The 128282-nt window shown below is 35.9% G+C and overlaps 2 protein-coding genes across 2 annotated transcripts; one reads left to right on the top strand and one right to left on the bottom strand.

Annotated features, from left to right (window-relative positions):
* Window positions 1-7074: 7074 nt before the first annotated feature.
* LOC129276543 (F-box only protein 6-like) lies at window positions 7075-30555 on the top strand. Its single transcript, XM_064109323.1, has 5 exons — window positions 7075-7221; window positions 21018-21399; window positions 22909-23161; window positions 25140-25296; window positions 28521-30555. Exons 1-5 carry the CDS (start codon window positions 7177-7179, stop codon window positions 28707-28709), a joined length of 1026 nt encoding a protein of 341 aa, XP_063965393.1. The 5' UTR covers window positions 7075-7176; the 3' UTR covers window positions 28710-30555.
* Window positions 30556-38301: 7746 nt separating this feature from the next.
* Window positions 38302-125750, bottom strand: LOC129275768 (uncharacterized). Its single transcript, XM_064109102.1, has 23 exons — window positions 125375-125750; window positions 119965-120207; window positions 114856-115125; window positions 112269-112520; window positions 106421-106669; window positions 102801-103049; window positions 99297-99545; window positions 95793-96041; window positions 92344-92592; window positions 88723-88971; window positions 85104-85352; window positions 81477-81725; window positions 77857-78105; window positions 74236-74484; window positions 70611-70859; window positions 66990-67238; window positions 63535-63783; window positions 60081-60329; window positions 54455-54709; window positions 51010-51291; window positions 48807-49073; window positions 42825-43043; window positions 38302-41138 (listed from the first exon to the last, which is right to left on the bottom strand). Exons 2-23 carry the CDS (start codon window positions 120161-120163, stop codon window positions 40678-40680), a joined length of 5691 nt encoding a protein of 1896 aa, XP_063965172.1. The 5' UTR covers window positions 120164-120207; window positions 125375-125750; the 3' UTR covers window positions 38302-40677.
* Window positions 125751-128282: the final 2532 nt, after the last annotated feature.

Genomic DNA, 128282 nt, shown 5'->3' with positions numbered 1-128282 from the left:
ATACCAAAATATGGTTTTATTCCGACAAATTTCGAGCAGGATCTAGTGCGTGTAATTGTCCATAGACATCGGTTAAGTCAGTGAAGGGTCTGTGAGTCTAGACTAGTCGAACTATCGGCTGATAGTTGTTAAAATACCCCTTCCGGTATCAGCGCTTCTCGCTAGCATAGCGGGAAGAGGTCTTGACTGTAGATAAAACGAGGTGAGTTCGAGTCCCAACTAAGGTAAGCAACATTTAAAAAATGATAGAAAAATCTGAACTGAAGTGAGCAAACCGGAAGTCTCAACAATCTTTTGTTATTTTTGGTGGGGGGTGCATATGGAACTCTTTCCAATTCTTGTTTAAAAATGAAATCAATATCATAGAAATGTCGGAAATTAAGTTGTAATTAACTTGTATTCCATATTCCCATTTACATGATTTAGCAGTAGAGGCGCACGGCCAACATGGGAGACTCTCTCCATTATGAGCTCCAGACAATCTCCCATATTGGAGACTTGCTTTGCAAAAGAATAAAAGAAACAACACCAACAGAAGCGTAATTTTTTCCACCCAAAATTTTGTCTCACTGACATCAGAAGCCCATTTGTTTTGTATGTAGATGACAATAAAAAATCCTTATCAAAACAAAAGTAGACGGTGAATTTTTAAAGTAGATGGTGAAAAGGGGTAATTTTTCATCTGCTTATCACATTTTTATTTGCCGCCAAGGTAATCCTTTTGCAGCAAATGTAAACAGAGGAAATTGGTCTCCCAAACTGGAGACTGTCTCTGAAATTGGATACCCAAATTCTTTACAAAAGTCTCTGATATTGGAGATAATCTCCCACATGGGAGACAGTCTCCAATATGTTAAGGGCTAGATCTAGGTTTAGAAGTAGAAATCTTGGGGGCGAAAGTTTCAGTGTTTTTCGCGGTACACGCACATGAATGGGACGCAATCCCTGGCTCCATGGAGAGTAAGCATACGTTAGTAAATAATTTTTACACTCTAGGAACCTCCTGGCTAGGAGTGGCTAAAAGTTAGAACCTGGCTGAGTGGCCAGGGGCCCGTTTCTCAACACTGTCATCAGTCTAACTTCTTGACTAAATCGGATATAGTGAGCTACTTGTCCGCTAACCGTTTCACAAAGCCCTCTTTGCCAAAATCGGGGACAACAACCTGACTAAATATTTATGACACCTCCAAACCTGTCATAACTTCTTTCTTAATGACGTAGTGGCATCATGTGTGTAAACTATGACATGCAAAAGGCCTTGAAATTTGAAAATTATAATCCTATGTAATCAGTCATAGAAGTTGAAATTACATTGCAAAACAGGTGTGATAGATTCAATAATAATTTTAATACACAGAAACTATAAAAAATGTTGGTAAAACACAACAAAACCATTCATTTTGAAATAGTAAAATAATTGAATCAATAAAGATTCAACCACATCATGTCATCCATAACTGGACTCGTATTCATTTTTTTCAGACCCTTATCAACGATCAACATTTTGATAAATTCTATCTCTAATCCATGCAAAGAATATGTCAAATCGTGTTTCAGTATCTACAGATTTTAAAGTGTTTTGTTAAACGATACTTTGATGATGTTTGGAACCATAAATAAACGTATAATTATCATTATTTTACAAAGAAAACCATTGTGGTTTACTTCCGTTAACTATTAAAATTTATTATCCCGGAGGCACTCATTCTATGAACAAGGTTATGATATAACCTTGTTCTCTGTTACTCCTCCCTGTGTGGTGAAATAAGGTTGGCAATGTTTGGCTTATTTTCTCTTTTTCTTTGGGACAAATGCTTGATTTTTTTACACTGTCAGGTTCCATTACAGCTATTCATCATATAACTTGGCTCTTAAGTAAATTTGATTCTTTAAATTAATTTTTCTTAATTAAAAATAGAGATTGAAAAACTACAATTGTCTTGCCATATTACTTTCCACCAATAGAGGGCGTACACAAAAATATGCCCGAAATTCAAGTTTTCGAGCGCTCTGGTGAATACAAAAATTACCCCAAGTTACTAATGAAAAATAAATTGCAACTGTACAATTATTAGTATTCTTGGTCACAAAAGTGATATTTTAGTGATTTTTTAAATTGTGTGCTGTGTACAGCATTGGCATACCATAGTCCTACCTGTAGATTCCCCACAGGCAGGATGGTAATGAACCCTTGAGTGATCCCGGGGGTACCCATTTTAACGTCCACATGTGATTTTTTAGTCATGAAATGAATTATTCATAATTTCATTTTCTCAGCAATTGAATGCTCCAGTCTTCATAGTTTAAGTATGCATGGTATGGTTGGAACTACCCCTTATCGACCACCTAATTTTCTAAGCATCATATCTGCGAAAATATTTACAAATAATCAGTTTTACCTAATTTTCGTCGTCTCATTTTGTGCAAAAAATTGAGCAGATCAGATTCCCATGTTTCGATCGGCGACTGCGATTCAATTCGCATATATATCGGCGAACAACGAATACGACGATTTTAGATTTGCTCATTTGCACCCTTCTTTTAAACCGACCACCCACGATACACTAAGTTTACAGCTGATTCTTGTCGCGGTGGCAAAATATTTTGAGTCTCTCAAATCAGTTCTATGATGTCAACATGCTAAATGATTGTCTCACTACTTCCACTGCGAGCTCCGGCACATGATTCGACGATAGACGAAGGATATTTGTTCTAAAGCCGTTTCCTATCAGATTTCTTGGTATGAACTGTTTTTTGGTGGGGTTTGGGTCTAGTAAAAACAATTTTGATAAATTCTACTAAATTTTTACCTTTTTCCCCTTCTTTTTCTCTCGTAAAATCGATTCTTACGTTCCTATGAACACTCCGCCTACTCTCAAGCTCTCCAGCGCATATCGTTCAATACGCAATAATTTTAATGCGCGCAAGGTGGTCGGTTTCCAAAGAGGTGGTCGATATGTGCATGTGGTGGTCTCACTATACATATTTTGCCTCTGCCATTATTTTGATTAGATCTAGAAGTATTTCCAAATTCATCACAATAATTGCAGTTTTAACTTTTATATTTTGGTTTTAAAAAAATGCTGTTTTGTGACAGACTATCAAGTCTAAGACTAAGGCTACGTCTCGTCTGCTCTTTCTACTGATAGAATCGATATCAAGGGATTCTAGTTAGGAAGTATTTCGTGAAACGGGTTTAGTAAGATTGGAACCACTCACACGTATTGTGAGGTTAATATATGGCAAGTCCCCCTTGTCTGCGCACACGCGTATCTGCGCAATTCTAATAAAAGAAGATACGCAACGAGCACGAACTTTAAACATGCAATACATAGACAGGTATTCGTTAAAAAATCAGACTCAAGATGGTGGAAAAATAATGAATTTAGAGCATTTCATGTGACGGCCTCAAAATGCAGCCTTTCTCATCAAAATCCCCGAATTGTGTGCAAAGTGAATGCGTGTACAGACATGGGGTATCATTTTTTTTTCAATCTGAAAATGACTGCCCAAGGTTTTTTCAAGAAAACCCGATATTTTCTTTCATTTTTTAATGAAAAATTTGGTACACTTACAATATTAATTGAAAGATTTTGTGAAATAAGAAGAAATTCATGTTAAATCTTAACCCAAATTGTTAGGTGCGCCGACTTGGGGCCCACCATCATACTATGATAATACTAACCTCGCACCTAGACCCAAAAGCTTCAGTCTCTGTATTTTGCCTTTTTGGTTGTTCCGCTGAACTGCGTTGGCTCACTGACCAATAAATAGTATTAGTAAAATGTCAGAAAGTGTTAAATAAATCCCCAGAAACGACGGTTATTCCTGTCTACCTCGCACCATGAACCGTGTTTGGCAGTGGATTTCTAACTAATATTAATAAATAATAGGGTCGCGCGTGCTGGGATCCACTCATTCAATGAACAAACAAGGACAGGTTATCCCACTCTTAGCACCAAGGCTATTAATTCCTGTGTTAAAAAAGTGAGTGCACGCGAATTAAATGTTGGACTTAAATTACTTGATCTTACCATGGAGCTCCATGACGAAATATGTTCTTAAATTAGACTCTAGATATTACTAAATTGAAAAAATGTATAAATAGTACTCGCCTGGTCTTTTCTTGGGGTATTGAAGCCTTTTTGTCCAGAACTTGCTCAACTTTTGCGGCAAATTTTGTCGCCATAGGGTTGTGCACATTCTCGTTTAATACTGGTTGTCACGTGACACGGCAATGTCGTTAGGCTGTTTGGCCTGTATTCAAGGCGTTCTATCCGTTATGATTTTATATTGAATGAAGCTAATTCCATCAGGTATAACCCCTATCAAGTCAAAATCGATACAGGGGGGGGGGGGGGTGGAGCCAAAAATTTCCCAGTCACATGGTATGAAAATGATATTTTTTATGATTGTCCACGATCATTAGGGCAAACCCGTGTGTGGCAGTACGGTAGCGTGATGAGTAAAAAAAAAATAAAATAAAAGAAAGAAAGAGGGCCAATGTAGGCATACATGGCGCGTGGGAATAAAGTTGCTTTATATGTTCCAAGCGAGTGAAGCAAGCGAGAAAAAAACTTTTCGTGCAAATCTAAATTTGAGATAGATATCTTAACTTACACTTTTCCTTTTCTTTTCATTAATTCCCTTCATTTCTTTTTTATCTTGGTTGTAGAACTTTCGGGGGCCCCTAGGCCTAACCCTTCCATCGTGTACCCCCAGTGCAATATCAGCAGGTGGGTCTCGATAACTCTGGATATTTAGCAATTAGACCTATTTATAGAAAAACATAACGTTAATGTTTTGACCCCTTCCCCCCCAAAAAAGGAAAAACAATTATAAACTAAGTTATATACATCCCCCTTTTCTCATTTCGCTTTTTATTTTCTCTATTCCCTCCTTATTTTTTTTTGGGGGGAGGGACCTTTTCGGGGGGCACCGCCCCTAGCTACGCGCCTACCAGATGAAGAGGCGAGCGAGCAAAACCTTTGTCACTTTTATTACAAATATCAATTTTGCAATAGATTTTGACATAACATTCGGAATTATTCTCGCATGCATTTTTCTTTCCTTTTGCTTTTTTATGGCCTTTTATTTCTCTTCCCTTTCTCTTTCTGTCTTTCTTTCTTTCTTTCTTTCTTTCTTTCTTTCTTTTCCTTCCTTCATTCCTTTTCTCTTATCCCGTTTTTTTTTTGGTGAAATCCACTGGACCGGGGATCAAGGGCCAGCCTGCATGCCCCCGGCGGTTTACGCCTCTGCCGTGGATGTAAGCTATATATACGCATGATCTTAATCTTCATTATGATTCAAACTATATAGAGGCGCATCCAAGATTTTCCAAATTAAGTAGGGGGGGGGGGCGGGGTGAATTTTCTCAAGTAAAATTGGACAACTCCCAAAAAAGGTTCTTACTAAAAAAAAAAACCGGTCATTATATTGTCTCGCGTAAAGTTTGACAAGTTAAAAAAAAAATGGTCACTCAAAATGAAAGTCATTTTGTCCGCGTAATATTCGGCAAGCCCCCCCCCCCCCACAAAAATAAGAAAAGGGAAAGACATATTGTCCACGTGATATTTGGCAACCCCCCCCCCAAAAAAAAAAAAAAAAAAAAAAAAAAGGTTTTAACTAGGCCTATAGCAATGATCGAAGGTCATTTTGTCTCGCGTAAAATTTGACAATTTTTTTATAAAGTTGTCACTAAAAAAGAAGGTCACTTTTTCCACCGTTATATTTGGCAAGCCCCCACCCCCATAAAAAGTTTGTCCCTAAAAGTGATGTATAGAAAGTCATATTGTTAATTTGTTCCCAGTAAAATTTGACAAGCAAAAAAAAGGCAAAAAAGAGAAAAGAATATGAACGAAATATCCCCATTACAAATAATGCTGTGATTCTCATAAGGGAGGGGGGGGGGGGCACATAACTAGTATTAACAAAATATTTAATTCCAAAATGTTTACTATAAATCTCAAAAGGGGGAACGGGCAGAAATGCTCACACCACCCCCCCCCCCCCCCCCGCCACTGATTCCAATCAATAATGACTTTTCTCTGCAATACTGATGCTTTGAAATCAAGATACTGAAGATTGATACGCTTAACATAAATTATGAACGTCTGACAAAAAGATAACCAACCGATCACCTGACCGATCAGCTGACCAGTACGCGTATCACTTCGGAGTTGATCACTCGTCGCAGCTGTGTGGAATGCTCACCGAAAATCAACAAAAAGGGCCTGAAATGTAAGTTTAACAATAATCGATTTTAATTTCAACTATTTTTACAACTAAATAAAGGTTTGCCGTCCGAATGAAAGGTATATCGGATAACTCTAACTTGTATTAAGGTGTACATTTACCAAAGTCTTGGGTTGGAAATCAGAACAGCATTGTCCAACCCATAATTTGGGTAATGTCGCCTATGAGGTCCATACATGTTAATGTTTGGACCTCATTGGTACTAGGAGTGGGTTATCCCACTTTTCTGGTTTCCACAATTAACACACGACTTCTATGGCTTGATTTTTCTGTGCGCAGTGGCATGTAATGAACCCTTGGGTGGATTGGAACTAACTCCGTGGTTGGTGGATAAAGATACGAACTTGTCCAGGTGTTGAGAAACGGGCCCCAGAACTTAGAGACTGTCTACACTAAAGACAGACAGTCAAACACTAAAGTCTACATGTGGGACCACGACTGGATAGGGGTATAAAATTTTATTGGGCATATGAATCATGTTTTGGTCAAATGTGAAGGGAATCATGCAGAGCCAATTGCCACACTGAATAAATAATTCAGAATAATACCTTACGTGGGTCTATTCAGTCACTGCTAAATCCTAAGTTCACTAGATCAAGTCAAGATCATTCAAACAGAGAAGAGAACATTTTCGTAAAACCCGCTCCAGCTAGCTCGATCGCATCTCTCGTTGCATTACATACCCGGTACCACGCAGCGCAGCTACGCCTACGGTACCGGTATGGTACGGTACACGCGGTACGTACCGTACATACCATGTACCACCGTACCGTATGCATGCGCCAAGCCCGCCGCCCAAGGCCCATGGTCCATCCGGCCGCAGTCTAGTCGAGTCTAACAATAACATTACGCCTTTTTTACGGTACCGGTATATATTTTCAAAATTGGATCGATGAACTGAACTGAACTGGAATAGACTGAATGGGGAAAAGCAACTCCACTCTTAGACTAAAAAGATCATCAAAAGTGAGTACCGGTACGGTACCAGTTGTTAAGATGAAATCAAGTCAAGTGTTGTCATTCGTTGTCATCCGTGATGATAAATATCTGTCATTCTGTGGCTAGAGCCTAGAACTAGAAGTTAGTAGAACCTAACCCAGGGGCAGGTAACCCAGGGAGCTCCGGCCCCGGCCCGCTGCGCGGGCCGGAGCTCCCTGGGTTAAGGGGCAGGGAGTTTTTTTAAACATTTTAAATTTCTACTCGAACACAGACGGTTCGCTATTGTGCAGCCACCATTAGCGGCAGGGGGTTAACAAAATTAGGTCTGGGAATAAACATCGATTGATCGAATGGCTTGCCACCGATCGCTAATGATCGATTATTAGCAAGATTTACACTAATCGAATGTTCGGCAGACCCCGATTGTAACAAAATGACAAGATAAGAATGACAACAATTGCTTTTAACAACTTGATACCCAAGGGGGGTCACTCTCCACATGACTAGACCAAAAGCTTCGGTCTCTGTTATGTTGGTTGTTCAGCTGAACTCCGTTGGCTTCACTCACCAAATACAGAGACCGAAGTTCTAGCGCGATCTGTACAGGGGACTCAATGGCAATATGTTTATGTACTTAAGATCGGATAAAACGGGGAAGTGAATTTGTGCGACAGCCGAGGTAAGTCACTGTTTTTGTTCCTTTTAACTTGATTTTTCTCCGTTTTTTGGCAATTAATGCCAAGACTAGAGGAAATATTAATTTGCATTTTGGTCGCGTTAATTTTCAAAATTTTTATCCATTAAAGACAAAAATTGAATAGCCCCGACGGGGGGATTTTGCATTGCAAGTCCCCTAATGGTGGCTGCACGCTAGCGAGCCGTCTGTGTATGAGGAGAAATTTAAAAAACAAAAAAATGTTAAAAAACTCCTCGAAACAGACGGCTGCCAGCTGTCTACCACATGACCTGCTACGCACCGCGTCCAGAAAAGCGTCGAAAAGGGTCCCGTTTCAGGCACTCAGGCGGCGTCGACGTCTTTGGCAAAAAGGGTTGCATTTCATTTTCAGGACCATTCGCTGGTAAATCGCCGTTTAGGGCACTCTAGGCGACACCCCAATACTTACCCGTGTTAATAAACTGGGACTCCACTCACGCACATTTGGGCCGCCCTAGCTTGGAACTAAGCATCAATATCAATTTAAAATATATATCTACAAGTTATGTATAACCTATTTACTACTTTGATAATGTTTAATCGGTACTCACCAGTTCTTTTGATGTATTTTCTCAAGAATTCCCACGGATTTGTCCCAAATCTTGCGACAAACCACGTCGCGGTAGACAGCTGTACATTCTTTTTTATTTATAAATAGAGCGCCCCTTACGATAGTTGTTAAGAACGCGGCCAAATTGTTAGGTTTTTTGCACTGTGTCCAAGGCGTTTTTATTTTGTTTGATTTTTTATTTTTTAATAAATATTTTGTTAAATAGCGATTTTTACGTCAAATATTAAATTTATATCATAAAATATTTTTAATTGTAGAAATATATATAATATCATGCAATTATTTATTCTATATATATTTTATAATAAAGTTTATAATTGTTGCGGTCGTTAAAAAAGGATAGTCAAACGATCAGGTGATGACTACTCGTATCACGTGATCTGAAAATCAGCTTCGTACCGCTTTGATCGCACTCGACGGGACCGGACTGACTGCCAAGAAAAGATCGAAAAAGGACTCAAATGTAAGTTTCCCTTGATTTTATAACATTTAAAGTATGAGTAGGATTATAGTTAATGGGCAATTTTTTAATAAATGCTAAACAAATGAGGACAAAGCTTGCATTTTTCGAGTAATAATCACTAATATCATAAAAATACTTGGGTGCAGGACTTCTAACCTGTTTTTAACGCATTGTCGCCTATGAGGTCCATACATGTTAATGTTTGGACCTCATTGGTACTAGGAGTGGTTTAGGGTAGCCTTTTCTCTCTCTATTCACGCCATTTAAGGTTGCTAATTTGGTTATGAAGATTACGCCATTGAGCGTTCCAAATGAATAGATCTACGCCATTTCCCGCCATTTAGGGTTGCAAATTTGAGAAGATTCGGGAGCAGACCTAAGCCATAAACACCATGAAGGGCATGATAATAATACTCGCACACACCGGCCAGCGCATCACTTATGAATATGAGAGTATACCCCCGTACAGTATAGTCTATAGTCTTACAGTTACACCCGGCTCTATACTAGGCAGCACGCCTAGGGTTTAGGCCTATATTCTACCATTTTGTTTGATTCATACTGGGGATACCTACCGGTATATTGATTTGTTTTTATTATCAATCAAAAAAAAGAAGAAGATACAAGAAGATTTAATTATTGTAAGTATTTCATAACACATTAACTGGTATGGATTCCATTTTTTCAAGTTTTGATGAAATTGCTAAAATGAATGGTACGTGATGCATCAGTCAGTCAAGGCAAGCAACATCTTTCACTTGCATTCATTAATTTAGGCTAAAAGATGGCCATTCAAAGTGGCTAAGAGAGGTGTCATTGAGAGCAAATTATGCTGGTCTTTCCTGCAATAACTTTAAAATAATGCTGGGAATTTATACCTTTACCTTTACCTTTACCCGAGATTCTGGAAGAGTGCTGTGGATCCCAGCAGTCAGGCTTCCAGTTCTGTGCCATTTTCATCCGTCTCAATGATTGGTGTGGTGTCTGCTCAGTGTCGTTTTGGCTCAGATCTCTACCTTTTATAAGATGTTTGCTACTCATATGGTGAGCAGAACCGCTGGTCTGCCCACACTTTGTCCAGTCTGATCTTAAAGCTATTCACAGTCTGAGCTGTAACTACTTCTTCAGGGAGTGAGTTCCAGTCATTTATAACCCGCTGGCTGAATGAATCTTGCCTCAGTTTGGTCAAGCATCTGGGTTTAGAAAGCTTCAGACTGTGACCTCTTGTGTTGCCTGCTGAAAGTTCTGTTGTATGTAACATCAATCTAACATCAGTAATCAGTATAGTATTAAATTAATCGATTTCGGATTTTGTCATGATGTTTAAAACAAATATCGGGAAATAATAAGATGGCATATATAGCGATCTTCAACGCTTATATATAAGCGTCGAAATTTGTAGCCATCTCTTTGTATTAGTCTATATTATACGACGTGTCAAACTGTAGCGAACTAGTTTGCAATTTTTCGGATCTCGTCTATACGAAGAGGCATTGTAGCGAACTAGTTCGCTATTTTTCGGATCTCCTCTATATGTATACGAGGGGGCATTGTAGCGAACTAGTTCGCAATTTTTCGGATCTCTATATATATATACGACGGGAAATTGTAGCGAACTAGTTCGCTATTTTCCAGATCTCTATATATATATATACGACAGGAAATTATAGCGAACTAGTTCGCTATTTTCCGGATCTCTATATATATATGACGGGAAATTGTGGCGAACTAGTCGCTATTTTTCGGATCTCCTCTATATATACACGAGGGGAAATTGTTAAGCCTGAGTCGAATCGATTTTAAAATCGGTGTTCGATCGATGTCATTGAGCGCCGGTGCAGATTTTGCAAAATCGGTGCATCGAAGAAAAAAAAAGAAAAGAAAAAAAAAAAAACGTCAGCCGGCCGATTCGTTTGGTTCACACAATCATTAAAATAAACAGTAATGTCCAACTTGACTACTACTTGATTTTTATTCCCCCAAAATGAAACTGATTGTGCAATTATGATGCCTATTCACCATTAATTTGAAGTTTATTTCGATCATAGTTCGAGTCTTACTTGTCTGCTCGTGCCGAGATAATTTATGCACGATGAATTCATGAATGGAAGTCATCGCCATCGATCGTGCATGCGCAGTACTGTGCTTTAATCAAACCAGAAAATTGCCGAGATCAACATAAAATATACCTTGCATTCATGAACAATATTAATATCATGACCATGCGCATTTTTCTCGGAGACGTCTAGATGGAATAAAATAAAAATAATGCCAATATTAATACTTCCATATGAGGCTTAGAAATTGTAGCGAACTATTTCGCTATTTTCCAGATCTCCTCTATATATATATATATATGGGTGTTTCCACGAGGTTGGGATCAATCCACATAAATGGGTCTTTTTTAGTATCATCATCAATTGTTGACAAAGTAATATGATATTGGATATTTAAAGTTTGTATATTTTATGAGATATATATGAGGATACAAATAAATAATACAATAACAGCTTGGTTGTCATGTGTTTTTATTTTTAAGAGTGAAAGTGTGGATGTCTTACTGAAAATGTGAGTAAAATTTGTGACAAGAAAATATAAAAAAATCAGAATGCTCTCATTTTCATACAAAGCATCATAGATAAGTAAGATCAGTACAAAATATGACCCACACCAAACCTTCATCATGCCCCAAATGACAGTCTTTGCATGACATAAATTCATTATAAAATCCCGTTTCAAAAAGTCGGGACACGACGTTACATAAAAAGTCCGCCGTGAATTTTTTGTAACGTTGTTATTGCATATCCGTGAACAAAATTGTGAAGCATTTTTCTCACAAATTTCATCTGAATATGATATTCAAACATCACTAAATACATACCAAAAAATAAAGTGTCAAAATTTTGCTAAAAATATATTTAATAGGCCAAAGATTCCTTCAAAATGCGAAAAAAGTCTGCGTGAATTTGTAGCGTCGTGAAGGAAAATCGCGGCTATCATATTGTACCAGCGACTAGCTTCATTCGTGTGTGCTGAAGATATCAGCTATTACAAGTATCATTAACAGGAAACCATCACCTGTCGATCTCTACATCGTTTGGCCAGTTGGGAGCTGCGAAATTGCCGCAGTCCTATGTAACGTCGTGTGAGGTTTTTTCTGAAATCTCCGATCTAACGCATGGAATGGTAATTTTTTTCGTTCCTTATTATGTTTTTCTGAAAGAAACATTCGTTCTCGTGTTAGTACTTACAATTTATGCATGAATTTTCTGATTTTGTCAGCATAAATCGTCCTAAAATATGGAAAATATCAGAGTACAGTCCCACCTATTGCATTTTTTGCTGGATAAAACGTTTCGTTTAAAAAATGTAGATTTCTCGCTTCCAAACGTAGCTTTCAATATCTGAACTCAACATTTAATGAGCTGAATAGCTAGGTGGGGATTCTGTTGATAAAACAATACATCGCTATGAGGTTTTAACCATACTTTTGATAAATTATAAGGGGAGTTTATCAGTGAAGGTGTGATGTCAATAGTGGGCCTAACAAATTTTCTCAACTGATATTTCTGAATTGTTTGTGATCGTATCTGGTAATAATTATCCTCATAAACTTGAGATACATCCCCCTTTAATTCAGTGGTGGGAGAACTTAGGACTATAGCGCAAGATGAAGTTAGGATTATATTGCTGGCCCCCTTTTCATTAATAAAATGACACCCAACTAGTACCGGTAAACTAACAGGAGTGGATTAATGTCCCGATTTAAAAATAGGAATAATAATAGCTGCCCCACCCAATCCAATATAATCTCTCTTTACTAAATTACTAGCTTATAATAAATAGCAACATCAAATATGTGGCTTTATTGATATATTCCAGAGATGCCAACCAGCACGTTTTTAGCGTATTTAGTACGTTTTTGCAACCAAAATACGCCTGTAGATTCTACGTTTTTTCTTTTAAAAATATGATTTATTTATTTATTATTATTTTTTTTTTAGATAATCGTATTTTATTGAGAAAAATCATCTCTATATGTCTCTATTTCATAAAACTTACACAAACTTTCATCTGCCAGAGCAATGCGCATTTTATCAGAGAACAGGCTGGTGATTATTTCGTTGCTCAGACAAATTTTGAATAATACTCTGTTTTGTAAAAAAAAAAAACTTTTTTGTAGAAGGTTGGCATGTCTGATATTCTATTCCATTTCCTATTTTAGTAATTCATATGAGACAAAATGAAAAGTGAAAACGATCATGAATTTATTGAATTGAATTTATTAGAACCTCATTGGCATATGCCAATATTCTGTAAAAAAAAAATCATTTTTTACAATACAGAACATACAAAACATAAACATAATCAAAATGAATCATCAAAATAATATATATCCTTTCCCCAAGCAGTAGCCATATACAATAAGAGCAAGAAGCAGTAAAAGAGGTTTTGTTGTACAAATAATGTTGTCCTCAAAAGTGAACCTTGGTTTTTCTTTTTTTTTTCATTTCCTTTCTATTATGTAGGTAATAACAGTTCAAGGCAGAAATGTGCACTTGCAGTACATGAAGCAACAGGGCTCATTGTACACTTGGCCATCAGGAGAGCCACAATATTTTCTCCATCCTGTCAGCGATGTTGTCTCAGTACTGCCATCTCCAGAACCAGTATTGGTGGGGTCAAGGGTCTTCTTCAAATTTCCCTAGTACAGAAAAAAGAACTTTGTGAAACAAAGAATACAAAGAAAAATGATCAATATAAATGCTCAATTATTTGTACTGAAACATCTTTCAGTACAGATTATCTTTGCCAAATTTCAAAACTATTACAATTCAGTATGTGAAAATTACTATGCAACTCAGTGTGTGAAAAGGACTATTCAACTTTTTATTACTTGACATATATTTGTAAAGCTGAAACTTGTTTTAGTGTGCTACATTTTTATCTTGGTGCCAAAGAAAAATATATTTAACACCAATTATTGAAGACAAATTATTTATTTTATACTTACCCTCAAAATTTTACAAACGCTCAAAGTTTACTTCATAGATATGTTTTGGTACCATCTATATTTAAACTTGGAGGAAAAATAAGTTTAGAAAGTTCATTGTTTTCTGCTCCATATAAATGTTGCCACATCTACATATTACAAACAGTACATGTTTCAGATATTAAACCCTTTTTTCTGTTTTGTTTTAGTAACATGGACAAAAAGTCCATGTAACATAGTTACAAATATTATTCCACATCATAGAAGAAAGTACATGAGAATTATAAGTTTGTCCATCCTGTCTCTGTATTTGACATGTTTCAAGGTTTATATAAACCTAATATGGGTCAGTTATCTGTCAAAAAAAAATTATCACAGAAAAGATAAGCAATTAAAAATTCAAAAAATAACTGAGAAACTACTTGATGTTTGTGTAGTTACTATAATCATTGTTATGCTGTCAAATGCATTTGAGAAGTTTTGTCATTGAATGTTACTATCATTACCAAAGTTTCCATCAAAAAAAAAAATGTTATAATAACCTTTTGTGTTACTGTAGAGTATAATATAAGCAAGTCGTTTACATTGCACCTACGTTACATGGACAAGAAGTCCATGTAACGTAGTTACAAATATTATTCCACATCATAGAAGAAAGTACATGAGGATTATAAGTTTTTCCATCCTGTCTCTGTATTTGACATGTTTCAAGGTTTATATAAACCTGTTATTGGTCAGTTATCTGTCCAAAAAAAAATGATCACAGAAAAGATAAGATATGAAAAATTCAAAATGTAAGTGAGAAACTACTTGATGTTTGTGTAGTTACTATAAACATTGTTATAATGTTGTAAAATGCATTTGAGAAGTATTGTCCGCATGACGAATTAAAATCTAGTGTATTTTATTATAGGAAATATGAAATATTCTAATTTTCTCCTCATTGTCAAGTGAAACAATTAATTCCTCCCTGAACATGTGGAAATAGCATTGTTTAATACTATGGTTCAGTCAAGTTGGTCCTTATTGTCAAATCTGTAAAAAGTGAAATATTGTATAATTCAAACAATAAAAAACAAAAGAAAAATGAGTGATGGAGATCATTGACTCACATCACAGTTTTGTGAAAAATAAGCGAAACTTTAAAATGTCATAACTTTCTTATTTTACATCCAATTTTGATGAAATTTTCAGCACTATGCTAGTTTTGATTTTTCTCTTTTTATTCAAGTCAGCATTTTCCTAGGGTGGACTTGACCTTTAACATAAATATGCATAATTTACATGAACGCTTTCATTTTCAGCATTGCAATTTTGTCAGCACGTTAGTATTGACTAACTCCAAGTACGTACACAATTTCAGAGTTTTTGGTCGACCCATGGCCGAAATCCCCCCCCCCCCCCCCCCCCGACCCGGCTGTGATGTGAGTCAAAAGGTCTGGCCTGTTTAGTGTCAATTTGTTAAACTATAGTTTTAAATTTAATTGCTTAAAAATAAAATATAATTCACCTTTCACGTACTTGGAGCAATGTTTAGTTGATTTATCAAACAAGCTTAAAGGTAATATTGCTCAAGGGCCTGCTTGTAGTAATAATATTATGGGGAAAACTTAGGAGTCCTCTTCCTTCTTTCCCCTCCTCTTCCCCTCTTTCTTCTTTTACGTTTTTCCCCGTCCTCCCCCTTCATTTCCTCCACGATCCCCTCCCCTCTTTCCTCTCTTTTTCTTTCTTTTCCTCTTTCCCCGGGTCTTTCCCCCTCCTAACCCTACTTTACCTCTTTCACCTCCCTTCCTCTTCTTTTCCTCTTCCTTCTTCCCTCTCTCTTCTTTTCCTCTTTCTCCTCCCCCGTCCTCTTTTCCTCTTCCCCTCTCCTCCTCTTTCCCCTTTCCTCCTCTTCTTCCCTAGTACTCTCTTCTTTTTCCTTTCCTCTTTCCCCTCCTCTCCCTTCTTTTTCTCTTTCCCCTCCCCTCCGTAAATAGCAAACTAGTTGGCAACAATTCCCCCTCGTATACATGTATGTAGAGGAGATCAAAAAAATTGCGAACTAGTTATTTGCAACAATTCCCCCCTCGTTTATATGTAGAGGAGATCACAAAAATTGCGAACTAGTTCGCTACAGTTTGACACGCTCTATAATATATAGAGAGGAGATGAGAAATTGCGAACTAGTTTGCAACAATTTCCCGTCATGTATATGTAGAGGAGATCCGAAAAATTGCGAACTAGTTCGCTACAATTCCCCTTCGTGTATATTATATAGAGGAGATCCGAAAAATAGCGAACTAGTTTGCTACAATTCCCCCTTGTATATATATATGGGAGATCCAAAAAATAGCGAACTAGTTCACTACAATGCCCCCTCGTATATACATGTATATAGAGATCCGAAAAATTGCGAACTAGTTCGCTACAGTTTGACACGTCGTATAATATAGACTAATACAAGGAGATGGCTACAAATTTCGACGCTTATATATAAGCGTTGAAGATCGCTATATTTGCCATCTATAAAATACCCACAAATATATCAAAATCAGTTCCAAAAATTTGATTTATCTATTTAAAAGGCTATTTTTGGCTCGGTCGCTTCCCTTGCTCACAGCATTTTGAAATTAATTTAGCCCTTTATGTCATGTCTTGCCCCAAAAACTTAAGACTCATTACGCCACTGACCTCCGCCCAGACTACAAAAATAATAAAATAAAAGCTTTTTTTTTTTTTTTTTTAAATAAAAAAGAGATCCCTCACAAGAGAACAAAACAGCCCCCAACCATGAATACAGATCGACACCAATAGCTTGCCAGTATATATGCTAGAACGGTGGTTTACTTTGAATTCTATCAAGATAATTATGAAATATGGCGATTTAAACATTTTGTTGACGGAGATGACGCTCTTTGATATTGATGAACGAAAAGCAAATCAGATATCAGAGAGCCGACGGCAATTTTGACGTTTGCTGTGCGATTGTCCAAAAACAGAATCACGGAGCGGAAAGCATGTTCTGATTTTGTTTTTGATATATAAAACACAAATCTAGTATGGGAAATCAGAAAAAGCCCAAGAGTATTTTTTATTTCAATTTTCTGTTTTTGATCTACAAAAACGAAATCACAACACGTTTTTCTTGTTTTGATTTCGTTTTTGTGTTTTCAAGAACCAAACCACGAGGCTGATTTCCGTTTTCGCTTCTTCATAATCGGAACGGAAAAAAAAATTGTGTGCGTGTGTGTGAGAGAGAGAGAAAGATAGCAGTGGGTGCAAGAATTCTTTTCATGTTTCAAAACAATGCAATATCTTTTTAGCCCCTCCTCCACTCACACAATCAAAACAACATTCCAACACGTGCCATCACCTAACTATAGATGTCTCCCAAAATAGACCCAGTTATAGGTTCGAATGATAAAAAATTGTGATTTTGAGAGCCACTTCAAATGAAAAATATTTTCAAAATATTTTTGAAAAATATTTTGCAAAATATTTTTATCATTGTGGGCAGTGCTACAGGTGGGGGTTCGGGCATGGTGTGGGCAATGGATGAAAATTTTCAATAAGTAAAAGGTACCACATGCGTGTCTGTCTCAAAGAATACTTCATGAATGAGTTGTTTACAGAGACATAAATTGGACCTAAGACTGTAGGCTGATTCATTCATATGCAGGGGTGTTGCACTTGGAGGGATGCATAATACAAGCATTGATTTAGGAAAGATTTTCATTGGAATAAAGTGAGTTTTAATATCATTTCATATAGTTTCTTCTGATCAAGCTTTTTTATGACACTTTTTCAGCCGAGCGTGCTCATGTTGATCGCCATGGAATTTTTGAGATCGCAATAATGGCGAAACCCTTGACCGACTTTATAATTCCGTCAAGCGAATTATTTTGTGTGAATCGCAGAAATTTTTTATTGAAAATCAACCCCATGATAATTTTTGAAATTTGCGCAAATTATGGTCACCCCATCAATATTATTTCATTTTTAAACAAATACAAAAAATGAGAAAAATAATATGAGAAGACGGGAAAAAACTAGCCGATGTTTATGATGTGGCCATCTTGTTCTCTATGTTAGTAGCTTAGCTACGAGACGCATAAAGAGCTAGAGGGCAGCAGATGTCAATTTTGACCGTGGTATACACACATGATAGGGGCACAATCCCTAGCTCCGTGGAGAGTAAGCACACGTTTATAGTGATTTTTCTCTCTAAGAGCCCCCTAGCAAGTTTCACAGTGATTGTAAGCCAATATTACAACTAGTCTAGTCTCCAAGAGGAGGGTTTAATCTATAGGAAATTTATTTTTCTGACTAAATAAACCGATGTCATTGGGAATGGCACACACTCGATTTGATGGAATAAAGCCATATTTTGGTATGTATCCAACTTTTCCTTCCTAAATCTCTTAGATATCATGTTAGATATGACTTGATAAACCTCCATATTTTTTTTTTATAATTTAACTGGAGGGGTCGAGTCGACATATGGAAGTTTTGCCCAGTTTTCAACCAAATCTCATGAAATTTTGCTCACACATTGGTTTTGAGGTTAAGTTGCATGAGACACATTTTTTGTGTATGTGTGTCAGAAATCATGTTGCCTTGGTAACAAAAGATTATATGGAGAAAATTAGGTTAAAATCTTATGAACTACTTAATGGTTGAAATGAGGTTTCTTTACATTTGGGCATTTTCACCACAGATGGACACAGAGGCAAAAAAATCAAGTTGATATTCATGTCAAATGCTTTATGTTTTTTAATGAAACAAGACCTGAAGTTTCTGAGACAAATTTTTTTCCGACTCTGGCAGCCATTTTTTATTTCAAAATGGCTGCCAAAGTATGGATACAAATTAAGTGTTGAAAATAGTATATTGATACATATTTTGTTTTGACAGATTTTTAAAGAACAGGTTTGATCATGATGTTCTCGCCTGTGATTTAGCTTGCTATTATAACACTTTTTAAAATCCCATAGAAAGAAACTCCAGTAATTCATTCATCTGATAAAAAAACATTGATGAAGTATGTGATATGGTATGTAATGTCAGTTACCGAAAACATGAACTTTTTTTTCTCATTTCCTGGAAAAGAGGATATATTACATGAAACTTGGTAGATTTCCTCTCTAGGTAACACCCCTCCCCTCTACACCAAAATTAAAGATTACCAATTAACAATGAAGCCATAGGGTACCATTCAATATATGTAATGTCAGTTACCAAGTGGAAAATGCAATGTCAGTTACCGAGATGTAATGTCAGTTACCATGATAAAACGTTGGTTACCAATATTCAAATGCAAATATGTGGTCAATTTTATGGTGAAGAAATATTGTTTACTTGTTATTTAAGTCTTTCACTTTAAAAGTCACACCAGAAGGAGCTTGCTATTCACTTTTAAAAGGTACGTGTATAGTTCACAAGGAATACTATATGAAATTATGAAGAAAGTTGCATTCCCATCGTGCAAAAAAATTACTATGAAATTGTTTTGTACATGCACTTTACCAAGTACCTAATTGTTTGTATCAGACAATTTTTTTTTTTTTTTTTTTTTGGGGGGGGGGGGGTAGGGGGTACTTTTCCCAACCTATTGCCTAAAACTGCAACATTTTTTAAGCTTAACATTGTGATGAAGGGGATTTCCAGGGTCCCTTTTTTAGTTTCTAGGATTCTTTTGAGCATTGCCTCGCTAAAAGAAAATTCCTGGTTTTTATACCTGTTAGTAGTGTGGATGTGTGATACAATTTTGTTTTTGGTTTACAAGTTTAGAGGAAAAGGGTAATTTGACAGTTCTGATCAATATTGCATGCATCTACTAAAATTTTTTTTTTTTTCTAATTTACAAATAGTTCAGTTTCAGTTTAGAAGCTGGAGTTTATTTTTTGTTGACAGCTTAAAAAAGAAATTAGCATAGAAAATGATTAAACAAATTATGAAGAGAATTGAAATCTGACAGATATGAACAAACATTGCTTGCACTGACCAGAATAGAAATCAATAAAACTACATGGCTGCATGAGATTGGGGGAGGGGTACGTGTAGCCTAGGGGAGGAGACCCTTATTCATTTTTGCCTTTTTTGAGGGGAGGGGGAGGTTGGAGAAGGAAAAGGTTTAAAAAGTCAATATAAAACTGATGAATATATTATGGGTGTATAGTCAGAAAAATCCATGTGTACAGTCAATGCAATATTAAATTACTATAGGAAAACATGTAGCTGCTATGACCCCCCCCCCCCCCCCGAGTAAGTAAAACATACATTTCTTATCTTTTGATAATTAAAAATGTGAAGTATTATGAAACTTTTATGATTTTAAAAAGCCTTACATATAAGTACCAAGAAAATTATGCCTTTGGAAATCATAAAGCACTGGTAAATGTTAATGTGTATAATTGTCAGTTACCGACAAGTAATGATAAAAATGTTCAAATCAAAGAAAGGAATTAAGAGAAAGAAAAAGTTTTTTCATTGAAATGTTCCTAGAAACTCGGGTATACTTCCACATTAAGCTCACTTTCATGTGAAGCCCTGCACAGAAGATACAATGCAATGATTCCACACATTTGACTTCCATGTGTTATCTCTATGGCAAATTAAGTGTAATGTCAGTTACCGTAATGTCAGTTACCAGCATGGTTGTGGAAAAATTATCATAGCCCCCAAAAGACAAAAACGTATTGTTTAATATTTTGACACATCTTAACCTAGTAACGGAGGTATATTAACATATTCAAATTATTACTCTATCTACTGAGGGACATGAGATATTTCAATTTTAATGAACACCCTGAAATTGCATGTCCTTTTGCGTAATGTCAGTTACCGACACATTTTTGCTTGCTGATGCGTAAAAAAATGTGGTTACATAGGAAAACTTAGTATCAGAGTACATAGCAAGGTTCACTTTATTAACTCTATCAAAAGCAATCTCCTATCATTTGTTGTTTTAGAGATACGCACAATGAAAGGTGTGAAAACATTGTGCCGTGTAATGTCAGTTACCGTGAAAATGCCCATTTGTAGAAAATACAAATGAGATTCTGTTGATTTTCTTGTTTTTTTTTTCATCTTGTTGTAGAGAATGGAGCCCAAAGCGGATGAGCAGGAAATCGAATGCAGCCAAAAGAGGGGAGGTGAATTTGCAGAGCCCGCTGTGGATACTCAGAACATCAATCTTCATATTGAAAGACGATCAGTTGACTGTTCATTTGAAGACCTCCCGTATGAGCTGATCCAACGGATCTTGGTTGTCGTCCCTGATTGCGATCTGCCAGAATGCAGCTGTGTGTGTAAGACGTGGCAAGCGGCGATTGCGGAACAGTCCTTTTGGAGACAGAAATGCGAGAGGGGAGGCCAGTTTGTTGAAAAGTACATGGCGCCGTACTTCCCCCCAGACTGGAGAGAATTCTACTTCAAGTCTCCATTTGCCAGGAATCTTATCAAGAACTGCAGTGGACAAGGTATATTAAAAAAAGCGATCACGCTAGAATGTTTCATTCGCAGCATTTCTCTTTGTGTATCTTTCGATCTGTTTGAATTTTCTATGTCCTTTCTCTTCATTCATTTCCTCATCGATTTATCTTCATTTGGATATTATATTGTATTATACGTTAATTTCATGTGTAATTTTGTTTCAATTAACAGGATTGGTGTTAATCTGTATGAGGGGGGGGGGGGGAATGATAGCAATATATTGCGCTGAAGATTCAACATTTTGCGGCTACCTCCAAATCAAGGGCTATGTGTACAAAAAGCATGTACACAATGACTACCATCTATCACTTTTTAGGGTGACAGGCCTATCACATTTTTTATGGCTGTTTTAATGATTGTAATTATCAAGTAAGGAAAAAGAAGTGGTTTTGGGATTATTTGAAGAAGGAACTGGACAGCAACTGAGAATAAAAGATAACAGCGTGAATAGCAGACACTGCATAACAATTGAGGACTCTCTTGGACAAGATCCTGGTGGAACAATTCATGACTAGTCTGCTGTGCAAGCCCTTCACTCGAGTTAAGGGTCTGAATTGCAGCCTACTCATGCTTTGTGTACTGAAGGCCCTCTCTTTGCTAGTCTTTGCGTGGAGACACGCTTGTTGATCAAAGTTTCAATCAGGGTCTGTGCCTGCAGACTAATTAATGACAGGGATGTTGCTATCATGTTTGAAGAAAATCCACTGCTCAATCAAAACCAAACACCACCAATCCACAATATGTTATCCATTCTCCAACTTATACACTGCCATTTCTACACATAAAGGATGGCGAGATTACAACAAAAGCATGGAAGGATTATTTGATATCAAAACCTCTACTTTTTCCATTCTATACCACACAATGCCCATGGATTTTTTTTTTTTAAGGATGACAGAGTATATTTGGTGGTGAAATGATATTGTCAATTGACAAAGCAGATGAACTAGAAATTAGATTAAATGAGAATTTCACTAAGTTGGTATTAGACATTGGAGACCAATCAACAATGAGACCGAATTGATAGTACAGTACACTGGCGTAAATCCAAATTGTGAACCTGTTGTTCAAAGGGGGATGAACTTTTGTTTCATCCCCCCCCCCCTCTCCCACCAGTTGAATAGTATGACGGGGAACAGTTCCTTTTGCAACAGCCACCCAAAATTGAAAATAAAACATGGAGAAGGTTCAAAATAATATATTTAGTCCTAATATAGAAGATATACAGTATGATGGGAGAGTGGAAATACATACCAAAATAAGAAACACTAAAACAAAACGATAGAGCAACAGGAAGTGAATGAACGGGATGTCTCGACAATCTTTTGTTACTTTGGGTGGCTGTCACAAGAGGAACTTTTTCTGTATGATGTCATGGAGGTATAAGGTAGATCATTTGGGTTTTTTTAGCTCATGTGGCATTGGACTATCTGAGAAGTGGACCAATCGCTTTCTCGACCGAGTGAATATAGATCATTCCTAACTACCCCCTGCAGATAGCCCTGGAGAGCACGATCTGAAACATTGGACCATCCTGAGCAACGGAGGAGAGCGATGGAAAATAGAGACAGGTTGCCATGGCTCAGACCGCTTGCCCGACGAAGTCCTGCGGCTGAACGGTGGCAAGGACAAGAGCTTTGCCACTTCGTATGGGTGGTGTGAAAGAGAACAGGTCATTGACCTCGTAAAGGAAGGTTTCAGCGAAGAAATGCTGGACCGTATGAAGCCCACGATCTTCGTGTCAGAGTGGTAAGTAACTAACTATGGGTGTGTTTAATGTTGGTTTTCAAATTTAAACAGCAACGTGAATCGTGATTCAAAACGCAATTACGCCACACAAAACACAAACACGATCAGCGGTCCACCGTTGAGGATGGAGAAATTTATTGCTGATTAGATGTTGAGAGTCTTTCATCAGCGCAGCTTACCGCACTTATTGACCTATCGCAAGGAAGGTCAACTCTGTCCCCTGATTTTCAAAGTAGTGTGTACGCTTGCATTGCGAGAGTAATGTAGATGGCTTGTTATTTTCACTTTTGAGTCCTTGGTTTTAGAAATGTTATGAAATCAGAGTCTTCTGCAACTATTTTCATTTATCTTTAAGCAATATATTATGAGGCAATGAATTATAACTTTGAAAATGAATACAATACAGTATCTACCAAAGGTTCTGGTTGGGCTAGTTTCTCTACTACCATTGATTATTGGTAGACGATCATTAAGTGTTGTAACATCTGATGAAGTGTGACCCTCGCTCGTATCATTTCTCCAAAGTCTTGGCTGAAAAAAGAAATTAAAGGGAAACAAACCCAGCACTAAGAAAATATGGAAAAACTATTTAAAAAAATGTGTGGGCAATCAAAAAATGTTTGTTTCTGCATTGGAAGAAATTGTCACTTAGCCTAATACAACACAGCTCATTTACTTAGGTCTGTTTGCTGTGTGAGTGAACCAGGGTAGGAAATAATTTTATGTTTTATAGGGGCTCTCTTTTTCTCCACATAGGGGTGATTGCAGAATTTTTTGGGTTATTTCTTTAATTTTAAAGGGATGGTCCAGGCTGGAGATATTTATATCTCAATAAATAGAGTAAAATTCACAAAGCAAAATGCTGAAAATTTGATCAAAATTGGATAACAAATAACGAAGTTATTGAATTTTAAAGATTTGCATTATTCCATTGAAACAGTTCTAGGCATGTCTTTATGAATATTCATTTAATAGATGGGCTGATGATGTCACATCCCCACTTGTTCTTTTGTATTTTATTATGAAATTAGGTTTATTAGAAAAATTTTCTACCAAGAACTAAAACGATTAGATTGACAACTGATTACATGCATTAGTTATTTATTGCCGCAATTTATTTCATCATAATGGAGACACATCACTTATACATGTATGAAAAAATGTAACATTTATGATTTCATGTATTAACATAGGAAAAAGGAAAGTGGGGATGTGACATCATCAGCCCACCTAATGAATATTTATGATGATGTGCATATTACTGTTTTCACAAAATATTGATAAACTTTAAAATTCAATAACTTCGTTATTTGTTATCCAATTTTGATGAAATTTTCAGCATTTTGCTCTGTGAATTTTACTTTAATTATTTAGATAAAAATATTTTCAGCCCGGACCATCCCTTTAAGGGCTACTATTCACGGATAACAAGCAATTATACAGTAAAAGAAAATGTCTTTTTTCTGACATGTAGATAAAATGTTGATTTTTTAAATAATCCTTAATCATTGTTAGTGACAGATCTTGGGGCAACTCTAGAAAGAATGGTCGCCCCAAAGCATGTATTTTGGTGGAATTTTAGGGGCAATTTGGGCTGTCATGTGGGAGAAATCGCCCATCGCCCTCATTTATGCACAAGTATTTACATTGAGTAAATACTTCTCTTTCATATTGTGCGGGCGTTGTGGTCTGTTGGTTTTAACTCTCGTCTGTGTCAATCTGAGGGACGTGGGTTCGATTCCCAGCCATGGCATGTTTTCCTTCAGCAAGATATTTACCCACATTGTGCTGCACTCAACGCAGGTGAGGTGAATGGGTGCCCGGTAGGAATAATTCCTTGAATACTTTAGCACCTACATGGCAGCACAGCCAAAGCCGGGGTAATAATAGCAGCGCTTTATATCCTGAGGCAAAAAGCGCTTAATAAATCCAGCTATTATTATTGTTTTTATTATCATTATCCATGCCACCTGTGTAGGTATGCCGCCCGGTTCGATTGTGGGAACACCTATGAATTTGGCATGCAGCTCCTCAAGGGTAGACCTACCTCAGAGGACACAAAGGATGTTATCGTCGACAGCTTCTCGTTCGGACCCATTATCACCCCAGAGTGGCCTGAACGCAGTTGGAAACAGGTAGGACGTGTTTTACGTGGTTAAAGATAAATGGCAGTAATGGCAATGATTCTAAAACAAGTGCCTTCAGAATCAAATAGAATGACTACACATTTTAAAAAAATTATTTTACTTTTCTCCAGTTAGGGAAAAATCAGGGATTTGGATAAAAAATACCTCAAATCAGGGGGGAAAATGCCTCAAATGAGGGAAAAATCAGGGAATTTTGATCGGCTCAAGAGTCGAAAGCATGGTAGTCAGTCAGACTCTGTTATATTTTGTTGCATATCAAAACAACATCCATTAAATGACTGGTTTTGGTGGCACTAATTAGTTTTCCATTATTGATTTTATACTTGTAGGTTAATTCACTGCAACAACTCAGAAAACATGCAAAACTGGGAATGGGTTTAAATAATTATCAGGGAATTTTTAAACTTCATCAGGGGGAAAATCAGGGAATTTCGTTTTCTTGAAAAGATGGGAACCCTTTTTAATCTGATCCCTGTTGCATAAAAGTTACCATTATATGGGAACTTTGAGTCCAATGGTAACTTGCATGGAATCCTTGATTCTGATTGGCTGATGATCATCGTTACCGTGGTAGTTATCCATTGGATTGCAAAGTTACCATAATAGTAACTTTTATAGTAACTTTCTTTTATCATTTGAAACTGTTGAACATACCATAGCACAAAGGAAATGCCAATTAGAAAAACATGATGGCAAGTGGGCTATCATTCTGAATACTTTAAAGAGGCGATAAAGCAGAAGGCTGTTTTTGTTATGTTTATTTATTTTTTTATATAGGCCAAGTGCCTGTTTTTTTTTTTTTTTTTGTATACAAACATGTTTTTTTATTATATACTATTTTGTATGTTAGACATGTTATTTTATATGCCAACGTCATCTGAACTTTTATATGTGATCCATTATATCATGAATGTTTTGTTATGTATATTTTGATGAAAATGATCAATAAAACATGAATTACAAAAAAAAATAATAGTAACTTTTATGCAATGACTGCTGTAATCCTGTAATGCAGGGGTTGATTTCCTTTACATTTATCACATAGGCCTATCACAGGAAGTGCCTTGTATCTGCTTCCCATTTGGTTAGCTTAAGTTTTGATCAGGGTGCTACATAACTTTTTAGAAGTGCTTGCCCGGTCCAGCAAGTACATTTTTGAATAGTTCGAATATACTTGCCCAAAAATCTATTTCACTTGCCCGAAAAATTCTTTGAAGAAAAGTTTTACCTCTTCAAAAGAAAGTTTTGCGGATTTATAAACCATCGACCCTTTTATCTCTTTTGACATGAACTGATCTACCTTGTTATTGCATTTCGTTTTCTGAAGTGATTTTATCTTGCCTGCGGTGACCAAAATTAGGGGCATTCTAGGGTCATTGGTCATTCTACTGTGGGAATTTTGCTTTTCCAATTAGAGCAAGTAGTTTTGGTCTTTACCTCAAAACACTTTCCCGACTCTAACTTTTACTTGCCCCGGGGCAATCGAGCAAGTGCTTATGTAGCACCCTGGTTTTGATGGTGATTTTATATTTGAATTATGAAGGTCATTTGTATACTTTTCTGTATGGTCAATGCACATCTTGAAAACAGAATGTGAACCAGCCAACCCCAAACCAACAATAAGATCACCCAAAGTGAATTTTTAGATTTTTATCGAGTTTGAAAAAGCACATATCCTAAGCTTTAAAAGGATATATAAATTGTCGAAACGGGGCCCCGTCTTACAAAGAGTTGCGATTATTGATCCAATCAAACAAGTAACTATGGAAAGCCAGCAAAGTCAACATATAAAATGCATGTTTGTTCATAAAAAATTATAGATATAAATAAATGTATATTCATAAATTCATTGATTTCTTGACAATTTGGTGTGTTCTCTTTCGTTTACAAAGGACATTTTTCAAATTTCCTGTAGTAAAAATAATGACACTAATGGATTTCCATATAGTTATGAACGATTGGATCAATCGTAACTCTTTGTAAGACGGGGCCCTGATCAACAATATCCCACACAGGTACTTGATTGAATGCAGTAAAGAGAGAGCTTCAAGAAAGACAAGGAGAAAACAAAGTTTGAAGTTCAGGGTTCACACAAGCATGAGATGTGAACACTGTGCAATCTCAATGAAGCTTCCACGCAGTCTGCTAAAAATTTGTGTCAAGAGAAACTCTTGCTTCTTGATTTCTATTCAACTTTACAACTTGAAATTTTGACAGTGTGAAGAAAAAAATACTCTTTTAGAAAAGCTTTTCTTTTTTTTTAAAAATAGATTTTTGCTTTTTGAAGATGAAATTACTCTTTTGGCTATATATACAGAGGATCTTCCCTGTCGACTTCTTGTTTGTTTTGGGGATGGCTGGTCACGAATGGGAATACCGAATATGAGATTCTCAAGTGAGACGACCAATTGTAGCCAGGCCTGAACACTTTGGCAAGACCAACTCTGTTATTTGAGATCCCTTAACAGATCTGCTGGCATGCCAAAGAATATCAATCAGCAGACTCGATTGATAATGGTCTTAGGCTTAGAACCTAACACACTTCTACCGCCAAATTGTATCTTTCAATAGAGTACCGATAATAATGATGATCTAATAATGATAATAATAATGATGATGATAATAATAATAATAGTAATAGTTATAATATTAATAAAAATGATAATATAATAAGATGATGATGATGATAAAATGATCATAATTATGGCTGATGATGAAATAGCCTGGTCATTGTTGAGATTTCCTGCATACCGGTGGACCAGTGAAATCAAGAACTGTAAAAAAATCAGTAGGGGAAGTTCTTAATTTGTCTCTTGATATACTAAAGGTACAGTAAAATCCATTTTCAATATCACATAACAAATGGGGCAGTTGCTCATATATGACATCACAAATCAAAAGCTTAAACTTCAATTAACTTTCTTTAATAATATTTGATGGATTTTCCTGAAACCTTCACCAATATTTTTTATTTCTTTATTTTTACAGCAATCTTTTTGTCAGGTTGAACTTCCCCTTTAAACTGGTTGTCAATTTTCAAAGTAATAGGTGATACCTAATTTCTTTACTTTCATATTTCTTTATTTCACCGGTCTGCTGGTCTCACCAATAAAATCAGTTGTCGCCACCAGTTAGAGAGTCCATTTTCATTCGGGCCTGATGATAATGATAATGAAAGGTCAATGATAAACACTTAAAATTTTCTTTTTAAGGCAACTCATTTCTTCAGAGAGTATGGAGCAGGAGTGCGGTTCATCCGTTACTGGGACAAAAGCAAGGATAATAAGTTCTGGGCTGGACACTATGGCGGTAAAATGGCGGGGTCAGAGGTCCGATTTATCTTCACGAGGGAGCAGGATACCAATGCACCAAGGCCGCTACAGGGGGTATCGCCTTCATGACAAGACGAAATACCACGCTTTGGAATTTTCATCACTGCTCTACGGCTTCCTGATCTGTCTGTTGACTTCAATCCTACGATTCGATACAAACAACTGCATGTGGGTCGGTATGATTGTTCTTGGAGAAAGACTTCTGATAGAGGGTTGCGAGAAATTAAGAAGCTACCTGAGATGGGATAGGGACATACCGATTTTAAAGCGACTTCTGAAAAATTGTCCATTATGCTTATTGCCTAGTTTACATTTTGATTACGATCATTGTAGGGTGCCCGTAGGTTGATTCCATCTTGCTAATCATATGGTCTCCTAAAGGGGGGGGGGGGGGGGGGGTGACAAATGCAAGTCCCGAACCTTGGGGAAATTGAATCATGAGCATTTTGCATTAGGTTTATTTACATGTACCTATGCATAATCTCTCTACCATGCAAGCCTGTCAAAGCAGTGTGAAGAAATTCAGACAATACAAATTTAAACCGAACTCAGGATCCTCATATTTTACTTTGTATTTTTCAAAGTTTTGAAGAAATTCAGAAAAATTGCTTTATTGCTATTTATCTGTAATGTAACTATGAACAAATCATATGTGATTAATCTAATATCTACAAATTGATAACATATATAAATATTTATTATATAAGTTTAAAAATACTCAAAGTCATTCATATCACATGACTATATGGACTGCAGTGATGAGCAAAACTCAAAGGTTCCATTGCAGCTAGTGATGGTTGGTGGGAAAATATATTCTTTGTCATGTGATATGTGATCTGTGAATGAGCTTTACCTACCTATGTACTTTTAACAGTTGCCAATCTAATGCCAATTAGATTTCCTGCATATACCGGTGGACCGTAGAATCGCCCGCCCGATCAGGAAAGGTAGCAGGGTTCTGACAAGTCTGGTTTTGAAGCATAGACTGAATAGCTTGAAGAAAATATTGAATTGTCGGTTCTACCGAAGGTTGGTCTGGATGAGGTTTAGACGGCGGATCAAGACTCGAAGCGGGCATGTTATTTTGACTGGCGGGAGCATGGGCTACGGCCACGTCCGAACTGTATTTAGCGGCGGGAGGTGTCCCTACAGCCACTTGTTTAGATTTGGATATTGTGGCGGGAGGTTTCCCTACGGCCGCTGTTTTTAATTTGGTTGTGGTCCTCTTAGGAATGGTATTTTTCTTCCTTTTTTTCAACCACTTTCCCTTCTTGGGTGAAGGAGATCCATTGATGGAAGAGACCGAGGTTCTTTTCCTTGACGGAAGATTACCCAACTCGGAATTCTCGCCCCTCGGCCGTTCTGACCGAGGAGATCGAGAAGAAGACGGCTCTGCTTTGCGAGAGGCCGTGGCAAGCTCATCAACAGGTCTCACATTAGATCTAACAGACATAACAAGGTTTAGATTATAACGGACAGTACAACAAAAAATGGTTTGAAAAATTACAAAAGTATTGATGAAATTCCGAACCCTCTAAAAAAGAGCAAGTGATCAATTAAAGTCAAGTATAAAATATACAAATACTTAGCTTCGCGGGGGCAACACAATCTGTAACAATCGGCAGAAGAAAGAGGACGTGTTCTGGCGCACAGGGCCTTTATAATACAGGGCGGTAGTAGAGTCCGCACTGGCGGTTGCTAGGCAACCAGGGGTCAATTACCTATTTTTCTGCAGGGAGCAAATCTAATTGGCATTAGATAGGCAACTGTTAAAATTAAACATGTAGGTAAAGCGATATGAAATAGATGAACTTTTGGCCTGTTCTGACTTGTATTAAGAGTTTAAGAACATGTATGTTGAAGTGTCAGTGAAAATGAAATGGTTTAAATCGCTCCATTTGTTTCAAATGTCAAATTTGCATTTATTGTCTCTTTTATATCTTAACCATTGTCTTTCATAGATGAAAGAATATCAGAATTTAATTACCTCTGATAAATGAGTGTAATAAATATTGCTCATGATCAGGTGCATGTACATACTGTGATGTGGAAAACATGTATCTACTGGAATGTCTATTGTCAAAAGTGTTCTGCTTTTTTAGTGGATACTCAGCAATAATTGCAGAACAGGGTTAGAAAACGGAAAACACAGTTTTGAAAAAAGGAATGAATTTCATAGTCACCAAACTCTGAATATCAAGCACTCTAAGTTAAGACCTATATGTCCATATCTGGTACCTAAATAATGAACTCTGTGCTCGACTTGCCAAATGGATATACCGCACTCAGTCTTGCAGACCTCGGTGCGGTATATCCATTGGCTCTTCTCGCACATCGTTCATTATTTGGCCCTGCATGCGCGCGCTTACGTGCATTATTGGTATAGTGTTTGTTTACTCCGTGAAGTTACTAGGCGCAAACACACAGAACAATATGTCATCATTCACACACTGGGATTACAACATCATGGGCCAATAAATTCAAGCGAGAGCATTGGGATAAGAGCATATTTCCATATGCACAAATATACAGTGCGTCCGGCAAAAAAGGAAACCCGTCTTTACCGCAAGATATCTCAATAATTGGATATGTTTCGATAATAAACTGTAGGAATGGAATCTCTTCTTTGATTTGAGACAAAATACTAAATTGTTCACACATTGTGGACTAAAATCAATAAATTCTCAGGAATGTCTGGAACAATTTGCGCAGAAACTCACATGTGAATCAGTATCCACTTGCATGGACTAGTGAAAAGAATTTAAAAATTACTAAAGATATGCTAATGAGCCATCCTTTTCTTGCTCTGGGTCATAGCACCCGAAACAGATCTCTACCAATTTTTTGGCGCAACTTGATTTTGAACTTGAAATTTCAAACCTTTCTTGCTTTTCTATGCGTAAACTATTCATATATTTGGTATCAAAGTGAAGAAGTGAACTTGAATTTTATGATGTTGTAAATGGAAGACCATAAATCTTTTGTGTGCGGTAAAGAATTAACTTGGAATCCCAGTTTCCTTATTTGTTGAATGCACTGTATGAAACTTTAAAGGCAATTCAGACACCAGTTGCTATAATGTGAGGCTGCTACTGCTTATCATTTTTGTCTTGCCTGCATACCAGAGTGAGACTACAGGGGCCGCTTTTCCGACGGCGGCGGCATCAACATCAGATCTCAACCAAAGGTTAAGTTTTTGAAATGACATCATAACTTAAAAAGTATATGCACCTAGTTCAGGAAACTTGGACATAAGGTTAATCAAGTATTACTGAATATCCTGCCTGAGTTTCAGGTCACATGACCAAGGTCAAAGGTCATTTAGGGTCAATGAACTTTGACCATGTTGGGGGCATTTGTTGAATTACCACCAAAACACTGAAAGTTTATCAACTTAGTTCATGAAACTTGGACAAAAGAGAACCGTTATCAAGTATCACTAAACATCCTTAGTGGGTTTCAGGTCACATGACCAAAGTCAAAGGTGATTTAATGTCAATGAACTTGTTGAATTGCCATCGTAACTTTGAAAGTTTATGGATATAGTTTATGAAATATGACATGGGGTTAATCAAGTATCACAAGTCTTAATGTACATGTAGCTCACACGATCGAAGTCAAATGTCATTTAGGGTCAGTGAACATAGTATTGTATCATTATGTGAATACTTATTTCATAGTAATTTTCAAAGTCAGCACTGCTGCTATATTGAACAGCGTAATGCGAGCGAGACTGCCAGAAGTGCTCCACTTTTTTTCACTATTTCCAATACACTCAGCTCATCAAAATGAAAAGTTTCTTTTCTGAACTTTCAATAAATTTCAAAATGGCAAAATGTAATAATAATAATAATATTCCGCATTTATATAGCGCTTAATACATCGGAACGACGTCTCTAAGCGCTTTACAGACATATTATTACCCCGGTCATCGGATCCTTGCATGCCCGCATACAATGTATGCACCTTCTCCACTCCCTGGGGAGCATTCCAACAAGAGTTCCAAGACTCAATTGCTAGGCATAATACATATAGGCTTTCACATCCTACCGGGTACCCATTTAACACCTGGGTGGAGAGTGGCAAAGTGTGGATTAACGCCTTGCCAAAGGACGCTAGGCCATGGTGGGATTCGAACACACGACCCTCTGATTACAAGGCGAGAGTCAGAACCGCTACACCACGACGCTTCCACAATGTAGAAAGCAGATAGTAGAATTTGGAATTTGTAAAAAAAAGAAGAAAGCAGAATTTGACATTTAGACTGCAGAAAACTTTGGGCACAATTTGAAAACAACGTCCAGTTAAAAACTAAGTCTTAATGTCGGTGGAAGGAGAAGTAGACGGGAAGGCTAAGCCAGGTCGGAATAAGACTAGATGGCCTGATGATATCATTGGATAGCGAGTGGAATGGCCATAGCAAGAGAAAATGCATACATAATGCTTTGAGGAATATGGACACACCGTAGTAGCAGTAGTAGCCTCATTGAGTCTGATTTATTCATTTAACTTAAAGTTATGTTAACTTGCTTTCTTGCTTTGATTCCCACTTGGTGCCCTAGTGCCCTTTAGTAAGGCATTAATCCTCATTACCAGGTCCCTCAAGCCATCGGTCCTATGGTTGTTTGCTTACAAGCATTCATGCTTTCTTTAATAGCAATCGGGTAAAAAATCAATACCATTTAGCATTTTATTTGAAAGTATGAACTTTGTGAATGAATTGAATTTAGTTACCAGCATCAATTTTTGTAGGAATTGTATTGAATTTATATTATGAAATTAATCCAATATCATATGTAATGTAATGTCATTTCTGTATATTATATTTTTTTGTGTGTTTTGCTATACATTGTAACTTTTGTTAAATTTTGGAATGAAAAAGAATAAAATGCAATCAATCAATGTGATCTAACTATTATGAATTATAATGTGCAAATATGATTATATCTGAATAAATTTAAAGATTTCTAAATCATATATCAAGTTCCATCTGTTTGTACATTTGGGTCAAAAAAGGGAATTATGGACTGATCTTTTTTTATCATTCTATCTTAAAGAGGAAATTTACCCTGACAGTGGGGTGGTATGAAAAAAGCCTCTGTGAACGTTTTATGAAAATGTGTAGAATTAATAATATATGATTTATTTAAAGGGGAATCCAACCCAAATAAAAACTTGTTTTTATAAGGAAAAGAAAAATCAGACAAGTTGATAGGTGAAAGTTTGAACAATATTGGACAAAGAACAAGAAAGTTGTGAATTTTTAAAAGTTGTAAATATTGGTAATCACTATACCCATGGAGACTTCAAATTGGCCGCATATGGGATGTCATAGTGATGTAAGGCAAGGACTACTCTTCCATGTACCCCCAATACATATTATGGCTAAAATGTCATTTTTCCCAAAAGTTTTATTTCAAATTATATTTTTCTTTCATGAGGACATAAAACGATATACTACCTGGGTTATAATTTAGATTACTGCCCCAGGGGAATTGGTACTTGGGAGAAAACCACAAATCCCTGATAATAAAGTACATGGCCTATGGGAAAGTTGTCCTTGCCCTTTGTCATAATTTACTTACCCAGTTGCCAATTTGAAATATACATAGTATTAGTGATCTCAATTTTAAAGCAGCTATAACTTTCTTATTGCTTGTTCGATTTCTTTCAAACTTTCACCATTCTGTTTAATTTATTTTTCTCCTTCCCAACACAACATTTTATGGGCAAGGCTGGATTCCCCTTTAATGCATGTATCCTTGTTAGGTGCTCAAGGCGCTTCTATAATACACCGACTATAAAGCTACATGTACATGTCGTCTACCGCAGTGCTCACAGCTTTTTGAGGAATTACGTCTTGCTGGTACCCATTTACCTTACCTGGGTTGAGTGCAGCACGATGTGGGTAAAATTCTTGTTGAAGGAAAAGCCAAGCCATGGCTGGGGATCCCTCATATTGAAATGCGAGACCACTATGCCCCCACAAAGAACATCTGAGGAGTTCTTTTGATAAAGTTTGGATTTTGTGACGTCATGGACAAGCAGCCCCTCCATACATGTATCTCATGTAATATAAACTTTTGGTGAGTACAAATTTTAACCAATCGGATCATACTAATATGGAAGACAGAATCATGCCGAGTCAATCTGAACAATTTTCGTCGGTCAACTCAGTTACAGTCCAGACTCGCACACACACTACAGCCCCTTCCTACACTTACATGTACTCTTCCGAAACGACAGGCATGTTTGCCGCCCAACAAGTGCTTTACTAGCGGCGACCAACTCGCCCTAGATGTAGTTGAATCCAAAATGAGCTCCAAATTGATGGGAATAAATATGATATGTAATTTTCTCTGGATGGTCATTTGCATTGGTATTCTATGCTGATATAACGATTGTGAAATATGAGTTATGACGATGTTCGAGAATGAATCCTGATCATGATTTTTTTTATAGTCCATTTTTAGACACTGGACAATTGCAGAGCACTGACTCGATCGAAATAAATACGAATGTCTCAAATTGAGCTCTAAATTTGTATGAATTATTATTGGATGTAAAATATTGTTCAATTATTACAATTTAATAACTTTCTATGGTCATACTAAAAATATTGGTGATGTCAGCAAAGTTATCTCCGGATGTCTCCGACATAAAGAAGCACATTGTGCATGCGCAATTGATGAAATAATTTTCCATTCATGAATTCTAATGCGGAGTTGGGCACAAACAAGCTTCAAATTGATGGGAACAAATATCAAACGTTACATAATTTTCTCTGCTTTGTCATGTAAACTTGTATTCTATGGTGATATTACGATCGTGAGAAGAGTTTCTGCAACGACAATGTTTGAAAATCAATCCTGACATGATATCATTTTTTTAGACAAGTGCACCCATCACTCATTATGGAATTTATGATGTCTGTCATTAAAAATGGAAACGAAATACAAATGTTTCACATCAAGCTCCAAATTCATAATAATGATTATCATTTGCAAAGTATTGTTAAAATAATATGATTAAATAATGTTCTATGGTCATAAGAAATATTGTTAATGAAAGCAAGATTTATTTACGTTGATCACGTTATGATTTTCCTTTCAGATCAATTTTGATCAGGTTTGATTAAATCACAACGGGCATGCGCGATCGACGATAAATTCCATTCATGAATTCATTGGGCTTAAATTATCTCAACACAATAGGCGAGTAGGAATCAAACTAGGATCAAAATAAACTTAAAATTAATGGCGAATAGGCATCATAATTACACAATAGGTTTCATTTTGGGGAAATATAAATCAATTAAGTAGTATTTACTACAAAGGCGCGGCAAAAAGCTCATACTTGTTTTATCAAGCATAACGTCACTGCATCGTATGTAAACTTCGTGCACGCTGCCCGTGCCCCAGGCCGGCCCAAGGCAGATTTCTTTTTTTTTTAATTGAGTGAGCGCTGTGGCTTCTTGCGCAAATACAGAGGGTGGGTATGAAAGTGGAATTTTAGTGATTAAAACTTGTGCAGCGTCTGAGAACTTTATAGAATTAATGTGAGGCTGTGAGCATGGTAGAAGAATTGTGTTCAATTAAATAATTGTTCACTTGTGTATGACTCCTATGCAAGATTTATCCAGGTGCTAACGTGAACACGGTCATGGAAATCAGTACACCAACACTGACTTGACCGGACGTGTACCTGAAACAGGCGTAGTCCTCACCGACCATTAAAACCAGTTTAACAAGGCAAAGCGGTCTTAAAGGGGTACTCCAGGCTGAAAATAAAATGATTTGGATAGATAAAGAAAATCAGACATACAAAACGCTGAAAATTTGATCAAAATTGGACAAGGAATATCAAAAGTTATGGCATTTTAAAGATGTACTTATTCAGTTGAAACAGTTCTAGGCATGTCTTCATGAATATTCAATGAGCAAACTGATGATGTCATATCCCCCACTTGATATTTTGTATGTATTATATGAAATTAGGTTTATTCAATTTTTTGTCCTCCAAGAACTATTAAAACAATTTAACAACTGATTTAATGCGAAACCTTATTTCATTGTAAGACATATCATTCATACATGTATGAAAATATGAAGTAATCATGATTTCATGTAAAGGAAAAGTGAGGATGTGACATAATAAGCCCATCCAATGAATATTCATTACAACATACCTATAAATTTTTCACAAAACTTTGCTCAACTTTAAAATTCAATATCTTCGTCATTTGTTATAAGATTTTGATGAAATTTTTAGCAGTTAGCTCTGTGAATTTTATTCTACTAATAAGATACAATTATTTTCAGCTCGGAGTACTCCTTTAAAAACCATATCGTGAGATGTGTTTCCAAACTGGTTTGGAAAACCACTAAGATTGCTTCAAGAGTTCCTTACACATGTTAAACTGGTTTAATCTTAATTCATTAAAGAAAGTAGATGAGAGCGGTGTGTAATATACTGCTGCTCTGACACTTGCACAGTTTTGAGCCGAAATAGTTTAAGACTAATTTGCGCATTAGAATGCCACGTCACTCCATATCACAAGCTATGTGGGCCAGTGTGGAGCAACGCTCGAAGTTTTGGAATTTTTACAATTTTGGCACAACAACTTTCTGGGACAATTATTCCTAAACTGCACAAACTCGTCGGGCCTAGTCTTAGACTAAGACTAGTTTGCGCATTAAAATGCCCCAATGTATGCAGGCCAGTGTGGAGCAACGCTCGAAGTTTTAGAATTTTTACAATTTTGGCACGACTTTCAGGGACAAGTAATTCGTCGGGCCAAGACATGCCATTACACGCGTGGTATGGATTTCACAACTAGTACATAATCTGCTCACAACTTGTACACAACTCGTTCATGACTTGTTCACAACTAGTTCATGATTAGTTTCTGACTACATGTAGTTCACTATTAGTTTTCGTCCTGTCTCGTCCAAGTGATTGTCTCTTGAACTCAGGGTTTATTCTATACAGCAGGGGTATGATATAATATTTTTGTTGTTAATTGTCACATAATGAGTAGGCACAAAAAGCTTGACCCCACTAGTATTCTTTTTCATTGTACAAACCTTTTTAATTTACGATTTGAATTTCATTGATCAAAGATATACTTTAATTGAATAATTAATTGCAGGGAACCAATACTAACAAGCTTTGCTTTCCAGTGGGTTCCCTTTTTTCATTTCTGTATATTATATTTTTGTGTTTTGCCTTACATTGTAACTTTTGTTGAATTTTGGAATGAAAAGGAATAAATGCAATCAATCAATCACCGGCCAGCTATAACGAACAGCAATTCACAAATCTTAATCATCACAGAGTCTGATCTTATGCCCCAATGAAAGATTAGGAAGTGAATGATGAATGATTAAGTGAACTCTTCATAAATACTGTGGCAAAATGTGCCTATGCATAAAACCCGTCGTCAATATGACGTGAAGTTGTCGGGACCATAGCTTGATAACGCAATCTGTGTCCCGCATTGTCACAACTTTGCACGATCAAATTGTGCCAAGGTGGGGACAAAAAGTCGTGTAAGTGTCGTGGCAGCATAAGTCGTGCATACCTCACGAACGGCTTTTCGAAAGGTCACTCTGATCTGATCCGATCCAAAGTAACAGATGAATGAGAAATGCAAGAGACATTCTGTAATGCTTGATCTCTAATTTTATTGCGCATATCAAAGAACCCGGCCTACATGCTTGGCCGTGAAAATGAAGGAGGAAGAGATTACACAAGAAAAGGAAGCATCTTTACATAGGATACAATGTAATTTAAAAGTAGATTAAATCTTCTATTTAGTATCATTGAATATGAATTATATACTTGTAAAATTACTCAAAAGGAAGCACACAGTGCAGTTGAATGAAATAATATTCAATCTCTTTGTGAACTTGACTTAAATACTCATGAGTAAGGTCAAACACTCACAACGGCCACCAAAATGTAAGGCAATAGTACGCAAGGATGAACTGAAATTTATATTTGAAAAGATTTCACTTCACGATTTTTACGACAAAGTATGACCAAAAGAGCTTTTTAAGAAAGTTAATATTCCATTCTCCTACTTGATCATAATACAAACACTGTGAGCTCCCTTTGACGCCCTTGATCAAAATAAACTAGAAATTAAAGTAAACAGAACTCACCAGCCAAACAGAAAAGTTATATTATTACTTAAATAATTAATCAAAATTCATGTGAATTTATAGTTTCACATATAAATATATGCCATCACCCAAAATAAAAGCGAGACACAGTACAAAAATAAATTCCACATAATTGACCCAGTATTGTTTGTACATAGGTTGTTTGTGTTAAAAAAGGGAAATACATGTACATCCCCCTTGTCCAACATACATAGAGGAAAAATGATCTTATTTATTGATAATCAAATATGGTTTGAAACTGATTGAATACAATTGTTCTGTTCAGGGTCTACATCATTTTTCTTTTAAAAAGTAAATAGGAAGAATGTGCCAGTAAGTTTCCGATGTAGTTTCTACAATTGGTATCACTAATTCAGATAATGAGGTCTTGGGATCAAGGTCCACAATGCTGGCCATTTCATCATACCAGACACCCAATAAATAATGTACATTGGAGGAATTGACGAAAGTAAACGAGAAAAGAAATTTCAAAGAACAACAAGAGCTTGGTATCCAGTGAAATGCACACAGAAAACCAAATTTCATTGCTTGTGCAGACCATTGAGAGTAATCTCGAGCTGAAGCCCATATCGTTCTACAGATAACATTGATATGACTGAAGTATAATAGAAATCCAATGAAGTGCAGATAAAATAAAATGCCTCAAGGTTTTGAAGAATCCCCTAATGTAAATATTTTTAAACGCAACCTGAACAAAAATGTGAATTTTGCAAACGGAGAATTTTTGTTAAAATGTACATGTTAACAATGTACATTTTTTTCATTCCAAGAGCATTAATTTCTAGTTGTATGTGGTTTTGTCAATAATCTGGCACTAATTTGATTATATTAATTAACTCTTTGTGCGCTGGACCATGAACCCATCTGTACTGAATTATTTTCAGGGAGGGAAACAATGCATTGTTTGTTGAGTGTGAAATGCGAAGTTCGCACGGCACCGAGTGTGCATTGGTGCGAAGTACGCGTGGAAAGGGTTAAGAACCCTTTCTGCTTTTGCCCTTTCCATTCCATTGAGAAAAAAAAATCAGTTACCTGGGGGTGGCTCGTACAAAGACCCCCTTTATTTTGTCATACAAAATTTGAAGGCTTCCATCACCATGACGATCCTTCCCAATCAACATTTTATTTTCTTCTTCAGAACCAGTGAAAGTTATTTTTGAATGTTTCTTCCACGTTACATTCCATTTCTATGGTGTTCAAAAAAAGTTTACAAAATCTGCAATACTAAAACAAATTCAAGCTACCCAATGTAAGCATTCAAGTGATACAGATTACATTTTCTTGATTTTCAAGACAAAACAAAACATAAACCCTTCACCGCTGTGTTAGATTTAAGATAAACTGTTTATGATTAACAACTGAAATGATAGACAAGACCAAAGACGGATAGCGATAGTTTTGCGCATTCTTTCCTTATTTTGGTAGATATTCTACCAATGTTCTAAATCAATGTAACATTAAAATGTTACAAGGGCAAAGCCGTAGTCAGGTCACATTTTAGGTTAAAAACTTGATGCACTGCTGTAGTGGTTTGGAGTTTCTAATGATATATTATTGTGTGAGATCAACAGTTAGAATTCATAATCGTGCCAAGTCTGCACCTCGGACCCTGGTTCTGGAATTCCACAAGTATATTGACATACGCTAAACCAACAACAATAAAAAAAAACCAGAAGAAACATTTTCTCCTTAAAGCTTTTCATAACAATTTGTGACTTAATGGTTTAACAAGAAATGTTGATTGGTAGAAATATGGAGTAAAACTTTACCATTTGTTAATGCATGTGTGTGTAAAAAAATTAGATTGCAGTGCATCAATAATAAGATAACCAATTAGTGATTTATTTATTTTATGGTTTTAAATGATTGCTGCCGGTCCCTCCCTGTACAGCCTGTTCACAAAGGCCATAGTACTCGTTACTACATTTAACATCATTCCATCCCATAGGGGAATCGATGACACAGTCCTCTTCTTCACCGGTCGGGGCGTCAGGGCACCACAATGTGAGCTCCGTTGGATTTCCGTTGCCATCAACGTAACTGCCCTCGACATCAATATCATTGGTACTTATCCAGACGAACATTTGGTCCAGATTTTGGTCGTTCAAGAATTGCACCACAGTTTCGTGTTCAAGGAAGGAGTTGATCTCGGCCAAGTAGCCACCAGTCGCTTCGCATTTTTGCTTCATTGCATCATGGTTGACCTGTTCATAGCTTTCAAGCCGATAGCAGTAGGCTTCCACGCCGTCTGCCGAGTATACTGCTGTGTAGTCTGCACCGCACGTAATGTCTCCAACGGCTGTTGCATCTTCTGGGAAGCAAAAGCAAAAAACCCAAAGACGATAAGATGAGAGGCAAGTTGGGGGAACACATCATGAATGGCATTATCTGAGGCAAAACGTGAAACCAATTAATCACATGGCCAAATACATGTATACCAAATTTCATGCCTACCAGTTGAGCAATGGCTTTACAAACACCAAATTAATTGAACCTCAAAACTGGCATGATTATTCAGTTGCCAGAATTCTATGAGGTTAATAATGCATCTGAATGTAAAAAAAAATAGTTTACAACCCCCCCCCCCCCCCTAGTGCAGCCCTAACCCTGCATCTTGGGCAAAATAGGTCCGGAGCAGTTGTCGCAGGAGCATATGTCATGTTTGAGGTTCCATGTTTCTATGCTAACCGGCCCCATTGCAACCCTAATCCTCTATCTTGGGTAAAATAAAGCCCAGAGCAGTTGTCGCAGGAGCAAATGTCGTGTTGAAAGGGATGGTCCGGGCTGAAAGTATTTATAGCTTAATGAATAGAGTAGAATTCACTGAGCAAAATGCCGAAAATTTCATCAAAATCAGATAACAAATAACAAAGTTCTTGAATTTTAAAGTTAAGCAATATTTTGTGAAAACAATCGTCATGAATATTCATTAGGTGGGCTGATGATGTTACATCCCCACTTGTTCTCCCGCCCCCTTGCAACGCTATCCCTGCATCTTGGCTTAAATAAAACCCAGAGCAGTTGTCGCAGGAGCACATGTCGTGTTTGAGGATCCATGTTTGTATGCTAACCGCCCTCATTGCAACACTAACACTCCATCTGAGATGAAATAAAGCCCGGAGCAAATGCTGCAGGAGTAAATATTGTGTTTGAGGATCCATGTTTGTATGCTAAAATTAACCGCCCCCATTGCAACACTAACCCTCCATCTGAGATGAAATAAAGCCCGGAGCAAATGTTGTGTTTGAGGATCCATGTTTGTATGCTAACCACCCCCATTGCAACACTAACCCTCCATCTGAGATGAAATAAAGCCAGAGCAAATGCTGCAGGAGTAAATGTCGTGTTTGAGGATCCATGTTTGTATGCTAACCGCCCCCATTGCAACACTAACCCTCCATCTGAGATGAAATAAAGCCCGGAGCAAATGCTGCAGGAGTAAATGTCGTGTTTGAGGATCCATGTTTGTATGCTTACCGCCCCCCTTGCAACGCTATCCCTGCATCTTGGCTTAAATAAAACCCAGAGCAGTTGTCGCAGGAGCACATGTCGTGTTTGAGGATCCATGTTTGTATGCTAACCGCCCCCGTTGCAACACTAACCCTCCATCTGAGATGAAATAAAGCCCGGAGCAAATGCTGCAGGAGTAAATGTTGTGTTTGAGGATCCATGTTTGTATGCTAACCGCCCCCATTGCAACACTAACCCTCCATCTGAGATGAAATAAAGCCCGGAGCAAATGCTGCAGGAGTAAATGTCGTGTTTGAGGATCCATGTTTGTATGCTTACCACCCCCCTTGCAACGCTATCCCTGCATCTTGGCTTAAATAAAACCCAGAGCAGTTGTCGCAGGAGCACATGTCGTGTTTGAGGATCCATGTTTGTATGCTAACCGCCCCCGTTGCAACACTAACCCTCCATCTGAGATGAAATAAAGCCCGCAGCAAATGCTGCAGGAGTAAATGTTGTGTTTGAGGATCCATGTTGGTATGCTTACCGCATTGGCCAGGTGTTTGGTCCCATTGCACCGTTCCATCGCCAGCCCCCACACATGTCAACTCCTGATTTCCTGCTAGTATTTTTCCAGGCGCGCATGACAGGACAACCGTCACACCTTCGACAATTAAACCTCCGTATAAAGCAAGCTTGTCCTTGTACCATGCTTGAATCACGTCACCACCTTGGAAGATGTCTTCACACTGAGGATGTACATAGCCTGTTGGGGGAAGAAGAATATTTGTGAGTTGTTTTCTGGGGCAGGGGACAAAATGCACAACTCCAGGTACAATGGCTGGAATCCTACCATTGCACCATTTAAGCAGGTTGTCTAACCTCAAATCAAGTAATTTCTTTTCTTTTTTTTTAAGAAAGAAAATAAGAAGAGAGTATTTAAAGCTAAATTACAGTAGTTGCAGTAAAACACTAATTTCGTAAGAAAGTCTGTAAAACCAAAGTTAAGTATGACTATATCATCGTGGATCTAGATCTGGTACAGTTACATAAACTGAACTTTGTGAAATCATGAAATCTAAGCTGAAATACGATCACACTGAAGATCGCCAACACAGATAGGCACACGTGGGACAGTGTATTATTATTGCTGGAATAAAGACCCGACGGAAGTGACCGAATCCGCGCTTATTTTGCTTATTTCTCAGCAATTACACAATTTCTTCCAGAATCCTTTGGCACATATTTTTTATTCATACAAACAGACACTTGGGTGGTCATTATATTAGATTCTGTAAAAAGTCATTTTGAGATCGTTACCAGAACTGGAATTTACCTTTGAAGGCAAATATTCACTTTTAAGGGTTGAAATACAATAATGTTTGTACTTGAAAATGGTATGGATATAGGAGTTATATTTTTGGAAATATTGTTCTTGTTTTGAATAAAACATCAAAAGTGAACGCAGATAATTGGCGTAGACTAAAATATTAACTCATTCAACCTGACCGAGAGGCAGCCAAAGAAACCCGAGCAGACAGATTTTCCTTCCCTTAACTGTGTGCATGTCCACGGGAGGAGACATGAACAGTGAAAGCCTGTCATTAGCAGCCACTAAAATAAATAAACGTTATATCATCTGACCGGTCTATCTACATGCAGGGGCCACGTTTTTACTGTGTCCCTTAGGTAATCCTTATAGACAGGTTTACTGTACTGTATAAAGGGCGATTCTATGCTAGAAATATCAGCCATTTTCACAACATTTTTCAACCTGCTGTCCAGATAAACAAAGAACTTCAATTTGTTTTGTGCATGTATGGTAATAATAAAGTAGTACTATTGGGTAGTCGTGTTAAAAAAAAATGACAACCAACAAAAATATGTCATCCATGGGCATATTCGAGCAACGACACAACTTTTTCACCTTCTTAATTCACCCATAAACATTTGTTTATTATCAGGTTTACACATGACTATCCTCTAAGGCCCAAATTCACAAAGGTGGTTTTGAAAACCCACGGTTGAGTCCATGGTTTATGCAGATTTCCTGTATAAATTACGCTTAATTTAGCGCGTATCTGGCGCGTGTATAAAAAAAGTCCAATTCTGATGCGCGCTTTTGTCACAGTGCGCCAAATTGACGCCTGTTACCATGGTTAGATACGCTATTTTATTCATGAGTCCACTGTTTTTATTCATGAGTCCACTCTTCAAACAGTGGACTCATGAATAAAATAGCGTAGCTAACCATGGTAATAGGCGTAAAGTTGGCGCACTGTGACAAAAGCGCGCATCAGAATTGGACATTTTCATACATGCGCCAGATACGCGCTAAATTAAGCGTAATTTATACAGGAAATCTGCATAAACAATGGACTCAACCGTGGGTTTTCAAAACCATCTTTGTGAATTTGGGCCATTAACTTTATCATTGACAAAAAAAAGATTGCTCAAACATTCAGCTGAGACAAGAAATTGATTTTGAAATGTCCCGTAGGACACGCATGGAATCGGCCATATATGCTATACAGTATGTGCAACCTGATGCCACGTGTCTGCATTGGACCTCCATGGTGTCCATGTAAGGACTAAGGTGGAGAGATGTTCACAAGTAGTTATGTTTTAAATTCAAGGAAAGTAGTAGGTTTGCAGACAGCTTGGGAAATAACGATTAGACCACACAGAATAGTAGGTCTAATAATTGTTTTAAAAACTATCTTTGTTGGGATATTTCATTCCCGAAATGCCTGCTGGTAACCTATCTAAAGCATGTCATACAAACTTTTGTGTTAGGGTTTCAGGCTAGAAGGGGGAGGGGGTCACTTCTATTAAAGGGGAAGTTCACCCTGACAAAAAGTTCATTGTAAAAATAGCAGAAAAAATAATAAAAAATATTGCCGAAGGTTTGAGAAAAATTCATCAAATAATTAAAAAGTTATTAGAATTTCAATTATTTGATTTGTGACGTCATATGCGAGCAGAATTCCTACATAGCGAATGGTAAAAAATCAATGAAATGTCATTTATTCAGAAAATTGAAAATGGTTTTCACTGTACCTTTTGTATATCAATAGACAAATCATTTCACACCCGATCATGAATAGAAAACAAAATTAAGTCATCAGGAACCATACAAAATTTGAAATTCATGCATTTTATATTACATAACACATGGGGCAGCTGCTCGTTTATGACGTCACAAATCCAAAACTTTGAACTCTAATAACTTTCTTACTCTTTAACCGATTTTCCTCAAACCTTCACCAATATTTTTTACTATTTTTACAACAAAGTTTTCTTCAGGGTGAACTTCCCCTTTAAAGAGTGAACAGCGTACGCGAGAATTCAAGAGCAGGCTGCTCAGACACTCTAACTTTCGCGAGAATTCAAGAGCAGGCCGATCAAACACCCTTAACTTTGATTTTGTGTAGATGTCTAGATTTGCACTCCCTAAACAGAGATATCATGGATTATTTGGACATTCCCTAAACTAGGATATTAAAAAAAAAAAGATAAAGGACAAGTCCACCCCAAAAAAGTTTATTTGAATAAGAAAAGAAAAATCCAACAAGTATAACACTGAAAATGACATTAAAATCGGATGTAAAATAAGAAAGTTAAGTTGTGAAAAATAAGCAAAACTTTAAAATGTCATAACTTTCTTATTTTAAATCCGATTTTAATGTCATTTTTCGAAAGAGGGCCAGTGATCGATCGGTGACGATCATCGGCCGAAAGGAGCTTGTGTAAACAATCGCCCCGGGCGGTCGTCGTAAAAACCGCGTAAAGAGAAAGTTAAGGGTTAGACAGCAATTTTGACAGCTGGAAACAGGTGGTGGTCATAAAATGCTCTCGTTGAATGTCCATTCGTAATAGGTCCATGATCAGCCTGATGTGGTGGCATGCACAGTGTTTTATCAGCTCTTATCAGCAGCTGCAGTCACTAAATCGACCCCACCCCAGTTTAAACGAGAGAAATGAAACTTTCCCAAAAACTGAAAGTGGGGTGTCAATACCCCACTTGAGCTCCCATTGACTAACACGCAAGACATTATCAGCAGTCAGATGAACCCCACCCCAGTTTAAAAGAGAGAAATGAAGCTCTCCCAAAATCTGAAATTGGGGTTTCAAATACCCCACCTGAGCTCCCATTGACACAACACGCAAGGCAATGGAGTTCCTGTGTTATAAGCTGGTGGGGTATTTTTTAAACACAGGATTCTCGTAATGTGCCAATTTTAGTGCACGAAATATAAATTTGGGTGTAAATCTATTACTGCCACAGGGATTAGATAATTTGACGAATTCACAATATGTTGCGCCATCAATCGGTTGCAGTGAACAGGCCAAATTTCTACCTTTGGGTGCCGGACATCACACGAAGGCAGGCAGCGCACCGTGCTAGTGCTTCAAAAATGAAAAACATATGGCACGAATTCACCAAAACGGTCTAATTTCACAAAGAAATAAGCCGACAAATTTCTCTCCTACCTCCCTGACCCTAATTAAACAGCATATCCGGTCGAGCCGCACCGGCCAGCTCTGAATTTCGCATGCATGCATGATATATTGCGGATTTTGGCCCGTCTACTGCAACAGATAGATGACGCACCATATTGTGAATCCACTGAATTAGGAGAAAACCACATGTATCCCTGATAATATATGGCCTATGGGAAAGTTGTCCCTACCTCTTGTAGTGTCCATTCAAAGATACCATACACAATGAAGTGTAAAGCAGACCTGCCAACCTCTGGCAATGAAAAACTGTATTCTGTGATAAAAAACTGTATTTTTTCCCAAAAAAGTGTATTTCATAATCAAATGCGTGGTGCATTCGTGCATGGCGGCACTCAAGCTGCATGCAAGCAAGCTTAAATGCGCACAGCTCGTGCAGATTAAAAGAAAAACATCTAAACATGTGTATTTCTCACCCTGGTTTTAATAAAATGATTGAAAAAAAAACAAGTTACCTGAAATTACATTGATCTAATAACCATATTTTTTTTTATAAAAACGTATTTTTAAAGGAAAAACGTACTGCCGTATTTTGGTTGCAAAAACGTACTAAATACGCAAAAAAAACGTACTGGTTGGCAGGTCTGGTAAAGTGTATAGCTAAGTTCAGTTGACAACATGTCGTAATAGCAGCAACAAATAGTTTATGAAAGTCAATATTAAAAAGATGTTGATCTGAAGCTTGATTTCATTGACTGAGTTTGTTATTTCTGTCTGACATTCTACACCTCTTATCATAATTTCATTTGCCAGTTGCCAATTCTAACTTTACATACCGTATTGAGTAACGGTGTATTAACTGCACCTTTTTTTCGGCGGGATAGAAGCAAAAGCCGGGGGTGGGGTTTATCCACGGTGACAGGTCTGAGCCAGCCCATCGTAACCCTTCCCGAACATGTACCGTAGACGTACGGTCTGCCAGTTCACAACATATCGAGTGGCCGGGCGTAGCCGCCCAGAGCAATGTCGTTTAGAGGGGTATGAGCCGCGGGTAATGGGAAGCGATTATTACGATCTTAATAAAAAATTGTCCATAACGCACCCACCTTCATGACACTAATTTCGACTTTATTCTTGATTCAAAGCAGCGAAGTTCCCTGGCTAAGTTCAAACAGACGCCAAGCATACTCGGTAATATTTTGTCACAGCCGAGCGAGAGTTGAGTAAGCTGAGAGCTTGCGTTGTATTGTGGTTATAGTGCGACTTAAGCTGGCGCTATTAATTTTACCCCCTCTGGCTCCCCAAAGTCCCGTTATGCGAGCCAGCTTATTTTTCTTTCCCGTTTGCTTTTCATAAGATACCATGTACACCACACGCGAGAGATCGGCACGAAGCCGTAAAAAACAACTGTTTTTCAACCTTCCTGTAATCCCGTATCCAAAATTCATGTTAAGACATCGAATGCTAGACAAATTCTGAAAGTGATAGTGAGGTTGTGATGCAAGAAATGTGAATGTTTCTTCCTCTCCTATGCCGGGAAAGACACAGTAGCATAATTTGATAATATTGTGATATGATGTGCTGGTACCGTATCGTACTTTGCAATGTACAAGAACGGCAGTGCTGTGTGTGTGTGTACACTGTGAGGTGATGAGTGAGTGTGTAAGTAGCTAATAATGTCGGAACCTTTCGTCCTTACTATCATTTGTAGATGAATTGATCAAGAACAGCAGATTTCCGTATACCGGTAATCTCTTTTGCTACTTTGAAATCTTTCACTTAGTTTTTGTTTCTTGGTACCTCAAATATGCATGTAAATATGAGGATTTAGAAAGAGTGTGATGATTTTTTTTTTTAGTCCAAAGTTGGGGGTGCGGTTTATCCACGGGTGCGGTTTATAGTCCGTTAGTTACGGTAGTCTTTAATAGGGATCTCAATTTCAAAGCAGCCATAACTTACTTATTGCTTGTCTGATTTCTTTCAAAACTTCCACTATTCTGTTATTCTCCTCCTCACACAACATGTCACGACCATGGTTGGATTCCCCTTAAAGCAAATCAAAACTTACGATTGATAGTCAGGGTGTATTGGGTAGTAACAGGACTCTCAGGGTTGCATGGGTCATCACAGGTGCACACTATGTCGCATGAACCAACACCAAATTTCTTTTCAGCTGCTAGGTAGGGACAATCAGCGGGGTGGTCTTCCCGTCCATTATCTCTACACATGGGGTGTGGAAGAATCGCATCACCAGGTGTATAGGTCAAATAACGTTGTCCGAGTTCAAGTTCAATGGTTACATCTGATACCGAATCAACCTTCGGAGGTTCATTATCTGTATAAAGACATTTTTTTTAAAGATTCCAGAATCATTAATAATACATTAATGGAGGAATATTGATAGTATCAATTGGTACCAATCACGATTCAAATAGCAGGCACCCGAATGGCAAGGATTATAGTGGCTAGATGAAGTTCGAACATGACTATATGCCGTAGGGGTCGGGTGTGTTCTCGCCACCCGCACAAATACAGTATTTCAAATTCCATCAAATTTACATCTTAAGTTTGTACCAGATCTCTCGATTTAATTCTTAATTTGAGATATTTTCTGTCACTTTCTCAGCTTGCCTATACTGTACTCATGCCTTTTGCTTTCCTGCATACATATTTCTGTCCGTAACCCACATTTCTGGCATCTTATTATAATTTCTGCCCATTACTCATCTCTCTTTTTTATTTATTTCACTTTATTTCAACATATTTTTTTATTTTCTCATTTTAATTTTGTCATATATCTATAATAGTAAATGAGTCCTCACATTTCTTAAAATGTTTATATAAATAATCATTATTTTAATACGAAGGGGGATGTACACGCTATACAAATAGTGCTCTTAGTGGATCCTTCATTTTTTGCTCTTTTTATTATGAATTGATACTAATATTGTACAATCTTTGTAATTTATCTGTAGTTCTTTTGGAATCATATTTGATTTGTATTTGATATATATGATGGAAAAGAAAATAAACTTGAACTGAATACATACATGGACAGGAGATGAAACATCATTGTGGATAAGTCCGTTCACTTTATAATAGAAAAAGGCTTTTTTTTTTGGGGGGGGGCTTATAAAATGAATTGCACTTGGGAAATTATGTGATTTTCATAGCATAAAGGGTCATTTTTACACCTATGAAAAAACACTGCATTCTATGAATAAAATATTGTAACTATTTGATCAGCTTACTTCTCATAGAGTATTTCTGAAAACAAAAAAGAACAAGAGTGTTGCTAAGACAAGCACATAATACGCCTGCCTGTAACGTGGAAAATTGAGTTATTGGTCAAGCAAGAAAAGTGGAAGGTGGCGACTTCACCTTTGACCTTCTGACCTCAAAATCAATAGAATTGCTGAGATCTATACTAGTATATATAGATACATACTCTCTTCCTTCTGCAGCCGCTCCTTCCTATGTCATTCCAAAATCCAGAAAATAGGCCGGTTTCAACTCCTTTCAATCTCCCACCCCCCATCTTTGGAACAAACTCCCTCCATCTCTTCTCTTGACCTCTTCAAAAAACATCTCAAAACACACTTATATAACCATAAACCTTAACTTGTCTTATGCCATCAACAGCGCTTTGTATCCTCTGGAAAAAGCGCTATATAAATCCAATTATCATTATTATTATTAGTATCATACACACCAAATTATATGAGCCTAGGTTAAGTTCAACTAAAGTTATCGCGTTAACTTCAGAAGGGTAAGATGAAAACATCTCACTGTGATCTTGACCTTTGACCTTTTGACCTCAAAATCGACAGGCTTCTTGGGATCCATGCTAGTATCATACACACCTAGATTAAGTCAAACTGAAGTTATTGCGTTTACAAGGAAAAGTTAACAGACGGACACCGAGCGTGATACCATAATACGTCCCATCTAGAACGGGCGTATAAAAACCAAATAACAATTCAATAAATGAGTAAATGAATGAATTTATTCCTTGTGATTAAATTTAACAAATAACGTTGCTTTAAAGATTGTTGCTGATATTGACTCCAATTAACATTTGACTTTGGTTGAATTTTTGTGTGGAAAGGGCATGGCAAGTATTTCCAATCAAACATGCAACAAATCACTTTTGTTAATGAGAGAAATATAAAGGCACTGTGGCTACTAAAGGGACGCCAAATACAGTCGGTCAAGTTGAGGGCTGCAAAAGACTGAAGTTAAATGAAATGTCATTTTAAAGATGCACTCACCTGTCACTCTGACAGTCATTTCAAGTTCACACTCATTCCCAGCTTCATCTGAAGCAGTGCAACGAATTGTTGCAGTGGCCTCGCATTCCCCATTAAGATCAACTTGAGTTGGCAATGGCTTTTCATCGATGCTACACGTTGGCGTGATTGAAGCCTTTGAGTTGTCGGAAACAGTCGGAGGAGTGTCAAGGTCTACTGTAGCAAAGCCTTCGCCTTCATCATTGTTGAAGTCTATCTCCTGGCCATCTGTATACTCTGATCCGAATTCACACTGGTCACAGTCTGTAAAAAAAAAGTAAGTGACAAAACCACATCAATATATAAAAGCAAATCAAACCCTTGGGATGCACAACATATTGTAATACTACAAATTCAATAATAATTAAAGGCAGCAAAGACACCCCCCTCCTTCACCATTTTCTTTTTTATACTAATTATCTGATATTGATCTTCTTCTTGTCGGGTCACTACACTAGACCTGTCCAGAGGGGGCCAAAGAAAGAGCGTTCACATCGCGGTCCCTGTCAGGAATTCAACCTGTTAATCCATCTACCACACTACACAATTTCTATCATTTATTGATGAAATACAGGGAAACAATTATGATTAGACCAAGTTACCTGAACTTCTGAAGTTTGACAGGGCAAACAGAATAGATGATACAGTAATAAAAAGAAACCATACATACAATTCAAACAAAACAAAATAATGAGCACTGGAGAAAGAACATACTACATCATGGTCTAACTTAAATTATCTCAATCTTCAAATGAATTTACAAATGTACCAACAAGTTGGTATCCAAAATATGCAAATACAGCTTGGTAAATAAGTGCAAAGAATTTTCTTGAGGACAGTCCACAGTTAAAATTGTGCGCATCATGATCTGCGCATATTTTACGCTTTGCGCTTTTGACGTCATAAACGATGTATATGTGATTAATTAGATATAGGTATCAGTGGAATTTTCCCTTGATCTGCATTCTAATGACATATAAGATGTGTCATTTTATGAAGCTAAATTAGCTGAAAATAATCCATGGAACCATTTTTGAATACCTCTACAAGTCAGAATACTTTACTCTGCATTAAGGCAAAGTATGACAAATAGGACCTCGAGTTTGAATAAATGGTAGAGCAGTTTGAGATATTTCCTCACATAGATACAGAGCATTTGGGGCGATTTTGGTGTTTAAAAAGCTAATTTCCTCCAGCAAAATTTCTGATAGTGTAAAAACAAGCACATGACTCCCTATTTTGCAATGTTTATCTCTTAAGTATACCTTCCTCTACAACTTTGCAAATTTTGATGAAAATGACATGGGTTTTGAAAAGAGACCAGCATATACTGTACTTGACAAATTCGTTACAGAAATTTCAAATTTTTTTGATAGATTTTCGCGATCTTTTTGCATAATTTTAAAGAACTGAAGGTGCTGCTGGCCTTAAAAGGGCAATCAAATAGCAATATGAATTATTCATCAATTTTATTGTGAAATTTATGAAATTTACATAGATTTTGACTGAGTAAATGACCTTGAGTAACTCAACATAGTAACCCTATGACTTCTATTAATGACCAAAACTTGTGAATGTGCATTTCTCGAGAACTTCAAAATGGGTGAATTTCGAAGCTCGATAGGAAAAAATCAAGCACATGAACCTACTTTAATTTTTTGGATATTTGGAATATTTAGGTGCTGAGGTACCTCTGTGCAAATGCATTTCATACATGCAGATTCAAGACGCGTAGGGCTTTCTGCCTAAATGTACGTTGTCATTGCAGATCAGGGCTGCGTCTTACAAAGAGTTGCAATTGAGCCAATCAATCGCAACTATGGAAAGCCAGCAAAGTCAATTAAATGCATCATTGTTTAAAAAATTTCTGGATATGAATGTATATCCATAAGTTCGTTGATTTCTTGACAATTTGGTGTGTTCTCCTTTGTTTACAAAGGACATTTTGCAAATTTTCCTGTATAAAAAATTATGACACTGATTGATTTTCATAGAGTTACGATTGATTGGATCCATCCTAACTCTTTGTAAGACGGGGCCCAGATGTGCATTTGAAAGGATTTTCCTTTCGCTTCAAAATTTTTTCTCTTATTTTCATAGATTAACAGACGGTTAACGCCTCGTTTAAAGAGCATCTTTCTTTCACCTCATGTGAAATCTTGAATCATCGCACTCATGCCTAATTGCTATTTGTATGCTATACATTTTTTTCTTTTTCTTGCAGGCCAAATTTTTGCTGCCTAATCCCTGCTAACAAAATGCTTCCTTTTCTCACACGATGTCAGTGATCCCGAACTAGTGGTAGCCATTCATGAGCGCTTATCTCTGATTGGAAAACAGCACTCTTGCTGCTAGGACGTAGATCAAGCACCATCCTTAGCTTAGCCAGGTTTCTTTCTTCACAGTGATTCTTGTTCCCCCCCCCCCCATGTTCACGCTTCATACAACAATGCTTGGTTAACCCTGCTATTTTCAAGGGCCAATTGGCCCAGAAAGAGTACTAAATCTATAATATATGTGTTGATACCATTATAGAGCATTGCATTTTTCACAATACTAAAGCAGTTCTGGAGACCCCCATTATAAGACCAATGTTTAGTTCCAGAGCCCCCAGCTTTCCTTTTTTGGTGCCGCACATTGGTATCATTTCATAATTCGAGTATCCCCCCCCCCCCCAGGCCATATGGTTCTATTCTAGTAATGGGTAGCCCAATTTGCAAATACTCAGTGAGAAATTAAAGTGCACTAAAGCTTAACCCCTGATCATAGTGCCAAAATTGTTTAATATTGATGGTTGGATAGGGTTTCCTTGCATATGGAAATAAAATAATTATCCCCATCGAGCCTGTGAGTTTGAGCAGTTTCCCATCTTCCTTTCGACCTACATGTGATGCTTTGTTTCCATATCGCATGTCGCATGACCTTGTTTTTAAGTTTTGCATTGGCTAGTGGTTTAGGCAGCTATTGTTGCTAATTTGCAGAAACCTGAGAACGGCAACCTACCCTAGGTATATCGGCACTGCGCATGATTTTGTTGCACAATAGACATTCTTAGGCGTATGCGGTAACTCGAAATGGCAGCATTTTATTTGTGAGTGAGGCAAAACGAGGAAAGGCGAGAAATAGAACCATGTATTCTGCTTTTACAGGTTTCTTCTGAAATTTCGGAAAAAGACTATTCAATCTCCCACCATAGTTGCTTCAGCTGCCCTGCAATTTGACTTGACATCTAAGGATTCATGATAACTCACCTTATTTTGGGATTGGCTTTTAAATCCAACTTTAAACCAATAATATTTGAATTTCTGTTTTATATCAATATTACCTGGCTGAATAGAATACTTTTTTAATGTCTTGTAAGCCCAAAATTTCCATGAACCCTCCTCCCTACATCAGTACGCCAGTGAGAAATAGAATTATCACTTACCCTCAATGGTGACAGTGTATGTTAAAGTATCACTCAATCCAGCATCATCTGTGCAAACTGCAGTGATGTCACACCCTCCGATACCAAAGTAACCCTCATTAATGTTTAATACAACCTCAGGATCGGCATCAATGGTATCGATGCACCCTGGAAGAGGTACAGGTACTCCACCTTCACTGAATCTTTTGTAATGTTTCCCTTTATCAGTACAAAATGTCAGCTCGGTTGGCTCTGATAGTGTTGGCTTTTCACAGTCTGTAAAAATAAAAGTTTACCAATATCAGTTTTGTAAGAAAGCATGCCGGAGGAAAAAAAGAAAAACCTCTAATATAGATAAATGCCATTAGTGGTAATGATTTCAAAATGAGTTCGAACAAAATCCAATCGAATGAACACCTAGGTGCACGCATGTATACATGAATAAAAAAAACATTTGTCAAAGAATTTTGTTTTGGATGAATTGTGTATTATTGCTGAGAAATTGGCAAAACAACAAGAAATTTGAGCACAACGTTGTAACTTTTTACCCAGCAATAATAATGCACTGTCCATCATGTGATTATTTGTGATGTTCAGTGTGAACATTGTTTTTTTCAGCTGAGATTTCATGATTTCTCAAAGTTCAGTTGATAACATAATATACATGTATATGTATATAAACCAGATCAAGATCTATACTGATATAGTGACAATTGACTTTGGTTTAACAGACTTTCTCCTCAAATCAGTGTCTCATGCAACTACTTGCACTTATCTTTGTTTTAATGATTTAGAGTATCAACCAAAAACAAGGAGCAAATTCTCTTACAGTACATTTCCTCTCAAAATTTTTCATTTCTACACAAAAGAAATAAGTTGTATAGTAATATTTGTCTATATGAATGCTATATGGAAAACAAATTAGAAAGCCATGTTGGTCCACTTAAGTTCACTTATAATTTTTTTTTTTCAGACAATTCAGGTTCCAATGTTGTTGAATCCATTTCGGTCCAAAAGTGTATCCCCACCTAGAGCTATATGTATCATATACATGTAAAGCAAACAAAATTGAAATTGGTCAACAAATGAAGGAGAAAAGGCATTTTTTTTATGATTTATGAATAAATTTTGCATTAATTAGTATAATTTTCTAGTCATATTTCAAAATTCTGTGTGGAAGTTTGGTGACCCTCATGTAGCTATACCAGATGGATGCCCCCCCCCCAAAAAAAAAATAATAATGAAGAAGCATTTATTTGTGATTATGAAAAAAAAATCAAATAAATTCGCATAAGTAATTTTCTACTGAAAATTTCAAAATTCTGTGTAGAACTTGATTAACCTTATGTCCAAGTTTCATGACCTAGGTCCATATACTTTCTAAGTTATGATGTCATTTCAAAAACTTAACCTTAGGTTAAGATTTGATGTTGACGCCGCCGCCGTCGAGGTCGGAAAAGCGGCGCCTATAGCCTCGCTCTGCTATGCAGGCGAGACAAAAATTATATGAGCCTAGGTTATTTGAAGTTATCGCGTTTACAAGGAACAGTTAACGGACGGACGGACAGACAGACCGACGAACACCGAGCGTGATACCATAATACGTCCCGTCAAGACGGGCCTATAAAAAGAAAGGAAGGGAAGATGAATAAATTTGTGACCGACAAAATAAAGGAGAGAGAAAAAAGAAAAAAGGAGGAAGAAAGAAAGAATGAAGGAAAGAAAAATATTTCCTTCGTTCTTTGAAAGACAGAAAGAAAGAAAGAAACAAACAAACAAAGAAGAAAAACAGGAAGGAGGAAGGAAGGGAGGGAGGGAAAGAAAGAAAGAAAGAATAAAAATGAAAAATATAATAAAGAATGAAAGAAAGGAGGAAAGAGAGGGAGGAAAAAATGAAGGGAGAGAATAAAAAAAAGAAAATGGAAGGAAAGAACAAAAAGAAAAAGGAGAGGAAGGAGAAGGAAGCAAAAAAAGTAAAGGAAAGAAATAATGAAGGAAATACACAAAAGGAAATTTGATAAAGACGGCAGGTAAGAGAAAGAAGGTAAGACAGACTAGAACATCAATGATGTGGAGCTCATCAGGCATCTCGCAACGAAATTTAACACAATTTTAATTTCAGCCCAGTTGACACTGTAGTGAATCATATTGGTGACATAAATTGAGGATATAGAATTGAAATTGACGAAGAAATGACATAGAAGCATTTTTTGTGATCTATGAATAAATTTCATATAAATTAAGCATAAATAACTTTCTAGTCAAAATTTCTTAACTCTGTGTAGAACCTTGGTGAACCTAATGTAGCTCTCAGATGGAACAAAAATAATCAAAATCAATTACAAATAAATAAGTAATTTTTTTTGGAGTTTTGAAAATATATGAATAAACTAGAGATGCTCGGCGGGTCGCGCAGCCGAGCACATGTATCCCCCGAACCCACTGCGTCATCCATCATTGCGATATATAGAGCTCACACAGAAATTTGACAAATAAATACAATTATCATGGCGACAATGACCCTAGCATGCAGGTCCCCCAAGCCCATCTACCATCCAAGTGTGGTTGAAAAGTGACTTATGATTGCAGAGAAAGAGTCTTGCATGTAAACTTCAACGTTGACATGAAAATGACCTTTGACCTTACCATGTGACCTCTGACTGCAGCATAACATGCAGGTTCCCCAAGTCCATCTACCATCCAAGTTTGGTTGAAAAGTGACTTACGGTTGCAGAGTTGGATGTCATAATACAGTCTTGCATGTAAACTTTAATGTTGACCTAAAAATGACCTTTGCCCTTACCATGTGACCTCCGCCCACACCAAAATCGATAGGCGGCTTTGCTATACCATACTCGACCTTCATGATAAATTTCAAGATGATCGGAGAAGAAATGCAGCTGATAGAGTGCTCACAAGGAAATCTCTGCGGCGGCGGACGCGGTGCGACGAGGCCAAATCCATAGTATCCTCCGAACTCTGTTCGGGGGATACAATTAGCATATTTAATGAATTTCAAAATTCTGTCTTGAAATTTTGTATCACCACCTCGAGCTATCATATTAAGCAAACAAAATTGCAATTGATCAACAAATGAAGAAGAAAAATAATTTTTTTGTGATTTATGAATAAATTAGCATAAATAATTTTCCAGACAAAATTTCAAAATTTTGTGTACAAGTTTGGTGAACCTCATGCAGCTCTACCAGATGGAAGAAACAAAAATCAAAATCTGTCAACAAATAAAGAAGAAGAGGCATTTTCTGTGATTTATGAATAAATTTCTCATAAATTAGCATAAATAATTTTCTACTGAAAATGTCAAAATTCTGTGTAGAAGTTTGGTAAACCTCATGAAGTTCTACCAGATGGAAGAAAAAAATTCAAAATCGGTCAACAATTATAGAAGAATAAGCATTTTATGTGAATTTTTAAAAATATGAATAAATTAATTTTGCATAAATTAGCATAAAAATTGTTCAAGTCAAAATTTCGAAATTATGTGTAGAAGTTTGGTGAACCTCATGAAGCTCTATCAGATGGAAGGAAAAAAAAATCAAAATCGGTCAACAAATAAAGAAGAAGCATTTTATGTGAATTTTTAAAAATTTGCATAAATTAGCATAAAAATTGTTCTGGTCAAAATTTCAAAATTCTGTGTAGAAGTTTGGTGAACCTCATAAAGCTCTACCAGATGGAAGCTAAAAATTCAAAATCGGACTACAAATAAAGGAGCAGAAGCATTTTTTGTGAATTAAAAAAAAATGTGCATAAATTAGCATATTTAATGAATTTCAAAATTCTGTGTAGAAGTTTTGAATCCCCCACCTAGTGCTATCATATAAAGCAAACAGAATTGAAATCAGACTTGAAATGGCGAAGAAGTAGCATTTTGAAATTGTGGACGGACGACAGACGCCACGTCACGGCATAAGCTCATCTTGCCCTTCGGGCCGGATGAGCTAAAAAATGAACAAAGAGAGAGAGAGAGAGAGAGAAAGGATCAGGAAAGACAGATAGGATATAAAGATAGATGGAACAAAAAAAGGGCAAGCAGGAAGGATGAAGAATAGAAAGATAGAAGGATAGAAAAGAAAGAAAGAGGAAAAAATTTCAAACTTCAAGCAAACAAAAACAATCCAATCGTCTAACAAAAAATATAATGATATTTGGTGTTATTTTTAAATATTTTTTAAAATTTTAAAAACTAACATGTTTTGGAAAGAATAAAATTTCAAAGTGAAACATTGTCAACTTAAAAATTAGATGAAACATCACGGCATCATACACAACAAGACTCAAAACCAAAGCTGAAACAAATAGATCTACTTAAGAAAACTCAATAACTTTTACCTCCGCTTACATCTCCAAATCAGTAATCTGAGAATCCATAATATAATCATCCAAATTTCCTGCCGATTTTGAGATTATTTCGGTGGAAAAACTGTTTATCATGTCATTGTTTGCACCAATTGAATCTGCTACGGCCATCCTTCATGCCTAGCTAGGCTGCCACAGGCAGGAGGCCAGTTCAATTGCAATGTATTGGGCTAGCAAGAAAATCACCACAGAACTGGCAAAAGTTTAGTTATCAATTTTATTGTTGTCTCTGCTTCGTCATATGTTGGTTATTTGATGAAATATGTCACATTTCAATGTATTAACTACATTTTGTTCAATATTATGAAATATGGGACAGATAGGCGTCCTGGGAAGGGTTGTCGGGAAAAAGGAGCAAAATACAGGACGTCTGATCACCCTGGCTGTTGTGATCTGCTCAGCTCAGCTGGCTCAGATTCGATTTTATGTACAATTGACAAATGGAAAAGCTCGTGCCCGAACCATGCGCAGTGCGTAATTACGAATTGGCTTATTAGTGGGTAGCCCACTTTGCAAAAACTCAGTGAGAAAAGAAAGTGCACTATTAAAAAAAGCTTAACCCTTGCTTTTTAAGTTTCGCATTGGCTAGTGGTTTAGGCAGCTATTGTTGCTAATTTGCAGAAACCTGAGAACGGCACCCTACCCTAGGTATATCGGCACTGCGCATGATTTTGTTGCACAATAGCAGAGCTGCCAACCTGAACACGAACATTTCAGTATTTTAAATGCTGAAAATCAGTATTTTGGTGAGGAAATCAGTATTTTGAAAGAAATACCATAGCACAACAAATAAGACTGAATCTACAGAAATCAGTCTTTTGCACGAAACCATCAGTATTCTTCTCATTTTCAGTCCTAAATACTGAGAATCAGTACTGGTTGGCAGCTCTGCAATAGACATTTTTTGGCGTATGCAGCAACTTGAAATGGCGGCATTTTATTTGTGAGTGAGGCAAAACGAGGAAAGGCGAGAAATATAACCATGTATTCTGCTTTTACAGGTTTCTTCTGAAATTTCGAAAAAGGACAATTCAATCACCCACAGCTGCCCTGCAATTTGACTTGACATTTAAGGATTCATGATAACTCACCTTATTTTGGGATTGGCTTTTAAATCCAACTTTAAACCAATAATATTTGATTTTCTGTTTTATATCAATATTACCTGGCTGAATAGAATACTTTTTTAATGTCCTGTAAGCCCCAAATTTCTGTGATCCCTCCTCCCTACATCAGTACGCCAGTGAGAAATAGAATGATCACTTACCCTCAATGGTGACAGTGTATTCTAAAGTATCAGTCAATCCAGCATCATCTTCGCAAACTGCAGTGATGGTACGATCTCCAAATGAAAAGACACTGTCGTTATCATCCAATGTAACAGCAAGATCAGTATCAATAAAATCGTTGCACACTGGAGAAGGGAAACTATCTCCACTGAATGTTTTGGTTCTTCCCCCATCATCAGCACAAAATTTCAGCTTGGTTGGCTCTGATAGTTTTGGCTTTTCACAGTCTGTAAAAATAAAAGTTTACCAATATCAGTTTTGTAAGAAAGCATGCCGGAGGAAAAAAAGAAAAACTTCTAATATAGATAAATGCCAGTAGTGGTAATGATTTCAAAATGAGTTCGAACAAAATCCAATCCAATGAACACCTAGGAGCATGCATGTATACATGAATTAAAAAAAAATATTTGTCAAAGAATTTTGTATAATTGCTGAGAAATTAGCGAAACAACAAGAAATTTGAGCACAATGATGTATCTTTTTACCCAGCAATAATAATGCACTGTCCATCATGTGATTATTTGTGATGTTCAGTGTGAACATTGTTTTTTTCAGCTGAGATTTCATGATTTCTCAAAGTTCAGTTGATAACATAATATACATGTATATGTATATAAACCAGATCAAGATCTATACTGATATAGTGACAATTGACTTTGGTTTAACAGACTTTCTCCTCAAATCAGTGTCTCATGCAACTACTTGCACTTATCTTTGTTTTAATGCAGCTGATCCATAGTATCCTCCGAACTCTGTTCGGGGGATACAATTAGCATATTTAATGAATTTCAAAATTCTGTGTTGAAATTTTGTATCACCACCTCGAGCTATCATATTAAGCAAACAAAATTGCAATTGATCAACAACTGAAGAAGAAAAAACATTTTTTGTGATTTATGAATAAATTAGCATAAATAATTTTCCAGACAAAATGTCAAAATTCTGTGTACAAGTTTGGTGAACCTCATGCAGCTCTACCAGATGGAAGAAAAAAAATCAAAATCTGTCAACAAATAAAGAAGAAGAGGCATTTTCTGTGATTTATGAATAAATTTCTCATAAATTAGCATAAATATTTTTCTACTGAAAATTTCAAAATTCTGTGTAGAAGTTTGGTAAACCTCATGAAGTTCTACCAGATGGAAGAAAAAAAATCAAAATCGGTCAACAATTATAGAAGAATAAGCATTTTATGTGAATTTTTAAAAATATGAATAAATTAATTTCGCATAAATTAGCATAAAAATTGTTCAAGTCAAAATTTCGAAATTATGTGTAGAAGTTTGGTGAACCTCATGAAGCTCTATCAGATGGAAGGAAAAAAAATCAAAATCGGTCAACAAATAAAGAAGAAGCATTTTATGTGAATTTTTAAAAATTTGCATAAATTAATTTCGCATAAATTAGCATAAAAATTGTTCTGGTCAAAATTTCAAAATTCTGTGTAGAAGTTTGGTGAACCTCATAAAGCTCTACCAGATGGAAGCTAAAAATTCAAAATCGGACTACAAATAAAGGAGCAGAAGCATTTTTTGTGAATTAAAAAAAAATGTGCATAAATTAGCATATTTAATGAATTTCAAAATTCTGTGTAGAAGTTTTGAATCCCCCACCTAGTGCTATCATATAAAGCAAACAGAATTGAAATCAGACTTGAAATGGCGAAGAAGTAGCATTTTGAAATTGTGGACGGACGACAGACGCCACGTCACGGCATAAGCTCATCTTGCCCTTCGGGCCGGATGAGCTAAAAAATGAACAAAGAGAGAGAGAGAGAGAGAGAAAGGATCAGGAAAGACAGATAGGATATAAAGATAGATGGAACAAAAAAAGGGCAAGCAGGAAGGATGAAGAATAGAAAGATAGAAGGATAGAAAAGAAAGAAAGAGGAAAAAATTTCAAACTTCAAGCAAACAAAAACAATCCAATCGTCTAACAAAAAATATAATGATATTTGGTGTTATTTTTAAATATTTTTTAAAATTTTAAAAACTAACATGTTTTGGAAAGAATAAAATTTCAAAGTGAAACATTGTCAACTTAAAAATTAGATGAAACATCACGGCATCATACACAACAAGACTCAAAACCAAAGCTGAAACAAATAGATCTACTTAAGAAAACTCAATAACTTTTACCTCCGCTTACATCTCCAAATCAGTAATCTGAGAATCCATAATATAATCATCCAAATTTCCTGCCGATTTTGAGATTATTTCGGTGGAAAAACTGTTTATCATGTCATTGTTTGCACCAATTGAATCTGCTACGGCCATCCTTCATGCCTAGCTAGGCTGCCACAGGCAGGAGGCCAGTTCAATTGCAATGTATTGGGCTAGCAAGAAAATCACCACAGAACTGGCAAAAGTTTAGTTATCAATTTTATTGTTGTCTCTGCTTCGTCATATGTTGGTTATTTGATGAAATATGTCACATTTCAATGTATTAACTACATTTTGTTCAATATTATGAAATATGGGACAGATAGGCGTCCTGGGAAGGGTTGTCGGGAAAAAGGAGCAAAATACAGGACGTCTGATCACCCTGGCTGTTGTGATCTGCTCAGCTCAGCTGGCTCAGATTCGATTTTATGTACAATTGACAAATGGAAAAGCTCGTGCCCGAACCATGCGCAGTGCGTAATTACGAATTGGCTTATTAGTGGGTAGCCCACTTTGCAAAAACTCAGTGAGAAAAGAAAGTGCACTATTAAAAAAAGCTTAACCCTTGCTTTTTAAGTTTCGCATTGGCTAGTGGTTTAGGCAGCTATTGTTGCTAATTTGCAGAAACCTGAGAACGGCACCCTACCCTAGGTATATCGGCACTGCGCATGATTTTGTTGCACAATAGCAGAGCTGCCAACCTGAACACGAACATTTCAGTATTTTAAATGCTGAAAATCAGTATTTTGGTGAGGAAATCAGTATTTTGAAAGAAATACCATAGCACAACAAATAAGACTGAATCTACAGAAATCAGTCTTTTGCACGAAACCATCAGTATTCTTCTCATTTTCAGTACTAAATACTGAGAATCAGTACTGGTTGGCAGCTCTGCAATAGACATTTTTTGGCGTATGCAGCAACTTGAAATGGCGGCATTTTATTTGTGAGTGAGGCAAAACGAGGAAAGGCGAGAAATAGAACCAAGTATTCTGCTTTTACAGGTTTCTTCTGAAATTTCGAAAAAGGACAATTCAATCACCCACAGCTGCCCTGCAATTTGACTTGACATTTAAGGATTCATGATAACTCACCTTATTTTGGGATTGGCTTTTAAATCCAACTTTAAACCAATAATATTTGATTTTCTGTTTTATATCAATATTACCTGGCTGAATAGAATACTTTTTTAATGTCCTGTAAGCCCCAAATTTCTGTGATCCCTCCTCCCTACATCAGTACGCCAGTGAGAAATAGAATGATCACTTACCCTCAATGGTGACAGTGTATTCTAAAGTATCAGTCAATCCAGCATCATCTTCGCAAACTGCAGTGATGGTACGATCTCCAAATGAAAAGACACTGTCGTTATCATCCAATGTAACAGCAAGATCAGTATCAATAAAATCGTTGCACACTGGAGAAGGGAAACTATCTCCACTGAATGTTTTGGTTCTTCCCCCATCATCAGCACAAAATTTCAGCTTGGTTGGCTCTGATAGTTTTGGCTTTTCACAGTCTGTAAAAATAAAAGTTTACCAATATCAGTTTTGTAAGAAAGCATGCCGGAGGAAAAAAAGAAAAACTTCTAATATAGATAAATGCCAGTAGTGGTAATGATTTCAAAATGAGTTCGAACAAAATCCAATCCAATGAACACCTAGGAGCATGCATGTATACATGAATTAAAAAAAAATATTTGTCAAAGAATTTTGTATAATTGCTGAGAAATTAGCGAAACAACAAGAAATTTGAGCACAATGATGTATCTTTTTACCCAGCAATAATAATGCACTGTCCATCATGTGATTATTTGTGATGTTCAGTGTGAACATTGTTTTTTTCAGCTGAGATTTCATGATTTCTCAAAGTTCAGTTGATAACATAATATACATGTATATGTATATAAACCAGATCAAGATCTATACTGATATAGTGACAATTGACTTTGGTTTAACAGACTTTCTCCTCAAATCAGTGTCTCATGCAACTACTTGCACTTATCTTTGTTTTAATGCAGCTGATCCATAGTATCCTCCGAACTCTGTTCGGGGGATACAATTAGCATATTTAATGAATTTCAAAATTCTGTGTTGAAATTTTGTATCACCACCTCGAGCTATCATATTAAGCAAACAAAATTGCAATTGATCAACAACTGAAGAAGAAAAAACATTTTTTGTGATTTATGAATAAATTAGCATAAATAATTTTCCAGACAAAATGTCAAAATTCTGTGTACAAGTTTGGTGAACCTCATGCAGCTCTACCAGATGGAAGAAAAAAAATCAAAATCTGTCAACAAATAAAGAAGAAGAGGCATTTTCTGTGATTTATGAATAAATTTCTCATAAATTAGCATAAATATTTTTCTACTGAAAATTTCAAAATTCTGTGTAGAAGTTTGGTAAACCTCATGAAGTTCTACCAGATGGAAGAAAAAAAATCAAAATCGGTCAACAATTATAGAAGAATAAGCATTTTATGTGAATTTTTAAAAATATGAATAAATTAATTTCGCATAAATTAGCATAAAAATTGTTCAAGTCAAAATTTCGAAATTATGTGTAGAAGTTTGGTGAACCTCATGAAGCTCTATCAGATGGAAGGAAAAAAAATCAAAATCGGTCAACAAATAAAGAAGAAGCATTTTATGTGAATTTTTAAAAATTTGCATAAATTAATTTCGCATAAATTAGCATAAAAATTGTTCTGGTCAAAATTTCAAAATTCTGTGTAGAAGTTTGGTGAACCTCATAAAGCTCTACCAGATGGAAGCTAAAAATTCAAAATCGGACTACAAATAAAGGAGCAGAAGCATTTTTTGTGAATTAAAAAAAAATGTGCATAAATTAGCATATTTAATGAATTTCAAAATTCTGTGTAGAAGTTTTGAATCCCCCACCTAGTGCTATCATATAAAGCAAACAGAATTGAAATCGGACTTGAAATGGCGAAGAAGTAGCATTTTGAAATTGTGGACGGACGACAGACGCCACGTCACGGCATAAGCTCATCTTGCCCTTCGGGCCGGATGAGCTAAAAAATGAACAAAGAGAGAGAGAGAGAGAGAGAAAGGATCAGGAAAGACAGATAGGATATAAAGATAGATGGAACAAAAAAAGGGCAAGCAGGAAGGATGAAGAATAGAAAGATAGAAGGATAGAAAAGAAAGAAAGAGGAAAAAATTTCAAACTTCAAGCAAACAAAAACAATCCAATCGTCTAACAAAAAATATAATGATATTTGGTGTTATTTTTAAATATTTTTTAAAATTTTAAAAACTAACATGTTTTGGAAAGAATAAAATTTCAAAGTGAAACATTGTCAACTTAAAAATTAGATGAAACATCACGGCATCATACACAACAAGACTCAAAACCAAAGCTGAAACAAATAGATCTACTTAAGAAAACTCAATAACTTTTACCTCCGCTTACATCTCCAAATCAGTAATCTGAGAATCCATAATATAATCATCCAAATTTCCTGCCGATTTTGAGATTATTTCGGTGGAAAAACTGTTTATCATGTCATTGTTTGCACCAATTGAATCTGCTACGGCCATCCTTCATGCCTAGCTAGGCTGCCACAGGCAGGAGGCCAGTTCAATTGCAATGTATTGGGCTAGCAAGAAAATCACCACAGAACTGGCAAAAGTTTAGTTATCAATTTTATTGTTGTCTCTGCTTCGTCATATGTTGGTTATTTGATGAAATATGTCACATTTCAATGTATTAACTACATTTTGTTCAATATTATGAAATATGGGACAGATAGGCGTCCTGGGAAGGGTTGTCGGGAAAAAGGAGCAAAATACAGGACGTCTGATCACCCTGGCTGTTGTGATCTGCTCAGCTCAGCTGGCTCAGATTCGATTTTATGTACAATTGACAAATGGAAAAGCTCGTGCCCGAACCATGCGCAGTGCGTAATTACGAATTGGCTTATTAGTGGGTAGCCCACTTTGCAAAAACTCAGTGAGAAAAGAAAGTGCACTATTAAAAAAAGCTTAACCCTTGCTTTTTAAGTTTCGCATTGGCTAGTGGTTTAGGCAGCTATTGTTGCTAATTTGCAGAAACCTGAGAACGGCACCCTACCCTAGGTATATCGGCACTGCGCATGATTTTGTTGCACAATAGCAGAGCTGCCAACCTGAACACGAACATTTCAGTATTTTAAATGCTGAAAATCAGTATTTTGGTGAGGAAATCAGTATTTTGAAAGAAATACCATAGCACAACAAATAAGACTGAATCTACAGAAATCAGTCTTTTGCACGAAACCATCAGTATTCTTCTCATTTTCAGTACTAAATACTGAGAATCAGTACTGGTTGGCAGCTCTGCAATAGACATTTTTTGGCGTATGCAGCAACTTGAAATGGCGGCATTTTATTTGTGAGTGAGGCAAAACGAGGAAAGGCGAGAAATAGAACCAAGTATTCTGCTTTTACAGGTTTCTTCTGAAATTTCGAAAAAGGACAATTCAATCACCCACAGCTGCCCTGCAATTTGACTTGACATTTAAGGATTCATGATAACTCACCTTATTTTGGGATTGGCTTTTAAATCCAACTTTAAACCAATAATATTTGATTTTCTGTTTTATATCAATATTACCTGGCTGAATAGAATACTTTTTTAATGTCCTGTAAGCCCCTTAATTTCTGTGAACCCTCCTCCCTACATCAGTACGCCAGTGAGAAATAGAATGATCACTTACCCTCAATGGTGACAGTGTATTCTAAAGTATCAGTCAATCCAGCATCATCTTCGCAAACTGCAGTGATGGTACGATCTCCAAATGAAAAGACACTGTCGTTATCATCCAATGTAACAGCAAGATCAGTATCAATAAAATCGTTGCACACTGGAGAAGGGAAACTATCTCCACTGAATGTTTTGGTTCTTCCCCCATCATCAGCACAAAATTTCAGCTTGGTTGGCTCTGATAGTTTTGGCTTTTCACAGTCTGTAAAAATAAAAGTTTACCAATATCAGTTTTGTAAGAAAGCATGCCGGAGGAAAAAAAGAAAAACTTCTAATATAGATAAATGCCAGTAGTGGTAATGATTTCAAAATGAGTTCGAACAAAATCCAATCCAATGAACACCTAGGAGCATGCATGTATACATGAATTAAAAAAAAATATTTGTCAAAGAATTTTGTATAATTGCTGAGAAATTAGCGAAACAACAAGAAATTTGAGCACAATGATGTATCTTTTTACCCAGCAATAATAATGCACTGTCCATCATGTGATTATTTGTGATGTTCAGTGTGAACATTGTTTTTTTCAGCTGAGATTTCATGATTTCTCAAAGTTCAGTTGATAACATAATATACATGTATATGTATATAAACCAGATCAAGATCTATACTGATATAGTGACAATTGACTTTGGTTTAACAGACTTTCTCCTCAAATCAGTGTCTCATGCAACTACTTGCACTTATCTTTGTGTTAATGCAGCTGATCCATAGTATCCTCCGAACTCTGTTCGGGGGATACAATTAGCATATTTAATGAATTTCAAAATTCTGTGTTGAAATTTTGTATCACCACCTCGAGCTATCATATTAAGCAAACAAAATTGCAATTGATCAACAACTGAAGAAGAAAAAACATTTTTTGTGATTTATGAATAAATTAGCATAAATAATTTTCCAGACAAAATGTCAAAATTCTGTGTACAAGTTTGGTGAACCTCATGCAGCTCTACCAGATGGAAGAAAAAAAATCAAAATCTGTCAACAAATAAAGAAGAAGAGGCATTTTCTGTGATTTATGAATAAATTTCTCATAAATTAGCATAAATATTTTTCTACTGAAAATTTCAAAATTCTGTGTAGAAGTTTGGTAAACCTCATGAAGTTCTACCAGATGGAAGAAAAAAAATCAAAATCGGTCAACAATTATAGAAGAATAAGCATTTTATGTGAATTTTTAAAAATATGAATAAATTAATTTCGCATAAATTAGCATAAAAATTGTTCAAGTCAAAATTTCGAAAATATGTGTAGAAGTTTGGTGAACCTCATGAAGCTCTATCAGATGGAAGGAAAAAAAATCAAAATCGGTCAACAAATAAAGAAGAAGCATTTTATGTGAATTTTTAAAAATTTGCATAAATTAATTTCGCATAAATTAGCATAAAAATTGTTCTGGTCAAAATTTCAAAATTATGTGTAGAAGTTTGGTGAACCTCATAAAGCTCTACCAGATGGAAGCTAAAAATTCAAAATCGGACAACAAATAAACGAGCAGAAGCATTTTTTGTGAATTAAAAAAAAATGTGCATAAATTAGCATATTTAATGAATTTCAAAATTCTGTGTAGAAGTTTTGAATCCCCCACCTAGTGCTATCATATAAAGCAAACAGAATTGAAATTGGACTTGAAATGGCGAAGAAGTAGCATTTTGAAATTGTGGACGGACGACAGACGCCACGTCACGGCATAAGCTCATCTTGCCCTTCGGGCCGGATGAGCTAAAAAATGAACAAAGAGAGAGAGAGAGAGAGAGAAAGGATCAGGAAAGACAGATAGGATATAAAGATAGATGGAACAAAAAAAGGGCAAGCAGGAAGGATGAAGAATAGAAAGATAGAAGGATAGAAAAGAAAGAAAGAGGAAAAAATTTCAAACTTCAAGCAAACAAAAACAATCCAATCGTCTAACAAAAAATATAATGATATTTGGTGTTATTTTTAAATATTTTTTAAAATTTTAAAAACTAACATGTTTTGGAAAGAATAAAATTTCAAAGTGAAACATTGTCAACTTAAAAATTAGATGAAACATCACGGCATCATACACAACAAGACTCAAAACCAAAGCTGAAACAAATAGATCTACTTAAGAAAACTCAATAACTTTTACCTCCGCTTACATCTCCAAATCAGTAATCTGAGAATCCATAATATAATCATCCAAATTTCCTGCCGATTTTGAGATTATTTCGGTGGAAAAACTGTTTATCATGTCATTGTTTGCACCAATTGAATCTGCTACGGCCATCCTTCATGCCTAGCTAGGCTGCCACAGGCAGGAGGCCAGTTCAATTGCAATGTATTGGGCTAGCAAGAAAATCACCACAGAACTGGCAAAAGTTTAGTTATCAATTTTATTGTTGTCTCTGCTTCGTCATATGTTGGTTATTTGATGAAATATGTCACATTTCAATGTATTAACTACATTTTGTTCAATATTATGAAATATGGGACAGATAGGCGTCCTGGGAAGGGTTGTCGGGAAAAAGGAGCAAAATACAGGACGTCTGATCACCCTGGCTGTTGTGATCTGCTCAGCTCAGCTGGCTCAGATTCGATTTTATGTACAATTGACAAATGGAAAAGCTCGTGCCCGAACCATGCGCAGTGCGTAATTACGAATTGGCTTATTAGTGGGTAGCCCACTTTGCAAAAACTCAGTGAGAAAAGAAAGTGCACTATTAAAAAAAGCTTAACCCCTGATCATAGTGCCAAAATTGTTTAATATTGATGGTTGGATAGGGTTTCCTTCATATGGAAATAACATGAATAATATCCCCATCAAGCCTGTGAGTTTGAGCAGTTTCCCATCTCCCTTTCGACCTACATGTGAAGTTTTGTTTCCATATCGCATGTTGCATGACCTTGTTTTTAAGTTTCGCATTGGCTAGTGGTTTAGGCAGCTATTGTTGCTAATTTGCAGAAACCTGAGAACGGCACCCTACCCTAGGTATATCGGAACTGCGCATGATTTTGTTGCACAATAGCAGAGCTGCCAACCTGAACACGAACATTTCAGTATTTTAAATGCTGAAAATCAGTATTTTGGTGAGGAAATCAGTATTTTCACAGAAATACCATAGCACAACAAATAAGACTGAATCTACAGAAATCAGTCTTTTGCACGAAACCATCAGTATTCTTCTCATTTTTCAGTACTAAATACTGAGAATCATTACTGGTTGGCAGCTCTGCAATAGACATTTTTTGGCGTATGCAGCAACTCGAAATGGCGGCATTTTATTTGTGAGTGAGGCAAAACGAGGAAAGGCGAGAAATAGAACCAAGTATTCTGCTTTTACAGGTTTCTTCTGAAATTTCGAAAAAGGACAATTCAATCACCCACAGCTGTCCTGCAATTTGACTTGACATTTAAGGATTCATGATAACTCACCTTATTTTGGGATTGGCTTTTAAATCCAACTTTAAACCAATAATATTTGATTTTCTGTTTTATATCAATATTAACTGGCTGAATAGAATACTTTTTTAATGTCCTGTAAGCCCCTTAATTTCTGTGAACCCTCCTCCCTACATCAGTACGCCAGTGAGAAATAGAATGATCACTTACCCTCAATGGTGACAGTGTATTCTAAAGTATCAGTCAATCCAGCATCATCTTCGCAAACTGCAGTGATGGTACGATCTCCAAATGAAAAGACATTGTCGGTATCATCCAATGTAACAGCAAGATCAGTATCAATAAAATCGTTGCACACTGGAGAAGGGAAACTATCTCCACTGAATGTTTTGGTTATTCCCCCATCATCAGCACAAAATTTCAGCTTGGTTGGCTCTGATAGTTTTGGCTTTTCACAGTCTGTAAAAATAAAAGTTTACCAATATCAGTTTTGTAAGAAAGCATGCCAGAGGAAAAAAAGAAAAACTTCTAATATAGATAAATGCCAGTAGTGGTAATGATTTCAAAATGAGTTCGAACAAAATCCAATCGAATGAACACCTAGGAGCATGCATGTATACATGAATTTAAAAAAAATATTTGTCAAAGAATTTTGTATAATTGCTGAGAAATTAGCGAAACAACAAGAAATTTGAGCACAATGATGTATCTTTTTACCCAGCAATAATAATGCACTGTCCATCATGTGATTATTTGTGATGTTCAGTGTGAACATTGTTTTTTTCAGCTGAGATTTCATGATTTCTCAAAGTTCAGTTGATAACATAATATACATGTATATGTATATAAACCAGATCAAGATCTATACTGATATAGTGACAATTGACTTTGGTTCAACAGATTTTCTCCTCAAATCAGTGTCTCATGCAACTACTTGCACTTATCTTTGTTTTAATGCAGCTGATCCATAGTATCCTCCGAACTCTGTTCGGGGGATACAATTAGCATATTTAATGAATTTCAAAATTCTGTGTTGAAATTTTGTATCACCACCTCGAGCTATCATATTAAGCAAACAAAATTGCAATTGATCAACAAATGAAGAAGAAAAAACATTTTTTGTGATTTATGAATAAATTAGCATAAATAATTTTCCAGACAAAATGTCAAAATTCTGTGTACAAGTTTGGTGAACCTCATGCAGCTCTACCAGATGGAAGAAAACAAATCAAAATCTGTCAACAAATAAAGAAGAAGAGGCATTTTCTGTGATTTATGAATAAATTTCTCATAAATTAGCATAAATAATTTTCTACTGAAAAAAAATTTCAAAAATCTGTGTAGAAGTTTGGTAAACCTGATGAAGTTCTACCAGATGGAAGAAAAAAAAATCAAAATCGGTCAACAATTATAGAAGAATAAGCATTTTATGTGAATTTTTAAAAATATGAATAAATTAATTTCGCATAAATTAGCATAAAAATTGTTCAAGTCAAAATTTCGAAATTATGTGTAGAAGTTTGGTGAACCTCATGAAGCTCTATCAGATGGAAGGAAAAAAAATCAAAATCGGTCAACAAATAAAGAAGAAGCATTTTATGTGAATTTTTAAAAATTTGCATAAATTAATTTCGCATAAATTAGCATAAAAATTGTTCTGGTCAAAATTATAAAATTCTGTGTAGAAGTTTGGTGAACCTCATAAAGCTCTACCAGATGGAAGCTAAAAATTCAAAATCGGACAACAAATAAACGAGCAGAAGCATTTTTTGTGAATTAAAAAAAATGTGCATAAATTAGCATATTTAATGAATTTCAAAATTCTGTGTAGAAGTTTTGAATCCCCCACCTAGTGCTATCATATAAAGCAAACAGAATTGAAATCGGACTTGAAATGGCGAAGAAGTAGCATTTTGAAATTGTGGACGGACGACAGACGCCACGTCACGGCATAAGCTCATCTTGCCCTTCGGGCCGGATGAGGTAAAAAATGAACAAAGAGAGAGAGAGAGAGAGAGAAAGGATCAGGAAAGACAGATAGGATATAAAGATAGATGGAACAAAAAAAGGGCAAGCAGGAAGGATGAAGAATAGAAAGATAGAAGGATAGAAAAGAAAGAAAGAGGAAAAAATTTCAAACTTCAAGCAAACAAAAACAATCCAATCGTCTAACAAAAAATATAATGATATTTGGTGATATTTTTAAATATTTTTTAAAATTTTAAAAACTAACATGTTTTGGAAAGAATAAAATTTCAAAGTGAAACATTGTCAACTTAAAAATTAGATGAAACATCACGGCATCATACACAACAAGACTCAAAACCAAAGCTGAAACAAATAGATCTACTTAAGAAAACTCAATAACTTTTACCTCCGCTTACATCTCCAAATCAGTAATCTGAGAATCCATAATATAATCATCCAAATTTCCTGCCGATTTTGAGATTATTTCGGTGGAAAAACTGTTTATCATGTCATTGTTTGCACCAATTGAATCTGCTACGGCCATCCTTCATGCCTAGCTAGGCTGCCACAGGCAGGAGGCCAGTTCAATTGCAATGTATTGGGCTAGCAAGAAAATCACCACAGAACTGGCAAAAGTTTATTTATCAATTTTATTGTTGTCTCTGCTTCGTCATATGTTGGTTATTTGATGAAATATGTCACATTTTAATGTATTAACTACATTTTGTTCAATATTATGAAATATGGGACAGATAGGCGTCCTGGGAAGGGTTGTCGGGAAAAAGGAGCAAAATACAGGACGTCTGATCACCCTGGCTGTTGTGATCTGCTCAGCTCAGCTGGCTCAGATTCGATTTTATGTACAATTGACAAATGGAAAAGCTCGTGCCCGAACCATGCGCAGTGCGTAATTACGAATTGGCTTATTAGTGGGTAGCCCACTTTGCAAAAACTCAGTGAGAAAAGAAAGTGCACTATTAAAAAAAGCTTAACCCCTGATCATAGTGCCAAAATTGTTTAATATTGATGGTTGGATAGGGTTTCCTTCATATGGAAATAACATGAATAATATCCCCATCAAGCCTGTGAGTTTGAGCAGTTTCCCATCTCCCTTTCGACCTACATGTGAAGTTTTGTTTCCATATCGCATGTTGCATGACCTTGTTTTTAAGTTTCGCATTGGCTAGTGGTTTAGGCAGCTATTGTTGCTAATTTGCAGAAACCTGAGAACGGCACCCTACCCTAGGTATATCGGAACTGCGCATGATTTTGTTGCACAATAGCAGAGCTGCCAACCTGAACACGAACATTTCAGTATTTTAAATGCTGAAAATCAGTATTTTGGTGAGGAAATCAGTATTTTCAAAGAAATACCATAGCACAACAAATAAGACTGAATCTACAGAAATCAGTCTTTTGATTGAAACCATCAGTATTCTTCTCATTTTTCAGTACTAAATACTGAGAATCATTACTGGTTGGCAGCTCTGCAATAGACATTTTTTGGCGTATGCAGCAACTCGAAATGGCGGCATTTTATTTGTGAGTGAGGCAAAACGAGGAAAGGCGAGAAATAGAACCAAGTATTCTGCTTTTACAGGTTTCTTCTGAAATTTCGAAAAAGGACAATTCAATCACCCACAGCTGTCCTGCAATTTGACTTGACATTTAAGGATTCATGATAACTCACCTTATTTTGGGATTGGCTTTTAAATCCAACTTTAAACCAATAATATTTGATTTTCTGTTTTATATCAATATTACCTGGCTGAATAGAATACTTTTTTAATGTCCTGTAAGCCCCTTAATTTCTGTGAACCCTCCTCCCTACATCAGTACGCCAGTGAGAAATAGAATGATCACTTACCCTCAATGGTGACAGTGTATTCTAAAGTATCAGTCAATCCAGCATCATCTTCGCAAACTGCAGTGATGGTACGATCTCCAAATGAAAAGACACTGTCGGTATCATCCAATGTAACAGCAAGATCAGTATCAATAAAATCGTTGCACACTGGAGAAGGGAAACTATCTCCACTGAATGTTTTGGTTATTCCCCCATCATCAGCACAAAATTTCAGCTTGGTTGGCTCTGATAGTTTTGGCTTTTCACAGTCTGTAAAAATAAAAGTTTACCAATATCAGTTTTGTAAGAAAGCATGCCAGAGGAAAAAAAGAAAAACTTCTAATATAGATAAATGCCAGTAGTGGTAATGATTTCAAAATGAGTTCGAACAAAATCCAATCGAATGAACACCTAGGAGCATGCATGTATACATGAATTAAAAAAAAATATTTGTCAAAGAATTTTGTATAATTGCTGAGAAATTAGCGAAACAACAAGAAATTTGAGCACAATGATGTATCTTTTTACCCAGCAATAATAATGCAATGTCCATCATGTGATTATTTTTGATGTTCAGTGTGAACATTGTTTTTTTCAGCTGAGATTTCATGATTTCTCAAAGTTCAGTTGATAACATAATATACATGTATATGTATATAAACCAGATCAAGATCTATACTGATATAGTGACAATTGACTTTGGTTGAACAGACTTTCTCCTCAAATCAGTGTCTCATGCAACTACTTGCACTTATCTTTGTTTTAATGCAGCTGATCCATAGTATCCTCCGAACTCTGTTCGGGGGATACAATTAGCATATTTAATGAATTTCAAAATTCTGTGTTGAAATTTTGTATCACCACCTCGAGCTATCATATTAAGCAAACAAAATTGCAATTGATCAACAAATGAAGAAGAAAAAACATTTTTTTGTGATTTATGAATAAATTAGCATAAATAATTTTCCAGACAAAATGTCAAAATTCTGTGTACAAGTTTGGTGAACCTCATGCAGCTCTACCAGATGGAAGAAAACAAATCAAAATCTGTCAACAAATAAAGAAGAAGAGGCATTTTCTGTGATTTATGAATAAATTTCTCATAAATTAGCATAAATAATTTTCTACTGAAAATTTCAAAATTCTGTGTAGAAGTTTGGTAAACCTCATGAAGTTCTACCAGATGGAAGAAAAAAAATCAAAATCGGTCAACAATTATAGAAGAATAAGCATTTTATGTGAATTTTTAAAAATATGAATAAATTAATTTCGCATAAATTAGCATAAAAATTGTTCAAGTCAAAATTTCGAAATTATGTGTAGAAGTTTGGTGAACCTCATGAAGCTCTATCAGATGGAAGGAAAAAAAATCAAAATCGGTCAACAAATAAAGAAGAAGCATTTTATGTGAATTTTTAAAAATTTGCATAAATTAATTTCGCATAAATTAGCATAAAAATTGTTCTGGTCAAAATTATAAAATTCTGTGTAGAAGTTTGGTGAACCTCATAAAGCTCTACCAGATGGAAGCTAAAAATTCAAAATCGGACAACAAATAAACGAGCAGAAGCATTTTTTGTGAATTAAAAAAAATGTGCATAAATTAGCATATTTAATGAATTTCAAAATTCTGTGTAGAAGTTTTGAATCTCCCACCTAGTGCTATCATATAAAGCAAACAGAATTGAAATCGGACTTGAAATGGCGAAGAAGTAGCATTTTGAAATTGTGGACGGACGACAGACGCCACGTCACGGCATAAGCTCATCTTGCCCTTCGGGCCGGATGAGCTAAAAAATGAACAAAGAGAGAGAGAGAGAGAGAGAAAGGATCAGGAAAGACAGATAGGATATAAAGATAGATGGAACAAAAAAAGGGCAAGCAGGAAGGATGAAGAATAGAAAGATAGAAGGATAGAAAAGAAAGAAAGAGGAAAAAATTTCAAACTTCAAGCAAACAAAAACAATCCAATCGTCTAACAAAAAATATAATGATATTTGGTGTTATTTTTAAATATTTTTTAAAATTTTAAAAACTAACATGTTTTGGAAAGAATAAAATTTCAAAGTGAAACATTGTCAACTTAAAAATTAGATGAAACATCACGGCATCATACACAACAAGACTCAAAACCAAAGCTGAAACAAATAGATCTACTTAAGAAAACTCAATAACTTTTACCTCCGCTTACATCTCCAAATCAGTAATCTGAGAATCCATAATATAATCATCCAAATTTCCTGCCGATTTTGAGATTATTTCGGTGGAAAAACTGTTTATCATGTCATTGTTTGCACCAATTGAATCTGCTACGGCCATCCTTCATGCCTAGCTAGGCTGCCACAGGCAGGAGGCCAGTTCAATTGCAATGTATTGGGCTAGCAAGAAAATCACCACAGAACTGGCAAAAGTTTAGTTATCAATTTTATTGTTGTCTCTGCTTCGTCATATGTTGGTTATTTGATGAAATATGTCACATTTCAATGTATTAACTACATTTTGTTCAATATTATGAAATATGGGACAGATAGGCGTCCTGGGAAGGGTTGTCGGGAAAAAGGAGCAAAATACAGGACGTCTGATCACCCTGGCTGTTGTGATCTGCTCAGCTCAGCTGGCTCAGATTCGATTTTATGTACAATTGACAAATGGAAAAGCTCGTGCCCGAACCATGCGCAGTGCGTAATTACGAATTGGCTTATTAGTGGGTAGCCCACTTTGCAAAAACTCAGTGAGAAAAGAAAGTGCACTATTAAAAAAAGCTTAACCCCTGATCATAGTGCCAAAATTGTTTAATATTGATGGTTGGATAGGGTTTCCTTCATATGGAAATAACATGAATAATATCCCCATCAAGCCTGTGAGTTTGAGCAGTTTCCCATCTCCCTTTCGACCTACATGTGAAGTTTTGTTTCCATATCGCATGTTGCATGACCTTGTTTTTAAGTTTCGCATTGGCTAGTGGTTTAGGCAGCTATTGTTGCTAATTTGCAGAAACCTGAGAACGGCACCCTACCCTAGGTATATCGGAACTGCGCATGATTTTGTTGCACAATAGCAGAGCTGCCAACCTGAACACGAACATTTCAGTATTTTAAATGCTGAAAATCAGTATTTTGGTGAGGAAATCAGTATTTTCAAAGAAATACCATAGCACAACAAATAAGACTGAATCTACAGAAATCAGTCTTTTGCACGAAACCATCAGTATTCTTCTCATTTTTCAGTACTAAATACTGAGAATCATTACTGGTTGGCAGCTCTGCAATATACATTTTTTGGCGTATGCAGCAACTCGAAATGGCGGCATTTTATTTGTGAGTGAGGCAAAACGAGGAAAGGCGAGAAATAGAACCAAGTATTCTGCTTTTACAGGTTTCTTCTGAAATTTCGAAAAAGGACAATTCAATCACCCACAGCTGTCCTGCAATTTGACTTGACATTTAAGGATTCATGATAACTCACCTTATTTTGGGATTGGCTTTTAAATCCAACTTTAAACCAATAATATTTGATTTTCTGTTTTATATCAATATTACCTGGCTGAATAGAATACTTTTTTAATGTCCTGTAAGCCCCTTAATTTCTGTGAACCCTCCTCCCTACATCAGTACGCCAGTGAGAAATAGAATGATCACTTACCCTCAATGGTGACAGTGTATTCTAAAGTATCAGTCAATCCAGCATCATCTTCGCAAACTGCAGTGATGGTACGATCTCCAAATGAAAAGACATTGTCGGTATCATCCAATGTAACAGCAAGATCAGTATCAATAAAATCGTTGCACACTGGAGAAGGGAAACTATCTCCACTGAATGTTTTGGTTATTCCCCCATCATCAGCACAAAATTTCAGCTTGGTTGGCTCTGATAGTTTTGGCTTTTCACAGTCTGTAAAAATAAAAGTTTACCAATATCAGTTTTGTAAGAAAGCATGCCAGAGGAAAAAAAGAAAAACTTCTAATATAGATAAATGCCAGTAGTGGTAATGATTTCAAAATGAGTTCGAACAAAATCCAATCGAATGAACACCTAGGAGCATGCATGTATACATGAATTTAAAAAAAATATTTGTCAAAGAATTTTGTATAATTGCTGAGAAATTAGCGAAACAACAAGAAATTTGAGCACAATGATGTATCTTTTTACCCAGCAATAATAATGCACTGTCCATCATGTGATTATTTGTGATGTTTAGTGTGAACATTGTTTTTTTCAGCTGAGATTTCATGATTTCTCAAAGTTCAGTTGATAACATAATATACATGTATATGTATATAAACCAGATCAAGATCTATACTGATATAGTGACAATTGACTTTGGTTTAACAGACTTTCTCCTCAAATCAGTGTCTCATGCAACTACTTGCACTTATCTTTGTTTTAATGCAGCTGATCCATAGTATCCTCCGAACTCTGTTCGGGGGATACAATTAGCATATTTAATGAATTTCAAAATTCTGTGTTGAAATTTTGTATCACCACCTCGAGCTATCATATTAAGCAAACAAAATTGCAATTGATCAACAAATGAAGAAGAAAAAACATTTTTTGTGATTTATGAATAAATTAGCATAAATAATTTTCCAGACAAAATGTCAAAATTCTGTGTACAAGTTTGGTGAACCTCATGCAGCTCTACCAGATGGAAGAAAACAAATCAAAATCTGTCAACAAATAAAGAAGAAGAGGCATTTTCTGTGATTTATGAATAAATTTCTCATAAATTAGCATAAATAATTTTCTACTGAAAATTTCAAAATTCTGTGTAGAAGTTTGGTAAACCTCATGAAGTTCTACCAGATGGAAGAAAAAAAATCAAAATCGGTCAACAATTATAGAAGAATAAGCATTTTATGTGAATTTTTAAAAATATGAATAAATTAATTTCGCATAAATTAGCATAAAAATTGTTCAAGTCAAAATTTCGAAATTATGTGTAGAAGTTTGGTGAACCTCATGAAGCTCTATCAGATGGAAGGAAAAAAAATCAAAATCGGTCAACAAATAAAGAAGAAGCATTTTATGTGAATTTTTAAAAATTTGCATAAATTAATTTCGCATAAATTAGCATAAAAATTGTTCTGGTCAAAATTATAAAATTCTGTGTAGAAGTTTGGTGAACCTCATAAAGCTCTACCAGATGGAAGCTAAAAATTCAAAATCGGACAACAAATAAACGAGCAGAAGCATTTTTTGTGAATTAAAAAAAATGTGCATAAATTAGCATATTTAATGAATTTCAAAATTCTGTGTAGAAGTTTTGAATCCCCCACCTAGTGCTATCATATAAAGCAAACAGAATTGAAATCGGACTTGAAATGGCGAAGAAGTAGCATTTTGAAATTGTGGACGGACGACAGACGCCACGTCACGGCATAAGCTCATCTTGCCCTTCGGGCCGGATGAGGTAAAAAATGAACAAAGAGAGAGAGAGAGAGAGAGAAAGGATCAGGAAAGACAGATAGGATATAAAGATAGATGGAACAAAAAAAGGGCAAGCAGGAAGGATGAAGAATAGAAAGATAGAAGGATAGAAAAGAAAGAAAGAGGAAAAAATTTCAAACTTCAAGCAAACAAAAACAATCCAATCGTCTAACGAAAAATATAATGATATTTGGTGTTATTTTTAAATATTTTTTAAAATTTTAAAAACTAACATGTTTTGGAAAGAATAAAATTTCAAAGTGAAACATTGTCAACTTAAAAATTAGATGAAACATCACGGCATCATACCCAACAAGACTCAAAACCAAAGCTGAAACAAATAGATCTACTTAAGAAAACTCAATAACTTTTACCTACGCTTACATCTCCAAATCAGTAATCTGAGAATCCATAATATAATCATCCAAATTTCCTGCCGATTTTGAGATTATTTCGGTGGAAAAACTGTTTATCATGTCATTGTTTGCACCAATTGAATCTGCTACGGCCATCCTTCATGCCTAGCTAGGCTGCCACAGGCAGGAGGCCAGTTCAATTGCAATGTATTGGGCTAGCAAGACAATCACCACAGAACTGGCAAAAGTTTAGTTATCAATTTTATTGTTGTCTCTGCTTCGTCATATGTTGGTTATTTGATGAAATATGTCACATTTCAATGTATTAACTACATTTTGTTCAATATTATGAAATATGGGACAGATAGGCGTCCTGGGAAGGGTTGTCGGGAAAAAGGAGCAAAATACAGGACGTCTGATCACCCTGGCTGTTGTGATCTGCTCAGCTCAGCTGGCTCAGATTCGATTTTATGTACAATTGACAAATGGAAAAGCTCGTGCCCGAACCATGCGCAGTGCGTAATTACGAATTGGCTTATTAGTGGGTAGCCCACTTTGCAAAAACTCAGTGAGAAAAGAAAGTGCACTATTAAAAAAAGCTTAACCCCTGATCATAGTGCCAAAATTGTTTAATATTGATGGTTGGATAGGGTTTCCTTCATATGGAAATAACATGAATAATATCCCCATCAAGCCTGTGAGTTTGAGCAGTTTCCCATCTCCCTTTCGACCTACATGTGAAGTTTTGTTTCCATATCGCATGTTGCATGACCTTGTTTTTAAGTTTCGCATTGGCTAGTGGTTTAGGCAGCTATTGTTGCTAATTTGCAGAAACCTGAGAACGGCACCCTACCCTAGGTATATCGGAACTGCGCATGATTTTGTTGCACAATAGCAGAGCTGCCAACCTGAACACGAACATTTCAGTATTTTAAATGCTGAAAATCAGTATTTTGGTGAGGAAATCAGTATTTTCAAAGAAATACCATAGCACAACAAATAAGACTGAATCTACAGAAATCAGTCTTTTGATTGAAACCATCAGTATTCTTCTCATTTTTCAGTACTAAATACTGAGAATCATTACTGGTTGGCAGCTCTGCAATAGACATTTTTTGGCGTATGCAGCAACTCGAAATGGCGGCATTTTATTTGTGAGTGAGGCAAAACGAGGAAAGGCGAGAAATAGAACCAAGTATTCTGCTTTTACAGGTTTCTTCTGAAATTTCGAAAAAGGACAATTCAATCACCCACAGCTGTCCTGCAATTTGACTTGACATTTAAGGATTCATGATAACTCACCTTATTTTGGGATTGGCTTTTAAATCCAACTTTAAACCAATAATATTTGATTTTCTGTTTTATATCAATATTACCTGGCTGAATAGAATACTTTTTTAATGTCCTGTAAGCCCCTTAATTTCTGTGAACCCTCCTCCCTACATCAGTACGCCAGTGAGAAATAGAATGATCACTTACCCTCAATGGTGACAGTGTATTCTAAAGTATCAGTCAATCCAGCATCATCTTCGCAAACTGCAGTGATGGTACGATCTCCAAATGAAAAGACATTGTCGGTATCATCCAATGTAACAGCAAGATCAGTATCAATAAAATCGTTGCACACTGGAGAAGGGAAACTATCTCCACTGAATGTTTTGGTTATTCCCCCATCATCAGCACAAAATTTCAGCTTGGTTGGCTCTGATAGTTTTGGCTTTTCACAGTCTGTAAAAATAAAAGTTTACCAATATCAGTTTTGTAAGAAAGCATGCCAGAGGAAAAAAAGAAAAACTTCTAATATAGATAAATGCCAGTAGTGGTAATGATTTCAAAATGAGTTCGAACAAAATCCAATCGAATGAACACCTAGGAGCATGCATGTACATGTATACATGAATTTAAAAAAAATATTTGTCAAAGAATTTTGTATAATTGCTGAGAAATTAGCGAAACAACAAGAAATTTGAGCACAATGATGTATCTTTTTACCCAGCAATAATAATGCACTGTCCATCATGTGATTATTTGTGATGTTCAGTGTGAACATTGTTTTTTTCAGCTGAGATTTCATGATTTCTCAAAGTTCAGTTGATAACATAATATACATGTATATGTATATAAACCAGATCAAGATCTATACTGATATAGTGACAATTGACTTTGGTTTAACAGACTTTCTCCTCAAATCAGTGTCTCATGCAACTACTTGCACTTATCTTTGTTTTAATGCAGCTGATCCATAGTATCCTCCGAACTCTGTTCGGGGGATACAATTAGCATATTTAATGAATTTCAAAATTCTGTGTTGAAATTTTGTATCACCACCTCGAGCTATCATATTAAGCAAACAAAATTGCAATTGATCAACAAATGAAGAAGAAAAAACATTTTTTGTGATTTATGAATAAATTAGCATAAATAATTTTCCAGACAAAATGTCAAAATTCTGTGTACAAGTTTGGTGAACCTCATGCAGCTCTACCAGATGGAAGAAAACAAATCAAAATCTGTCAACAAATAAAGAAGAAGAGGCATTTTCTGTGATTTATGAATAAATTTCTCATAAATTAGCATAAATAATTTTCTACTGAAAATTTCAAAATTCTGTGTAGAAGTTTGGTAAACCTCATTAAGTTCTACCAGATGGAAGAAAAAAAAATCAAAATCGGTCAACAATTATGGAAGAATAAGCATTTTATGTGAATTTTTAAAAATATGAATAAATTAATTTCGCATAAATTAGCATAAAAATTGTTCAAGTCAAAATTTCGAAATTATGTGTAGAAGTTTGGTGAACCTCATGAAGCTCTATCAGATGGAAGGAAAAAAAATCAAAATCGGTCAACAAATAAAGAAGAAGCATTTTAAGTGAATTTTTAAAAATTTGCATAAATTAATTTCGCATAAATTAGCATAAAAATTGTTCTGGTCAAAATTATAAAATTCTGTGTAGAAGTTTGGTGAACCTCATAAAGCTCTACCAGATGGAAGCTAAAAATTCAAAATCGGACAACAAATAAACGAGCAGAAGCATTTTTTGTGAATTAAAAAAAATGTGCATAAATTAGCATATTTAATGAATTTCAAAATTCTGTGTAGAAGTTTTGAATCCCCCACCTAGTGCTATCATATAAAGCAAACAGAATTGAAATCGGACTTGAAATGGCGAAGAAGTAGCATTTTGAAATTGTGGACGGACGACAGACGCCACGTCACGGCATAAGCTCATCTTGCCCTTCGGGCCGGATGAGCTAAAAAATGAACAAAGAGAGAGAGAGAGAGAGAGAAAGGATCAGGAAAGACAGATAGGATATAAAGATAGATGGAACAAAAAAAGGGCAAGCAGGAAGGATGAAGAATAGAAAGATAGAAGGATAGAAAAGAAAGAAAGAGGAAAAAATTTCAAACTTCAAGCAAACAAAAACAATCCAATCGTCTAACAAAAAATATAATGATATTTGGTGTTATTTTTAAATATTTTTTAAAATTTTAAAAACTAACATGTTTTGGAAAGAATAAAATTTCAAAGTGAAACATTGTCAACTTAAAAATTAGATGAAACATCACGGCATCATACACAACAAGACTCAAAACCAAAGCTGAAACAAATAGATCTACTTAAGAAAACTCAATAACTTTTACCTCCGCTTACATCTCCAAATCAGTAATCTGAGAATCCATAATATAATCATCCAAATTTCCTGCCGATTTTGAGATTATTTCGGTGGAAAAACTGTTTATCATGTCATTGTTTGCACCAATTGAATCTGCTACGGCCATCCTTCATGCCTAGCTAGGCTGCCACAGGCAGGAGGCCAGTTCAATTGCAATGTATTGGGCTAGCAAGAAAATCACCACAGAACTGGCAAAAGTTTAGTTATCAATTTTATTGTTGTCTCTGCTTCGTCATATGTTGGTTATTTGATGAAATATGTCACATTTCAATGTATTAACTACATTTTGTTCAATATTATGAAATATGGGACAGATAGGCGTCCTGGGAAGGGTTGTCGGGAAAAAGGAGCAAAATACAGGACGTCTGATCACCCTGGCTGTTGTGATCTGCTCAGCTCAGCTGGCTCAGATTCGATTTTATGTACAATTGACAAATGGAAAAGCTCGTGCCCGAACCATGCGCAGTGCGTAATTACGAATTGGCTTATTAGTGGGTAGCCCACTTTGCAAAAACTCAGTGAGAAAAGAAAGTGCACTATTAAAAAAAGCTTAACCCCTGATCATAGTGCCAAAATTGTTTAATATTGATGGTTGGATAGGGTTTCCTTCATATGGAAATAACATGAATAATATCCCCATCAAGCCTGTGAGTTTGAGCAGTTTCCCATCTCCCTTTCGACCTACATGTGAAGTTTTGTTTCCATATCGCATGTTGCATGACCTTGTTTTTAAGTTTCGCATTGGCTAGTGGTTTAGGCAGCTATTGTTGCTAATTTGCAGAAACCTGAGAACGGCACCCTACCCTAGGTATATCGGAACTGCGCATGATTTTGTTGCACAATAGCAGAGCTGCCAACCTGAACACGAACATTTCAGTATTTTAAATGCTGAAAATCAGTATTTTGGTGAGGAAATCAGTATTTTCAAAGAAATACCATAGCACAACAAATAAGACTGAATCTACAGAAATCAGTCTTTTGATTGAAACCATCAGTATTCTTCTCATTTTTCAGTACTAAATACTGAGAATCATTACTGGTTGGCAGCTCTGCAATAGACATTTTTTGGCGTATGCAGCAACTCGAAATGGCGGCATTTTATTTGTGAGTGAGGCAAAACGAGGAAAGGCGAGAAATAGAACCAAGTATTCTGCTTTTACAGGTTTCTTCTGAAATTTCGAAAAAGGACAATTCAATCACCCACAGCTGTCCTGCAATTTGACTTGACATTTAAGGATTCATGATAACTCACCTTATTTTGGGATTGGCTTTTAAATCCAACTTTAAACCAATAATATTTGATTTTCTGTTTTATATCAATATTACCTGGCTGAATAGAATACTTTTTTAATGTCCTGTAAGCCCCTTAATTTCTGTGAACCCTCCTCCCTACATCAGTACGCCAGTGAGAAATAGAATGATCACTTACCCTCAATGGTGACAGTGTATTCTAAAGTATCAGTCAATCCAGCATCATCTTCGCAAACTGCAGTGATGGTACGATCTCCAAATGAAAAGACATTGTCGGTATCATCCAATGTAACAGCAAGATCAGTATCAATAAAATCGTTGCACACTGGAGAAGGGAAACTATCTCCACTGAATGTTTTGGTTATTCCCCCATCATCAGCACAAAATTTCAGCTTGGTTGGCTCTGATAGTTTTGGCTTTTCACAGTCTGTAAAAATAAAAGTTTACCAATATCAGTTTTGTAAGAAAGCATGCCAGAGGAAAAAAAGAAAAACTTCTAATATAGATAAATGCCAGTAGTGGTAATGATTTCAAAATGAGTTCGAACAAAATCCAATCGAATGAACACCTAGGAGCATGCATGTATACATGAATTTAAAAAAAATATTTGTCAAAGAATTTTGTATAATTGCTGAGAAATTAGCGAAACAACAAGAAATTTGAGCACAATGATGTATCTTTTTACCCAGCAATAATAATGCACTGTCCATCATGTGATTATTTGTGATGTTCAGTGTGAACATTGTTTTTTTCAGCTGAGATTTCATGATTTCTCAAAGTTCAGTTGATAACATAATATACATGTATATGTATATAAACCAGATCAAGATCTATACTGATATAGTGACAATTGACTTTGGTTCAACAGACTTTCTCCTCAAATCAGTGTCTCATGCAACTACTTGCACTTATCTTTGTTTTAATGCAGCTGATCCATAGTATCCTCCGAACTCTGTTCGGGGGATACAATTAGCATATTTAATGAATTTCAAAATTCTGTGTTGAAATTTTGTATCACCACCTCGAGCTATCATATTAAGCAAACAAAATTGCAATTGATCAACAAATGAAGAAGAAAAAACATTTTTTGTGATTTATGAATAAATTAGCATAAATAATTTTCCAGACAAAATGTCAAAATTCTGTGTACAAGTTTGGTGAACCTCATGCAGCTCTACCAGATGGAAGAAAACAAATCAAAATCTGTCAACAAATAAAGAAGAAGAGGCATTTTCTGTGATTTATGAATAAATTTCTCATAAATTAGCATAAATAATTTTCTACTGAAAATTTCAAAATTCTGTGTAGAAGTTTGGTAAACCTGATGAAGTTCTACCAGATGGAAGAAAAAAAAATCAAAATCGGTCAACAATTATAGAAGAATAAGCATTTTATGTGAATTTTTAAAAATATGAATAAATTAATTTCGCATAAATTAGCATAAAAATTGTTCAAGTCAAAATTTCGAAATTATGTGTAGAAGTTTGGTGAACCTCATGAAGCTCTATCAGATGGAAGGAAAAAAAATCAAAATCGGTCAACAAATAAAGAAGAAGCATTTTATGTGAATTTTTAAAAATTTGCATAAATTAATTTCGCATAAATTAGCATAAAAATTGTTCTGGTCAAAATTATAAAATTCTGTGTAGAAGTTTGGTGAACCTCATAAAGCTCTACCAGATGGAAGCTAAAAATTCAAAATCGGACAACAAATAAACGAGCAGAAGCATTTTTTGTGAATTAAAAAAAATGTGCATAAATTAGCATATTTAATGAATTTCAAAATTCTGTGTAGAAGTTTTGAATCCCCCACCTAGTGCTATCATATAAAGCAAACAGAATTGAAATCGGACTTGAAATGGCGAAGAAGTAGCATTTTGAAATTGTGGACGGACGACAGACGCCACGTCACGGCATAAGCTCATCTTGCCCTTCGGGCCGGATGAGCTAAAAAATGAACAAAGAGAGAGAGAGAGAGAGAGAAAGGATCAGGAAAGACAGATAGGATATAAAGATAGATGGAACAAAAAAAGGGCAAGCAGGAAGGATGAAGAATAGAAAGATAGAAGGATAGAAAAGAAAGAAAGAGGAAAAAATTTCAAACTTCAAGCAAACAAAAACAATCCAATCGTCTAACAAAAAATATAATGATATTTGGTGTTATTTTTAAATATTTTTTAAAATTTTAAAAACTAACATGTTTTGGAAAGAATAAAATTTCAAAGTGAAACATTGTCAACTTAAAAATTAGATGAAACATCACGGCATCATACACAACAAGACTCAAAACCAAAGCTGAAACAAATAGATCTACTTAAGAAAACTCAATAACTTTTACCTCCGCTTACATCTCCAAATCAGTAATCTGAGAATCCATAATATAATCATCCAAATTTCCTGCCGATTTTGAGATTATTTCGGTGGAAAAACTGTTTATCATGTCATTGTTTGCACCAATTGAATCTGCTACGGCCATCCTTCATGCCTAGCTAGGCTGCCACAGGCAGGAGGCCAGTTCAATTGCAATGTATTGGGCTAGCAAGAAAATCACCACAGAACTGGCAAAAGTTTAGTTATCAATTTTATTGTTGTCTCTGCTTCGTCATATGTTGGTTATTTGATGAAATATGTCACATTTCAATGTATTAACTACATTTTGTTCAATATTATGAAATATGGGACAGATATGCCCTGGGAAGGGTTGTCGGGAAAAAGGAGCAAAATACAGGACGTCTGATCACCCTGGCTGTTGTGATCTGCTCAGCTCAGCTGGCTCAGATTCGATTTTATGTACAATTGACAAATGGAAAAGCTCGTGCCCGAACCATGCGCAGTGCGTAATTACGAATTGGCTTATTAGTGGGTAGCCCACTTTGCAAAAACTCAGTGAGAAAAGAAAGTGCACTATTAAAAAAAGCTTAACCCCTGATCATAGTGCCAAAATTGTTTAATATTGATGGTTGGATAGGGTTTCCTTCATATGGAAATAACATGAATAATATCCCCATCAAGCCTGTGAGTTTGAGCAGTTTCCCATCTCCCTTTCGACCTACATGTGAAGTTTTGTTTCCATATCGCATGTTGCATGACCTTGTTTTTAAGTTTCGCATTGGCTAGTGGTTTAGGCAGCTATTGTTGCTAATTTGCAGAAACCTGAGAACGGCACCCTACCCTAGGTATATCGGAACTGCGCATGATTTTGTTGCACAATAGCAGAGCTGCCAACCTGAACACGAACATTTCAGTATTTTAAATGCTGAAAATCAGTATTTTGGTGAGGAAATCAGTATTTTCAAAGAAATACCATAGCACAACAAATAAGACTGAATCTACAGAAATCAGTCTTTTGATTGAAACCATCAGTATTCTTCTCATTTTTCAGTACTAAATACTGAGAATCATTACTGGTTGGCAGCTCTGCAATAGACATTTTTTGGCGTATGCAGCAACTCGAAATGGCGGCATTTTATTTGTGAGTGAGGCAAAACGAGGAAAGGCGAGAAATAGAACCAAGTATTCTGCTTTTACAGGTTTCTTCTGAAATTTCGAAAAAGGACAATTCAATCACCCACAGCTGTCCTGCAATTTGACTTGACATTTAAGGATTCATGATAACTCACCTTATTTTGGGATTGGCTTTTAAATCCAACTTTAAACCAATAATATTTGATTTTCTGTTTTATATCAATATTACCTGGCTGAATAGAATACTTTTTTAATGTCCTGTAAGCCCCTTAATTTCTGTGAACCCTCCTCCCTACATCAGTACGCCAGTGAGAAATAGAATGATCACTTACCCTCAATGGTGACAGTGTATTCTAAAGTATCAGTCAATCCAGCATCATCTTCGCAAACTGCAGTGATGGTACGATCTCCAAATGAAAAGACATTGTCGGTATCATCCAATGTAACAGCAAGATCAGTATCAATAAAATCGTTGCACACTGGAGAAGGGAAACTATCTCCACTGAATGTTTTGGTTATTCCCCCATCATCAGCACAAAATTTCAGCTTGGTTGGCTCTGATAGTTTTGGCTTTTCACAGTCTGTAAAAATAAAAGTTTACCAATATCAGTTTTGTAAGAAAGCATGCCAGAGGAAAAAAAGAAAAACTTCTAATATAGATAAATGCCAGTAGTGGTAATGATTTCAAAATGAGTTCGAACAAAATCCAATCGAATGAACACCTAGGAGCATGCATGTATACATGAATTTAAAAAAAATATTTGTCAAAGAATTTTGTATAATTGCTGAGAAATTAGCGAAACAACAAGAAATTTGAGCACAATGATGTATCTTTTTACCCAGCAATAATAATGCACTGTCCATCATGTGATTATTTGTGATGTTCAGTGTGAACATTGTTTTTTTCAGCTGAGATTTCATGATTTCTCAAAGTTCAGTTGATAACATAATATACATGTATATGTATATAAACCAGATCAAGATCTATACTGATATAGTGACAATTGACTTTGGTTCAACAGACTTTCTCCTCAAATCAGTGTCTCATGCAACTACTTGCACTTATCTTTGTTTTAATGCAGCTGATCCATAGTATCCTCCGAACTCTGTTCGGGGGATACAATTAGCATATTTAATGAATTTCAAAATTCTGTGTTGAAATTTTGTATCACCACCTCGAGCTATCATATTAAGCAAACAAAATTGCAATTGATCAACAAATGAAGAAGAAAAAACATTTTTTGTGATTTATGAATAAATTAGCATAAATAATTTTCCAGACAAAATGTCAAAATTCTGTGTACAAGTTTGGTGAACCTCATGCAGCTCTACCAGATGGAAGAAAACAAATCAAAATCTGTCAACAAATAAAGGAGAAGAGGCATTTTCTGTGATTTATGAATAAATTTCTCATAAATTAGCATAAATAATTTTCTACTGAAAATTTCAAAATTCTGTGTAGAAGTTTGGTAAACCTCATGAAGTTCTACCAGATGGAAGAAAAAAAAATCAAAATCGGTCAACAATTATAGAAGAATAAGCATTTTATGTGAATTTTTAAAAATATGAATAAATTAATTTCGCATAAATTAGCATAAAAATTGTTCAAGTCAAAATTTCGAAATTATGTGTAGAAGTTTGGTGAACCTCATGAAGCTCTATCAGATGGAAGGAAAAAAAATCAAAATCGGTCAACAAATAAAGAAGAAGCATTTTATGTGAATTTTTAAAAATTTGCATAAATTAATTTCGCATAAATTAGCATAAAAATTGTTCTGGTCAAAATTATAAAATTCTGTGTAGAAGTTTGGTGAACCTCATAAAGCTCTACCAGATGGAAGCTAAAAATTCAAAATCGGACAACAAATAAACGAGCAGAAGCATTTTTTGTGAATTAAAAAAAATTTGCATAAATTAGCATATTTAATGAATTTCAAAATTCTGTGTAGAAGTTTTGAATCCCCCACCTAGTGCTATCATATAAAGCAAACAGAATTGAAATCGGACTTGAAATGGCGAAGAAGTAGCATTTTGAAATTGTGGACGGACGACAGACGCCACGTCACGGCATAAGCTCATCTTGCCCTTCGGGCCGGATGAGGTAAAAAATGAACAAAGAGAGAGAGAGAGAGAGAGAAAGGATCAGGAAAGACAGATAGGATATAAAGATAGATGGAACAAAAAAAGGGCAAGCAGGAAGGATGAAGAATAGAAAGATAGAAGGATAGAAAAGAAAGAAAGAGGAAAAAATTTCAAACTTCAAGCAAACAAAAACAATCCAATCGTCTAACAAAAAATATAATGATATTTGGTGTTATTTTTAAATATTTTTTAAAATTTTAAAAACTAACATGTTTTGGAAAGAATAAAATTTCAAAGTGAAACATTGTCAACTTAAAAATTAGATGAAACATCACGGCATCATACACAACAAGACTCAAAACCAAAGCTGAAACAAATAGATCTACTTAAGAAAACTCAATAACTTTTACCTCCGCTTACATCTCCAAATCAGTAATCTGAGAATCCATAATATAATCATCCAAATTTCCTGCCGATTTTGAGATTATTTCGGTGGAAAAACTGTTTATCATGTCATTGTTTGCACCAATTGAATCTGCTACGGCCATCCTTCATGCCTAGCTAGGCTGCCACAGGCAGGAGGCCAGTTCAATTGCAATGTATTGGGCTAGCAAGAAAATCACCACAGAACTGGCAAAAGTTTAGTTATCAATTTTATTGTTGTCTCTGCTTCGTCATATGTTGGTTATTTGATGAAATATGTCACATTTCAATGTATTAACTACATTTTGTTCAATATTATGAAATATGGGACAGATAGGCGTCCTGGGAAGGGTTGTCGGGAAAAAGGAGCAAAATACAGGACGTCTGATCACCCTGGCTGTTGTGATCTGCTCAGCTCAGCTGGCTCAGATTCGATTTTATGTACAATTGACAAATGGAAAAGCTCGTGCCCGAACCATGCGCAGTGCGTAATTACGAATTGGCTTATTAGTGGGTAGCCCACTTTGCAAAAACTCAGTGAGAAAAGAAAGTGCACTATTAAAAAAAGCTTAACCCCTGATCATAGTGCCAAAATTGTTTAATATTGATGGTTGGATAGGGTTTCCTTCATATGGAAATAACATGAATAATATCCCCATCAAGCCTGTGAGTTTGAGCAGTTTCCCATCTCCCTTTCGACCTACATGTGAAGTTTTGTTTCCATATCGCATGTTGCATGACCTTGTTTTTAAGTTTCGCATTGGCTAGTGGTTTAGGCAGCTATTGTTGCTAATTTGCAGAAACCTGAGAACGGCACCCTACCCTAGGTATATCGGAACTGCGCATGATTTTGTTGCACAATAGCAGAGCTGCCAACCTGAACACGAACATTTCAGTATTTTAAATGCTGAAAATCAGTATTTTGGTGAGGAAATCAGTATTTTCAAAGAAATACCATAGCACAACAAATAAGACTGAATCTACAGAAATCAGTCTTTTGATTGAAACCATCAGTATTCTTCTCATTTTTCAGTACTAAATACTGAGAATCATTACTGGTTGGCAGCTCTGCAATAGACATTTTTTGGCGTATGCAGCAACTCGAAATGGCGGCATTTTATTTGTGAGTGAGGCAAAACGAGGAAAGGCGAGAAATAGAACCAAGTATTCTGCTTTTACAGGTTTCTTCTGAAATTTCGAAAAAGGACAATTCAATCACCCACAGCTGTCCTGCAATTTGACTTGACATTTAAGGATTCATGATAACTCACCTTATTTTGGGATTGGCTTTTAAATCCAACTTTAAACCAATAATATTTGATTTTCTGTTTTATATCAATATTACCTGGCTGAATAGAATACTTTTTTAATGTCCTGTAAGCCCCTTAATTTCTGTGAACCCTCCTCCCTACATCAGTACGCCAGTGAGAAATAGAATGATCACTTACCCTCAATGGTGACAGTGTATTCTAAAGTATCAGTCAATCCAGCATCATCTTCGCAAACTGCAGTGATGGTACGATCTCCAAATGAAAAGACATTGTCGGTATCATCCAATGTAACAGCAAGATCAGTATCAATAAAATCGTTGCACACTGGAGAAGGGAAACTATCTCCACTGAATGTTTTGGTTATTCCCCCATCATCAGCACAAAATTTCAGCTTGGTTGGCTCTGATAGTTTTGGCTTTTCACAGTCTGTAAAAATAAAAGTTTACCAATATCAGTTTTGTAAGAAAGCATGCCAGAGGAAAAAAAGAAAAACTTCTAATATAGATAAATGCCAGTAGTGGTAATGATTTCAAAATGAGTTCGAACAAAATCCAATCGAATGAACACCTAGGAGCATGCATGTATACATGAATTAAAAAAAAATATTTGTCAAAGAATTTTGTATAATTGCTGAGAAATTAGCGAAACAACAAGAAATTTGAGCACAATGATGTATCTTTTTACCCAGCAATAATAATGCACTGTCCATCATGTGATTATTTGTGATGTTCAGTGTGAACATTGTTTTTTTCAGCTGAGATTTCATGATTTCTCAAAGTTCAGTTGATAACATAATATACATGTATATGTATATAAACCAGATCAAGATCTATACTGATATAGTGACAATTGACTTTGGTTCAACAGACTTTCTCCTCAAATCAGTGTCTCATGCAACTACTTGCACTTATCTTTGTTTTAATGCAGCTGATCCATAGTATCCTCCGAACTCTGTTCGGGGGATACAATTAGCATATTTAATGAATTTCAAAATTCTGTGTTGAAATTTTGTATCACCACCTCGAGCTATCATATTAAGCAAACAAAATTGCAATTGATCAACAAATGAAGAAGAAAAAACATTTTTTGTGATTTATGAATAAATTAGCATAAATAATTTTCCAGACAAAATGTCAAAATTCTGTGTACAAGTTTGGTGAACCTCATGCAGCTCTACCAGATGGAAGAAAACAAATCAAAATCTGTCAACAAATAAAGAAGAAGAGGCATTTTCTGTGATTTATGAATAAATTTCTCATAAATTAGCATAAATAATTTTCTACTGAAAATTTCGAAATTATGTGTAGAAGTTTGGTGAACCTCATGAAGCTCTATCAGATGGAAGGAAAAAAAATCAAAATCGGTCAACAAATAAAGAAGAAGCATTTTATGTGAATTTTTAAAAATTTGCATAAATTAATTTCGCATAAATTAGCATAAAAATTGTTCTGGTCAAAATTATAAAATTCTGTGTAGAAGTTTGGTGAACCTCATAAAGCTCTACCAGATGGAAGCTAAAAATTCAAAATCGGACAACAAATAAACGAGCAGAAGCATTTTTTGTGAATTAAAAAAAATGTGCATAAATTAGCATATTTAATGAATTTCAAAATTCTGTGTAGAAGTTTTGAATCCCCCACCTAGTGCTATCATATAAAGCAAACAGAATTGAAATCGGACTTGAAATGGCGAAGAAGTAGCATTTTGAAATTGTGGACGGACGACAGACGCCACGTCACGGCATAAGCTCATCTTGCCCTTCGGGCCGGATGAGGTAAAAAATGAACAAAGAGAGAGAGAGAGAGAGAGAAAGGATCAGGAAAGACAGATAGGATATAAAGATAGATGGAACAAAAAAAGGGCAAGCAGGAAGGATGAAGAATAGAAAGATAGAAGGATAGAAAAGAAAGAAAGAGGAAAAAATTTCAAACTTCAAGCAAACAAAAACAATCCAATCGTCTAACAAAAAATATAATGATATTTGGTGTTATTTTTAAATATTTTTTAAAATTTTAAAAACTAACATGTTTTGGAAAGAATAAAATTTCAAAGTGAAACATTGTCAACTTAAAAATTAGATGAAACATCACGGCATCATACACAACAAGACTCAAAACCAAAGCTGAAACAAATAGATCTACTTAAGAAAACTCAATAACTTTTACCTCCGCTTACATCTCCAAATCAGTAATCTGAGAATCCATAATATAATCATCCAAATTTCCTGCCGATTTTGAGATTATTTCGGTGGAAAAACTGTTTATCATGTCATTGTTTGCACCAATTGAATCTGCTACGGCCATCCTTCATGCCTAGCTAGGCTGCCACAGGCAGGAGGACAGTTCAATTGCAATGTATTGAGCTAGCAAGAAAATCACCACAGAACTGGCAAAAGTTTAGTTATCAATTTTATTGTTGTCTCTGCTTCGTCATATGTTGGTTATTTGATGAAATATGTCACATTTCAATGTATTAACTACATTTTGTTCAATATTATGAAATATGGGACAGATAGGCGTCCTGGGAAGGGTTGTCGGGAAAAAGGAGCAAAATACAGGACGTCTGATCACCCTGGCTGTTGTGATCTGCTCAGCTCAGCTGGCTCAGATTCGATTTTATGTACAATTGACAAATGGAAAAGCTCGTGCCCGAACCATGCGCAGTGCGTAATTACGAATTGGCTTATTAGTGGGTAGCCCACTTTGCAAAAACTCAGTGAGAAAAGAAAGTGCACTATTAAAAAAAGCTTAACCCCTGATCATAGTGCCAAAATTGTTTAATATTGATGGTTGGATAGGGTTTCCTTCATATGGAAATAACATGAATAATATCCCCATCAAGCCTGTGAGTTTGAGCAGTTTCCCATCTCCCTTTCGACCTACATGTGAAGTTTTGTTTCCATATCGCATGTTGCATGACCTTGTTTTTAAGTTTCGCATTGGCTAGTGGTTTAGGCAGCTATTGTTGCTAATTTGCAGAAACCTGAGAACCGCACCCTACCCTAGGTATATCGGAACAGCGCATGATTTTGTTGCACAATAGCAGAGCTGCCAACCTGAACACGAACATTTCAGTATTTTAAATGCTGAAAATCAGTATTTTGGTGAGGAAATCAGTATTTTCAAAGAAATACCATAGCACAACAAATAAGACTGAATCTACAGAAATCAGTCTTTTGATTGAAACCATCAGTATTCTTCTCATTTTTCAGTACTAAATACTGAGAATCATTACTGGTTGGCAGCTCTGCAATAGACATTTTTTGGCGTATGCAGCAACTCGAAATGGCGGCATTTTATTTGTGAGTGAGGCAAAACGAGGAAAGGCGAGAAATAGAACCAAGTATTCTGCTTTTACAGGATTCTTCTGAAATTTCGAAAAAGGACAATTCAATCACCCACAGCTGTCCTGCAATTTGACTTGACATTTAAGGATTCATGATAACTCACCTTATTTTGGGATTGGCTTTTAAATCCAACTTTAAACCAATAATATTTGATTTTCTGTTTTATATCAATATTACCTGGCTGAATAGAATACTTTTTTAATGTCCTGTAAGCCCCTTAATTTCTGTGAACCCTCCTCCCTACATCAGTACGCCAGTGAGAAATAGAATGATCACTTACCCTCAATGGTGACAGTGTATTCTAAAGTATCAGTCAATCCAGCATCATCTTCGCAAACTGCAGTGATGGTACGATCTCCAAATGAAAAGACATTGTCGGTATCATCCAATGTAACAGCAAGATCAGTATCAATAAAATCGTTGCACACTGGAGAAGGGAAACTATCTCCACTGAATGTTTTGGTTATTCCCCCATCATCAGCACAAAATTTCAGCTTGGTTGGCTCTGATAGTTTTGGCTTTTCACAGTCTGTAAAAATAAAAGTTTACCAATATCAGTTTTGTAAGAAAGCATGCCAGAGGAAAAAAAGAAAAACTTCTAATATAGATAAATGCCAGTAGTGGTAATGATTTCAAAATGAGTTCGAACAAAATCCAATCGAATGAACACCTAGGAGCATGCATGTATACATGAATTAAAAAAAATATTTGTCAAAGAATTTTGTATAATTGCTGAGAAATTAGCGAAACAACAAGAAATTTGAGCACAATGATGTATCTTTTTACCCAGCAATAATAATGCACTGTCCATCATGTGATTATTTGTGATGTTCAGTGTGAACATTGTTTTTTTCAGCTGAGATTTCATGATTTCTCAAAGTTCAGTTGATAACATAATATACATGTATATGTATATAAACCAGATCAAGATCTATACTCTGTTCGGGGGATACAATTAGCATATTTAATGAATTTCAAAATTCTGTGTTGAAATTTTGTATCACCACCTCGAGCTATCATATTAAGCAAACAAAATTGCAATTGATCAACAAATGAAGAAGAAAAAACATTTTTTGTGATTTATGAATAAATTAGCATAAATAATTTTCCAGACAAAATGTCAAAATTCTGTGTACAAGTTTGGTGAACCTCATGCAGCTCTACCAGATGGAAGAAAACAAATCAAAATCTGTCAACAAATAAAGGAGAAGAGGCATTTTCTGTGATTTATGAATAAATTTCTCATAAATTAGCATAAATAATTTTCTACTGAAAATTTCAAAATTCTGTGTAGAAGTTTGGTAAACCTCATGAAGTTCTACCAGATGGAAGAAAAAAAATCAAAATCGGTCAACAATTATAGAAGAATAAGCATTTTATGTGAATTTTTAAAAATATGAATAAATTAATTTCGCATAAATTAGCTTAAAAATTGTTCAAGTCAAAATTTCGAAATTATGTGTAGAAGTTTGGTGAACCTCATGAAGCTCTATCAGATGGAAGGAAAAAAAATCAAAATCGGTCAACAAATAAAGAAGAAGCATTTTATGTGAATTTTTAAAAATTTGCATAAATTAATTTCGCATAAATTAGCATAAAAATTGTTCTGGTCAAAATTATAAAATTCTGTGTAGAAGTTTGGTGAACCTCATAAAGCTCTACCAGATGGAAGCTAAAAATTCAAAATCGGACAACAAATAAACGAGCAGAAGCATTTTTTGTGAATTAAAAAAAATGTGCATAAATTAGCATATTTAATGAATTTCAAAATTCTGTGTAGAAGTTTTGAATCCCCCACCTAGTGCTATCATATAAAGCAAACAGAATTGAAATCGGACTTGAAATGGCGAAGAAGTAGCATTTTGAAATTGTGGACGGACGACAGACGCCACGTCACGGCATAAGCTCATCTTGCCCTTCGGGCCGGATGAGGTAAAAAATGAACAAAGAGAGAGAGAGAGAGAGAGAAAGGATCAGGAAAGACAGATAGGATATAAAGATAGATGGAACAAAAAAAGGGCAAGCAGGAAGGATGAAGAATAGAAAGATAGAAGGATAGAAAAGAAAGAAAGAGGAAAAAATTTCAAACTTCAAGCAAACAAAAACAATCCAATCGTCTAACAAAAAATATAATGATATTTGGTGTTATTTTTAAATATTTTTTAAAATTTTAAAAACTAACATGTTTTGGAAAGAATAAAATTTCAAAGTGAAACATTGTCAACTTAAAAATTAGATGAAACATCACGGCATCATACACAACAAGACTCAAAACCAAAGCTGAAACAAATAGATCTACTTAAGAAAACTCAATAACTTTTACCTCCGCTTACATCTCCAAATCAGTAATCTGAGAATCCATAATATAATCATCCAAATTTCCTGCCGATTTTGAGATTATTTCGGTGGAAAAACTGTTTATCATGTCATTGTTTGCACCAATTGAATCTGCTACGGCCATCCTTCATGCCTAGCTAGGCTGCCACAGGCAGGAGGACAGTTCAATTGCAATGTATTGAGCTAGCAAGAAAATCACCACAGAACTGGCAAAAGTTTAGTTATCAATTTTATTGTTGTCTCTGCTTCGTCATATGTTGGTTATTTGATGAAATATGTCACATTTCAATGTATTAACTACATTTTGTTCAATATTATGAAATATGGGACAGATAGGCGTCCTGGGAAGGGTTGTCGGGAAAAAGGAGCAAAATACAGGACGTCTGATCACCCTGGCTGTTGTGATCTGCTCAGCTCAGCTGGCTCAGATTCGATTTTATGTACAATTGACAAATGGAAAAGCTCGTGCCCGAACCATGCGCAGTGCGTAATTACGAATTGGCTTATTAGTGGGTAGCCCACTTTGCAAAAACTCAGTGAGAAAAGAAAGTGCACTATTAAAAAAAGCTTAACCCCTGATCATAGTGCCAAAATTGTTTAATATTGATGGTTGGATAGGGTTTCCTTCATATGGAAATAACATGAATAATATCCCCATCAAGCCTGTGAGTTTGAGCAGTTTCCCATCTCCCTTTCGACCTACATGTGAAGTTTTGTTTCCATATCGCATGTTGCATGACCTTGTTTTTAAGTTTCGCATTGGCTAGTGGTTTAGGCAGCTATTGTTGCTAATTTGCAGAAACCTGAGAACCGCACCCAACCCTAGGTATATCGGAACAGCGCATGATTTTGTTGCACAATAGCAGAGCTGCCAACCTGAACACGAACATTTCAGTATTTTAAATGCTGAAAATCAGTATTTTGGTGAGGAAATCAGTATTTTCAAAGAAATACCATAGCACAACAAATAAGACTGAATCTACAGAAATCAGTCTTTTGATTGAAACCATCAGTATTCTTCTCATTTTTCAGTACTAAATACTGAGAATCATTACTGGTTGGCAGCTCTGCAATAGACATTTTTTGGCGTATGCAGCAACTCGAAATGGCGGCATTTTATTTGTGAGTGAGGCAAAACGAGGAAAGGCGAGAAATAGAACCAAGTATTCTGCTTTTACAGGATTCTTCTGAAATTTCGAAAAAGGACAATTCAATCACCCACAGCTGTCCTGCAATTTGACTTGACATTTAAGGATTCATGATAACTCACCTTATTTTGGGATTGGCTTTTAAATCCAACTTTAAACCAATAATATTTGATTTTCTGTTTTATATCAATATTACCTGGCTGAATAGAATACTTTTTTAATGTCCTGTAAGCCCCTTAATTTCTGTGAACCCTCCTCCCTACATCAGTACGCCAGTGAGAAATAGAATGATCACTTACCCTCAATGGTGACAGTGTATTCTAAAGTATCAGTCAATCCAGCATCATCTTCGCAAACTGCAGTGATGGTACGATCTCCAAATGAAAAGACATTGTCGGTATCATCCAATGTAACAGCAAGATCAGTATCAATAAAATCGTTGCACACTGGAGAAGGGAAACTATCTCCACTGAATGTTTTGGTTATTCCCCCATCATCAGCACAAAATTTCAGCTTGGTTGGCTCTGATAGTTTTGGCTTTTCACAGTCTGTAAAAATAAAAGTTTACCAATATCAGTTTTGTAAGAAAGCATGCCAGAGGAAAAAAAGAAAAACTTCTAATATAGATAAATGCCAGTAGTGGTAATGATTTCAAAATGAGTTCGAACAAAATCCAATCGAATGAACACCTAGGAGCATGCATGTATACATGAATTAAAAAAAATATTTGTCAAAGAATTTTGTATAATTGCTGAGAAATTAGCGAAACAACAAGAAATTTGAGCACAATGATGTATCTTTTTACCCAGCAATAATAATGCACTGTCCATCATGTGATTATTTGTGATGTTCAGTGTGAACATTGTTTTTTTCAGCTGAGATTTCATGATTTCTCAAAGTTCAGTTGATAACATAATATACATGTATATGTATATAAACCAGATCAAGATCTATACTCTGTTCGGGGGATACAATTAGCATATTTAATGAATTTCAAAATTCTGTGTTGAAATTTTGTATCACCACCTCGAGCTATCATATTAAGCAAACAAAATTGCAATTGATCAACAAATGAAGAAGAAAAAACATTTTTTGTGATTTATGAATAAATTAGCATAAATAATTTTCCAGACAAAATGTCAAAATTCTGTGTACAAGTTTGGTGAACCTCATGCAGCTCTACCAGATGGAAGAAAACAAATCAAAATCTGTCAACAAATAAAGGAGAAGAGGCATTTTCTGTGATTTATGAATAAATTTCTCATAAATTAGCATAAATAATTTTCTACTGAAAATTTCAAAATTCTGTGTAGAAGTTTGGTAAACCTCATGAAGTTCTACCAGATGGAAGAAAAAAAATCAAAATCGGTCAACAATTATAGAAGAATAAGCATTTTATGTGAATTTTTAAAAATATGAATAAATTAATTTCGCATAAATTAGCTTAAAAATTGTTCAAGTCAAAATTTCGAAATTATGTGTAGAAGTTTGGTGAACCTCATGAAGCTCTATCAGATGGAAGGAAAAAAAATCAAAATCGGTCAACAAATAAAGAAGAAGCATTTTATGTGAATTTTTAAAAATTTGCATAAATTAATTTCGCATAAATTAGCATAAAAATTGTTCTGGTCAAAATTATAAATTTCTGTGTAGAAGTTTGGTGAACCTCATAAAGCTCTACCAGATGGAAGCTAAAAATTCAAAATCGGACAACAAATAAACGAGCAGAAGCATTTTTTGTGAATTAAAAAAAATGTGCATAAATTAGCATATTTAATGACTTTCAAAATTCTGTGTAGAAGTTTTGAATCCCCCACCTAGTGCTATCATATAAAGCAAACAGAATTGAAATCGGACTTGAAATGGCGAAGAAGTAGCATTTTGAAATTGTGGACGGACGACAGACGCCACGTCACGGCATAAGCTCATCTTGCCCTTCGGGCCGGATGAGCTAAAAAATGAACAAAGAGAGAGAGAGAGAGAGAGAAAGGATCAGGAAAGACAGATAGGATATAAAGATAGATGGAACAAAAAAAGGGCAAGCAGGAAGGATGAAGAATAGAAAGATAGAAGGATAGAAAAGAAAGAAAGAGGAAAAAATTTCAAACTTCAAGCAAACAAAAACAATCCAATCGTCTAACGAAAAATATAATGATATTTGGTGTTATTTTTAAATATTTTTTAAAATTTTAAAAACTAACATGTTTTGGAAAGAATAAAATTTCAAAGTGAAACATTGTCAACTTAAAAATTAGATGAAACATCACGGCATCATACACAACAAGACTCAAAACCAAAGCTGAAACAAATAGATCTACTTAAGAAAACTCAATAACTTTTACCTCCGCTTACATCTCCAAATCAGTAATCTGAGAATCCATAATATAATCATCCAAATTTCCTGCCGATTTTGAGATTATTTCGGTGGAAAAACTGTTTATCATGTCATTGTTTGCACCAATTGAATCTGCTACGGCCATCCTTCATGCCTAGCTAGGCTGCCACAGGCAGGAGGCCAGTTCAATTGCAATGTATTGGGCTAGCAAGAAAATCACCACAGAACTGGCAAAAGTTTAGTTATCAATTTTATTGTTGTCTCTGCTTCGTCATATGTTGGTTATTTGATGAAATATGTCACATTTCAATGTATTAACTACATTTTGTTCAATATTATGAAGTATGGGACAGATAGGCGTCCTGGGAAGGGTTGTCGGGAAAAAGGAGCAAAATACAGGACGTCTGATCACCCTGGCTGTTGTGATCTGCTCAGCTCAGCTGGCTCAGATTCGATTTTATGTACAATTGACAAATGGAAAAGCTCGTGCCCGAACCATGCGCAGTGCGTAATTACGAATTGGCTTATTAGTGGGTAGCCCACTTTGCAAAAACTCAGTGAGAAAAGAAAGTGCACTATTAAAAAAAGCTTAACCCCTGATCATAGTGCCAAAATTGTTTAATATTGATGGTTGGATAGGGTTTCCTTCATATGGAAATAACATGAATAATATCCCCATCAAGCCTGTGAGTTTGAGCAGTTTCCCATCTCCCTTTCGACCTACATGTGAAGTTTTGTTTCCATATCGCATGTTGCATGACCTTGTTTTTAAGTTTCGCATTGGCTAGTGGTTTAGGCAGCTATTGTTGCTAATTTGCAGAAACCTGAGAACGGCACCCTACCCTAGGTATATCGGAACTGCGCATGATTTTGTTGCACAATAGCAGAGCTGCCAACCTGAACACGAACATTTCAGTATTTTAAATGCTGAAAATCAGTATTTTGGTGAGGAAATCAGTATTTTCAAAGAAATACCATAGCACAACAAATAAGACTGAATCTACAGAAATCAGTCTTTTGCACGAAACCATCAGTATTCTTCTCATTTTTCAGTACTAAATACTGAGAATCATTACTGGTTGGCAGCTCTGCAATAGACATTTTTTGGCGTATGCAGCAACTCGAAATGGCGGCATTTTATTTGTGAGTGAGGCAAAACGAGGAAAGGCGAGAAATAGAACCAAGTATTCTGCTTTTACAGGTTTCTTCTGAAATTTCGAAAAAGGACAATTCAATCACCCACAGCTGTCCTGCAATTTGACTTGACATTTAAGGATTCATGATAACTCACCTTATTTTGGGATTGGCTTTTAAATCCAACTTTAAACCAATAATATTTGATTTTCTGTTTTATATCAATATTACCTGGCTGAATAGAATACTTTTTTAATGTCCTGTAAGCCCCTTAATTTCTGTGAACCCTCCTCCCTACATCAGTACGCCAGTGAGAAATAGAATGATCACTTACCCTCAATGGTGACAGTGTATTCTAAAGTATCAGTCAATCCAGCATCATCTTCGCAAACTGCAGTGATGGTACGATCTCCAAATGAAAAGACACTGTCGGTATCATCCAATGTAACAGCAAGATCAGTATCAATAAAATCGTTGCACACTGGAGAAGGGAAACTATCTCCACTGAATGTTTTGGTTATTCCCCCATCATCAGCACAAAATTTCAGCTTGGTTGGCTCTGATAGTTTTGGCTTTTCACAGTCTGTAAAAATAAAAGTTTACCAATATCAGTTTTGTAAGAAAGCATGCCAGAGGAAAAAAAGAAAAACTTCTAATATAGATAAATGCCAGTAGTGGTAATGATTTCAAAATGAGTTCGAACAAAATCCAAACGAATGAACACCTAGGAGCATGCATGTATACATGAATTTAAAAAAAATATTTGTCAAAGAATTTTGTATAATTGCTGAGAAATTAGCGAAACAACAAGAAATTTGAGCACAATGATGTATCTTTTTACCCAGCAATAATAATGCACTGTCCATCATGTGATTATTTGTGATGTTCAGTGTGAACATTGTTTTTTTCAGCTGAGATTTCATGATTTCTCAAAGTTCAGTTGATAACATAATATACATGTATATGTATATAAACCAGATCAAGATCTATACTGATATAGTGACAATTGACTTTGGTTCAACAGACTTTCTCCTCAAATCAGTGTCTCATGCAACTACTTGCACTTATCTTTGTTTTAATGCAGCTGATCCATAGTATCCTCCGAACTCTGTTCGGGGGATACAATTAGCATATTTAATGAATTTCAAAATTCTGTGTTGAAATTTTGTATCACCACCTCGAGCTATCATATTAAGCAAACAAAATTGCAATTGATCAACAAATGAAGAAGAAAAAACATTTTTTGTGATTTATGAATAAATTAGCATAAATGATTTTCCAGACAAAATTTCAAAATTCTGTGTACAAGTTTGGTGAACCTCATGCAGCTCTACCAGATGGAAGAAAACAAATCAAAATCTGTCAACAAATAAAGAAGAAGAGGCATTTTCTGTGATTTATGAATAAATTTCTCATAAATTAGCATAAATAATTTTCTACTAAAAATTTCAAAATTCTGTGTAGAAGTTTGGTAAACCTCATGAAGTTCTACCAGATGGAAGAAAAAAAATCAAAATCGGTCAACAATTATAGAAGAATAAGCATTTTATGTGAATTTTTAAAAATATGAATAAATTAATTTTGCATAAATTAGCATAAAAATTGTTCAAGTCAAAATTTCGAAATTATGTGTAGAAGTTTGGTGAACCTCATGAAGCTCTATCAGATGGAAGGAAAAAAAATCAAAATCGGTCAACAAATAAAGAAGAAGCATTTTATGTGAATTTTTAAAAATTTGCATAAATTAATTTCGCATAAATTAGCATAAAAATTGTTCTGGTCAAAATTATAAAATTCTGTGTAGAAGTTGGGTGAACCTCATAAAGCTCTACCAGATGGAAGCTAAAAATTCAAAATCGGACAACAAATAAACGAGCAGAAGCATTTTTTGTGAATTAAAAAAAATGTGCATAAATTAGCATATTTAATGAATTTCAAAATTCTGTGTAGAAGTTTTGAATCCCCCACCTAGTGCTATCATATAAAGCAAACAGAATTGAAATCGGACTTGAAATGGCGAAGAAGTAGCATTTTGAAATTGTGGACGGACGACAGACGCCACGTCACGGCATAAGCTCATCTTGCCCTTCGGGCCGGATGAGCTAAAAAATGAACAAAGAGAGAGAGAGAGAGAGAGAAAGGATCAGGAAAGACAGATAGGATATAAAGATAGATGGAACAAAAAAAGGGCAAGCAGGAAGGATGAAGAATAGAAAGATAGAAGGATAGAAAAGAAAGAAAGAGGAAAAAATTTCAAACTTCAAGCAAACAAAAACAATCCAATCGTCTAACGAAAAATATAATGATATTTGGTGTTATTTTTAAATATTTTTTAAAATTTTAAAAACTAACATGTTTTGGAAAGAATAAAATTTCAAAGTGAAACATTGTCAACTTAAAAATTAGATGAAACATCACGGCATCATACACAACAAGACTCAAAACCAAAGCTGAAACAAATAGATCTACTTAAGAAAACTCAATAACTTTTACCTCCGCTTACATCTCCAAATCAGTAATCTGAGAATCCATAATATAATCATCCAAATTTCCTGCCGATTTTGAGATTATTTCGGTGGAAAAACTGTTTATCATGTCATTGTTTGCACCAATTGAATCTGCTACGGCCATCCTTCATGCCTAGCTAGGCTGCCACAGGCAGGAGGCCAGTTCAATTGCAATGTATTGGGCTAGCAAGAAAATCACCACAGAACTGGCAAAAGTTTAGTTATCAATTTTATTGTTGTCTCTGCTTCGTCATATGTTGGTTATTTGATGAAATATGTCACATTTCAATGTATTAACTACATTTTGTTCAATATTATGAAGTATGGGACAGATAGGCGTCCTGGGAAGGGTTGTCGGGAAAAAGGAGCAAAATACAGGACGTCTGATCACCCTGGCTGTTGTGATCTGCTCAGCTCAGCTGGCTCAGATTCGATTTTATGTACAATTGACAAATGGAAAAGCTCGTGCCCGAACCATGCGCAGTGCGTAATTACGAATTGGCTTATTAGTGGGTAGCCCACTTTGCAAAAACTCAGTGAGAAAAGAAAGTGCACTATTAAAAAAAGCTTAACCCCTGATCATAGTGCCAAAATTGTTTAATATTGATGGTTGGATAGGGTTTCCTTCATATGGAAATAACATGAATAATATCCCCATCAAGCCTGTGAGTTTGAGCAGTTTCCCATCTCCCTTTCGACCTACATGTGAAGTTTTGTTTCCATATCGCATGTTGCATGACCTTGTTTTTAAGTTTCGCATTGGCTAGTGGTTTAGGCAGCTATTGTTGCTAATTTGCAGAAACCTGAGAACGGCACCCTACCCTAGGTATATCGGAACTGCGCATGATTTTGTTGCACAATAGCAGAGCTGCCAACCTGAACACGAACATTTCAGTATTTTAAATGCTGAAAATCAGTATTTTGGTGAGGAAATCAGTATTTTCAAAGAAATACCATAGCACAACAAATAAGACTGAATCTACAGAAATCAGTCTTTTGCACGAAACCATCAGTATTCTTCTCATTTTTCAGTACTAAATACTGAGAATCATTACTGGTTGGCAGCTCTGCAATAGACATTTTTTGGCGTATGCAGCAACTCGAAATGGCGGCATTTTATTTGTGAGTGAGGCAAAACGAGGAAAGGCGAGAAATAGAACCAAGTATTCTGCTTTTACAGGTTTCTTCTGAAATTTCGAAAAAGGACAATTCAATCACCCACAGCTGTCCTGCAATTTGACTTGACATTTAAGGATTCATGATAACTCACCTTATTTTGGGATTGGCTTTTAAATCCAACTTTAAACCAATAATATTTGATTTTCTGTTTTATATCAATATTACCTGGCTGAATAGAATACTTTTTTAATGTCCTGTAAGCCCCTTAATTTCTGTGAACCCTCCTCCCTACATCAGTACGCCAGTGAGAAATAGAATGATCACTTACCCTCAATGGTGACAGTGTATTCTAAAGTATCAGTCAATCCAGCATCATCTTCGCAAACTGCAGTGATGGTACGATCTCCAAATGAAAAGACACTGTCGGTATCATCCAATGTAACAGCAAGATCAGTATCAATAAAATCGTTGCACACTGGAGAAGGGAAACTATCTCCACTGAATGTTTTGGTTATTCCCCCATCATCAGCACAAAATTTCAGCTTGGTTGGCTCTGATAGTTTTGGCTTTTCACAGTCTGTAAAAATAAAAGTTTACCAATATCAGTTTTGTAAGAAAGCATGCCAGAGGAAAAAAAGAAAAACTTCTAATATAGATAAATGCCAGTAGTGGTAATGATTTCAAAATGAGTTCGAACAAAATCCAAACGAATGAACACCTAGGAGCATGCATGTATACATGAATTTAAAAAAAATATTTGTCAAAGAATTTTGTATAATTGCTGAGAAATTAGCGAAACAACAAGAAATTTGAGCACAATGATGTATCTTTTTACCCAGCAATAATAATGCACTGTCCATCATGTGATTATTTGTGATGTTCAGTGTGAACATTGTTTTTTTCAGCTGAGATTTCATGATTTCTCAAAGTTCAGTTGATAACATAATATACATGTATATGTATATAAACCAGATCAAGATCTATACTGATATAGTGACAATTGACTTTGGTTCAACAGACTTTCTCCTCAAATCAGTGTCTCATGCAACTACTTGCACTTATCTTTGTTTTAATGCAGCTGATCCATAGTATCCTCCGAACTCTGTTCGGGGGATACAATTAGCATATTTAATGAATTTCAAAATTCTGTGTTGAAATTTTGTATCACCACCTCGAGCTATCATATTAAGCAAACAAAATTGCAATTGATCAACAAATGAAGAAGAAAAAACATTTTTTGTGATTTATGAATAAATTAGCATAAATGATTTTCCAGACAAAATTTCAAAATTCTGTGTACAAGTTTGGTGAACCTCATGCAGCTCTACCAGATGGAAGAAAACAAATCAAAATCTGTCAACAAATAAAGAAGAAGAGGCATTTTCTGTGATTTATGAATAAATTTCTCATAAATTAGCATAAATAATTTTCTACTAAAAATTTCAAAATTCTGTGTAGAAGTTTGGTAAACCTCATGAAGTTCTACCAGATGGAAGAAAAAAAATCAAAATCGGTCAACAATTATAGAAGAATAAGCATTTTATGTGAATTTTTAAAAATATGAATAAATTAATTTTGCATAAATTAGCATAAAAATTGTTCAAGTCAAAATTTCGAAATTATGTGTAGAAGTTTGGTGAACCTCATGAAGCTCTATCAGATGGAAGGAAAAAAAATCAAAATCGGTCAACAAATAAAGAAGAAGCATTTTATGTGAATTTTTAAAAATTTGCATAAATTAATTTCGCATAAATTAGCATAAAAATTGTTCTGGTCAAAATTATAAAATTCTGTGTAGAAGTTGGGTGAACCTCATAAAGCTCTACCAGATGGAAGCTAAAAATTCAAAATCGGACAACAAATAAACGAGCAGAAGCATTTTTTGTGAATTAAAAAAAATGTGCATAAATTAGCATATTTAATGAATTTCAAAATTCTGTGTAGAAGTTTTGAATCCCCCACCTAGTGCTATCATATAAAGCAAACAGAATTGAAATCGGACTTGAAATGGCGAAGAAGTAGCATTTTGAAATTGTGGACGGACGACAGACGCCACGTCACGGCATAAGCTCATCTTGCCCTTCGGGCCGGATGAGCTAAAAAATGAACAAAGAGAGAGAGAGAGAGAGAGAAAGGATCAGGAAAGACAGATAGGATATAAAGATAGATGGAACAAAAAAAGGGCAAGCAGGAAGGATGAAGAATAGAAAGATAGAAGGATAGAAAAGAAAGAAAGAGGAAAAAATTTCAAACTTCAAGCAAACAAAAACAATCCAATCGTCTAACAAAAAATATAATGATATTTGGTGTTATTTTTAAATATTTTTTAAAATTTTAAAAACTAACATGTTTTGGAAAGAATAAAATTTCAAAGTGAAACATTGTCAACTTAAAAATTAGATGAAACATCACGGCATCATACACAACAAGACTCAAAACCAAAGCTGAAACAAATAGATCTACTTAAGAAAACTCAATAACTTTTTCCTCCGATTACATCTCCAAATCAGTAATCTGAGAATCCATAATATAATCATCCAAATTTCCTGCCGATTTTGAGATTATTTCGGTGGAAAAACTGTTTATCATGTCATTGTTTGCACCAATTGAATCTGCTACGGCCATCCTTCATGCCTAGCTAGGCTGCCACAGGCAGGAGGCCAGTTCAATTGCAATGTATTGGGCTAGCAAGAAAATCACCACAGAACTGGCAAAAGTTTAGTTATCAATTTTATTGTTGTCTCTGCTTCGTCATATGTTGGTTATTTGATGAAATTTGTCACATTTCAATGTATTAACTACATTTTGTTGTAAATATACAGGAAAAAATGATAAATTTGACTTTGGGCATTTTCATGGTAACTGATGTTACACGGCACAATGTTTTGCACACCCTTCATTGTGTGTATTTCTAAAACAACAAATGATGGGAGTTTGCTTTTGATAGAGTTAATAAAGTGAACCTTGCTGTATACTCTGATACTAAATTTTCCTATGTAACCACATTTTTTACGCATCAGCAAGAAAAAATGTGTCGGTAACTGACATTATGCCAAAGGACATGCAATTTCAGGGTGTTCAGTAAAATTGAAATATCTCATGTCCCTGTGTAGATAGAGTAATAATTTGAATATGTAAATATACCTCCGTTACTAGGTTAAGATGTGTCAAAACATTAAACAATTTGATTTTGTCTTTTGGGGGCTATGGTAATTTTTCCAAGACCATGCTGGTAACTGACATTACACTTAATTTGCCATAGAGATAACACATGGAAGTCAAATGTGTGGAATCATTGCATTGTATCTTCTGTGCAGGGCTTCATATGAAAGTGAGCTTGATGTAGAAGTATACCTGAGTTTCTAGGAACATTACAATGAAAAAAAAAAATTATTTTTCTTAATTCCTTTCTTTGATTCGAACATTTTTATCATTACTAGTCGGTAACTGACATTACACATTAACATTTACCAGTGCTATATGATTTTCTAAGGCATAATTTTCTTGGTACTTTTATGTAAAAGCTTTTTTAAATCATAAAAGTTTCATCATACTTCACATTTTAAATTATCAAAAGATAAGAAATGTATGTTTTACTTATTCGGGGGGGGGGGGGGGGATGGTCATAGCAGCTACAATGTACGTGTATTCCTATAGTAATTTAATATTGCATTGACTGTACACCTGGATTTTTCTGACTATAAACCCATTTACATATTAGTTTTATATTGACTTTTTAAACCTTTTCCTTCTCCAATCTCCCCCTCCTCTCAAAAAAGGCAAAATGAATAAGGGTCTCATCCCCTAGGCTACCCCTCCCCCAAATTTCATGCAGCCATGCAGTTTTATTGATTTCTATTCTGGTCAGTGCAAGCAATGCTTGTTCATGTCTGTTGGATTTCAATTTTCTTCATAATTTGTTTAATAATTCTCTTTGCTAATTTCTTTTTTAAGCAATCAACAAAAATAAACTCCGGCTTCTAAACTGAAACTGAGCTATTTGTAAATTAGAAAAAGACACAGCTTTAGTAAATCCATGCAACATTGATCACAACTGTCAAATTTCACTTTTCATCTATACTTGTAAACCAAAAACAAAAATAGTATCACACATTAACACACTAACAGGTATAAAAACCAGGAATTTACTCAAAGCCTGTCAATACTCAAAAGAATCGTAGGAACTAAGAAAGGGGCATTTCACTATTAGTAACCAACATTTTTTCATGGTAACTGACATTGCATCTCGGTAACTGACATTACATTTTCCATTTGGTAACTTTCAAAAAAATATTAAAGTTTATTTGTTGTCATATTAATTTCATTTCAATTTAGATTTTAGCCTACATGTATATTAATTTTGAATTCTACCTGAGAGAGAGATGGGGTGGGGGGGGGGGGGTGGGACAGGGGGCATGTTGAATCCAAATACATGCGCCATCTAATATAATTATTATCATTATCATATTTGTATTTTGTTAACTTTTGGACTCCTGACATTTACAAGCTTTTTTTAAAAAGCTTTCTACATATGTTCCGTTTTCCATTTATTTCTATCACTTACAATATTAATTTACTATGCTTATGTATTTGATCTATTTTTGTATATACATGTGTATTTCAAATGTACATATTTTGTTGTTTTTTAATGGAAAAGAATAAATAAATTTAATTCAATCTAATTGAATTGAACATTTGTATATATACAATTTCTACTTAACTTGTTGTACGCAAGCAAATGGGAGGCTGAACGTCAAACATTCATACCATTCCACACGGGTCAGGTAAAGATGACGTCACTATAAGACTTAAATGATTTAATGCATTGCATGCGCTTAGTAAATGCAGGTCCTATGATACAGGTTCAAGACGCGTAGGGCTATCTAGCTGAATGCGTATTCATTACAGATCAGATGCGCGTTTGAAAGGATTTTCCTTTCGCTTTCAAAATTTTCTCATTTACTTTCATAGATTTACAGTATTGTTTGTATTTTCGCTAACTTCTGAGACATTGTTCAACACAAATAGTGAACATTCTTATTTGTGCGATGGTGTGATATTTCCCATTTGGTGAAAAAAAGAGACACTCTATTCATTCTATTTAATTATTCATTTAACAAAAACAAAACTCTTCACATCTATCCCACACACCAATCAGATGAATTCCATTTACCACTACCCGGACCATCCTTGGAAAATCAATTTTTACTTTTGAAGGTCCTAGACTCTGGGGAACTATTAATAATGACATCAAAGAATCACCAAGCCTTAATTCTTTCAAATATAAGTTCAAAAATTTCTCCAAGATAACCATTGAATTTAACTCTTCATCACTCAAACTCTTGTACCGGTATTTTTTTAATCAAACACGATTATCATGTGACGTACACTTTTCCATCTCTTTCGTTTTCCTGTTGATCAACGAGGTCCGTTTGTGAGTGCTGGGGCCAAGCTATTTCACTTGTGATGTACAGGACAATAGAGACTTTAAAGTTGTATAACATAAAAATAAAAGCACAACAGAGAATCTTCTATGGATTTTGGAAGGCCAGATGTGACCTCTTCATTCAGTAAAAAAAAAATTAAATCTACAATTCCATTATGATGTAATATTTTTATTTATATGCTACGTGACTTATGGGACATTTGTCTATACAAGATATTACTCCTAACATACCAATGCTTACAAGGTCAATCGTCATTCTATCTCAAAGAACTCATTGAACAGTATGTACCCCAAAGAAAAATAAGGTCAAACAACAAATCTCTCCTTGTAGTTCCCAAAATTAACACTCAAATCTACGGCGCTCGTTCATTCAAAATGTCCTCTGCTGAACTTTGGAATAAATTACCTGATATTGTTAAACAAGCTAATAATGTAGAATCCTTTATTAAAGTCCCTTTTGAAGACATTCCTTTTTTTTTAAATAAGATATACATGTACCTATTAATTGATTATATATTTGCTCCTCTGTGAACAGGCTTTTCTTTCTTCTCCATTCTTTCTCTTCTTCTTTCTAAAGCGTATAGAAATTTCATCAAATTTATCAATAACTTGATGTAAACCAAAGTAAGTGTGCAGAAGCGCATCAATCTAAAGAAACCTTGAGTGCGCTGCACTTTACTCTAACGCACGTAGTGCCATGCGCTGTTTGTATAATAGAAAGGTCACTTACCTTTTACTTGGACAGTGTATGTTATAGTATCACTTAATCCAGCAGCATCTGTGCAAACTGCAGTGATGCTACGCTCTCCAAATGAAAAGACCCTGCTCTGATCATTTATAAATTCAATCACAGGACTCTTATCAACAGCATCGGAGCACACTGGAGTAGGGAAATCATCTTCACTGAAACTTTTGGTATTTCCCCCGTCATCAGCACAAAATTCCAGCTCGGCAGGCTCTGATAGTTTTGGCTTTTGACAGTCTGTAAAAATAAAGGTTTTTTAATACCAAAATCAGTTTTGTAAGAAAGCATGCGAGGAAAAAAAAAATGCTGAGAGATAAATAACTTCCGGTTATGGCTTCCTCGTAAACACGCACATATTTGAGCTCCCGACAAATCAACCAAAATCAGGTGATAATTATGAGAATTTTGACTGATAACTTCGAAAATGGAGAAAGTACCAAGACAGTACAACCTTCGGACCCAGCAGAAGAGTAAATCACAGCAGACTGCTTCAAATTTAAATTCACACAAAATGAAAACACTACTTTGGAAAAAAGACATTTCCACATGTTGTAACAACCGCAGAAATGAAGGCAACAAAATTCAATGAAACAACTGAAATGAAAATCTACAGAATTTACACATCAAAAAGCAAAAATGAAAAATAAAAAATAAAAATTTACCCAAAACTTAAGCGGAACCTATCATAACAAGCCTCAATAGCCGGAATTCACAAAGGAGGCTTTAAACCATCAGTTGAACCCATGGTTTATGCAGATTTCCTGTAGAAATTACGCTCATTTACCACATATATTAAAAAATGTCCAATGTTGATGTGCGCTTTTGTCAAAGTGCGTCAAATTGATGCCTGTTGCCATGGTTAAGTAAGCTATTTTATTCATGAGTACACTGAAGAGTGGACTCATTAAAGATAAATTCCAGTTTTGGGAACGATCTCAAAATGACTTTTTACAGAATTTAATATAATGATCACCAAAGTGTCTGTTTGTATGAATAAAAAATATGTGCCAAAGGATTCTGGAAGAAATTGTGTAATTGCTGAGAAATAAGCAAAATAAGCGCCGATTCGGTCACTTCCGTCGGGTCTTTATTCCAGCAATAATAATACACTGTCCCACGTGTGCCTATCTGTGTTGGCGATCTTCAGTGTGATCGTTTTTTAGCTAGATATTATGATTTCACAAAGTTCAGTTTATGTAACTGTACCAGATCTAGATCCACGATGATATATCAATACTTTACCTTGGTCTTACAGACTTTCTCACGAAATCAGTGTTTTACTGCAACTACGTTCATTTAGCTGACTGGTAATCCTTTCTTGTGGTAAATGGTATATTTACAGTTTAAGAAAGGATCACCACATGTTCTTAAACGCTCTTAACTTAATATAAACAGCTTTATGAAACACCCACCCAGCAGGATCGAATGCAAGAGCACTGAAAGGCAGCTTGAGCTAAAGCCGGGTAATAATAATAACAATGCGCCTCGGAATCGATGTTTCTAGGATAGAAGGCGCTCTACATATGCCTAGTACTATTATCATTATATTTTTAGATAGAGGCAATATTGTGATTGTCTTTTACTTATAATCTCAATTTTCAAATTTTCCTCCTAATTTTATTCCAGAGATACATGGCTCATATCGTGTAGAGCATTTATCTCTCAATGGTATTGAGATCATTATGTGCTGCGGAAGTGTGCGGATCAAATAATAACATATTTTATGTCACAAAATTGTCTGCTTCTTAATTTTGCTGCTTCAAATCTAAAGCATGTCGATTGAAAAGCATTTTCTAACACAGGGCATCAACCAACAAGACCAAAACCAGGAAAGCTGTGCCTTTGTAATACCTTGGTCACATTTGCTCTACGGCGGCCGTACGGCGAGTCGAAAACAGCCGTTTTATTAATTTTAATTTAAACCACCTGTATGTAGTTGGTACAAGAAAATGTTAAAACGGCTGATTCGACTCGCCGTACGGCCGCCGTAGAGCAAATGTGACCAAGGTATAAATGATCAGATACGCCTTGGGAGTCGCTATTGTCAAGACACCTGTATGTTCTCATTAAGAGGTACATAATCTCTAGGCGGCGGATCTCGTTTGATCAAAGAAATGATAGCGTTGAATGTCCATCTCTAATAGGTCCATGCACTGCAGGCAGTCTTCCACTACTCACCCCCCCCCCCCCAAATATGTCTTTGATACTGTCAATGCAGGAATCTTGTAGGTAGCGCAAAACAGTATCCCACAAGTCGCAAGCGTTCCACAAGTCGCACGCAACGCTTGCTGAGAATTATGTGACAGGACCATGTTATTTTTCCTGATCTGAATTGAGACCCTCTGAAACAAATATGTCTTTGATACTGTCAATGCAGGAAACTTGTAGGTAGCGCAAAACAGTATCCCACAAGTCGCACGCAACGCTTGCTGAGAATTATGTGACAGGACCATGTTATTTTTCCTGATCTGAATTGAGACCCTCTGAAACAAATAAAGAGCTGTACAAGAACTATTGTACTATCACTATTATTCAAGAGTGTAGAATGAATATCCACTAATAATGTACTTACCTTGAACAGTGAAAGTGTATTCACTAATTTCTTTGTTTCCAGAGTTATCCTTGCATGTTACTGTAACAGGTATCTCACTAACAGTTAGAGGTTGGTCTTGGGAGAGTGAGATATCAAGTTCTAATATCCCATCAATGGCGTCCTCGCACGTTGGCAAATATTGTTTAAGGTCTTCAGTTGAAAGATCACTATTAAGTGTTATTTCATCAGAATCATGTGGGAGGCAGAGTTTGTCTTTGTTTGGAGGCGTGATGACTGGTTTATCTTCATCTGCAGTTAAAATAAAGGAGATGTTCAGTATTATAGGCTTACTTACATAGGTTTCTTCTACTAGCTAAAAATCAGGTGGGTGTTTCATAAAGCTGTTAGTAAAGTTACGAACGACTTTACGCACGACTGGAACAGGTTCTTAGGTCATAACTCAATTACATAGGGATATCACAGAGCACAAGAAAGGATCACCAGTCGCTCGTAAAGTCATTCCTATCTTACGAACAGCTTTATGAAACACCCACCAGATGTGTTGGGGTTTGGTGGGGCAGGGAGGTCTCCAGATAAAAGACCACACAGTTTGGGGTTTGAATCCTGATGTGGCACTAAAAGACATTTGGAAAGGAGTTGTTCTACCTTTGCCAAACTCAACCCAGGTGAAGAAAACGGGTACCCAGTAATATAAATGGTATTTTGAGAGGGAGAAAAGAGAATGAATATGGTTGAGAGACAGGGGCCGCAGGGCATCTGTGTAAATGAAAAGAAAGAAATGAAAAGTACAAAAGTTAAGGAAAGAGGGAGAGAGAGGAGAAACATAGCAAGAAAAAAGGGGAAAGAAAGAATCAGAGAAAGAGAATTAATAGAGTAGGGGGTCCTGGCCACTCAATTCGAAGCCATACATTTACTGCATTTTTAGATGCATTTAGTTTCACTGACCCTACATCAAATGACTTTTGAGTTAGATCATGTGATCTGACTCAGCAAGACATCCATAAAAAATAAAAGCCTACACACACACTTTTAAAGTTATGATGTCAGTTCAAAAACTTTGGTATTAAAACATAATATGGTAAAAGTGCATTGACCCTTTGACCTTGGTCATGTGACCTGAAATGTACAAATAAAGTTAAGATGATATATTTCAAATACTTAAAGGGGAATGAAACCTTTGGAACAAATAGGCTTGTGTTGAAACAGAAAAATCAAAGAATAAGAACAAAGAAAGTTTGAGAAAAATCAGACAAATAAAGAGAAACTTATGAGCATTTGAATTTTGCAATCACTAATGCTATGGAGATCCTCCCTTTGGCAATGCGACAAGGATGTGTGATGTCACATGTGAACAACTTTCCTTTTGATGAACTATAAAATACCCTCAAAATGTATCTTTCTGCTTTTTCTTATTGTGATACAAACTCTTTCTCCATGATGTATTAAAAAATCTGTAAAAATCTGTATTACATGCCCTCCTCGTGAAAGAACACATGATCTACTGATAGATGTGATAAAAGAGGCAATTTAAGTGAAATACTGTAAACGCTGTTATTTTCGCGGGATTAATTTTTCGCGCTTGGCGACTTCAAAACATTTTCGTGGGTTCTTAAATTCGCGCTGCACACTCAATAATCACAAAGTCACTTCCTTCTTGCCCATCTGTGAATGGTTTTAATTAAAATTTCAGCAACGAAATTGTATTTTCTGATCATAATTCCGGCATACTTCTAGCTCTACCTAGGGCGGCATAATTCAGCATTGTTTTGATCTAATCATGAGCTTTTGTGATATTTAGCGCAACTTTTCTTTGCAGGGCGGACCCCAGGGGGGCCACTTACATTGACGAGTGGATACCATGCGCGACCAAAAAAACACGTAAAAAGGATGTCTTTTTCAAGATAGGGCACGTTACGTACGTAACATGATAAGGGTGTCAAAAACACAAAAATATTGAAAAAAGGGTATCTATTTCGCTCGGAAAAATATATGTGTTTAGGGTCAAATATGCGGGGATGATAAAACAAAATCAAAATGTTTTATAAAGGATGTCCTTTTTGTCCCAAAACTACGTGTTTAGAGTCCGATTTGCGCGAGGTGTGGAAGGTGGGGCCGTACTAAACCAAAATAATGGTGTCTATTAAAGGTAAAACCGACGGACGCGTGTCGTAACAATAAAATATCTCTGTACTTGTTTAGGGGTTCATTTCAGGGAATACTTGTTAAGAGTATCGTTTTGTTTCCAATACTTGTTAAGGGGTGCATTTTCAGAATATGGAAAATACATAGCTGTACTTGTTTAGGGGCTCATTTCTGGGAATACTTGCCAATAGTATTTGTTTCCAATACTTGTTAAGGGTAGGGTTTCACACGCCAATACTTGTTAAGGGGTGCATTTTCAGAATATGGAAAATACGTGTTAAGGGTGCTTTTCAAGACCCCGTGGTCGCGCATGGTATCCACTCGTCAATGGAAGTGCCCCCCCCCCCCCGGGAAGGCAAAACGGAGGCGCTGCTAGCTGCTGGCCTGGTATGGATGGCCGAGCACCGGGTAAGGACTGGTGGGATTACGGCTATTCAAAGTGCATGGGATCAATCAACAAACATGGGCGATCGACCCAAAAAAACTAAACATGCAGATCTAAACACTCACCAATCAAACAGCAAAAGCAATTTATATTTCAACCAAAATCATTATTATTATTAAATACCGATCTGCGACTGTTAAAAAAATGATCGCACTGCTTTGGAACAAATTCTTGCGATGCACATGAATTTGGAGCTCAAGTTCGCTTGGGTAAATGCTGCCCTCTTTAGATCAAATTATGCAATCTCTTTGTCAAAACGATACACGCAATTGAACCGCGGGTCAAAACTTGCATTAAAATCTATGCTTATAAATTCGCGTGTTTTTAAATTCGCGCTCGCCGATCTTGCCGCGAAAATTTCCACATTTACAGTATAGTAATGGGGAGAGTTGTTCACAAGTAACATTACACAATCTGATGGTATGTCTCAGTTAAAATTTCAAATCATATATTTCAATGCTTTCCCCCTTAAGGTTTAATAGCATAGCCATGTGCTGCTCATTATATCCAACCAGAGGCAGCGAAATAATTATCATTACAAAAGTATATTTCCTTGAATCTGGCCAGTGAGTCTGTAGTTAGGACCCGGGGGGGCCACTTACATTGACGAGTGGATACCATGCACGACCAAGAAAACAAGAAAAAGGATGTCTTTTTCAAGATAGGGCACGTTACGTACGTAACGTGATAAGGGTGTCAAAAACACAAAAATAATGAAAAAGGGTATCTATTTCGCTAGGAAAGCTACGTGTTTAGGGTCAAATTTGCGGGGATGATAAAACAAAATTAAAATGTTTTACAAAGGATGTCCTTTTTGCCCCAAACATTACGTATTTAGAGTCCGATTTGCGATGTGTAAAGGTAAAACCGACAACCGACGGACCCGTACGTGACATAACAATAAAATATCGCTGTACTTGTTTAGGGGTTCATTTCAGGGACTACTTGCCAAGAGTATCGTTTTGTTTTCAATACTTGTTAAGGGTCGAGTTTCACACGCCAATACTTATTAAGGGGTGCATTTTCAGAAAATGGAAAATACGTGCTTAGGGTGCTTTTCGAGACCCCATGGTCGCGCATGGTATCCACTTGTCAATGGAAGTGGCCCCCCCCCCCCCCCTGGAGTTAGGAAGGAATTTTTTGTCTACAATCTGCAAGAAAAATCCAATGAAGAACATGTCTAACATGTGGATGGTTCTCCAAAACTCCTTGTTGAGTTCAATTGCAGGACCTGTATGTACTGTAACAAGGTCCATGAACAGAAAATCCTACACGTTGCCTCAATGACATTTTTTTTAATCCCAATTTTTACTTTGCAACCCGTACCCAAATCAAATGCCATACACTGTGCACATACTGCTTGTATGAAAATAGGAATACCCTCGTTTAAGTGTCCAATTTATGAAATCCATGTGCAAATCTATCCGTGGAGCGCCTCTGGCAGTCTCGCCTGCATTACGCAATTCAATATAGCAGCAGTGCTGACATTGAAAACGAAAAAAAAATCCCAATTTTTATTTTGCAACCCATACCCAAATCAAATGCTATACACTATGCATATATTGCTTACAAATGGGAATACCCTTGTTTAAGTTTTGATATGTTTTTATTGTACTATAAATTTGGTATTCATGGCAATAGTGGAATTATCTCTAATTTGGAACCAACAGCTTAGCAAATCGTTTGATGCAAGGCAGATTACAAACAATAAATATTGAGACATATCAGAAATAATTTCACGTGTGAATTTGAATCCGCTCTCATTTCAGGGATCAGTGAGAGAAACTTAACAAATGATACAAAAGAAATGCTAATGAACCAATCATCGAGTAAGCACATTCGTCGTATCATGAACCAATGTTGTCCAATTTTCTGTGCAATCTAATTTTGATATAAAAAATTTTAAACTCGTCTTGCACATTATCAGATTAAAGAGGAATAATTGAATTATATGACTATGTAAATGAAATATCATAATTTATTTGCCTTTGAAAAAAAAGACATGGGAGTCCTGGTTTCCTTTTTTCTTGGATGCAGTGTATAGTCTCAGGAATCTAAAATTTACAGTAGCCATTATTTTCTTATTGCTTGTCCAATTTCTTTTAAACTTTCACATTCTGTTTTATCCATTTTTCTTCTTTCCAACACATTTCATGACCAAGGCTGGATTCCCTTTTAAATGTCCTGTCATTTAATCAATGATTTGTAATCTGCGATATATACCTGGGTATTTTGCTTTGTGCATGTTTTTTTTTATTCATAATTTTTGAAGTTGCTACATGTAGCAGTATGGAATTTCAAAAGTTTGTGTTTGCTCAAGAACCATAAAAAGCGACAGCAAATAGGTTTTTTTTTATATGGTTTCCATTATGTTTTCTTCTTTTAACATACTTCTTATGCCTAGTACGCTCATGTTATTGCGTTTTGCAAATTGTGATTGTACAATTTATTCTTCATTGTTTCACTTCAGTCTAGCTCCAACCAAGGAATGAAAGATGAAAATCCCCATAATCCAATATAAAATTCCCCATGAAACTTACCGACACACTCCAGCATACCACTGGTATAAAAAAGGGTCACATGGGTGAAGACATTGAAGATACATTGTATGCACTCCTTGCCTTTCTTAGCATATCCACTGTCGCATTGTAGGCAGAGGTACATATCCTCCTCAACATTCTGGTTATCCCAATTGGTAAGGGGCTGTGATAAATCTGCCGCCGCCGCCACATACCCCATGGTAACATGGCTATTGAGGGTGAGGTCAGCTACTGAACAGGTTGCTGTTAACATAAAAATATAGATAGATGGTTACATTTCTCTTATATTCCCAAAGTAAATAAATTGCCCCTCCCCCCAAAAAAACAAGGGGAAAACGGAAAAGGCGAAGGGGGGGAAGAAGTGTATACTTTTTTTTCTTTCTTCTTTGGTCGAAAGAATGGAAACTTAAACGAGATGTTCTTCTCTCTCTTCATACAAAATGTTGCTTCCGCGCTCCACGTGGGAAAAATTTCGAAATTGCCTCTCCCCTTTGTTTCCCACACCTTTTTCAACTCGGTTTTTCCATCTCACTGAGTATGGGATTCGTATATTCTCGCCAGAAATCATAAAAAAGTATGAAATGTAATGGTTTTTTCATTTCGGCTTTTCTGTTCAGAGCCAGTTCATCACTCCCCGAGTCCCCAAATGCTATTTCCAGGGGCCGCGGAATGGTTTTCAGAGTGGGGGGCTGACCATGCAAAAAATCACAATCTTATGGTCATTTTTGCGTTTTTGTACACAGTTTTGGAAAAAAGCCCCCCCCCCCCCCCCCCCCCGGCTTCCGCAGCCCCCGATTTCTTCCGCTTTTCAGCAATTTTTGGCAAAGGATCTGCTCAAAGGGGGAGGCACTAATTTGTGCAGCACTATATTTCATGCAAAAATATGTCCGATGAAACTTTATTTTCTATCGCTGCACATTCATCTCCTGTCTTGTTTTGTGCCATTAATTTGAAATTTAGAAAATCACTGAAGTTTCTTAATCATACAAAGGGAAGCGCTTTAAAATATGAGCGACCTTTCCCAAAAAGTTCTTTAAAAATAAATCAGAGGTTTCCGTGCTTCGCATTCATGAAAAGGGAAAAGTCCCTCTTCTAGCTTGCATCTTCCCTTTCACATTTTGAGCTCTTTTTTTTTCTGTGTAATCCAGTTAGATAATTTAAGAAATATCAAAATTAGAGCAGATTAAAGTTTCAGAGAAATTTCTAACATTGAGAGTTTCAACACCATTCGTGGGAAGGAATATTTCCTCCCTGTATATAGATCTAGGCCTACCCATCTTCTACTCTGTTTTGCAACTGAAAAATATTTAAAAGATTTTGCAATCAAATGTGATCTAGGTAGGCATTTTATACCACTTCTGTTCTCAATTTTGATAAAACGTTGTAGCTTGTACCTTGTAGTTCCATTCCCTGAAGTTCTCCACCAGGAAGGGTAACTCAGGGCTGAAGAGAGTGGGAGTATTATAACTCTGTTTTGTTTTGTAGCAGGTTTTGCATGTTTAGTTTTAATTTAAGTATGTCAGTGCTTTTGGAGGATGCCGTATCGGCTGTGAGACTATTCCAGTGGGAGATTGCTTCAGGGAAGAAGGAATTAGCCACTTGGGTGGTTGTGATAACTTTGAAGTGACGTCATACAGTTCATCATGGGATCTTCTTAATCTTGTTATTTTTCTTGTGGCATATTTATTTAAGTCAAGTTTGAGTTTCTCCATGGATGATCTTATATAAGTTGATGATTCGGTGATTTCACCTCCTTTCTTCGAGAGACATCCAGACAAGTGTTGTCATTATGTCTGTAACGCTGGATCCCCGTGTGTAGTTCCGTGACAAACCGGGCGGCTCGTCTCTGAACCATTTCCAGCAATTTGGTGTTCTTTACTGTGCCTTGGTGCCATGCTATCGAAGCATATTCCAAGTGGGGTCTAACAAGTATGTGTTATAGACATTCCTTCACTGTTTTAGAGCTTCCGTGCTTCGTGCGTTAAGAGGAATTATTTCAAATTCCTCAATCTTTTCCCATTCTTGGGGCTCTCACAATTTCTTTTGAAAACAAGTTTTTTTTTTATCGCAGCAATTCAATTTAATTCGAGTTGATAAGGGTATGGTAGTGGATCGTATTACCGAACACTTTTCATGAATTCAATCATGATATCAAAAACATTATTCTCATAAAATTCATCAAACTTTCACCATAAATACACAATTACCTACAAAATATAAATATGTAAAAATTTTGCCAAAATCGATATTCTTTTTTACGATATTAGCTTCCAATCGGACCCCTCTTCGCATGTGAAATATTTTGGTCACTTGAAAAAGGTATCGTATTACCGAACGTGTGTTTTCTATGGGAAAAATTGAGAAAACAACAAAATCACTGATGAGCTAATTTGACCATATTTTATTATTTTTAGAATATTAAGACTTTGAAAATGTATTTTTGACCATTTTTCATCGTCTTTCTATTCAAGTTCCCTTTGGAAGGATGTTGCAAAGTTTTGAGCGTATGAAATTGTTTTCTGACACGTACAATGCGCCCGTTCGGTAATACGAGGCCGGTCGGTAAAACAATCACAGTCAGTCGGCAAGCCCTGAAAAAGTAGCTTCTTTTATCCAAGTGATATTCATGACTAGAGGGTTTTTGCATTGTTAATGAGCTTGGTGCGAACCAAAACACCTCTCTTCATTCGGCCATTGCTGCTCTAAATATTGATCAAATTTCATGTTTTTGGTATCTTTGTAAAGAAGAAGCCTCATTCTTTTAGGTCATGTGTTTGGATTTTAAAAGGATGTGGTAATATAGGGAAAACTTTTGATCTAAAACATGATGAAACAAAATAATTTTTTCATGCAACAAAAGTTGTTGTTTTCACAATTAATTTCTGTTTGAGCGCAAATGACTTTTAGATCATGATAAAGCTGAAGATCTAAGCTTTAATATGATATAATTTTTATAAGAAGATGTATTTTAGATGGGTCAGCAGCCAGCTTTTCATTGGCCAAGTACATTTAGCAGCTCAAAAACAAGAATACTGCGCTCTGATTGGTCATAGAGACCACACACCTACGCAAATTCCAATGTTCCCCACGCTGGGCCTCTGCAAGGTCACACTCACCATGTGGTAATCTCTTCAAATTACCCGCGCCTGTTGTTTTCAAAACATTATTCAGCCAATTAGAACTCTGGATTTTATGTAACTCAGAAATTTCAGAAATCTCGTCTTGCATCTTGATGGAAAAAGCTGGCTGCTGATCGACCCATCTAAAAGATGCCACATATCAAGAGTGACATTGTAAGAAAGTATAGAGTTTGAGCTTTCTGATGATATAAATAATGCTTGTGCCTAAAACACAAAATGTTGCACAATTTGCAAGTGAAAACAGAGGAAAAAATTCTGTTTGATGCATCTTTTCAGCCAAAAAATTCACTTATTTATCAAAATATTTCCTTCAAAAGAAATGACCAATATAAAAGAGTAACATTTACCGGTACTCTTTTTCATGGTACAAAAATAATCAATATTACTCAAGGAGAAAGTGGTTAAGTTCTTTGAGAAAAACGTCTCACAATTCACGAGATTTTGCAGGGACATGAATTCAGCCACGAGAGGACTTGGATAAATCTTGCTCATTAACACAGGGGCTTGCCGACTGACTGATCACTCACTATACTACAGACACAAGAGACATCTATTTTTCTCTTCTCCACCAGGTATAATTATTTATTTTATGATGGGGTGACCATAGTTTGCACACATTTTAAAAATCATCATGAAGTTGATTTTCAATCAAAAAATTCTCACAGCTCACACAAAATTAATCAAAAATCATGAATACCAAACGGAAGACAAGATCCTAAAGTCAAATTCGCTTGACGGAATTATAAAGTAGGTCAAGGGTTTCGCTGGTATCGCGATCTCAAAATTCCACGACGATCGACTAGTGCGCTCGGCTGAAAACGTGTTATAAAAAAGTGACCTTAATTTGCGCACGATCGTTTTGCAAGGCTTTAGAAAAGAAATCAAGCAGACAAGGGTAACATAATTGTATCAGATGGAGGTTAAAATGCCATTAATTCGGTTGGTATCACATTTTACTTCCTTATTTGGAGACTTCCGCTTGCAAACTGGCGAATTCTTGATGCTTGTCGAGAAGGTCAGATTTTCTCGGAGCGGACGCAAAAGGTAACAAAATTTGCTGATGTTTTGCCAATATTTTCATTAATAGAGACCCTACCTTCAAGAAAATTACTATACTGGGTAATTTTAAGTCACTCTTTCTGTTGGTGGTGTCGGGTTTTGCAAAAGATAAATTAGATATTGAGGTATTCACCCATGCGCAAAATTAGGTAACGCGCGAATTAAGGTCACACTACCATACATACCGTAGTTTGATTTAAGTTTTTTGATCGATATGTCCCTTCTCCTATTCTATTTCTTTTCTCTCTTCCTTTTATTCTCCTCTTCGTGTTGTTAATGTTGTCGCTGTATTTGCTGTTGTTCTTCTCCTTATTCTTTTTCTTCTTCATCCTTTTCTTCCGTAATTCTCCTTCTAGATCTTCTCCTTCTTCTTAGTTCTGTTCCTCCTCCTTCTTCTCCTTATTTTCTTCTACTTCTTCGTTATATTCTTCTTGTATATATCATCTCTAGATCTATATCTTATTTAATAGTAAATCCTGATTTTTTTTTCTTCGTTTTTTTAATATCAGTAGAGGCGCACGGCCAATATGGGAGACTCTCTCCAATAGGGGAGACAATCTCCCACATTGGAGACTTGCTTTGCAAAAGGACAAAAGAAACAACACCAACAAAAGCATGATTTTTTCCACCCAAAATTTTGTCTCACTGAGGTCAGAAGCCCATTTGTTTTGTGTGTGATTGACAACAAAAATCCTTATCAAAACAAAAGTAGACGGTGAATATTTAAAGTAGACGGTGAAAAGGGGTAATTTTTCATGAGGAATCTGCTTATCACATTTTTATTTGCCGCCAGGGTAATCCTTTTGCAGCAAATGTAAACAAAGAAAATTGGACTCCAAAACTGGAGACCGTCTCTGAAATCGGATACCCAAATTCTTTACAAAAGTCTCTGATATTGGATTTGGAGATAATCTCCCACATTGGAGACAGTCTCCAATATTGGCCGTGCGCCTCTACTGAATATGTACCGTAAGGCGTAATTGGTATAACAAAATAAGTTAATTTTAGTTTTTACCATTTTATTTTCATAATTCTATATGTCGAGGACCCCTGTGGAAATAAGCTTTTGAGGGTCATCCTGTGCAAGCCTGTTGTTAATGCTAAGTACCGTACTACTACTAGTAGTAATTTAAAGGCCTATGTCTTATGGTGGCTTGCCAAAAAAAAAAAAATCATAGTTAACTTAATTACAATCAGAATGAAACACCCACCACACGCGCCGCCACGCCACCGACAGGCAGGTTTAGCAAGGACAATAGGTGCAGAGAACAAGTGAAGCTGAAGCGACGTCGTTTGGCCCTTGGCCTTTCCATTGCCTTGGGCCTGGCGCCCGTGGGCGTAACCGTAGGCCGAACTCCCATCTCCAGACAAAATTCCTAGAAAACTAACTGATTGACTGTTTCCAGAAATGGAAGGAAGAAGAAAAAGACTGTTCAAAATTGATTTGATGTTGCCTTAAGTGTTTTCACCGTGACTGAAGTACTGAAATCGTCCAGGTTTTCGTAAGTAATGCAAACAAAGCTAAAGTAAAGACAAGTCGATCTCAGGCAGCAGCTATCGGCGCCGGGCGGCGAAATTATTTTTCCCACCGAGTTCTGGACCGACATATGAATATTCATGACTTGCGTCTTCGGATTGAGAGTACGCATGCGCGTGGACTTTGCCTCGACCAGTGCCGATCGTATTAAGCATTCACGTTACTCAGCCTCAGAATGAATTAGCATCGTCAAATGACCGGTACCCTTATAGGCCTTGATCTATATACATCCAATTCTTAAACACTTATCAAACTAGCTGCCATTAATGGCAAGACATGTGCTAGGGTAGGGCTAGCTTAGGCTAGCGCATTAGCTTTACCTCAAATCTGGACCTGTCTAATGCCTAATACTAATAGGAATAGCCGACTAATGCCATGGTTAACTTCGAACTTGTTAATTCCGAACTTTACGTTTGATTAGGTTTGGACCAATATTAGCTTATTTACCATGGTTTAATTTGTCTAGTCCGTATACAGAACCAGTCCTAGATCTAAAATAAATATCTTAGTTCTAGTCTAGTCTCTAGATCTAGACTCTGATCTACGCGCTATCAGCATGGAACCACTAGTGTACCAAAGGGGGGGGGGGCAGACTGCCCCCCTGACGAGTCACAACTGATCCAGGGGACGTGCCCCCCCCCTTGACTTGAGAAGCCAAATTAATAATTTGTAATGTCAAAATGCAACGAAAAGAGACGTATGTCCCCTCTTTTGAACGTGAAGATCTTTTTTTTTCTTGTCAAATTTTTTTCAGCTACGAAATCCTTAATTTTGGGTGAAGACGGGGATCAAGATCACTGACGTTAATTTGTGCCTGACGTTAGAATACGTTCCATGCACGCACTGGTGTACCTAGGATTTTCCAAAAGGGGGGCAAATTTTTTAGAGGATATTTCGTCCGCGAAAAAATGTGACAAGCCCCTCCCCCCCCCAAAAAAAAGGGTCTTCACCCAAAATTATGGATTTCTTAGCTGAAAAAAAAATTGACAAGCAAAAAAAAAAAAAAATGAAGATCTTCACGTTCAAAAAAGTGGACATACGTCTATTTCATTGCATTTTTACATTACAAATTATAAATTTGGCTTCTCAAAGGGGGCACGTCCCCTGAATCAGTTGTGACTCGTCAGAGGGACAGTCTTCCCCCCCCCCCCCCCCCCCCTTGGTACACTAGTGGTTCCATGCTGATACAGCGTAGATCAGAGTCTAGATATAGAGACTAGACTAGAACTAAGATATAAAAAAAATTTAGATCTAGGACTGGTTTTGTATACGGACTAGACATATTAAACCATGGCAAATTAGCTATTTGTCTAAACCTAATTAAACGTGAAGTTCGGAATTAACCAGTTCGAAGTTAACCATGGCATTAGTCGGCTATTCAGTGTTGTAGTCAAGGCTCAAACCTCCAAGGCCAAGGCTTTAATACCCAAGGCCAAGGCTTCAATACCAAAGGCCAAGGCCAAGGCATGGAAACCCAAGGCCAAGGCCTGAAAACCTCAAGGCCAAGGCATTTCAAACTTACGATATACAGAACAATGAACTAACAATACTTAGGCGGCAGACATCACACATGGTAAAATGTATGTGAGCGAGGGGACTGAGCGAGAAAAAAAATTAACCTTTGTACATTTAAAATAAAAATAATTTCATGATAGAGACATATTAAAATAATGATATAGTTACCTGTGCAGTGGCGTAGCTACGGGGGGGGCATGGGGGGGCACGTGCCCCCCCTGAGATTTGGTGTGCCCCCCCAGGTGCCCCCCCTGAAAAAAATTGGCAGAGCAAAAAAAAAAAGGGAGAAAGAAGAAAAGAAAAAAAGAAAAAAGAAGAAAGACAGAAGAACAAAAAGGAAGAGGAAGACGAGTGAATGAAATAATGTGAGGGGAAGACTTGCAAAAAAAAATCTTTCATGTTACCATATAAAATTTTTGCTTGCGCTTCGCGCCAGAATTGCCTGTTCGATGAGATTCATATCTTGCTCAATAGGCTGATATGGAGCAAGTTTTGAAGTCTATATACAAAACATATTTTAGCTCGGACATCGAGCTTTCATTATTTTTTTCATTTACAAATTTAAGTGCTCTGTAAAATGTTTGTTTTTATGGTCTACATATCAGCATTATAAGCTCACGCTGCGTGGTCACATTGTTTGATTTCCCAAGTTCATATTGTCTAGGTGTATTCCATAATGTTCCATTAAACAAATTTATTCAGAATGCCCAGATTCTAGGTCTAAATCTAAAACATGCGCGATGGCCTGCATGTTCTTTATTTAAAATGTACTTAAATTATCCAGTTTCACGTCAGAATATCAATAATTGTCTGCTCACGCTTCATGATCGCATTATTTATGATACCCAATTAACTATATCCTATTTATGATTTACAAAATATGAATAGAGTGTCCCGCTTTTAGGTCTGAAATCTAAATTTTCTACCTCTCGCGCTTCGCGCTCGCATCAATTGTTTAGTTACATACCTATCCCATTTATTAATACAAAAAGTGCTTAGAATGACCATTTTTAGGTCGGAATGTTAAAAAAATTTGCTCGCGCTTCGCGCTCGCATTATCGAAATAT

Source organism: Lytechinus pictus, chromosome 14, assembly GCF_037042905.1.
Source record: "Lytechinus pictus isolate F3 Inbred chromosome 14, Lp3.0, whole genome shotgun sequence".
Classification (NCBI taxonomy): Eukaryota; Metazoa; Echinodermata; class Echinoidea; order Temnopleuroida; family Toxopneustidae; genus Lytechinus; species Lytechinus pictus.
This window is presented reverse-complemented; position numbering and strand designations above follow the sequence as displayed.

What these genes read in the sequence shown, in the direction of transcription:
- LOC129276543 (XM_064109323.1), top strand. Translation starts at nt 7,177, where the DNA reads ATGGGGAAAAGCAACTCCACTCTTAGACTAAAAAGATCATCAAAA. An exon ending in GACTAAAAAGATCATCAAAA is followed by an intron (nt 7,222 to 21,017) that starts GTGAGTACCGGT and finishes ATCTTGTTGTAG; the next exon opens with AGAATGGAGCCCAAAGCGGA. An exon ending in CAAGAACTGCAGTGGACAAG is followed by an intron (nt 21,400 to 22,908) that starts GTATATTAAAAA and finishes TACCCCCTGCAG; the next exon opens with ATAGCCCTGGAGAGCACGAT.
- LOC129275768 (XM_064109102.1), bottom strand. Translation starts at nt 120,163, where the DNA reads ATGGGGTATGTGGCGGCGGCGGCAGATTTATCACAGCCCCTTACCAAT. An exon ending in AATGACTGTCAGAGTGACAG is followed by an intron (nt 49,074 to 51,009) that starts GTGAGTGCATCT and finishes GTCTTTATACAG; the next exon opens with ATAATGAACCTCCGAAGGTT. An exon ending in CCAAACACCTGGCCAATGCG is followed by an intron (nt 41,139 to 42,824) that starts GTAAGCATACCA and finishes TTTGCTTCCCAG; the next exon opens with AAGATGCAACAGCCGTTGGA.